The sequence below is a fragment of the Nannobrachium achirus genome (genome assembly GCF_963921795.1).
Source record: "Nannobrachium achirus genome assembly, chromosome: 3".
NCBI lineage: Eukaryota > Metazoa > Chordata > Actinopteri > Myctophiformes > Myctophidae > Nannobrachium > Nannobrachium achirus.
Genome location: NC_137812.1, coordinates 20,695,728 through 20,839,906, shown reverse-complemented (window position 1 = coordinate 20,839,906; position 144,179 = coordinate 20,695,728). Strand labels below are relative to the sequence as shown.

General features: G+C 41.1%; 8 protein-coding genes across 9 annotated transcripts; 4 read left to right on the top strand and 4 right to left on the bottom strand.

Annotated features, from left to right (window-relative positions):
- Window positions 1-14,954: 14,954 nt before the first annotated feature.
- Window positions 14,955-22,520, top strand: LOC308282089 (hyaluronan-binding protein 2-like; the record flags this gene model as incomplete). Its single annotated transcript, XM_080722433.1, has 6 exons — window positions 14,955-15,045; window positions 17,406-17,622; window positions 18,274-18,419; window positions 20,000-20,137; window positions 21,257-21,396; window positions 21,899-22,520. 6 exons carry the CDS (start codon window positions 14,955-14,957, stop codon window positions 22,058-22,060), a joined length of 894 nt encoding a protein of 297 aa, XP_080578559.1. The 3' UTR covers window positions 22,061-22,520.
- A 5,665-nt stretch (window positions 22,521-28,185) lies between these two features.
- On the bottom strand, window positions 28,186-29,217 carry LOC308282088 (growth hormone-inducible transmembrane protein-like; the record flags this gene model as incomplete). The annotated part of the gene is made up of 1 exon (XM_080722432.1): window positions 28,186-29,217. One exon carries the CDS (start codon window positions 29,215-29,217, stop codon window positions 28,186-28,188), a length of 1,032 nt encoding a protein of 343 aa, XP_080578558.1.
- Window positions 29,218-45,772: 16,555 nt separating this feature from the next.
- On the top strand, window positions 45,773-49,201 carry LOC308281855 (cystatin-like protein). The gene is made up of 5 exons (XM_080722179.1): window positions 45,773-45,888; window positions 46,239-46,447; window positions 47,544-47,645; window positions 48,259-48,345; window positions 48,962-49,201. Exons 2-5 carry the CDS (start codon window positions 46,244-46,246, stop codon window positions 49,049-49,051), a joined length of 483 nt encoding a protein of 160 aa, XP_080578305.1. The 5' UTR covers window positions 45,773-45,888; window positions 46,239-46,243; the 3' UTR covers window positions 49,052-49,201.
- Window positions 49,202-52,284: 3,083 nt separating this feature from the next.
- On the top strand, window positions 52,285-56,031 carry LOC308281852 (uncharacterized protein). 2 transcript variants are annotated; one of them, XM_080722175.1, is made up of 5 exons: window positions 52,285-52,444; window positions 53,094-53,302; window positions 53,822-53,923; window positions 54,278-54,364; window positions 55,380-56,031. In XM_080722175.1, the coding sequence occupies exons 2-5, from the start codon at window positions 53,099-53,101 to the stop codon at window positions 55,473-55,475; spliced, it is 489 nt and encodes a 162-aa protein (XP_080578301.1). In that variant the 5' UTR covers window positions 52,285-52,444; window positions 53,094-53,098; the 3' UTR covers window positions 55,476-56,031. The 2 variants fall into 2 exon arrangements, with proteins under 2 accessions (XP_080578301.1, XP_080578302.1); XM_080722176.1 differs by having other exon boundaries at window positions 52,372-52,457.
- A 5,480-nt stretch (window positions 56,032-61,511) lies between these two features.
- LOC308281846 (plasminogen-like) lies at window positions 61,512-77,549 on the bottom strand. The gene is made up of 15 exons (XM_080722169.1): window positions 77,124-77,549; window positions 74,748-74,883; window positions 74,479-74,603; window positions 73,261-73,414; window positions 72,713-72,834; window positions 71,915-72,152; window positions 71,628-71,752; window positions 70,812-70,971; window positions 70,562-70,680; window positions 70,354-70,410; window positions 68,150-68,372; window positions 66,766-66,911; window positions 66,189-66,326; window positions 65,421-65,566; window positions 61,512-61,823 (listed from the first exon to the last, which is right to left on the bottom strand). Exons 1-15 carry the CDS (start codon window positions 77,194-77,196, stop codon window positions 61,662-61,664), a joined length of 2,124 nt encoding a protein of 707 aa, XP_080578295.1. The 5' UTR covers window positions 77,197-77,549; the 3' UTR covers window positions 61,512-61,661.
- A 2,912-nt stretch (window positions 77,550-80,461) lies between these two features.
- LOC308281844 (plasminogen-like) lies at window positions 80,462-97,427 on the top strand. The gene is made up of 19 exons (XM_080722166.1): window positions 80,462-81,004; window positions 82,310-82,414; window positions 82,873-82,959; window positions 84,141-84,234; window positions 85,432-85,567; window positions 85,685-85,809; window positions 87,088-87,241; window positions 87,490-87,614; window positions 89,640-89,844; window positions 89,987-90,111; window positions 90,781-90,916; window positions 91,027-91,151; window positions 92,344-92,497; window positions 92,596-92,714; window positions 93,964-94,156; window positions 94,830-94,978; window positions 95,849-95,986; window positions 96,390-96,532; window positions 97,105-97,427. The coding sequence occupies exons 1-19, from the start codon at window positions 80,816-80,818 to the stop codon at window positions 97,318-97,320; spliced, it is 2,718 nt and encodes a 905-aa protein (XP_080578292.1). The 5' UTR covers window positions 80,462-80,815; the 3' UTR covers window positions 97,321-97,427.
- A 20,177-nt stretch (window positions 97,428-117,604) lies between these two features.
- On the bottom strand, window positions 117,605-121,658 carry LOC308281854 (uncharacterized protein). Its single transcript, XM_080722178.1, has 5 exons — window positions 121,448-121,658; window positions 120,796-121,004; window positions 119,900-120,001; window positions 118,868-118,957; window positions 117,605-118,267 (listed from the first exon to the last, which is right to left on the bottom strand). The coding sequence occupies exons 2-5, from the start codon at window positions 120,997-120,999 to the stop codon at window positions 118,178-118,180; spliced, it is 486 nt and encodes a 161-aa protein (XP_080578304.1). The 5' UTR covers window positions 121,000-121,004; window positions 121,448-121,658; the 3' UTR covers window positions 117,605-118,177.
- Window positions 121,659-124,915: 3,257 nt separating this feature from the next.
- On the bottom strand, window positions 124,916-132,896 carry LOC308281856 (cystatin-like protein). Its single transcript, XM_080722180.1, has 5 exons — window positions 132,806-132,896; window positions 131,162-131,346; window positions 127,936-128,037; window positions 127,750-127,839; window positions 124,916-126,119 (listed from the first exon to the last, which is right to left on the bottom strand). Exons 2-5 carry the CDS (start codon window positions 131,339-131,341, stop codon window positions 126,024-126,026), a joined length of 468 nt encoding a protein of 155 aa, XP_080578306.1. The 5' UTR covers window positions 131,342-131,346; window positions 132,806-132,896; the 3' UTR covers window positions 124,916-126,023.
- Between the last annotated feature and the right edge of the window lie 11,283 nt (window positions 132,897-144,179).

The following is a 144,179-nucleotide window of genomic DNA, read 5'->3' as shown; positions in this document are numbered from 1 at the left end:
TTTGAGTTATTTATACTTTACTTGAGTAATTCCAATTTCCAATACTTTTAGTTCTACTCCACTACATCTCGGATCCAAATATTGTACTACAATTATTTGAATACTTTAGTTACTTTGTAGTAACTAAAGTTATACTCACAATGCGTGTCGCATTGACACTGCATAATGAGTACTTTTACTTTTGGTACTTTAAGTACATTTTGATACCAAATACAGTCCAATGAGGAAAGAGGAATGGTGAACTGTCTCTCTTCCGCCAATCAAAAAAACAAACAAACTGCTGAACACTGTGAACGGTTGAACAGGTCTTTTCGGGAAGTGATCTACCGGTAGTTCATTTTGTTCACCAAAAAGAACTGGTTCATTAGAACCGTTCGTTCCTGACCGACACACCACTACTCTGCCTCCTATTGTTTTGTCAGAGCCACCGTTTCCAAGCCGCACAGCATGGCTGGTATCACAATGTACACATGTAGAAACTCTGATAGAGAAACATAACATTAAAAAATTAAATGATGGTCATTTATTTATTTATTAAAGGAAACCTTAGGTTTGATTATACAGTACATATATTTTGTGTGAGTAACGTTGTGCAACATTGTGTCCAGTCTTTCTCTCATTGCCTCTCTGTGTTGTGTTCTTGGCCCCCAGGGAGAGGTCCAGACAAGCTGTCAGAAGCCCGCATTACCTTGATGTCTAAGCAACAATGTATGGAGAAGTTTGGAAGACATAGCAACCTGCTGGACGACACCATGATCTGCGCGGGAGACTTGTCAAAAGGAGTTGACACCTGCCAGGTTTGTGTGTGTGTGTGTGTGTGTGTGTGTGTGTGTGTGTGTGTGTGTGTGTGTGTGTGTGTGTGTGTGTGTGTGTGTGTGTGTGTGTGCGTGCGTGCGTGCGTGCGTGCGTGCGTGCGTGCGTGCGTGCGTGCGTGCGTGCGTGTGTGTGTGTACGTGCATGTTGAGTGAAAGACTGCTTGTTTTGTACGATGTTGTGTCTTATATGTAGGGATGGGGCTTGTTAATTTTTATTGATAATGAGCACCTTATTGATCCCGCTTATTGAGCCCGGGCTTTTATCGAGCTTACTATTGAGCGTTTTCTAATATTTTGTGGAAAGATGTGAGACGACAAATTCTGAACAGAACTTGTATCTTTTTATTTTTATTGGCCAGTTTGGCCAGGCTGACCACCATCTATGAAGATGCAATTTTACAAAAATAACAAATATTATCATTAAAACAATCATTCATTAGTGTTCAATAATTGTTAAATGGCTTTATAGTACTGTAATAATTTCTTGATTGCCTCTTGTCTTGATTGTTTAAACATGACGTCATGGGACGCTATGCTCGATAACAAGCTTGATAAGCCCAAAGCTTATTGATACCGGGTACTCAATAAATGTACTGTTGCGGACCCCTTGTTTCGAGCTCCATCCCTTCATATATGTGGAAGTCAAACGGTGCCACACTCAAACTCAAGAAGTAAAAGGGCGACGACTCAAAAAAAGAAAAGAAAAAAGAAAACGACAAGGTGTAAATCTGATCACTGTATTCACATGATGACTTAAATTACCATATTGTCTCAATAGTAGTGGTGTAAACATAATCAATAAAAAAATGCATTGCGATTCGTCCATGCACGATTCTGCATCAATGCAGCAACGTGACAAAATGGCTATTTTGCCATATCATTTTATATACAGTATATATATTTTTTTAACTTAAGACATTTATGTCTAGGATATGATATGATATAGTACTTTATTGTCAGTTCACACTGAAATTTGTCTTACGACACAGCAGTCATGTATTCAAAACATATATACAAACATTTGTAACACATCAAGGCGGGTGTATGGTTGTGTGTGTGCGTGCGTGTAAGTGTGAGAGTCATGTTTGTGTTAGCGTAAAGTCTGTGTAGAGGCTTCCAGATAACAGCCTAGGTCAGAATGTCTTTTTCGCTGGTGTCAGTGCGATAAACAGGAGAATGGATAGTGACAGCAGTTTCTAAATAAAATATGTTGTTCAGTATATCTGACTGCTTGTATTGACTGATGACAAATGTGCCATGTTGTACAGTACTATACAAAAGAAAATGCATTGTTGAATCGAATCGAATCGTTACCTGGTGAATTGTAATTGGATATAATCGTGAGGGCAGTGCCAATGCACACTGCTACTTCATAGGGGACAGATAAAGATGCGTCTTAATAGTACAGTGTACTAGTAAGACACATCAGGGTGACATGCGACCTCGCCTTAAAGGGCGAGATCACATCAATTCTTTGCCATCTTGCCAGTGATGTATAATGGATCAGTTACCCATATATGGAGACCCCTTGTACCCATATAATGGATATCCATGTACTGTATATTGGAGATATGAAGTCTTATGATGTCTATGACATCTGACATCATACCCTTTTATGCCCATGATCCGAGTCTGTAGAACCAGCCACACAGATATGGGCTGTCTTGGCCATCTGTCTTGGTCATAATGGATTCTGTTAGTGTGGTATGTGCCGATGTGGCCTCCATATATGGGCTTTCCCATATGAAGTCCTGTTAGATATGGGCTTAATATTGATGCCATCACAGTGAAGCCAGAGCGTGATGTCAGAGCAGAAAACCCATTCTGTTAAGACTGTTAAGAGTCCTGACATCACAGCAAACCCATAGACCTGTGATGTCACAGTGATGTGTCAGGGGAACCACAGTGTCAGGCGTGACCTACAGAGATACGCGGATACGTGGACAAGATGTGCCGGTTTTGATAGTTAACTGCGACCTACCGGTATGGTCACAATTAAACAGTATGCAAACAGAGTCCATTTGGTTCCATGTGTACACTCTCAGAGTTACACATCAGTTAGGGGCCATTTGGAATCCTGTGAAAAGAACCATGAGTTTCCCTCTTCCCCAATTTGTGACCCACTGGTGTAGCAGAGTGTTTCCAGTGAGCCAACACAGGGCCGGTTCTTGGCATAAGCAATATAAGCAGTTGCTTAGGGCCACAACCAATAATGGGGACACATCACAGGAAGAAAATAATTTGTCACATTATGTCATGTATCCCCTATCCAAAAACCAGCGTTATTATTTTAATATGCCCTCCCCCTTCCTCCTTCCCCATAATCCCCAACTTCACTTTAAGCCTGGCTGCCTTGTACTACTTTCATGAGCAAGTCAATATGCCTCCAAAAACGAAAATGTCAATCTGGTGCTGCAGATTATTTTAGGTGGCCCCCCACTGACGGATGCGTGCTTATGCGCGCATCCGTCAGTGGGGGGCGTCAGTGGGGGGCCACCTAAAATAATCTTGCATAGGGCCACCTGAGTCCTAGAACCGGCACTGAGCCAACATGCACATTATCAGCACCTTGAACAGAATGGAACAGAGCCTTAATTAGTATCACACATGGGTAACACCTAAGAAAGTAAGGAAGAGGCCCAATGTCTTTCCAATATGGCTGCTGTGCATAGAGCCTATCCATAATAGTTCTTTCTTTGTCCTTACAGGGTGATTCAGGAGGACCCCTGACCTGCAAAGATGGCGGCGTTCACTACATCACAGGCGTTGTGAGCTGGGGGAGTGATGAATGTGGTGGTGATGGGATACTTCCTGGTATCTACACTGATGTCCACAGATATGTGGACTGGATTCATCAAACAATCTCTTAGAAAACCATTGTGTGGGTTTGCACATAGGGATGTTGTAAGACAAGTTAAAGGTTCATTTTGAGCAGGTCGTTATTGAGCAATAAACAGGGTGATTCCTTCAGGTCGTCATCACGCAGAAGGAATACCTTAATTAATACATTGAACCAAACAAAGACGAAGGATTTCATTGCTTATCGTATAAGCATCCATTAAAGGACCACTTCACCTCTGGGACAACCAGATCTTATTTTATTGTTGTTTGGGACACGATCAACATTGCAAAATGTTAAATGCATCATATGACCAGTTGTTGCACGCTGAAATACTAAAATATCTAATATCTAAAAATAACTTTTGTGTCCCAAACAACAATAAAATAAGATCTGGTTTTCCCAGAGGTGAAGTTGTCCTTTAATGGAATTATTTTATTACCATATAAGCCTTATAGAGTATCGCAGTGCGGTGCCATAAGTAACAATTCAATGTACACTCACCACTAGGATGCTGGTTATAAAATGGTTCTATATGATCCTGTAGGAAACCCAAGTATGTACTGTATGTAATCACTATAGTTTTTGTGTAGAAAAATGTTTTAATAACGATCCCACAGAGAAGAACTGCCCATTACCCATACTGCTAAAAATGTATGCGGTTACCGCCTGAAATAGCTACTGCCCCCTGTCAGCCCGACAGATTAATGGAACTCCGTGAACGAGTCTTTATTTTACAAAATGATGCGCTATTTTAAAGATGAAGATAAGAGTGTCCACAATGGTTTATGAGATACATTTCAGGAAATGGCATCCGCAATGACTTGTGGGAGTGTAGTTTCTGTAGTTTTGACAAAAATATGTACACACTACACAGGGTTGTACCCTGCCCTTTTTTCAGCTTTCTAAATAATCGTTGCATGCGAAACAAAACAAAAAATTATAATAATAAATACTTTCTAAAATATCTATGGAGGAAATTAATGGGCAAATTGCTTCCCACACCAGAGTCAGGACGGGGCGGGGCTTAAACTGTGGCGCTCTATACTCACTTACTTCCCTTGTCTACACAAGAAGACTTGTCTACTCAAAAGGTGCCTGTGTGCAATTAGAGGGTAACTGAATATGCTGCCAAAGTTACTAGAAATACTAAGTTGTCCCATCATGTATTTCATTGTACATGCATTATTGTGTAAAGGCTAATGGAGGAATTGTTTGGTAAATGTTGTCATGTCTTGACCCAGTTTATATGCTAAGTGTCATGAGATAACTGTTTTGTTTTGATTTGACATTATGAATAAAATCAACTTGACTGCCAGTACTTCCTTGAAGCCAAATTAAACAATTGTAATTCTATCTAAACGGATTGATTATTGTATCACAAATGTACCAAAGAAATCCTAAATCCTAAATCAACATGACATGGGAACAATGCTAGGTTAATACATCCTTTATTATGCTGTAATTAACAGTTAAATGCTTTTATTAGCTATGAGTTAAGGTCTTTGCACACTGCTGCGTTTTTCGGGCCGAATATCGGAGTGAATTTCGGAGTGCGTGAATAAAAAAAATCAACCTCACGTTATGTCAGTCACGTTTGCACACTGCCGCCCGTTTCGTATTTATTTTCGGACCAGGGTTGATTTTTCCTGATTTTCGCTGCTGTCGCACTGAGTCCCTTGCTCTCTCTCTCTTTCCTCTCTCTCTCCCTGGCCTACGGCTTTCGGATTTCCAAAACGCAACGAAAACACGCAGTGCAGTGTGCAACCACCTTTACTTGTTGTCAGTCTGGGATGATCAAATGTGAATAAAATATTTACATAAATGCAATGTTTGAACAGTGAAGCACAAAAACACTCTTTTAGAAAGCTCTTTTATCTGGTTGACATAAACCAGGGGCCTCATGTCTAGAATAACAGGGGATGTAGCTGTTTCAATAGAGACTTACATGTTTTAGCAAAGACAATCAGTGCATTCTGGGTTTTGTGTTCAAACCCCAATAAGATAATGGGTCTTCATGACTTCCAGAAGAAGAATGCCCTGAATTATTATTGTCAGATCTTCTCTCTAGCAGTCTAGACTTGACCACAATTACTTGACTGTATTACTGTTGCAACTTGCAACACATCATGCTGTTGTTCCACCAATAACGCACACACATCCTTAAATTGATCTCATCACAAAAAGTTACTACAAGTATGTACTCAATTTAAAGGAGTAGTTCACCCAAAACAAATCGTATTTTTTATCAATTACACACCCCATGAAGCCTTGAATTCATGGATACGTTTTAGTTTTTGTCACATTACCAAGCCAATTAGATGATCGGAGATGATTTTTATTTTGTTAAAGTTCTATATTCTGATAGTAATCACATAAAGTGTTTGCTCAGTAACAGAGGTCTCCCTGTCTCTCAACTCTTTAATAAATAATAAACAACATTTTCAGGTAGTTTTATGGTGTCTGCTCATGTATTAGTGCCAATACTTTATTTAACATGTCTCATCTGTATTCTGTGCAAGTTCTCTCTCTTTATCCAATCTTCCTGACTGGATAAAATAGGTATTCTGACCTGAAAATGCATGTTCTGTTTACTAAAGAGGCAGGGAGACACAAATAGGCTACATAAATAAAATCAGCCTACATTTAATACAGATTGAAGGCAATCATATTGCAAAGCATTAAAGCAGTTTACTCCTTCGTTTTTCTTTGCATCTTTAACTTCATTAAATGTTTTCATTTTCAGACATCATTTTCAATAGCATATCCGTCTTATTAATCATGAATTAATGAATAATCAGAGACATTGGTTCTCATCACATGCTCCTGATCATTGATCACGTTTGACCTCATTGCTATAGATGTACTATGTTGTCAGTCATCATAGCCTTTATTCAACACGTCTGACCCATGGAGTGACACATACATGTGTTATAGCCAGACCCACAATTACGAGTACAAGATGCAACTAGAAAATATTGTTCCTTCGAAACAATTATTGTGGGCTCGCTTCAAGCCAAAAAACAATGTCTATAAAAGTACAAAATGTTTATCATGTGTCCTGCATGCGTCTCTCTAGTGATGAATACAATGGGTATCCCGACCTGAAAATGCATTTACTGCTTCCTAAAGAGCAGGAGAGACAGCTAGGAGAGCCCTGCTACCAGTGGTGTGTTCTAGGTTTTTTTTCTTCTTTCTTTTTCAGAGGGATACGATAATCATTCCATGCACGACATGCGTGGTCGTGGAGATACGCTAGCGTGTTGCAATAACTATGAACTGCATAACTATGAACATATAGGCTGTTTTTTTTTTTGTTTGCTTCCTGGTTCAGGTTAAAAACTACAGGTAAAATACATTTCAGTCTGCCGAAGACTGACCTTATAGCACACCTTGATGTAAGCCAGTGGTTCCCAAAGCTTTTACTGTAGCTCAAGACCCAAAAGAGAGATTAGACGTTTGGGACCCAAACTAATGAAAATAGCAGATCAACGCGGTGCGAAGAGTGTCGCGTTGTGAGCTTGTAGATCGGATATTTTCACTACTTGTTAATTATTATATTTTTTTAATTCATGGCGCACGCACGCACGCACGCACGCACGCACGCACGCACGCACGCATAGGTTGACCCACTGACTACACCTGACTACACATGCCAGGGGGTTAGGAGCTTGATAGAACGATAATGGCTGCATTAATCCTGGTCACAAGGCACCGATGTTGAATATATTCCCTCTAGTACACATACTGTAGTGTTAACTTTAAGTGACTGGAACTTGTTAAGAGACACATGTTCTTTTCAAAGGAAACACATTTCGTCATTTGCTCGGAATAGCAATTGAACTGGGGGAAAAGTAAAAATGTTTTACTGCTCTGTGTGGCTCTCTGTGTGGCTCTGTGTGTGTGTGTGTGTGTGTGTGTGTGTGTGTGTGTGTGTGTGTGTGTGTGTGTGTGTGTGTGTGTGTGTGTGTGTGTGTGTGTGTGTGTGCGCGCGTGCGTGCGAGACCTCTTTAGTTGAGTCATCAATACTCACAACAACACAAACCGTCTGCAAAGCTTCCAGATAAGTTATCTTTAGGAGTCACAAACACCATGACAGGCTTATTTAATGTTTGATTTCTCTCCCATCTACCCCCTCACCCACCCTTTTTCTGGAATATGGGGTCACAGACTTTGTGGCCCAAGAATCTATCGATTTTGGGGTCAAATTTGTAATTCATTTGAATGTTCTCACATTTTTCACACTGCTCATTTTTCACACTGCTCTGTTTCTGTTCGCGGACGACTCGGCTCTCCTAGTCTCAGGCAGAGACATATCGCAGGTTGAAAAGGCCCTTAACTGTGAACTTAATAAGATCTGCACCTGGCTCAATGACAACAGACTATCAATTCACCTAGGCAAAACTGAATGTATCCTCTTTGGATCTAGTCAGAAACTTAGCCTAGTTGAGAACTTCACAATTAAAGTAGGTGACACTGTGATAGAAAGAAAAAACTACATCTGCTACCTGGGTTGCATCCTGGAGGCTAACCTATCCAGTGAAAAAATGACCACCAAGGTAATCAATAAAGTCAACCAACGAATTCGCTTCTTGCAAAGGGTTGCCCCGCTGATCAATATTAAATCCCGAAAGACACTAGGAGGTGCTCTTATTGGGCCCCTCATTGATTACGGAGTCCTTGTCTGGTATCGCGACGCCCCAGCTGCCTTAAAGTTAAAGCTCCAAACAGCCCAAAACAAACTAATTAGGGTTGTGCTTGGTCTCCCTCCTCAGACCCACCTTACCGATCATCACCACGAAAGCGTGGGATGGCTCAAAGTAGCTGACAGAGTACAGCATCTTGCAATGGGCCTGGTGTACAAGATACACTACACCTCCAAGATTCCCATGTACCTGACAAACTACTTCTTAAAGGTCAAGGATGTTCACAATCACAACACCAGAGGCAGCTCCACTAATCATCATCAACGTAGATTTAACACTAAACAAGGCTCTAACTCGTTCTCCTGCTACACCATCAACATGTGGAACGCCCTTCCACAAGCCCTAAAGGAGAGCAAATCCCTAGCCTCCTTCAAAATTGGTATGAAAAGTCACCTTCAGACAGCTGCTACCCGTGACTTGTAAATAGACTAAGCCCCCATGCCCCCCCCCCCCCCCCTTTTCTCTTTTTTTGTTTTTGATGTTATGCTTTTGAAACTGATATTATCCTAGATAAAGTACTATGTTCTATCCGTCTGTCTTTCAATGTTATATGAGATACTTAAAGTGTGGTTCCTGTGGAAATAAGCCTCGGCTTTCTAGGATCTCCTTTTAGTTGACCTTGTACCAGTGATTTGTACTGTCATGAAACTGTACTTTTTTCTATTGCAAACTTCTAATAAATTCTTCAATCAATCAATCAAAGCTCTGCCTTTTTGGATCAGCATTTTGCTTAATTGATTAATGCAAATGATTAACAGAAGACAATAAGAAGGGAAATGTGCAGAAATACTCATGAATATCATCAATTATCTACACTGAATTACACTAGTTTATGTCTGATTTACCTTTTTATGATTTGATTAATTTAGGTATTGCGTTCATGGGTTATGCATTCTAAGACCTGTACACCGTCGTAATCCTTGGACTGCTTATGCATTACAAGACAAATATATAGAGCTGTATGTAAACATTGCATTCCTCATCCAATCTAAAGTGCTGATTTAATCATGGTTCACAGTAAGTCATATCAGACAGTGTGTGGTCACCTCCACCTTTGACCCCTTCCTGCTGGTGGAGGATCTAGAGAATATAAAACAACAGTCATTTTGATTCTACTGTTCTCGCTGCTCTCTCTCCTATACAATTTCAACGTTTTAATGTTCAGAAATGCATGTGATGATAATACAATGCTGTCTCCTCTTCACATGGCTGCATACTCTGAACTCAGTGAATGCTGCAGGTAAGACTATATTATAGTAACTATTTAACTGAGTTATTAGATTGTTTTGTGTTAGATTGGCTGTTCGGTGCTGCTGTGATGTTGTGACACCCAAACTGAATTAAAATGGTCTCTAAAAGCGGAGCATATGCATTCAGCCCTTAAATGTGGACATAACCAGTGTGATGCCATAGACATGCCTGACATTTGGGAACGCTAACATTTGACAAACTGTTATACAGCAACAGGATGAAGTGACTGGTCACAAAGTATTGTTAATGGGTTTATTCATCCATGCCCCCACATAGGCTAAATTACAACGCAACATAACAAGGCTTCCGTTTCAAAACACATCTATTAAGCAGAGCTCTGTCTGTCTGTCTGTCTGTCTGTCTGTCTGTCTGTCTGTCTGTCTGTCTGTCCGTCCGTCCGTCCGTCCGTCCGTCCGTCCGTCCGTCCGTCCGTCCGTCCGGCCGGACTGTCTGCAATCACAAACAGCACAGAAGCTTGTATTTATTATTAGTCCATGGGCCATACGTGATGTCGGTATCCGAAAGGTGGCAAAGGTTACACCATGCATTTTTGAAAAGCTCTATATCTGTAGATTATATTTTTCTGAGAGAACTTAATATACAGGCGGAAAAATAGCAAAAAATGTATCTGCTTTAAGTAGCATATGAGGGGTCAAACTAGGGTTTTTTCATGATTCTGAATCCATTGCAAGCATCTCTTTTGCCACAAAAAACAGCATGATGATGGCCCCCACAAAATTGTGAAAAGTGATGACTTATCACTTTTCATCACTAAACCATTGTTTTGTGGGGCCGTTTTTAGCCCAAGGAATGTTTTTTGTGCAAAAAAGATGCTTGCAATGGATTCAGAATCATGAAAAACCCCTAGTTTGACCCCTCATATGCTACTTAAAGCAGATTAATTTTTTGCTTTTTTTCCCTGTGGGACACCAACAAACAGCCAAACTACAAGCACTGCGAGGCATTGTGAGCTTGTAGATCGGCTATTTTTAAAGTTTTTGCCCTTTGCTCCTTCTTGCGTAATACTGATGTTGGTCAGTGATGTCAGTTATCTCCAAATTTGGGCATGGTTTCAGCATGCTGCTGTTACCATGGTGGTGACACTGTTTAGTATCAAGTGATGTCAGCATGCAGACAGACAACAGATGGACAGACAGACATTCGGTAAATGAATAGTTAGATAGTTAATGTGAATGTGCAGATACCCGGAGTGCATTCATACTGTATGTTGATTTGTTTACTATTGAGTTGATAAAACAATGTTGCAAATGAAAGCTAAAGATCTGGGGAACCCACTAGGGGTCCTGATCAGTTGGGGAACCACTACTGTAGGCTACAATATGCTGACCTTTACCCTCTGGAGCACAAGTCAGAGTGGGTTGCAGTATTGGCTTTGTGAGATTAAAGTGTTTGGACAATGGCTGGAATCTTCAAGGTTCTACCCTGTTGTTTATCTGCAGTTAACAATTGCACAACTTTGTAGCATGATATCAGATCTGTACAAATCACATTATTGTGGTGTAGATCCCATTAGCCATGGACACACCGACTACATCATTCAGTTGTATGTATTGCATCAGCAGCGGTCTTGGCCTATGAGACAAACAGCCCGGTGGGCCGGTAGGCCAGTGGGCCGGTGGTCATCACAAAAAAATAGAAAAAAAAAAAAAAAAGAATAATAAATATATATTTTTTAAAAGACATCTGGCTGTGCGGCCGCCGACCAGTGCTCGACAGTGATCCCCCGGCCAAAAACAGGAGAGAGAGACGATTGGCCCACAAGCTTGTCTCCCAAATGAGTGGCCCTATCACAGGCTACAGTGGCCCAAAATGTTGTTACTAAAGTTTTGTTCTGTGTGTATATCTATCAGTAACTTTCTAACCAGCCTTAACCTGTGTAGAGTTGGTCGGATTGGCCGTTTGTCCAGAACAGCCGATCCGATGTGTGTCTGTAGAGTGGGAAGTCGGATCTCTCAAAAATAGTGATAAAAATGTGCTTGGGTGCAGTTTACTAAAGGACCTCTTGACGATAGCACTTTCTTCTCTCCATCCATCTACTTCTTCCTGTCCTGTCCAGCTATCATCGACCCAGATGTGACCTGCTACAGTGGCAATGGTAGAGAATATCGGGGGACGGTTGCCAAGACGATCTCTGGCAAAACATGCCAGAGCTGGTCGGCCCGGACACCTCACAACCACACCCGCACGCCTGAAAACTACCCATGCAAGTAAGAACATCCAGCCAAACACTATCTATCTATCTATCTATCTATCTATCTATCTATCTATCTATCTATCTATCTATCTACCCATTTATTTAGCAATCTCTTTCTCTGTCTGTCAGTCTACTACTGTAACAACCTTTTTTGTTTGTCTGTCTGTCTGTCTGTCTGTCTGTCTGTCTGTCTGTCTGTCTGTCTGTCTGTCTGTCTGTCTGTCTGTCTGTCTGTCTTCTACTGTAACTACCTATTTTTGTCAGAGGCCTGGACAGCAACTACTGCCGTAATCCAGACAAGAAGAGGAAGCCATGGTGCTACACCACTGATTCAGAGGAACGCTGGGAGTACTGCGATGTCCCCTCATGTGGTGTTGCTCCAGGACCAGGTAGCTTTGACCACAAAAGCAATAGTAATGATTTTGCTGACAATGCAGTAGCATAGATAATATCAGCAACAGAGTGCAAATGTGTTACTAGTATGCATATATTATATACAGCATTTCTTGTCCTAGTAGCTGCCACCTAACTTTGTGGAAACAACTTCACAGTATGTTCTATATACAGTAAAGCAGACTAGGTAGGTGCAGTTCAAGCATAATAATGCAAAACAGGTCAGATAATGTGGGGGTGGGGGACAGGTTAGCATTTCCCTATGCCCTGGTTTGATCTTGTTCCTGTCAGATTGTTGCGACCGTCAGGTTGCAGTTAGTATGAGAGCCCCCAGCACTTGTCTGTCCATCCTCACGCTAGTCACAGTCACAATATAGTCACACTAATACACAACATTTATTAGGCACACTGTTTAAACGAGCGCCGCTCAATCCTCTCACAGTTGGATAACATGCAGTCTGTGTGTCTGTGTTGTGTGTGCTCAAACACCAACCACGCGACCATTTGGTTCCATATATACCCTCGTGGAATATTACCGAGTGCATTGCCATTGCGGTAACTTTTGCGCCTCTTGAGAACTGCATGTACAGTGATCCGTCATTTGCAGGAACAGTTACCCCCACAAACCGATTCCTGATAAGTAGTTGAAGATGGATGGATGGATGGATGGATGGATGGATGAAAAGGTGGTTGCTAGGATACAATAGATGGTTGCTAGGGTAAACAGATATTTACTACGGAAATAAATGGTTGCTAGGTTGTAATAGACGGTTGCTCTGGTAAATATGTGGGTTCTTGATCACAATAATATGTTATCGTAAAACAGGTGGTACCTATAGGGTAAAATGGTGTTTGCTTAACAAAAATAGGTGCTGGCTAAGGTCAAACAGTGCATGGCTACTGTGTTAAAACATGAAGGATAAATACATTTTGACTGTGGGTTTGAAGGAATCACCTAATTAAAAAATAATAATCTAAAAGTGGCAGATGCAGTTAATTAGTGGGATTACATTAGCGGTTCGGCATGTAGAAGAATTCAAGTGGTCAAGAATACTAAAAGTATTTATGGCAGATTTATGTTAATACGTTTCGGTATAGAATAACTGAACTGTAAAATGCTGTAATTTTCTCCATCCATCTACTTCTTCCTGTCCTTAGCATCAGAGCCTACCATCATTCCAGAGATGAAATGCATCACCTGCGATGGCATAAACTATCGGGGGACGGTTGCCAAGACGATTTCTGGCAAAACCTGCCAGAGCTGGTCGGCCCAGACACCTCACAGCCACAAGCTCATGCCCGAAAACCACCCACGCAAGTAAGAACACAGAGCCAAATATCTATCTATCTATTTGTTTATCTGTCTGTCTGTCTGTCCGTCTGTGTACAACTGCCTACTGCACATACCTAAATACAGTATATATATATATATATATTTTTTTTTTTTTTTTTTTTTTTTTTTTGAGCGGTGGTCACACCGTCTCCATAGCGTGGCCGTGTGTGTATCCGTCTATGTATGTGGGTGGGTGGGTCCGTATGTAGCCTAGGTACCCCTGGTGACCAGAGAGGTGCTGTTGAGTCTAGTCTGCCCTGAGCATCAACTGCAATACCAGTGGTGGCCTGAGTGACATGGATGGATGGATGGCTCTCTCTCTCACACGCAAGCAAGCACCCCCCCCCCCCCCCCCATATATATATATATTTTATTATTATTATTTTTTTAAATATTTTTTTAATATTTTTTATTATAATTGCGACCGTAGGTCGCATTTACTATCAAACCCTGCACAAAGTGTAAGTCCGTCAGTCAGTCAGTCAGTCAGTCAGTCAGTCTGTCTGTCACACCTCACACGTCACACTCTTGCCCTGCTCATATCTCCGCAACCGTTGCCCCGATCCATGCCAAATTTTGCACACACGTTCCTTACCTGCCAAACTACAACCTCCAAGGACCCCCGGAGCTCCAGGGACCCCCAGGTCCCTGGGGGACCCCCAGATGTAAAAAATGACCAAATGTGCTAAACTGACCAAATGACCACCCCAACGGGGCTGCTCACGGGGAATTCCCGGGGACCACCCACTCCTGGTGCTCCAGAACGGATGCAAAAGTGGTGGCGCCCCCAGTGGAGGACCCCCTACACTGCAGCTCACATAAAATGCCGTAACTCCGGCTAGGAGCGACCGGGACAGCCGGGGCCGGTACCTATTCGTCCGCCTTGCCGGCGCGGAGACCCCACCCCTCATTTCTCACATGGCCCTCTTCTAGCGCCACCATGAGGCCGATTCTTGCAAAACACATTTTTGGACACTGCTCCTACAATTTTTGCCCTAAAATCAGGCAAATCGGTACACAGTATGTCTACACTCATCCCATCAACATGAATCTCTCCCATATAGCGCCACCTCCAGGCCGATTTTTAAAAACACATTTTTGGACACTGCTCCTACAGATTTTGCCCTAAAATCACGAAAATCACTACACAGTATGTCTACACTCATGCCATCAACATGGATCAGGAAGATTTTGGCAAAACACATTTTTGCCCTATTTGTGGAGATAAGTGACCTACGGTCGCTTATCTCCCGATTAGGGAGTCTTACTGGTTATTATTATTATTATATATTTGTTTTGCTGTTGCGCAGCCTCCACGACCACCGCTCAGTTCACACGGGTGTGATTTTTTTTTGTCAGAGGCCTGGAGAGCAACTACTGCCGTAATCCAGACAATGAGCAGATGCCATGGTGCTACACCACTGACTCAAATAAACGCTGGGAGTACTGCCAGGTCCCCAGATGTGTTGTTCCAGGACCCTTTGTCCCCTTAAGTAAGTCTTTAAGTCTGTATTGTTTGCAAAGAGTATGAGTTAAGCTAGATGTCGATGTTCCCTAGCTTGCAGTTTGCTGTTCTGTTACTGAGCATCAGTCAGAGATGGGCGATATTTTAAAATACAAAATATAAATACAGGCCAGAGAATTGTATTTGAGATACAAATTTGTATTTTGTATTTTGAAAATACTTGAATACATTTTATTTAAAAAAAATGCAATGATTAGTAATTTCATAGATTGATTGAAACTATGGCATGATGAGACTGAATGCCCAGCTGCCTCTGCGCCAGTACTTTACAGACTGCAAAACCGCTCTGCCAGCCTTACAATAATAATTAGAAATTGTAAACATAACGCACTTTATATTTGAGGCAAATCAAAGTCAAGTGCTATGGCTGTGTCAAACACATGTTTGCAGAGAAACGGAATATGTTGATGTTAGGGATGGTCCGATCAGGTTTTTTGGAACCGATCAGCGAGCACCGATCACAAAAGTTTGATCACCCGATACCGATCAATCACCGATCCGATCAAGTTATTATTTATATTTTCTAAATGTTAATGTTTTAACTTTAATTCATTCATTCACTCATGAATTCATTTATATATTTGTCTTATAGTTATTTACCAGCATTACTATGTATTTATTATCATAGCAGTAACTAATTATTCCTTCAGCACTGTGGAAATCAATACCCCAAAATGGCCTCAAGTGGGCATACTGAACGGCTGGTTGATCGGATGCACCGATCCGATCGGATCGGTGAATTTACCTTTTGATTTAACCACCGATTATCGCCGATCACGCTTTGATCGGCCCGATCCGATCCATTGCCGATTGATCGGTAACATCTCAATGTTCCCACACTTACAATTTGCTGTTCTACTCCCTAGCATCCAGAGCTGCCGCTAGGCACGCGCACAGCACGCACTGTGCATAGGGCACCATAGCCCCATATAGAACCTCACCCTCCACTGCATACTGTTGTGCTCCGAGATGAGGCCCGTCCTACGGGGATATCACCGGGCTGGCTGCGGTAGAATGCCTCGTGTCCACTCCGAGGTAGATCACCCTTTTCCCGAAATTGTATCCAAAAAGTAAAGGTTTTTTTCCACGCTCCCAGAGCATGATTTTCCATCCGGCGGTACATAAAACATGCACTACGGCATAAAACAACCGCTTAAATCGCTAGTTTTGTAATGTTTTCCCATTCAACCGGAACTCCCCCGGCGGCAGGTGCCAGTACTGCTCCTTATTCTGCTACAATGGGAAAGTACCGTATTTTCCGGACTATAAGGCGCACTTAAAAGCCTTTAATTTTCTCAAAAAACTACAGTGCGCCTTATAGTCCAGTGTGCCTTATATATGGATCATTCATTGACATTGACATTCCCTTTAGCACAGCTCCATCTGTTGGATGCATAACGCAACGGTAGCGTCTATTATGTGCGCCTTATAGTCAGGTGCGCCTTATATATGAAAACAGTTTGAAAATAGACCATTCATTGACAGTGCGCCTTATAGTCAGGTGCGCCTTATAGTCCAGAAAATACTGTAGCAGTACTGGCACCTGCCGCCGGGAGGTTTTCCTAATTTAATGAGACTAAATAAGCGATTTAAACCGTTTCCCAACACCGTCGTGTTGGATGGATTGGAAAATCATACTCTGGGAGCGTGGAACTACCTTTACTTTTTGGATACAATTTCGGGAAAAGGGTGATCTACCTCGGCGTGGAGGCAGCCCGGTGATATCCCCGTAGGACCTCATCTCGGAGCACACTGCAACAGTATGCAGTGGAGGGTGAGGTTCTATATGGGGCTAAGGGCACCACTGTGCTGAAGGGCAAATAAAAGAAAAAGAAGAGCCAAGCCGATCATCGTCATAATAATAACTAAATAATCGCGTGCTCACTGTGCTCAAGCGCAGATATTAATATTACCAGAAACACAAAGCGTTTGCCCTGAAAGACCATTACATTGAAGGTAACTCTAAGAGAGTGTACAAAAGGAACCAAATGCTTTGGTTCCATTTGTACACTCTCAGAGATGACCCCTGTACATAATACACTTGTTGAAAGTTGTTTTGCCTGCTGTGTAGTTTTTGTCATTTTGTTTATGACTTTGACCATAATTGTCATGTCAGTTCAAAGATCTACCTACCAGTGATATCATGGATGGGGAATTGAAGCCGAGAGAAACTGCAGGCTTTATATTCCTGGAAAGTTAGCAGGATATAATTGAAGCCACTGTTATCGCATGAAAAATAAAATAAATAAACAATGAATTTAAATTTCGTTAAATTGAAATGACCAAACCTGCCTACCAATGATGTCACTGATGTTACTATGTCTACAGCAACCACTCCCAACTTCTCAGAGTGTGGCAGGCCACACTCGGAGAATGGCACACGCTTTAAAAAATATGTCTTTGGAGGAACGCCATCTAGTCCTGGAGAGCATCCGTGGCAGGTATCCCTGCAGACCAGAACCACTGGCTCATCTGAGCCATTCAGACACATCTGTGGAGGCATCCTCATTGCATCCTGTTGGGTTCTCACTGCCGGTCACTGCATGTAAGCTGCACTAAATGCTATTGTATGGGTTCATGCAATTTATGCAATCTAGTTCTGCACAAATCATTGTAAAGCTGTAATGAGGTGGTGTGTTATTGCAACGGATTCATCATGAATATACAGCATTTCTCAACCACGAGACGGGTTATTAAGATGCAATGTACTGTCTCACATACACTGCATGGCTGGGAGAGAACGTGTACAGATGTGGATCTTAGTTGTAGGTGGTGTTAGGTATGGACATAAGTTTTTCAAAAACCCTCGCTAGCAAGTTGGGCTCACCCCTAGTGGTTGGTTTGCAATGAATCCAATATCAGATACAGTAGGTCAGTATATGGCTGTTGAAACCACAACTATTCAATATAAAATATATTTTTTTTTCAGTGGATTCTGTTATACTATTGGGTATGCTAAATAAATAAACAGGTAAATATACGTTCTGGAGGCAGAATTTTCAAGATGCCATCCAAAATGGTTGACGGGAGCTTAAAATGTAATCTGGGAGGGAAATTGATGCAGAGAGAGAGAAAGATCGTTGAACGGGACTTGAGCCCCAAATTGTACTATTTTATCAAAGTAGTGGTAAGTATTGTTAGTGCTGTTAGTCTGAAACAAATACATAAATAATTCATATTTTTTTTGTTTCTCCAGTTTTCCCAAGGACATGCAGGTGGTCTTGGGGGGAGTGGACATTAGAATAGATGAACCAGACTATGACCAGGTCATCCCTGTGGAGAAAGCCATCGTTCACAAGGATTACAGGGAAACAGACCGCGGCACTGCTTATAATGACATTGGTGAGGCCATGCATTTACATAACTGTCAAGCAAGTTACCATTCTGATCATATTGACATACTGTATCAACTTTGCAATGTTGGGGCGCCCGCTGGCCTAGTGGTCTAGGCGCATACCACATACTAGGCTATAATGCCTGCTGGCGTCGCCGGTTCGATTCCCAATCCGGATGACCTTTGCCACATGTCATTCCCCCATCTCTCTCCCCATTTCCTGTCAGTCTATTATATCCTATCAAATAAAGGCATAAAAAGCCCAAAAAACAAATCTTAAAAAAAAAAAAAAAAAAGAAAACTTTACAATGTTGTTGTAAACAAATAGGCTGTTAGGTATTGCATTCAGAGAAGCTTTGGGGTGATTGTTTTTACATCCTTCTAATTACATAACTTACCGGTACCTCTTGGAGGTGTTATAAAGAGTCCAGACCACAGGATGTGATAAGTGATCAGGGTCCTGTTTCACGAAACCTAGATTAGGTTGGATTTATCAACTATCATGGCTAAGTTAGCCAGGATCAGCGTGCAATCGGTTTCATGAAAGCTGAATTACCTCGGCAGATTAGCCTTGCCAGTTAACCTGGATAAATTAAACCATGAAAGTTATTCCACATTAGTTACCATGGAGATTAAGCTCCTTTCTTCACAATTTTTTGTTATTCCTTAGTCCTTCATGAGATATCTGTTATTTGAAGGTCAGCAATTCTACTTTATAGATCTAGCTTCTTAATTAAATGGATAATTAAATGTGTGTATATCAGCTCGCACCATATTGCATCAAATCGAATCGAATCTCATTAAATTCCTCTAAATCGAATCAAATTGCAGCGAATCGAATCAAATTGTTCTGTATGTAAGATTTATCCTTTCTGAATCGTAGCCCATGTATCGGATACGTATCATATCGTCTTGGAAGACACAGATACACACCCTTACCCTCTACCATATTGTCGAGTTTCGTAAAAAGCGACTGCATGGTCAAGCCAGGACAGAAAAAGTGGCGGAAGAATAATAATAATAGAAAGTACAATCTCAATAGTGGCTTACAGGCCCCTTACAGGACTTGGCCACTAATAATCAATTATATTATTATATTACTGAAATAGTGTGTGACCATGAATCACAATTGTTTCACAAAGTATCATGTTTGTCTCTCTGTTTTAGATACATTATAGTTCATATTGTTGTTAGATGTTAGATAATATTTTACCGAAGATCGACCTCATGGGCTTTTAAAGGAATATGTGAACGCACATTCAGCCTTGCTTTACGATACTGGCTTGACAAAGTTGCTCCTCTCAGCCTTGTTTTGCTTTAATGGAACGGAAATAAACCAGCTGTATGGGGAAAACTTTGTCAAACCATTTGTCCTAAACACTGCATTATGTAATTCTGAAACAGGCCACAGGACAGGGAAACATAGCACAAAAGGTTTGAGAATTTGTGTTGGGTGGATTATTATTTGTAACAATGATTCTTGTTTGCAATGACGTTTTCTAGCGATATTATTTATTTATTTTCATGTAATATATGGTGACATCTATGTAAGTCAGAGATGCTGACCATCTCATTCACTGTGTCTCAGCATTGCTCCAGCTGAAAGTCACCGACAGCCCATTCTGTGCCAAGGAAACCCGCTATGTTAAAACTGCCTGTCTGCCAAACCAGCTCTTCCCTGGTGGAAAGGACTGTACGATCTCTGGATGGGGCAGCACTGAACATCGTACGTATCCAACTACTGACTACAGCAGTGGTCCTCAACCTTTTCAGGCCGCGACCCCCAAAATAATCATATTTTAACTGGGGACCCCTGACGAGCATTAAGAGTTGAGGCATTACATTTTGTATAACACGGTTCTATTGTGAAAATAGCAGATTTACATGCTCAGAGGCGTTGTGAGCATGAGATCATCTATTTTCACAATTTCAGCCTCTAATATTTGACAATTTGGCCAATGTTTAATTTGTCATTGTAGAGGTATTAAAAGTCCTTAAATTGTCCCTTTAGAAATGTGCAGATACCCTCTGTACACTTCAACTTTATGTTGGTTTGTTTACTGTTGAGTGAGAAAACAATGTTAACATTTAGCTTAACACCTGGGGACCCCCCACAATCATTTGGGGACCCCTCTGGGGGTCCCGACCCACAGGTTGAGAACCACTGGACTACAGTACACTACCACCAATCACACATTAAATACAAGCTGCAAAGTGTTGAATATAGGCAATATCACTTTGAACTGACTAATAATATTGCACACATTATGTCAAGCATTTCATCCTGGTAGCTCATACATTTATTCCATTGTATCAATGTTCAATATTCAACTGGCTTCCATCTTCTTCTTCTTCTTCTTCTTCTTCTTCTTCTTCTTTTGTTTCCATTTGCTTATGTTCTCTGTGTCTTCCTCGGTCATCACCTGATTGTCCTCTCTCTCACATCCACAAACCTCATCTTTGGCCTTTCTCTTTTCCTCTTGCCTGGCAGCTCCATCTTCAGCATGAACGCCTCATTCCTCCCTTTGTATAAGTCCAAACCATCAGAACCTCGCCTGTTTGATTATTCCTATAACATTCTAACCTGGGCTGATCCTAATGTAGTCATTTCTCTCCTGATGAGAATCGTAGCACGTCCAGCTCCACCAGCCATGCCGTACAGCATGGCTGGTAACACCATGTACGCATGTAGAAACTCATGCAATATGAGGTGTCTGATAGAGAAACATTAAACACTAAATCATGGTAATCTATTTAATTAATGGAAACCTTAGGTTTGATATAACGTTGTGCAACATTTTGTCCAGTATTTTTCTCATTGCCTCTCTGTGTTCTTCACCCTCAGGGTACAAGTCAGACAAGCTGTTATATGCCCCCATTCCCTTGATGTCTAAGGAGCAATGTCTGGATAGGTTTGCAAAAGAAAGCGACCTACTGGACGACAATATGATCTGCGCGGGAGACCTGTCAAGCGGAGCCTGCGCGGTTTGTGTTTGTGTGTGTGTGTGTGTGTGTGTGTGTGTGTGTGTGTGTGCGTGCGTGCGTGCGTGCGTGCGTGCGTATGAGTAAGAGAGCAATGGAAACAAGCTTTTTTTTGTCCGATGTTGTCTTATACGGTATGTGGAAGGGTACTCCCTTCCACTCAAACCACTCTAACCCAAGATGTAGCCCCCCCAAAAAATCAATAAATCAATAAATCATGTACAAAATAAAATAAAGAATACAATAATAAGAAGAAGAAAAAACTATCAGATCACTGTGTTCATATGATGCCAAAAACGATCGATTAAGAAATGCATTGTGATTCGGCCGTGTTTCTAAATAAAATGATGTTCAGTATATCTGACTGCTTTGAACAGAATGGAAGAGAGCCTTAATTATTATCATTGGTATCACCTACAGGAAGTAAGGAGGAGACCCGATGTATTTCCAATATGGCTGCTGTGCATAGAGCCTATCTATAATGGTTCTTTCTTTGTCCTTACAGGGTGATTCAGGCGGACCCCTGACCTGCAAAGAAGACCGAGTTCACTACATCACAGGTGTGGTGAGCTGGGGGAGTGCGGAATGTGGTGGTGATGGGATCCTTCCTGGTGTCTACGCCGATGTCCACAGATATGTGGACTGGATTAAAAAGATAATCTCTTAGAAAACCATTGTGTGGGTTTACACATGAGCATGTTGTAAGAGGTGTCAAGGTTCACTTCATGCAGCAACAATACGAGAGGGATAATCAATGTTGAGCAGGTCATTATTGAGCAATAAACACTGACAGGGTGATTCCTTCAGGTCTTCATCACCATGAAGGAATGCATTAATTAATACATTGAACCAAAACAAAACAAGGATTTCATTGCCTATCGTATGAGCATACATTAATGGAATACTTTTATTACCGTACAAGCGTTATACGTTAATACACTTATGTAATTAATTTATGCTGGGTGAGTCCAGTGCGACACAGTCACCTCAGAAAAGAACGGGACGTGTTGATAAAATGACTGCAATATCCATTTCTGGCTTCAAATGTTTTCAGAAACTTGTAAGCGATGTGGACTATAAATGACTTTGTGTATCAACGCAGATTCATATGAGCCGGGTGCTCTGTGTCTTTGGTTAGACAGTCTGTTATTCAGTTCAGCTGTGATTATTCAAAAATAACACCACTCTTGATCAAGCATTTAACCAAAGGTCTAATAAACATTCTTAGTCTATGACTGCATTTGACATATGACTGTCTTTGTATAAGATTATGTTGTTGTGTTTCCACATTGGATTAGCACATGTAATGACTACACCAGTAGCCTTCTTCTTGTTCTTTTACTTCTTCTTCTTTTTTTCTTCTTTCAACTAATTCCCTCTAGAGCAGCGTGGTTCTCAAACCTTTTTGTGTCAAGGAGTCCCAAAATGAGGTATTTGGCTGTGGATCCCCCGTCCCAAAAATAAACCCCAGAAGCAAAGATTTTAGTCAAAAATGTTTGTTAAAAAAAGAAAAAAGAAAAAGAAAAACACTAAATAAACACATTTTGCTGGGGATCCCCTCATTCCCCTGGTACCCCCCAAGTACCCCTGAGTCCCCAAACCCCACTGTGAGAACCCCAATGCTTTAAGAGTCACCACAGTGAATCATGTATTTCTATGTTCTCAGCATCCTCCGTCTTTCCAGTCATGACTGGCAGCTCCATCCTCAGTATCCTTCTCCAAATAAACTCCTTACCCTTCCTCTCCTCCTCACCAGTGTTGATTTAGAGTGTAGTTTTAGTCACTTAATTATCTTAGTTGACTATCTCTACAGTTTATTTTCGTTGATGAAAATGTATTTTGGGGGCCCTTGATTGTGATTTTTACACTTGGTTTCATGCTGAAAATAGCCGATCTACAAGCTCACAACACGTCGCATCGTGGTGCGTTGTGTGCTTGTAGATCTGCTATTTTCAGAGAGCAACACCCGAGTGCAACCAAACATAAAATTACTTCTCCACTTGTCCCTCTCTAACATTTTAGTCTAGTTTTTATTTGTTGACAAAATTGTCAGTATAATAGTCTTAGTTTAAGTCATCATGGCTTCGTTTTTGTTCAGTTTTAATTTACTCAGTGAAGTTAGTCTACATTTTTCCCTTCTTCTCGTCCCTCCTGTAGAGAATTGTAAAATCTCCATTCTTCCACCTCCAACTTCACCTCCTGTCTTTTCATCAGCACCACCCTTTCAAGTAACAAAACGCTCATGACATTGTTCTCCATCCGTTTACAACCTGCCTGTTCTCTCTACTTCACCTCTCTTCTGCACTGCTCTTTACTTTAAACAGCTGACCCCAGGTATTTCATCTCCCATCACCTTCTTCACCGTTTCACTGTCTTACACTCATTCACACACACACTTATTGTCTTACTGCTGCTGACTTCCATTCCTCTTCTTTCCAGTGTAGACAAACACCTTTCCAGACTCCCTTAAACCTTGTTCCTCCTTTCCGTACATACTGTAGATATCACAACACCATAGTCCATGGTGACTTCTCCTGTCTGATCTTATTTCATCAACCTATCCATTACCAACGCACACAATGAAGGGCTCAGGGCCGATCCTTTGTTGTAAGCTCACGTTCACCTTGAACCCATGATCCATCACTCCTACAGTACTGCACTCCTCACCACTGTCACACTCACACACATACTTCTCTGCCACTCCTCACTTGTCTACACAAGAGGTGCCTCTGTGTAATTAGCAAGTAACTGAATATGCTGCCAAAGTTACTAGAAATACTAAGTTGTTCCATAATGCATTACATTGTACATGCATTACTGTGCAAAGGCTAATGGGGGAAATGTTTGGTAAATGATACTATACTGTAAGTGTCATGAGATAACTGTTTTGGTTGACATAACTAAAATCAACTTGACTGCCTTCACAGTACTTCCTGAAGCACAATTCTAAAATGATTGATGTTTCACCAATGTAGTGTTTTTTTATTGTTTCATTTTATTTTTTTTATTTTGCATTTTCAATACCAAACATGATTATGTCCCAGATTCCATCGGTCCTGAATCAACATGACATGGGAACAACGCCTTACTAAAGTTATTAAATGCTTTATCATGCTGTTATTATCAGTAAAATATGCTTTTATTAGCTGTGAGCTACTTGTTGTCAGGGATGATCAAATTTGAATAAAACAATTACATGTAAATGTGAAGCACAAAAACACTTTTAGAAAGCTCTTTTATCTGGTTGACATAAAAAAGTGTTTTTTTTGGGCATCAGGTCCAAAATAACAAATAATAAGGCAAGGGCTATAACTGTTTCATTAGAGAATTTTGGATTCTGGGGTTTGTGTTCAAATTCTTAAAGGTGATACACCATGAAATTTCACTTTTCCTACTTTTTGTTGGGGTCCCACTAGCACCTTCTATCCTCACAAAGTCCCATTTCAGACCGTTGTGTCTTTCTCTGGTTTTGAGAAGGCAAAGGTTAAAAGTATCCCACGGGTTCTCAAAACAGGCTGTCCAGATTTGCTGCCGATTGTGACGTCATCTGCCGATTGTGACGTCATCGTCACAATCTTCTTTTTTTTTCAAAAAGATTTGGGGGGGGGGGGGGGGGGGCAGTTCAGGCCAAAGGTTGTACTGCAGCTGAAATGCTCTGAGAGCCATTCAAAAATGAGAGAGGCTCTCTATTCAGGAGTGGTAATTTAGCCTCAAACCTTTTGAAAAACGTTTTTGGGACATAAACAATATGACATAAATACTTTTTAAATGCATGGTGTATCTTCATTTATGGAGATAGATGTGTTGCAATATTTGTGAGCAAATAGATTTGACTTGAGCACAGTTTTGGTTTGGAATTTGCAAACTTTCAATAGGGCCTTTGCCCTTCTGGCTTGGCCCCTAATAATGTGGGGAGGGGGTTACTGTTATTGTATGGCTGTATAACAACAGAATGTCCTGACACCATCCATTAAACGTTTAGCCATCTAGCAGGAGACCACAATGGGAGGTAAATGCAATTTCTCATTGAAAGGAGGTGTCACTCACTGCTGACATTCCTTTTTCTCCTTTGTACATAGTGTATTGCAATTGGTGATGACATGCATTATTTTGTTATTTTCTTATGCCATGTTGATGAATTGATATAGGACCACAATGAAAACAAGTCCCCAGGACTTTTATCCTTAAAGTTTTGGCGTCACTTCCGAAGCTCCCGCTGCTCAAGATTGTTGGGCGGAAACATTTGAACATTGAGGGAGGCAACAGTGTGGCTCGTGAGACTAAAAGCCCATGGCATGAACGGGCGTGTGGGTGTTAATATATACCCGTAGTCAGGGGTCATCGCTCCATACTGGCTTGTGGTGGACATTTTTGTCAAAATTATATTTTTTTGCCATGGACAATTGAACATACAGAATGAGTGGATAACTAGAAAGATGAAATTGGAAATTGCAAGTGTGGTTGCCGTGACTATATTCTGAAGCATGTGGAGCTCAGCCAATACTCGAGCTAACACCACTCCTCAAATGTTGTTCCTTCAATTTCCAATTTCATCTGATTTCCATCAATTTCCAGTGGCATCTGATTCACAAGAAAGTTTATCTAGCGGTGAAAATAAAGTTTCCCCAGGAGTACAGTTTGTTGCCCTGGGGGGCAACCACACTATTAATATTAACAGAAACATACAAAGATGGCCCTGAATGACCATAACAGGTCTGTAACTTTGAGTTTTCAAATGAAACCATTTGTTCAAATTAAACCATTTTGTACACTCTCAGAGTTAATTGGGTCCTTGCAAATAAAACGTTTGAGAACCACTAGTTGGATTCATAATGTGCCATAGCATCCTAGTAAATCAGTGTCATAAGTATTCTGAAGACAACCTGGAATCTTGACATTCAGTAAAGTCTTTTCCACGGACACATTCGTCTGTGTATGGACTCATTGATGACTCCTGTACACAGCGCTTGCACATCTATAGAGATAATAACACTGGTGAATTGCTCTGTAGCAGCGAGTTGCTTTGAAGGAGACAGATGATGACTCTCTTCTTGCTCCAGATCACCAGGATATTGGGAACAGTGCCTCTTGTGCTGCTATGAGTTATTCATATTTGGTTGCAATAGTACAGGCGCTCCTGCTGAACATGAACAAATAATTTGAACGGATGACAGTGAGGTGACAATTTAGGGACTTTTATTTTTAATACCTCGTGCAGTGCTATTCATGAGTTATTTTCATCAAGCCTCCTGCTGGCCAATCGCAGCGCGTCCTGCAAAGCTTGGCCAATGGGACCCTGGGTGTACAACAAAAACTTTGAGACATTTGTGTCCAGATGTAGGCCTATGCCATATCTAGGCCAGATATAGTCCACACTTCAGTTTACTTAAGCCCCAGACATGTTTTTTAACATGTTTTTCCCTCCAGTTTGGTAACCGGACAAAGCAGATGTTGGAGCTTGGCTCCTGTTCCAGTAGCACCACTCAAAAAGAAAATATTTAAATAATATCATTAATGCATTAAACGTAATTGACAAACTATACTATCAAAAACTGTTCGAATATTGGCCAAATTGTCAAATAATAGAAGAGGCAAATGTTGTGAATGTAGCTGATCTACAAGCATGTAACCTTGTTTTTTGCAGAATATCTGTTGAAATATTTTAACACAAATAATTTGGGGGCCTTGACTTGAAACAGTTTGAGAACCACTGATAACACCAACACTCTCTTAGTAGTAACATACTCTTATAGTATAATCACACTATATGTAATAGGCCACAACAATCAAAGCAATATGTCATCAATGATATTGAGGCTATGAATACACAAACTATGAAGACCTCGGCTTTGACTCATGGTCTCCAACCATTACCTCTTAACCGGAAAATTGCGGCTAGTATAGACACTAGCTAGCTGGCCACTCTATTGCCTTTCCCAAGTTTGCTTGTGCCATCTTGTCATACGTTGAATGCTTGTCTGACACTATGTACCAAGGCGAGACAGTGAGTGCACTGAAGATGACTGGGATTGGTGACAATATTTGTCTCTGGGCTGCGATAGCACTATGAACATGCTAGGTATGCAGCACCATCAACAGCTGGATCTTTAACTGCCTCTAATGCTGACAGCACTGCTTCTGAAGGACCACCACTGGCCACCGCAACGATGTGGCAAAAGTTCTCGACCCCCTTGGTATCGTGTTCTGCGAATACTGTGACAAGATGCAGGGACAATTCTTCCCTTCCAGGGATGTCAGACCATGGACTCCTCGGATCCCTTTGGATCTACGGATATCCTACAATGGATTACATGCTGGCGTATGAACTATTGAGCTCTTTCAGATGATTCAGTTGTATTCTTGTGCAGCCACCTTTGGCTGTCTCAATCCAAGTTGCCCTGAATCACCTGGGATTGAACTGGGAACCTTCCGTCTCCCATGTGGCTACTCTACCTTCTGAGCCACTGCCACCCCAAATGTGAAACAACCTTTGCTCCTCCCATGAGTGTGTGATACTTACGTCATGCGGACACAACCATTCCGAAAGACTGATCAGCTTCTATCTGCTATGGTGAGATAGTTCTGGGTCAGAATATTTTGGAACAGACTCTCACATTGTTGATACCATCACCATGTCAGCTAACCGGGAGGCCTTTGCTGACCTTTTGCTGTAGAACACTGACTCAACAGGGGCATGGCAACACCTTGGACACATGCTCGGAGGGTGTTTCCTTGACTGAAATCTCTGCCTCAGCTGATTGGACATCAGCTACCTACCACCTTTTCTAGATTCTACAGCATCAGTGATGACGTCATCCTCTCTGCTAGAATGCCAAACAGACTCACGAAGATATTGTGTAAGAATGTGTCTGTGTAAATTCCCATGCCCTCGTTGATGGGGTCATATGTCTGTTTTTTCGGACGGGTCTCCGCTCTTTTGATGACCTCCTGTGTGTCGTTCAGGAGGAACCCGCTGCACAACAGCAGGCCCCCGTAGACGGACAGCGAGTAGAGCCCTGCTCCAATCGCTGAGGTGGGGGTCAGGAACATTGATCCGAGGGAGGAGGCAAAGACCACTCCCAGACCGGCAGCCAGTGGGCCTCCCATGCAAAGGAACCTCTCACTGGGGGCACACATGGCCACCGTAGAGAGGCCACCCACAATGCCTGCTGTGTACCAGGCGGCCTTCGTCATCAGAGGTCCTCCCAGGAGAGTAAGAGGGGCGATGACAGCTCCCATCACGCCTGCGTGGACCATCCAGGCCACGTGTTTAGACTTTGAACTGTCCTCATACGAAATGGACCTGACCAACTTGATAGCTCCCATTATGGCCGCGCAAGACGCTCCAAACGCCACCCACGGGCTCCTCGCCATCAGGCCCATGAGAGTCGAGCTCCTGCTCACTGCGGCGGCCGACAATGCTGTCAGTCCAACACTGCCCGCGAAATACACGTATGTGGACTGGACCCTGTCCTTGACGTACCGGGGCCAGCTCTCCGCTTTGTCAACTGCACTGGTTCCATCAGACGCGCCCATTCCATAGTAGTACAGAGTCCCGAGGCCAACGGCGGCTCCGCCTGCCACCATCAGTCTCCCCGCGCTAGCGATTCTAATGGCGGTGGTAGATGCTGGCTCCAGGGCTGCGTCTTTGAACAGACACTTGGTGGGCTTCCACGGGAAGAAACCCAGTCCGGCCTTTGTGGGACATTGCTGGTAAGGTTTTACCAGAGACTTCAGGGTGGAGCCTCTCACGGCAGGGTTGCCATGTGTCAGGCTGGTCACAACAGGGAGAGTCCGTAGACATGATATTCTCGCAAAAGACATGGTCAAAGAACAGTCTCAACAAGCTAAGAGGCTTTATGTAGCGTTCTGGATAGAAATATCTTATCTGCTGCATGGACACTCTTTTATGTTGGCGGTGATGTCATAGTTCTCATTGTAATTGGCTGAGAGGTCTCCTTTAATCATCATGACGTCACAGCAACAACTAACTTGTTGGTGCATATCGCTGACATTATAGCACAGCGGGTAATGTCATATTATTCATGGTGTAATCAATAATCATTAATATACATCAACAACAATATACATGGAACAGAAGTAGCCAGGAAGAACTGACTAATTATATCTTTTTGCCAGACCCATGAAATGGGTAGGCCTACATAAGCAAATGTCGGTCCGGGTTTTCTATATAAAGGGTATATATGATGATGACATGATGATGACATGCCTACAAAAGGCATGATGTCATAAATGATGATGACAGACAGGGGGTCTGGCACAACCAGGTTGACCTGGTCTAGTTTAATTATATATACAGTTTGTATATATATATATATATATATATATATATATATATATATATATATATATATATATATATATATATGTGTGTGTGTGTAACTCACCTGGATCAATTCACCTTGATAGTCTCTTATCAGCGCACCTGTGTAATTCTGCGTATTCCCCATGAGATGGCAACAACAGCCATTCACTTGTGTAGTCGCTGACGTCACTCGTTTGCGACACCTCTTTCATTGTTTATCTTATAGCCTAGCTCAGCTGTGTTTAGCCATTAGCTTACTATGCCTAACTCTAACCCTAACCCTAACCTTAACCTCTGTAAAACTATGCCTAACCCTAACCTCCGTGGGTTGAGGCGCTATCATTCCTGCCGACGCTACGTTGTCGTTGTCGTTGTTGTGGATCAAAGCGACCGCTTGTTCCGCCCCGCACCGCACGACAAGCGCTCCTGTTCTCAATTTCACTGAAACTCAAAAAACCTGAGACATGTTGTGCCGTTTCTCATACTACTGACTTTTATTGCGACCGTCAGGGAGCAGTTTACTATGAAAACCTCCACCGTCCGTCCGTCCGTCCGTCCGTCCGTCACACCTTTGTGACCATCAACAAACGTCACACCTTTGTTGATGTTTAAATCGAAGAGTCTTGGTCAAATACTTCTGTTGGTTTCTGCACTGATCATTTATACAATTCAGCTGTGTTTGCTCGTGTCATCATGATGAGGTCATAAATCAGCCATGCCCAAATATAGATTTTACGGGTTTACATGCTTACTCAGTTATTCGTTATGTGAAAGTCCTATGACGTCTATGATATCTGACATCATCATACATACATTCCCTTTTATGCCCATAAATGGAGATCCCCTCTGTAGAACCAGCCACTGACATCACTGTAATGTCAGGGGAACCAAATCCCTTTTATGCCCATATGGAGATCCCTGTGATGCCAGGGGAACCAAATCCCTTTTATGCCCATATATGGAGATATGGAGATCCCCGTGTTGCCAGGGTAACCAAATCCATTTTATGCCCATATATGGAGATCCCTGTGATGCCAGGGGAACCAAATCCCTTTTACGCCCATATATGGAGATCCCTTATGTCATCAATATTAAGCCCATATCTGTGAATATCTTTGGGTACCAGATGTCTCCATATATGGTTAAATGGTCCGATATACATCACTGGCCAGAAGACCAAGAAATGGTGCAACCTCGCCCTTTGCTTTTCTCCCTATAGGCATCTTACTGGTAGGTAGTTTAATGAGGAATGCAGTATGGTGGTAGGTAGGTAGTTATGGCCTTTGATGTAAGATTTTCACTTTCTAGGATAACTATATTTGCTATTCCCAGATGATGCCCTTTTAGGGTACCCCTCATGCCCATATATGGAGATCCCCAGGCTTTACTAATTAACATAAGTTTTATGCCCATATATGGAGATCAGTGTCCCAATGTCATCAGATATATGGGCATAAATGGACACAGGCAAACTAGATGGGCTGTATGGATATCCAGATGTGTGATGTAAGTGTTTTATTCCAAATGTGGCACCCCACAGACATATTTCCAGAAACAAAATCCCTTTCATGCCCATATATGGAGATTTCTGATGTCATCAATCCCAGGCCCTGTAAAAAACATGGTTGCTATGGTATGAGCAACTTATGTCTCCATATATGGAGATTCAACTTCAATGAGTAACCATGGCAAACTGTCAACTGCCCGTATGTCTTGATAATTGGTAAAACAAACTTTTGGCCTATTTGTGGAGATAAGCGACCAACGGTCGCTTATCTCCCGATTAGGGAGTCTTACTGGTAAGTCAAGCTATGGTGTGTCATCGCTTTGTGATTAGGATAAACACGATGTATCAGTCCACAAAACACAGCATTCACCTTTGGTGAAAATGTATACCCTTGACATTTCAAGATTAGACCTTGAATATCAGATTGTTTCTGTATTGCTACACATTAACTGCATCAGAAGCCACATAATGTTTATAGTATATTTGTCTTGTCTTGTAGCCATGCAGCATTAAATTGGGATGTGGTTCTCACAAGGTCAGTGCCCCTATAACCCACCACACCCCCACTCGACTTGGAGGACACTATAATAAGTCCATCTATAATTGCGACCGTCAGGGAGCAGTTTACTATGAAAACCTCCACCGGCCGTCCGTCCGTCCGTCCGTCACACGTCACACCTTTGTTTGTGTAAGGTGTGATGTCATATATCTTCAGTATGACATCACACCACATGTGTACACAAACCTTTGTGTACGTTGCTGTGGCAACAGTCTGTTGTTGCTGGTCTGTTAGTGTACGTTAGCAACCACCTTAGCAACCATGGTTTTACCCTAGCAACCAACTGTTTACCCTAGCAACCAACTGTTTACCATAGCAACCATGTTTTTTTACCCTAGCAACCAACTGGGCATAAAAGGGATTCTGTTAGGGATCTCCATATATGGGCATAAAAGGGATTCTGTTAGGGATCTCCATATATGGGCATAAAAGGGATTCTGTTAGGGATCTCCATATATGGGCATAAAAGGGATTCTGTTAGGGATCTCCATATATGGGCATAAAAGGGATTGTGAGAGGTGGAGGTTGTGATATTTGTGGAGATAAGCGACCAACGGTCGCTTATCTCCCGATTAGGGAGTCTTACTGGTACTGTATATCTATGACAGGTGTGTAGGTTGAAGCAGAAACTGAGGCATCAAAAGACTGCCAGTGCTAACTGGCAGACTGTTCTGGTGCAGTTGGAGAAAATATTACCACTTAGAACACAGCCTGTTGTTAGAACATAGATTGCAATGTGTCAGTGCAAGGCTCATGGTTTGGACCACTGTGGACAAAGAGGTCTTCTTGGGTCTGCTACATTCACGTCCAAAGTGTTACAGGCTTATTCTCTCACAAATCTTGTCTGTGCCATCTGTCCACACACTGCAGACAATTATTAAGTCCATCGACATCAAACCTGGCTTTAAAGGGACTACACCATGAATTTTCATTTTTCCAATTTTTATGTATTTTCTTGGTGTCCCACCAGCAACTTCTATCCTCACAAAGTCCTATTTCTGACCATTGTGTCTTTCTCAGTTTATGGGCAGATCTATGTTAGCATGTCTCAGAACGGTCCTGATTGTGAAATGTCAGATTTGTGATGTCACAAGGCCTGAGAAGGAGGCAGGAGGAGCTGGGAGAGGGTTGGGGAGGGGTGGGCAGGCCTGAGAAGGAGGCAGGAGGAGCTGGGAGAGGGTTGGGGAGGGGTGGGCAGGCCTGCTGAGCAGGAGGTGGGGAGGAGTGTGGGGCCAAAACTGGCTCAATAGCGCAGTCCTCCCACTCAGGACAAGGTGGTACTGCAGCTGAAAATGCTCTGAAAGCCAGGCAGAAATGACAGGGGCTCTGTATTCAGGAGTGGGAATCTAGCCTCAAACCTTTTCAAAAACGTTTTTGGGACACAAACAGTGTTATATAAATTATTTTTAAATGCATGGTGTAGGACATTTAAGGACTGTTTCCTCAACCACCATGAATAAGGCTATGGAGACAACTAAGCCAGGGTCTGTACTATCAGCACAGGTGAATTGGCACTGAAACAGGCAGTCCACTTTGAGTCTGCATGCAGAGTTGAGGGTGTTGAGGACTTTGGCAAATGTATTCCAATGACTCCACATGTTGCCGACTATGTCTCTGCATTCATAGTAAGAGGAATGGAAACAACTTTTGGGGTTTTTCCTTCACCATTGGGCCCATACCATTTGTTGGCTTCAAACTTTGTTGCTAGAGGCAGTTCGTCTACTAAGACAAGCTAGAATGGAGTGCTTAGTTTTTACCTGTGACCATGGGTGCTTCTGTGAGAACTTTGATGGCATCTTCAACTGCTTCAATGTTAAGCGGCTCAAGGATTCTCACCAGCTAAAATGTGCTCTGTGACGACTGTGAGATGCCTCTGCACATTTTCCATTCCTGGAAAAAAGTATGGAGTGGGTTCCTCGCCTGAAGATTGAAGGTGCTCGCCATGGAACCAATCAGCTCCCATTTGTAGAGGGGTGGCAGCACAACGTACAATGCTTGAAAATGATTTGGCTTGATATTAGTCAACATCATCTGTTATCCTACCTGATGACAAATCGGTTGAATCAAGACTGCCTTGAGAATGCCTACTAAAGCATAAGGGTATGTAAAATTAACCCTATATGACCGTACGTATCATATATGATACACCGTTTAAATTATGCAATATGGTGTCAGTGTAACCAATATTTGGTACAAATCCCTGTTGTATCATATCTGATACATCCCTGAATGCACCTGGACCATACCATTTGCACAGCAAGCACTTACAGAGGCTCAGATGGTATGACCCAGAAAGCCTGCCACCAACTAATTAGCAACAGCTGACTGCACAGACCAAACATTTTGCTTTAGAGGATGTTCTAGTAGGTTTTCCTTGTATATCTGTCCTAATATTTCGAAATAAGGGTTGCATAACTTGAATGAACTAATGAGTTTTCAAAATTGAGCATTGTAGTTTGTTGTTTACCGTACTGTATAACGTATGTATCATATTTGATACAACAGGCACATGACTCTGCATTTTGGGTCATAATCTGCCATTATACAATAGGCATTTTGGCATTTTGGGTCATACCATCTGAGCCTTGTAAGTGCTTGCAGTGCAAATGGTATGGTCCAGGTGCATTCTGGGAATGCATTCTGGGTGAGTTAGAGGGAATATCATTGTTACAAATAGTTTTAATTTGTTGGTTTTGTTTTAATTGTAGTGAATGAGTATGTATCATATTTGATACAACAGGCACTTGTTTTCCGACTTGTATAACCCTATAGTATCAAATGTGATATAAAGATGATCATATAAAGGCAGGTTTTTTGAAAAAAACTTTTTTGGATTTTGTTTTGGGGCCTAATAAAGTGTTCAAATTCAAAGAATTGGAATTTTCTGACTAGTCCTTCATGGGTCAGGTTCTATAGGGTTAAATGCGTGCATGCGTGCGTGTGTGTGTGTGTGTTTTAGCTTGTGGTGGCAACGGTGACAATTTGGCTCTGTCCAATTTGCATGTGAATACCGGGCTGTGGCTGCTGGAATGATCTTTAATAACTCAGAAGAGTAAGACTAACTGTGAACAAGACCTCGACAGCTTCTTTTTGCAGTTTAACACCTATCCTCCCTGAAAAGTCCCCCGCTAAGCCTGACATTTTCATTTCAGCAATTGATTTATATGTGAATATATTGAATATATTTGAATCTGCATAGGTTACTTGTGAAATGATTTAACTTATGATTGCTTTATATCTGCTCATTTCAGTTCAATCCCTCATATCTCCCACGACTCCCTGGAGAATCCTCAGGTAGGCCTGCGCGAAAGTTTCAGCATCACTATTTACTTTGAGATAAGTGGATCAGAATAGATTACGTGTGAAATTGCTTCTATCTTATCATTTCAGTTCTATCGCCAGGCCGGCACCAAGATGTTGGCTGACCATGAAAAGGCCTATGCCTCCCAGGAGAATCGGCAGGTAGGCCTGCGCGATACCTTCAGCATCGCTATTTAAGTTGAGATGTAGATCTGCATAAGTTACAAGTGAAATGATTTAACTTTTAACTATCTGCCCATATCAGCTCAATCCCCAGGTCGTCACCGGCACCAAGCAGGTCTCGGTTGAACATGCCTCCCAGTCGAGTCCAAAGATCACCTTTGCTGAGAAGATTATGGAGGAGCACTGTTATGCTACAGTAAGTACTACACTTGATTGAGTACTGATTGGATAGCTGATGGTCACTGTTGCAGTGCCTGCTAATACAGGAGCCAAAGATAACCAAGTCAGATGTTTTATGGCACGGGTAGCGCTTATGGCTAATGTTTGTATGTTTTTTCAAGAACAGTGATGCTTTGCTGGAGTGTGACTGTGACTTCAACTCCCCTGAGGGTGTCTTAGCCAAACGTGTCCTGGGCCTGCTGAGTGACATGACGCCACCAGTTTTAGGATCATCTGATGATGGTGTACTTGTTTACCTGGCTGAGTATCTTGGTAGCAAAGCAGTTAGGACATTTTCAAACAATCCCTGCAAAGACTGACATTTTGACCAAAGTTGTCCCTGATGGTTCACAATATACATTCCTCAAAGCCAAACAGCACACCGATTTGAATTTGGAAGGGAAAGGCCTTAAAGTGCCCACCATTGAAGTGGTGAATTTGATCACAGCCCTAGAAAGTCACTTCAGGAGAAAGATTAGATCTGTTATCCACAGATACAGATCTGAAATATCCTTGTCACATACAGTACCACACCTCGCTAGCTGGCTGCCTTATGTGCACCGTGCAACAAAGGTATTCTTATAATAATACATGTGCTTTACAAGTCTAAAAGTTAAAACAATATTTCAACTCAAATGGCAGATATACACATCAAATGGCAGATATACACATCTCTTTATTAACTATCGTTTCAGATTGTGTGTGACAGCTACCTGGTAAATGGTTTCCCACTTTAAGGATATGGCCAGCCCTGACCGGCACCTAAAGCCATCAGCTTCAGTTGCAGGACGAACAAAAAAGGTTCTCTCCTTCCTCCTAGACCATGAAAATGTCCTTCTTTGTGCACTTCATGTGTGAAGTCATGCACAACCTCTCTGAATGGAGCCAGTCTTTTCAAAAAGACAACCTGACTGTTGGAGCCAAAATGCCCTTATGTTTATTTTGTTTTGTTTTGAATTTAAATGAATTGTGTTTCCTTGTTATTCTGACTTTAACACAGTGGGTGGCCCTATTATGGCGTCTGTGTGTGTTCTGGTTACTCACCATGGCAACCAACACTGGGTGGTTACCTATTTATCCTTGGCAATTGGCACTGCCACTCAGGTGTGCAAGGTGAAACGCCAAACAGTTTTTTGACCGTGTTTATGTCGCCGCTTGTTTTTTTGGCTTTCAATGTACTAACATCATGCTGTATATGTCTTTTGGAGTTATGCATAATAAATGGATTGGCATATCCGACTTAAGACAACACTCTGGACATTGAATTAATCATACACACGTCTCACAAAAAAGCAACCTACTTGCCCCTCGCTGTAAAGCCAAACGTGAGGCTTTACACTGACCATCTGCCAAGAGAGGTATGTTTAAATCGATATCTACATGAGATTAACTGCAAGTTGTCACAAGATCCTAACCACTGGAACACGGGCAGCCATCCAAAATTACATTAAAGGAGCTATAGTCAACTTTTTCTTGCAAAACGGATGCTAAAATAAAAATGTTTCGAAAATATTCTATAAAAGAATAAGCTTCATATATGTGTTTCTATTAAAAAATGACCACAAAAAGCGTAAAATAATGATAAAATAATAGTTTTGGACATTGTCAGACCGACACTTTGTTTACATTCTAGTCTATAGACTAGGATGTAAACAAAGTGTCGGCCCTACAATGAAAAAGTTGACTATAGCTCCTTTAATTTACTATCTTTTTATTTTCCCCCATCAGGTGCTTCCTTGAGCTGGTGAAGCTCAAAGGCAGCATAGGCCCGGTGATGAGAAAAGTGGCCCAGGATGTGCAGCAGACAGGGACCTACAAAATGGGTGAAACTCAAGAACCAGATGACCACAACCCTTCTGGAGACCAGAGTGGAAGTCATGATTTTTACATAATCGCCTTATTTGTATATTTTGGTGTATATTCTGCTCTGTTGTTGGGGAAAGAAATTATAAAGAAAAGAAAAGAATGCATTCATAAATACGTAATTTAGCTAGTATAGCTGTGGAGTATGCTACCTGTGAACAGCAAACAGAGCACTAATACAACTCGGCACTAGCCTTGACAGACTCCATAATTGAACACCTAGAGGAAAGAATGAAGGACCTTCAGGATGACAGTGTGGTGGCACTGTTTGGAGTGCTGGCTCCATCTCACTGGCCCACCTCCAGAGATGACCTTTCAGTCTATGGCCAGGAGGAGTTGCCTGAGAGAGCTGGGATCAGCAGTGATGTGATGCAAGACAACTTCGCATTCTACAATAGCTATGCCAGGAAATGGACTGCCTGAACCATGTGCGAGATCTTCTGGGGCATCCTGCAGTGTGGTATGTTGAACTTTATCATTACTGTAAATTACAGTCTGTAATTACCGTAACTCTTGTTACAGTATGATTGACACATTCATATTAATATTATGCTAAATAATAACTTGATTTCATAATATACATTTCTTTGTTTTCCTCTTTTTTAATATAGATGATAAGAAGGCTAGTTTCAAAGCTCATCTCATGAAGACATATCTAATACTTCCTGTGAACACTCTAGGATGTGAAAGGGGATTCTCCTCAATGACAAGGATCAAATTAGAGCATCGTTCCGGCCAACACACAGCTCCAGATTGTTTATTTTTTGGGGGGCCTTTATCTGCCTTTATTCATTGGGGACAGTGAAGATAGACAGGAAACAGGGAGAGAGAGACGAGGAGAGACACGCAGCAAAGGTCGCCGGGAGCGGGACCCGAACTCACGACTTGCGCTGCAGGCTGCACAAAGCCTAGATGTGGTATGCGCCTGGACCACAAGGCCAGCAGGCACCCATAGCTCCAGAAGTTAATGTATTTTGAGCATCTTGGGTCCAACTGAGGATGCCTTTGATGCAAGTGCAGTAGAGAGATGGTGGGCGGGTCTCGTCCAAATGTAAAAGACGACCTACACTTGAAAGAAGTCAATCTGGCCAGGCAGCAGAAAAGGAAGCTTTGATACTAGAATTGTCTGAGGAGGCGGAGGAGGAGAAGGAGGAGGAGGAAGAAGAGTACTAGAGAACTAGCTCTGTGCATAATTGTAGTTCTCTTTTCCCAAAGGTGGCATAAACATTTCCTGTTCCAGGTTAGTTCCCAGAACCTTTGATTGGCTCAGCAGTAGATTTGGGCCAATCAGAGTTATAGGAAACTGACTCCAAACTGGAAATGTTTATGCCACCTTCTGAAAAAAAAAAAATGCTACTGTAATAATAAAGCAATGCTACTGTAATAATAAAGCACATTTAGTCTGTTCAACTATGTAATAAGAACATTCAGTCTGTTAAAATACTGAAACGATAAGCACAGTCAGTCTGTACAACTAATGTTACATTAAGCAGTTTCAGTCTGTTCAACTACAGTAAGCACTTCAGTTTATCCAGGTACTGTAACAGTAAGCACCTTCAGTGGTTAAATAAGCACCTACAGTAAGACTTGTTTAATAATTGGAATGCAGCAGCACCTAAGAAGACTGTTTAATAATTTCAATGCAGCTCATGTTTTAACTGGAACATAAAAATGTCTGCTCAGATAGTTATGTAAAATGTATTTTAGTTTATTGGGATTGAACCCAGTCACTACCTCAGTACTGAGCATAATATTCTCAATGATGCTGGTGTTCCTTTAACTGGGAAAATTAATTACTTTGTGGGCCCACACACACACTAAATAACAAAACAAAAAAACCCCGTTGCAGGCCTGGTCGATGCTGTCGTTGTGGCATTCAAATTGTTGTAGCCGCTTCACTCTAATTGAGCCAAAAATAAAGGGTGAGTATACTCACAATATCAGAGTTCAATTTACAGAGTCTGTGGTTTTCACCTCCAAGCTTTGGGGAGTAACTGGACTGGTGATGGCTAACTAGTGGATTGAATGGAGAAATATCCTTTCTCCCTCGTTGCCAGAGGAACTACCCGGCTTTAACCTGGTCACCGGGAGCGCTATCTGGGCCCGTTCTAGCAGATCTAGGAGGTCTTGAAGGTCTCTCTTGCCCAACTAGCCAGGCTCGATGGTCTAAACTGGCTGGCTAAGCTAACTGCTACAGTAGCTAGCTCACAAACACAAACTCAAACTACTGACTTTGACTGCTTCTCACAGTGTCTGTGTAGTCACCTACAGCCAACCACTTGGTAGTCTTCTTTTGTCCTTAAAAATGCACACAGCATTCTTTTTTCCAACACACATGTTTTTCATCCCTTTCTTTGTCTGTGCTAAAAACACTGTCCCCACTCTTTTTTCTGTACAGTCCAGCACCTGTGGAAAACATTCTCTTAAAGTGACAGAGCAATGTTGCACTGAAATACACTTTGAACAAAACAAATGGCCCAAAATAAAATATATTAAGTGGCCTGGTGATTCACCCTCTTATTTTTCTACAAACGTGTTATTTTATCCTTTTTCCCCAATTCTTATTTTTCCTCTTTAGTTTAATAAATTGGCAGGAATTATTGAGGAAGTAGTTGTTATGTGGTTCATTGGTCAAAAAATTCATAGTAAAAGGGGTTAAACTAGCTTGAGGTGTGAGAATTAAAATTGAACACAGGGCGCTACCTATGGTAAAAGGTATAGAAGCGTTAAACTACTGATAATCAGTTTGGTATTAAGACAGTTATTGAGGATATGCTCACACAAGGAACATGACATTACGTATAAAGCCAAAAAAAAAGTAGCATCGGGTTGACAGGTTGTCAGTATGGGATGGGACAATAATGCTATTATCGTTCACAATAATCGGATTGTGGAGATTTCATTTATCGTGAAATCGTCCTCTGTTATGCAAGGGACGAATTCACCTTTTATTTGCCGAGCTGCATATCTGATACCAATTAAACCCTCTATAATTGGTAAAACGGACCTGTAAATAACGTCTTGATACAGTCTTTTCTTTTTTTTGCACGCCAAATCTCTTTGCCAAAAAATAGCCGATCTACAAGCTCACAACGTGGCACATTGTGATGCGTTGTGAGCTTGTAGATTTGCTATTTTTGAGCGGTGGTCACAACGCTCCTATACGTGGCCGTGTGTGTGGGTATGTCTCCGTGTCTGTCTGTCTGTCTGTCTGTAGCCTGTCAGTACCTTTTTTGACCACACATGTTAAGGGAGGGGCGCTGTTGTTCAGGCCAGACCAGACACACACACACACACACACACACACACACACACACACACGCACGCACGCACGCACGCACACACACACACACACACACACACACACACACACACACACACACACACACACAGGGGGGAAGGGGGGGGGGGGGAACCACCGCTCAGTTCACACGGGTGTGATTTTTGGTAAATGTTCCAACCCAGGATAATGGGTGTTGGGGATATATTGATCATTGCGATAATATCGTAAATCGCAATTTCCTTGGTCATAATAATCGTGATATGACATTTTCATATCGTCCCATCCCTAGTCGTCAGATCTAGAGAGGATAGGAAATCCACTTTTCCAGTGTTCCAATCTCTCAGATGCTGCTCTGGCTGTGTCTAGAGAATTAAAATATCTTGGTCAGATGAACATAATATGGCCTGAACATACGTATATTTTGCGACACTCAAAGACAGTGTCAAAAAATATATGTTCAGGCCATATAAGCTTCTATGGAAGTTTTCTGTCAATGTAAATATGTGCACTGTTCAGAGCATACCGGTATGTCACCTTGTGTACATCCCATCTATGGACCTCTTACAGAGTGAAAAGCTCATGTCATGAGGTTACTTCTTCGTGTTCCTAGGTGGCATAGTGCCGGTCAGTTACTTCTGTTCTGGAGCTGTTCTTCTCTGCTATCAGAGCACGTGGGGGTTTTAACAACAACCCAAATGCAAGACAGTTCCGCGCAGCCTACGAGCGACTCCTTGTAAGGCACCAGGTGAAGACGGGCACAGGCAAAGTTCTTTCTCCGTGCAGGCCCGGCTCCAGGATGAAATGACTAAGGGTGCAGTTAAAAATTGCTTGGTTGCACATATTGTTTTATGTAGAAAATTCTATTTATCTATTATACCTGCGTTCGCCAACAGATGGCAGTGCAGTTCTTGAGCATGCACACTAGAGAACTACCAGCAGCATACACTCACACTCACTCCAGTCATTCTTATAAAAGTCTCCAGCGTAGGCTACTCACTACCCGCAGTTGAATAAACTAGACCAAACTGTAATCCATTGTCCTGCCTGGTGTTTATTGAACATTACATGGTTAAGTTGGTTAACAACACAATAGCTGAAATAAAATAATAGGCCTAACACTTACTGTCTTTAAATAGCATTTATTTAACTAACCCATTTATTTATCAAAAGTGTAGGCTACCATCTGCCAGATGTTATAAAGTATTCAATCAATCAATCAATCAATCAATCAATCAATCAATCAATCAATCAATCAATCAATCAACCAACCAATCAATCAAAAATGGAGCTGCAGCTGCAGGATACAACATTTTCTAAACCAACATAAATCAACCCTAACCCAACATTATAAAATACTGCATCTGGGTTCATTTGGCTAATAGGCCAATGGGCCTGTAGTTGTCCATGCCGTTTAATTTTCCAGCCTTGTCTAAAAGGACAGGGACAAATAAAACAGACAGGGTTGAATTAGGGTTGAGACGTTGTACCATTAAACCAGTAAAACACATAGCTAGCATCAAACTAAATCTATAGCTGGCATAAGATGCTCTGCAAAAATATTATCCAAACAACATGCTTTGTTATTAACAAGCAAATCAATAGCATCAGACACCTCATTTGACCCAACTACCACATTACTGGCCAGATCGACATGACTTGATATACCGGTAATGGACCCTGCAAATCTGACACCTTATGTGTCAGATGGTAACAGTGTTTTAGTACTTTTCATCACTCTGATGAATTCAAGGAGAAACTGATCACCTTCAAAGTGCTCATTGCACAGACGTGAGTATTCAGTAGGCTGCCAAGGCTTGGAACTCCTAATCTTCTCCACCCATAGCTTCCGCCTCTCTTTCCCAGTTAATAGTTTTCCCATCTTTTCAATGCTGTAAGCTAGTTCTGCATACCTTTGAGCGGCTCAGTTTAGCGCTGCAGAATGGCTGGTGGTCCATTTGTCAGCAATCACTCAATATGAATTTCCAGCCACTCCAGAGTTGGGGTAGGATTGTTGGATTGGCCTCTCTGGCCTTTAATCAACCGGTGGACACCCAGGGCCAGCCGGCAGGTGTGGTGGGCTCACTGTGGCCGAGGTCGGGGGATCTTCTGCGGCTGGTGAAGACGGCAGAATCAGATCTTTGGTTTCTGAATTTGGGCCAGCCTCTGTGTTATTGTCATTATTGCTACTGGGGCTATTTGCCTCAGCACAGTGTTTTCTTTATTTCTTCTCTCAAACCACTTTCTTGTTTGCGCTCTTTTTCCACTTCCCACGAACGGAAGAGGAAGAGTCAAATCACTGCTCATAATGCGTTGTGGTTAGGTGATTTTAAATTGGGAAATTAGACTGGAGCTGTGCTGCTGCGGAGCAACGAGCAAACTTTAGTTCAGATCATAATTATAGGGGGAAACTGTGTTTCAATACTGTTATTGTAATCTCTATACAATAACTAATATTCAGACACTATTTTTGTTTTAATATATATTTCATTACTTTACATAACATAGACATCCTGGATTCAACACCAGCAAATGTCAACATTTCATGCAGAATGGATGTGAAGCCTGTGGAAGTGGTTTTGCCTGAAGGAGACAACCTTGCTGACCTGCCCGATGATCTCAACCTCTCAGAATTCAAGCGGGAACCATCACGTACATTGCAGGCTTCATCGTAAAAAATACGAGGATGACAATTTGGACCAAAGCTCCGTTTCTGAAATTAAAGAATAGAGGTGACCTACAGAACAGAATAGAATAGAATAGAATAGAATAGAATAGAATAGATCTTTAACAAAGTCCACCAAAAGGCATTGTTGTTGTTTGCCAGGCCATTGAGAAGTACTTTCAGAGGATGCTGAAACGGAATGGAGGGAATGTTCCACAAGGACGGGGAACAACTTCATCAGTTGCCAACAAAGTCGCTGAAGATTGTTTGTGGAAAAATCGTTTCCCAGAATTTGACGGCCACATGTTTGATATGTGTGTTTAATCAAAAACATGTGCACGTTCCGGTCAAGATGGCATCTTCCCTGTTCTGCAAAATGAGGCTGAATCATTTGGCAAAAAGGAAGACATAATGAAAGAAGGCAAGCTTGTATGCAGGTGATTCACCAAATTAGTATTGTACTGTGCTACAAGTGTACAATGTCATGTACTATGTCAACATTATTTTTGTCATGTTAATTTATATTTGTATATGTTGCATGTTCTGTTGTTGCGACCGTCAGGTCGCACTTACTACCAAAACCTCCACCGGCTGTCTGTCTGTCCGTCTGTCCGTCTGTCCCTCCGTCACACGTCACACGTCACACTTTTGCCCTGCTCATATCTCCGCAACCGTTGCCCCGATCCATGCCAAATTTTGCACACATACTCCTTGCCTGCCAAACCACAACCTCCACCCATCAATTCTCACATGGCCCTCTTCTAGCGCCACCATGAGGCCGATTCTTGAAAAACAAATTTTTGGACACTGCTCCTACAATTTTTGCCCTAAAATCACGCAAATCGGTACACAGTATGTCTACACTCATCTCATCAACATGGATCTGTCCCATTTAGCGCCACCTTCAGGCTGATTTTTTAAAACACATTTTTGGACACTACTCCTACAGATTTTGCCCTAAAATCACCCAAATCGCTACACACCATGTCTACACTCATGTCATCAAAATGGATCTGTCCCATATAGCGCCACCATCAGGCAGATTTTTTCAAACACATTTTTGGACACTGCTCCTACAGATTTTGCCCTAAAATCACGCAAATCGGTACACAGTATGGCTACACTCATCTCATCAACATGCATCTGTCCCATATAGCGCCACCATCACATTTTTCCACACTTCTACACATTTTGGCCTAAAATCACGCTGCGACCTGACGGTCGCTTATCTCCCGATTAGGGAGTCTTACTGGTGTATTTGTATTTTGTGCATTTGTGCCACATTTTTGTCACGTATGTCGATTTATATTTGTATATGTTGCATGTCCTGTTGTGTTTTGTCTTTTGCACATTGGCACCCTCATTTATCAATGGCCAGGAATCACAATATTCATGGTCACACATATTTCAACATGAAAGCTGAACACTGCCCACCCATCTGAAGTTCACAACCCCTCTTCGGGGGCCGCTCTCCATTCTGACATGCTGCCATTCAGACATTGACTTCTAATTGTCTGAATGGCAACACTTCCATAGAGGTTAAGGGTTAGGTATAGGGTTAGTGTCTGAATGGGGGGATGCACCCTCTACACTCAGTGGTTGAATTTGTTTATTGAGGACAATCAGGAAGAATATGACCCTTCACTGCATGCCTGCATATTTGATTATTTACTTTGCCTGCATGAATCTGCTGCCATCCACCAGGATGATGCGTGGCTGGACCTTCCAGCAGGACAACGATCCAAAGCACACTACAAAGTTGGCTCTCAAAGTGTTTCAAGGAAAGAAAATCAAGGTGTTAGGAATGGTCCAGTCAATCACCTGACTTAAATCCAATTGAACATTTGTGGAAAGACCTAAAGAAAAGGGTTCACCAGAGGGCAACAATTTGAGATTTAAAGACAATCTGTGCGGAGGAATGGGCCAAAATCACACCTGAGCAGTCAGTTAATACTGTACATGCATGAAGCATCTGGAAGCTAGCTGTCATTACAAACAAAGGCTTTTCCACCAAGTAAATTAGTCTCAGTTAGCATGTTCAATACCTTTTTCCTGCAATTACACTTAATTCCACACAATTATTATGTGTGGACTTGAATGTTGTGATTTCCTTTCACGTGTGGGTTATTTGAGTTAATACCAATGTCTGGTAGAATTGCAACTTTGGAAATAATGAAAAATGTACTGAGGAAAAAGTTGGACACTTTCAATATCTATTTCCCCCTTTGAATACATACACACTGGCCTCATGCATACAGTATAAGTATACTTGAATTGAAAACGGCTGATAATGGATGCTCTGACCTAACGATATCAAACTTGAGCTCTGTCTTAATCTACTTAGACTATCATACTGATACCAGGAAGATCAAAACGTCACCACAGTTGATCAATGACCTTTCTGGTTGAAGCCAAAAACACACAAAAACAAACAAAGAAACAGAGCAATCACAAGATCCGCTGCTCTTTGCCCCCTGGACTGAGATTTGACCCATGATACAACAACATATAATGTTCATCTGAAGAAGGTCTCCACTACAACACATTCTCCTCTGAAGAAGGTCTCCACTACAACATTCTCCTCTGAAGCAAGGTGATTATGGTTTCTCATATGTATTTACTTTTGACTTCAAGTGTTCAATATCGGTTGGTTTTAATTTGTTTTCAAAGTGTGTTTGCCAGTTTAGTTTGAGAAACTAGTTTAGTGCAAAGGGCATGGTTTTAGATTAGTTATTTTGTTAAATAAAAATAGTGAAATTAACAAATCCAACTAGATCTGCTGAAGAATATTGGACTCTTGCTAAACTAAAGGACATTTTCTCTGTTTTTATTTTTTAAATAACGCCTAGTTTTTTTTTTTTGTCAATTGCAGTTTCTGTTATTTTTTTATTTTTTTGTTAACTTTAATAACTCTGCTAACCAACCCTATGTTCTCCTGTTCAGGATCCATGCTGCAGAAGATGACGAAACTCACTGTGTTCTTGTTGTTCCTGAGCTGTGTGTTCTGCCTGGCAACAGGACAGACACACAGCAGCTACAGCCAGATGGAACCTAGCCTGAAGCGCTTTGTTGATATGGCTCTGAATAAAGCTAATCGGCAATTTCATGGAATTGGACATCTGAACTTCTTAGCAATCGGCGATGGAGCACAGGTACTGCATGTTTATCCTCCTATTAACATGTTCATTGTGTTTTGAATCATTATTAGTAGTATTATTATTATTAGTAGTAGTAATACAGTATCTTTTTGTTTTCATGAATGTAGGTTTACGTTATGATGCGTGTTCTCTTGTGAAGCACAGATCAGAGCTGTTCCTGTTATTACGTTCTGCTGGTAATGTGCTGCTGTGGAATGACTCAGCTGTTTTAGATCAGAGATTCCAGTCGAGCAAAAAGATATGTTCAGTGTGGAATGCACTTACAGTGTAGGGCAGGGCTCTTCAACATTTATAAGTTAATGTGTATTTTCAGACATTCACGTAAACCCTCAATACTTATAACTAAAGTTGAGCATTGGCTCTGTACATGCATGGTCGGTTCGTTTACCCCTCTACACCAAACCTCTTCATCGAAAATAGTGTATGTAAAACACTTCAGCCCTATATGCTTCTTATCCGATGAATAGCAAAAATAGCCGATCTACAAGCTCACAGTGTCTCATATTGTGACCGCTGTAGAGCTTTTACCTTTGCTATTTTTTGAGCGATTCATATCCCCCTTTTAGAGACAAATTTATTTCGGTTTGACTCTGTCCAAACTACAATATGACGTGATTCGGGGGACGGATACCGCCATCAGCTGTTCGGTGCCACCGAGATTTTGTGACTCCCCGAACCGAAATAAATTCAGCTCTGAAAGTGGAGTATGAATCGTTCCTAATGCTCATTATTAGATGTCATCATTTCAGTCATTTCAGTCGACTGCCTCTGTGTAGAAACTACAGCAATTCTCATCCTGAAAAGTTACCATGCTGACATTGAAGCCTCTGCTTTTGCATTAAGTCAAATACATTTTTGAAGTCTTGTTTGATTTGGCCGATGATGTCACTGGTAGACAGGTTTCTGAACTGTCCACAGCCCACCAATGAGACACAGAGTGAGTTGACAGACATGGTGTCATCTTATAATGAGAATTGAATTGAATTGAATTGAATTGAATTGAACTGAATTGAATTGAATTGAATTGAATTGAATTGAATTGAATTGAATTGAACTGAACTGAACTGGGTCATGTCTTGTTCTCTTGTAGCTCACACCCCGGGTGAGAATTGACGTGCGTTTGAAGAACACAGTCTGCAGAAAGGTTCCTGGAACGCAGCACACACATCGTCCTGAGTGTGCGTTCAAAAAGGTTGGTGAAATACATTACATTCACTTTGATGTTGCCTGAAATAAATGACAGCACACCTAATCAAAATGTACAAATCAGCTGTGATTGAACAGTGTGGCTAGGCTCGCAGTTTGCTGACCACATCACTGTCGTGACAAAGCACAACTAACCTCTCGTGTAATATTGCTTAAAGGGATATTCCACTTTAAAAAAGCTTTTGGTCATTTTATTTTCTAAACACCCTGGACAGATTTTAAGTTGCTATTTTGAGATATTTGATATTCATTTTTATCAGACACTCCAGGGCCCATTCCTACAGTATACAAACCCATTGTAACGTCAAACTCCATTTTAACCATGATAGATTCATCAAAAACACACATCTTTGTTTTTGTTTTTTTACTCATACTACCCTCCTAAGCCATGTGAACTGGCCGTGTTTTTTTCATTCATTTGTAATATCTTTTGGGGAAAATGGAAAAAAGTGTAATACAATAAAAATATATATATATATTGAGTAGACAATAAAACGACCAAAAGGTTTTTTTGAAATGGAATATTCCTTTAATCTTTTTTGTTGTCTGTTTATCTGTCTGTGTTTCATCTCTGTCCTGTTTGTCTGGCGGTCTATCAGCTCAATATTCGTTGTTGGGTCTGCAGCTTGGATCCAAACACCAGCGAACCTTTCATCGACTGTATTCGCCATGCAGAACAGCAGACGGTAAAACATCTCAATGTTTCTTACGAGCTCCAAAGCTATGGACCCTTCGCTAAGCCCCAACCAGAGGTGCCTCCAGGGGGGGGGGGGGGGGGGGGGGGGGGGGGCTAGAGGGGGCCTACCTACATACGCAGCCGAACGCAGTACTTAAGCCCTCTGCTGGCGCAAGTAATAATGGATAATTTCACTAGCAAGACTGATTCATTGATTGATTGATTGAAGACTTTATTAGAAGTTTGCATAGACCCTGCAATAGAAGGGTCAGGGGGAGGGTAAGGCTGGGCTAGGTTTGTTTTTACCAGTAATGAGCGGCTGCCGCCTGTAAGTGGTTTTTCAGACCTTTTCAGACCTTCAAAATATATCCCAAATCTAGTCAACAAGGCCTGCAGTAGGCTATGCACTGGAAAAATGTGCATGACATTATTTCAATAAACTAAAAACGCAGGGAAATATTAGAGGGAGAGACAGGATCCAACTCAATCGACTTTAACGTCATTATCATTTATCCACGGTGGATTTGAACCCACCACCTCTGCGGTGACTGCCATAGTACTAGCAGTTTGTATTTGCATCTTGTACTACAAATTGTATAACACATAAATGTGTTGTTTTCTTTCAGCGTTATGCTGTATGGGACCAGAACTGCCCCATAACTGCATCACTCCATGGGTCAGACGTGTTGAATAAAGGCTATGGTGACGACAAGTAACAACAGCATAACGAGAAGGAGTTCAAACATGATCAATGATCAGGAGCATGTGATAAGAACCATTGTCTCTGATTATTACAGGCTTTTGAAAAAATGAATGAATACATTTAACAAAGTTAAAAATAAAAATAAAGGAGTAAACTGCTTGAATGTTTTGCAATATTGATTGCCTTCAATCTTTATTAAATGTATGGTGAATACACACACACATATTGGCACTAACACATGAGCAGACACAATTGGACCCGATAAAATTGAAGCCGATAGTACAAGCCACCTGAAAATGTAGTTCATATTTATTACAGAGTTGGAGAGACGGGGAGACCTCTGTTACTGAACAAACACTTTGTAGCAATAATTACTATAATATAGAGCTAAAATAAAATAAAATGTATTTTTGTTCCAACCCAAAAATATACCTACCCTAGCTTTAAAGGAGTATTTGTAATTTATGTTCTATCAATTACACATCCTGTGAAACCTTGAATGAGTTTGTTTTTGTTGTATTCCTAAGCCATTAATTTGATGACTGGGTCAGCGGTCAAGAGGAGACTCAGTATTAGTCTCTGGTCCTCTAATTATTATAGGCTTAGTAATGTGACAAAAACTAAAACATATTCATGAATTCAAGGCTTCATGGGGTGTGTAATTGATTGAAAATAAGATTTATTTTGAGTGAACTATACTCCTCTAAGTTGTGTACATAGGCCTACCCCTAGTAAACTTTTGTGATCAGATCAATTTAAGGGTGTGTGTGTGTGTGTGTGTGTGTGTGTGTGTGTGTGTGTGTGTGTGTGTGTGTGTGTGTGTGTGTGTGTGTGTGTGTGTGTGTGTGTGTGTGTGTGAGTTATTGGTGGAACAACAGTATTTTATGCTTTGCAAGTTGCAACAGTAATACAGTCAAATAATTGTGGTCAGAAGCTGCTAGAGAGAAGATCTGACAATGATTTAAGTCAGGGCATTCTTCTATTCTTCTATTGAAACAGCTATATACCCTCTTATGTTAATTGGGACACTTTATTTTATGTCAACCAGATAAAAGAGGTTTCTTAAAGTGTGTTTTTTGTGCTTCACTGTTCAAACATTGCATGTAGGCCTATATGCAATTGTTTTATTCACATTTGTTCATAACAAGTAGCGCATGCCAGATGGACGGCTAATAAAAGCATATTTAACTGTTAACGGCATGAAAAAAGGATTTGTGTCATTCCTATTCAGTGCCATTTGTGTCCCCATGACATGATACCAGCAAAAATACGAATTCCAAAACGCTTATCTTGTAATGTTTCCTACCAATTGTTATTGTGATTCATGTATGTTTTATGTTTCAAATCTTGAAATCAATGTGTGTCCCTCAGTTGACAGTCCCCCCTGTTATTGCTGATGCAAACCACCTGTAAATGTCCCCTGACTCTTCCTCGGACTTCAGAAAGTAGTCATTTAGTAGTTTGTATAAATAGAGGAATATGGTTGATAAATATAGGCTATAAAAAAATCTTAGTTTTTAACAATCTTTGTTCCCAATGTGCTACTATATTCTTCATGAGGAGTAATTGCTATATTTAGCATAAAATGTTCCCTGTTCTGCAAAATCAGGCTGAATCATTTGGCAAGAAGGAAGACAAAATAAAAGAAGGCAAGCTTATATGCAGGTGACTCACCAAAATTAGTTCATTTTTATACTGATTAATGAGTGCACTGTGCTACAAGTGTACAATGTCATGTACTATGTCAACATTATTTTCGTCACGTTAATTTATATTTGTATACATGTCGCATGTTCTGTTGTGTATTTGTCTTTTGTGCATGTGTGCCACATTTTCGTCACGTATGTCGATTTATATTTGTATATAAATGTTGCATGTTCTGTCTTTTGCACATTGCCACCCTCACCCTCAATGGCCAGGAATCACAATATTCATGGACACACAAATCAAACCCTGGCTTCCTATGTTAAAATGTTTCTTAGAGAACGATGCATATATGGGTGAGCATTCATGTTAGCCTCCGACTAACATGAATGCTCACCCATATATGCATCGTTCTCTGAGGCCATTTCTAGCCCAAGAAATGTTTTTTGTGCAAAACAAATGCTTGCAATGGATTCAGCATCATGACAAACCCCTAGCTAGACCCCTCACATCCTACTTAAATACCCAGAAAAAAGTGTTTTTCTGGGTATTTTCCTCCTGTATTGAAACTCGATGGGAGCCCAACTTGATTTGGCCGCTGTGGCGACCCCGAAGGTCGCTGACTCGGGCGCCCTAGCTAAATCATTAGAGCATGCCCTGAGCTACATCTGTGCAAAATGTCGCACTTTTAGACTGTTTAGTGCGAAATATCCATAACACCCCCGACTACATTGTATACATACACACTGGCCTCATGCATATCAAGTATACTTGAATTGATAACGGCTGACAATGGATTCTCTGACCTAACGATATCAAACTTGAGCTCTGTCTTCTTACTTAGACTATCATACTGATACCAGGAACAAAAAAAAGTATTTTCAGCCTAACCCAGATGATTCGCTGCCCACAAGGAGTGTGTCAGCAATTATGGGTTAAGAGTCTTGCTCAGGGACACACATTGCAGCGACCCTTGCCTGGAATCGAATCTGGGACAACCAGGGCTCTGGTTCCCCAGGCGGGCTCCCTAACCAGCTATGCCATTCCTAACGATCAATATGTCAGTTGGTCAAAGACCGTTCTGGTTGAAGCCAAACACACAAAAACAAACAAGGAAACTGAGCAATCACAAGATCCGCTGCTCTTTGCCCCCTGGGGCGTCAATTGGGTATGGCAAGAGTTTGCAGCTGCCATACCCTGGTTCCAGGGGGTCAAATAAAAGTTAAATCCATGAATGTCTCTTTGTCTATCTGTGCTGGTTATTATGTTGTTAACAAAATGGTCACTTTAACAAGGTATTATAATTATATTCTCCACACTTGTTTTCTCCCCATATTGACAAAATGGTATATTCCCAGGTTCTGCAGGTCAGCTGCACAGGTGCAATGCATTATTGTTAATTGTGGCACGTTTACTAACATGACAAGTTTAGCTGCACTTGAATAAACAGACAAAACCCCAGTTTATTAGCAGTTTGCAACAGAAAAAAAAATAGTTTCATGACAGCACAAATCACTGGTACAAGGTCAACCAAAAGGAGATCCCAGTAAGCTATACGGCTTATTTACACAGGTACCACTTTATGTATCTCATCGTATCTTTGCCATACCCTTTTGCTGAACTGACGCCACTGCCCCCTGGGCTGAGATTTGACCTGCACTACATATATATATATATAATGTTCACCTGAAGAAGGTCTCCACTACAATACATTCTCCTCTGAAGAAGATCTCCACTACAACACATTCTCCTCTGAAGCAAGGTGATTATTTAAGGTTTCTCATATTTATTTCCTTTTGACTTCAAGTGTTCAATATCGGTTGGTTTTAATTTTGCAAAGTGTTTTTGCCAGTTTAGTTTGAGAAACTAGTTTGTGAAAAGGCATAGTTTTAGATGACTATTGCAAAACTAAAGGACATTTCCTCTATAGTTGAAGTTAGTTTCTCTTCTTCTTCTTATTATTATTATTATTTTTGTCCAGTGTATTGCACGCGCACACACACACACACACACACACACACACACACACACACACACACACACACACACACACACACACACACACACACACAGACAGACACACACACACATATATATATATATATACAGATCCTTCTCGAAAATTTAGAATATTGTGTGAAAAAGCATTGCAGATGCCATAGCACCTCAAATCATAACTGACTGTGGAAACTTCCCACTGGACTTCAAGCCACTCTGACTTCAGAAGGTTGACATTTCTCTCTTTCTCTCTCTCTCTCTCTCTCTCTCTCTCTCTCTCTCTCTCTCTATATATATATATATATATATATATATATATATATATATATATATATATATATATATATATAGCCTATTCTGTAATAACTCTGATATGAAGGTATGTCTAACCAACCCTTTGTTCTCCTGTTCAGGATCCATGCTGCAGAAGATGATGAGACTCACTGTGTTCTTGTTGTTCCTGAGCTGTGTGTTCTGCCTGGCAACAGGACAGACACAAACCAGCTACAGCGAGATGGAACCTGACCTGAAGAGATTTGTTGATCTGGCTCTGAATAAAGCTAATCAGCAATTTCATGGAATTGGACATCTGAACTTCTTATCAATCGGCGATGGAGCACAGGTAACACTGCATGTTTATCCTCCTGTTAATGTGTTTGTTGTGTTTTGTTTTCATGAATGTAGCTTTACGTTATGATGCAGTAAGTGTGTTCTCTTGTGAAGCACAGATCAGAGCTGTTCCTGTTATTAAGTTATTTTCTGGTGCTATATATATATATATATATATATATATATATATATATATATATAGAGAGAGAGAGAGAGAGAGAGAGAGAGAGAGAGAAAGAGAGAAATGTCAATGCTGATCTACATCTGCACGTTGTGAGCTTGCAGATCAGCTATTTGAAATATTTAAAAAATGATTGTCAAAATAGTAAAAAAAAGGCAAAGAAGTTTAGGCATAAGGCATAAGGCATGGATCAAATAGAGCCCATGGTGTCATCTTATATATTATATAATGAGAATTGAATTGAATTGAATTGAATTGAATTGAATTGAACTGAACTGAACTGAACTGAACTGAACTGAACTGAACTGAACCGAATCGAACCGAACTGGGTCATGTCTTGTTCTCTTGTAGCTCACCACCCCGGTGAGAATTGACGTGCGTTTGAAGAACACAGTCTGCAGAAAGGTTCCTGGAACGCAGCACACACATCGTCCTGAGTGTGCGTTCAAAAGGGTTGGTGAAATACATTCTGAATACAACAGGTAGCAATCTGATTGGCCGAAATGGGCTCAAACGAGCGTGTGACAGCACACCTAAACAAAATGTAAACATCTGCTGTGCTGATCAGTGTGGGTAGGCTCGCAGTTTGCTTACCACATCACTGTCATGACAAAGCACAACCTCTCGTGTAATATTGCTTAAATGAAGGCTCAGTGAAGTCTAATGTTATATCAAAGCACTTCTCCCATTTCAAAATACATTTAATTTGTTTAAACTATTTTTTCGTGTATAATTAAACCAACAATGTTTGCAGTTGTTTATCTGTCTGTGTTTCATCTCTGGCCTGTTTGACTGTCTGTCTATCAGATCAATATTCGTTGTTGGGTGTGCAGCTCGGATCCAAACACCAGCGATCCATTCATCGACTGTGTTCGCAATGCAGAGCAGAAGACGGTAAAACATCTCAATGTTTCTTACGTGCTCCAAAGCAATGGACCCTTCACTAAGCCCCAACCATTCCACTCTGCCAGGCCAAAGTCTGGCAAGCTGAGCTACCTATACCTGCAGTAGGCTATGCACTGGAAGAATGTGCATGACATTACTGTATTTAAATGAACTAAAACACAGGGAAATGTTAGTGGGAGAGACAAGATCCAACTCAATCGACTTTAACGTCATTGATCGGGTTTTCCAAAGCGATTTTAGCCCTTCATATTCACACATTGGTCGCAGAGACCTGGACCTGAAACATGACGCTCGCTCACGACCACTATGTTCCCGGGATTACATGGGTTCAGGCAGAGCGATTTAGCCCCCTACAACTACACCATTATTCAGATTTCACAAACAAAGTGCTTAATAAAGTCTCACACCTGATACGGTACAACATTCTATAATTATCCGTATCCTCTGTGTTCTTTAATAAGAAGCCTTTTTATACGATTGTTTTCTGTTTTCCCATGTATTTCCTGGTTTTCCCCATGCGCACCAACCCCATCTATGGACACTGAGATGTGGGCGTGGCTTTGCAAAAATGGGTCCGGAAATACATGGGAAAACAGAAAACGCTCGGATAAAACGGCTTCTTATTGAAGAACACGGAGGATACGGGAAATTACAGAATGCTGTACCGTATTTAGACACGTGTGAGACTTTATTAAGCACTTTGTTTGTGAAATCTGAATGTTGGTGTATTTTAGGGGGATAAATAAGTCGCTCTGCCCGAACCCATGTAAACCTGGAAACATGATGGTCGTGAGCAAGCGTCATGTTTCAGGTCTAGGTCTCTACAACCATGCGTGAGCTACCGTACGAAGGGCTAAAATCACTTTGGGATGCCCGGCCTTTATCATTTATCCACGGTGGATTTGAACCCACCACCTCTGCGGTGATGCCATAGTACTAGCAGTTTGAATTTGCATCTTGTACTCCAAATTGTATAACACATATATGTGTTTTTTTCTTTCAGCGTTATGCTGTATGGGACCAGAACTGCCCCATAACTGCAGTCCTACTCCTTTCTGGGCAACACGTGTTGAATAAAGGCTATGGTGACGACGAGTAACGACAGCATAACGAGAATGAGTTCTAACGTGATCAATGATAAGCAGCATGTGATAAGAACCGATGTATGTGATGATTATTAATTCATTCATGATTAAGACGGACATGCTTTTGAAAAATATATGTCTGAAAATTAATACATTTAACAAAGTTAAAGATAAAAACTGCTCAACTGCTTTGCAATATGATTGCCTTCAATCTTTGTTAAATGAGGGTGATTTTTAGATATTTTTCTGTTAAAGTCACCCTGCCTCTTTAGTAAACATGCATCTTCAGGTCAGCATACCTATTTCATCCAGCCAGGAAGACTGGATAAAGAGAGAGAACTTGCACAATGTTAAATAAAGTATTGGCACTAATAAATGAGCAGTTGAAATTGGAACTGGAACCCCTTAAAATTTAAGCTGATAAATAGGTAGTCTTTCAACCCACCTGAAAATGCAGTTCATATTTATTTGAATTGGAGAGACAGGAAGACCTCTGTTACTGAACAAACACTTTATAGCAATGACTACTATCAGAATATAAAGCTTTAACAAAATAAAATGTAAAAACATTTTTGTTTCAACAAAGAAAAAATATATATCCCTATACCCTACCTTTAAAGGAGTAGTTGTGACTGGGGGCGTTCTCACCCAAAGTCCGCTTAGAAGGTCCGGATCAGGGACCAAATGTTTACATTGTTGCATTTTGAATTTGGTCCGGTTAGCGTTCACACGGGACTTTTGTTAAAAGAACCAAATATGTAAACAACTGACACGTGGTGGTCATACAGGCGGCTGTTGATCTATTGACAGAATAGGCTATTCCTATGGAAAATTACTTCACTGCCTATTCCAATTAATTTGTGTTATTAATCACAGCCGCTTCCTATATATCTTTTTTTAAAAGAAGCGAAACTCACGCATTTCAGGCAGTAATTAGCGATGGATGGGTGGAGGAATCTCACTCTCTTTCTCTCTCTCTCTCTCTCTCTCAAAACATAGCCTGTATAAAGCCTTCTCCTTGATTCATTTAACAATAAATAGCGCAAGAACGCGTGAACATAATAAGCATCCCCGTTTCCCACATCAAATCTCTCTCTGTCTGTCTCTTTCTTTCTTTACAAGCAAGTGAAGCAACGGTTCCATAATGATATTTCCTATATATTTCCTTATCAGGTTGGAAATGTGAAGCTAAATGAATAAATAACCTAAATAAAAACAATAAAATAATGTATAATCCCAAATGTTGAATCTATATGCGTGTGAGCCATAACTTTATATGCGGTGGCGCATGCTTAAAAAGAACATATTAATGTAACGGGATGCTGCCTTGCAGATCTGTTCTTTTCAACCACATGATTCATTTAGCCATGAAATATAACAGCCGTGCATCGGACACTCGGACAGTGTTGTAAGCTTTTAAATCCGTTATGTTTGTGCACCGCACGTCCGCACCCGATGACATGGACATACTGCCGTCCCAGCAACAACGTGAAGAGTTTGACTCGTGCACGCCTGTCCTCAGGGAACAGCGAGAGAGCGAAAAGAGAGCGAAAATCCTAATGCCTCGAAAGAAAAGCCAAGTTTGACTTTATTCTGTGTTGTGGTCGTTTGGATGGAGGTTGTGCGCGCAGCGCGCCCGCCGCGCCGCCTCCTCCTCCTGTGTTATACACAAGATGGTGACCTTACTTTTATTTGTGACTGTATTTGTGTCAAAACAAACAATGATCACCGTGTTCGGAGAGCGACCCCTGGAGTCACCGCACACGATGGGTCACCAGTTTCCATGTATAGCTAACGAGACACCGCAGCGCCTATATATGCGCAGCGCCTGCTCACAGGGAGAGGAGGAGATGATACAATTATTAACGTGTAGCCTACTGCAGGTCATGAAGACATATCAGCGGTCGGGTCATATCAATAATGATTCCCGTAAGAAATTCATGCTTTTAGAACTAATTATTAATCCAGCTTCACAACTGCAATTAACGAGTTTAGTCTCTTGTAGCCGAAGTTACAATTGCTTCACGAGTAGTCGTTTATTATTTTTTCCATATTGTTTTTCAATGAACAACACACAATGCAGAATGTAGTAGGCTGATCAGACATAAGTTTGGTCCTCTATAAAGTCCGGCTCCGTTCACACCAGCAGAGGACCGGACCATGGTCCGTTTGGAAGGGGACCGAGTCCTGCCTTTTCAAGAGGACCATGGTCCGGACCAAACAAAGGGACCATGGTCCCTTTGCACGTTCACACCAGCGGACCAAAGGAGAAAGAGGACCATGGTCCCTTTTAAGCGGACCAAATAACCCTGGTGTGAACGCCCCCTTATTTTCTTTCAATTACGCATCCCGTGAAGTTTGTTTTTGTTGCATTCCTAAGCCAATAAGTTGACTAATGGTAATGTGACAAAAACTAAAACATATCCATGAATTCAAGGCTTCATGGGTGTAGTTGATTGAAAAAGACTTGAGCCCCAAAACCACTTCTCAAAGTGTGTGTTTTGTGCTTCACTGTTCAAACATTGCATGCAGGCCTATGTGTATTTTATTCACATTTGATCATCCCTGACAAGTAGCGATGCCAGATGGACTGCTAATAAAAACATATTTAACTGTGACTGTAATAACGGCATAAAAAAGGGATTTGGGTCATTCCTATTCGGTGCCATTTGTGTCCCCATGATGTAATAAAGCAAAAATACTAAATCCAAAACTCTTATCTTAAGACTGTTAACTCTTTTACCGCGGAACGAGCGCTCGTTCTTTTACCTGTCTGAGCTCTGTAAGCAGATGCGAGGGTGGTGCAGGGTGTGTACAGTAGCAGCAGCTCCCGTAACGTTAGTCTCAAATCTGGAGCACACATAAACAACAATTGCGGCGGGATCACTTCTGAGCCTGGATCTACTTTCTCTATTTCTATGTCTGAAAACTGGTGCAAACAGAGGGGAAGGAGGAGACTCTTGCTTCGTAATGTTGGCCCCCATAATGTTGTGTTTTTTTTTCCACTGCTCCGTGAGCGATGCAGACGTCTTTTACACACTTTGATTTGAGTAGGCTAAAATGCCATGTTTACTCATGTGCCATTATGATTATATAGTATCAATTCTAATATTTCTCACGAATTGTTATTAATTGTGAATGTTTCAAATCTTGAAATCAATGTGTGTCCCTCAGTTGACAGTCCCCCCTGTTACGCTGATGCAAATCCACCTGTAAATGTCCCTGGCCCTGACTATTCCTCACACCACATGACCTCAGAAAGTAGTCCAGTAGACATGAGGAGTAATTGCCATATTTAACATAAAATAGAATTTCTGTACATAACAGGGTGTCACGGTGCGGTGAGGACCCAATTGCAGTACGACAAAACAAGCAAAGATCTCAATTCAAGAGGTTTATTTTCTAAACTTGGGGGCAGGCCAAAACAAGGACTTGTTCAGAATGGCTAGCAGCCCAAACACACTGACAAGAAGTGATGTTCTGACAAGGGAACTGAACACACAGGGGCATATATAAAGTATAGACTGATTTCCTGAGCGACACCCTGGAGGGGGTGCCGCGGCCATTAGCTTGCTAATATTTCCCATTTTCAATAATTTTACTACTACTCCAACATTGACTGCTGTTTGCACCGCAGTTTGCATCTACAGGGAAGCGCTCAGGAAATCTGTCTATATAGACAAGAACTAACTAGACGCAGGTGAACTCAAACAGACAATCAACACTGGGATAGGCTAACAGCAGGCAAAGAACACAGGTGACTGGAGTTACAATAATACAGGTAGGTGAGACAAGGCAGGAAACGGCAAACAAAGCAGACAGGAAACACTGAGAGCAATACTACAAAATAAGATATAAAATGACAAGGCACAACAGTGTACACAAAGACTGAATATTTTGTTTAGAAAAAGTTACTAGGCTGAAATAAAAAACGAATGTTAGGAATGACCAATTTAATAACCTTATTAATGCATTATTCCCACTTCATGTTAATTTAGGACCGGTAGTTATCATGTTTGGTATTGGAAATGTTAAAAACCACTACATTTGTGATCATTAATCAACCATTTTAGATAGAATTGCAATTGTTTAATTTTGCTTTAAGGTGAAGGCAGTCAATTTTATTTATATTTATATGTCAAATCAAAACAGTTGACAATAGATCAAGACAATACATCAATTTACAAAACATTTCCCCCTTTAGCCTTTACACATTAAAATGCATGTACAATGTAATGCATTATGGGACAACTTAGCATTTCTAGTAACTTTGGCAGCATATTCAGTTACTTGCTAATTACACACAGGCACTTCTTGTGTAGAGAAGTCTTCTTGTGTAGACAAGTGTGGCAGAGAAGTGTGTTAGCAGTGAGGAGTGCAGTACTGTACGAGTGATGGATCATGGGTTCAAGGTGGAGGTGGGCATACAACAAAGGATCAGCCAAGAGCCCTTTAGTGTGTGCAATAAAGGGTTTGACCTGCTCTAAAGGGAATTATCTAGAAGAAGAAGAAGAAGAAGACCTTCTAAAGGGAATTATCTAGAAGAAGAAGAAGAAGAAGACCTTCTAAAGGGAATTATCTAGAAGAAGAAGAAGAAGAAGACCTTCTAAAGGGAATTATCTAGAAGAAGAAGCAGAAGAAGAAGAAGACAAAGAAGAAGAAGAAGCAGAAGAAGAAGAAGAAGACAAAGAAGAATAAGACGAAGAAGAAGAAGAGGACTTCTTGTGTTGTCACATGTGGGAACACAACAACATAATCTTGTGCAGTCATAGATTAAGAATGTTTATTACATACACAGCTTGGTTAAATGCTTGATAATGATTGGTCAATCAATCACTGAATAATGACAACTGAACTCAATAACAGACTGTTTAACCAAAGACTTAGCGGCAGCGCATGGCTCAAATCAATCTGCGTTGCTTGATGTTGTGCCGTATCCAACACGGCATGCAGCTACATTATGTAAACAAACACAAAGTAATTTACAACTAAACATCGCTTACAATAATTCTTCTGAAAGAAGACAGAAATAATGTAGATATTGCGGTAATTTTATCAACACTTCCCGTTCTTTTCCGAGGCGACCGCGTTAATTCAATACTTACTTGTATTACCGTATGAGTCTTAAGGCCCATTCCCACTGGGCGCGATAACGATAATTATCTTACGTCATTACGGCTATATTTGTCTTTATCGTTGTGGTGTGGATGCTGCCATCCACTTCAATTGAGAACAATATTTATTTTATCTTTATCTTCATCATGCCCAGTGGGAATGAGCCTTTATACGGTAATATAAGTATATCATTAATGTATGCTTATAAGATAAGCAGGGCAGGAATTTCATGGAGGCCATGAAGGCCATGGCCGCCGTTGCCCCTCAGTTTGGCCTTGTGCCCCTCAAACCAATGGCATGACCTGAGGCCACAGTGGCCTTAATGCACCAGTCTCTTTCTTGTCAATATGTAGACAGTAGACACCGGTGTCTCTTTCTTGTCATGTAGACACCAGTGTTTTTTTGTTGAGATTCTGAAATCTTAACTCCCCAGAGGCCCCATCTTTAAACCAATCCAGTGACTTTGAATTCTTTCAATGGACTAAACTCTTTTTTATTTGATGGCCTTCCTGCCCTGGCATTTGGCCTTTGTGCCCTAATAAAATGGACAACACCAAAGGCCAAGTGGCCTTGCCCCTAAAATGACGAAATTCCAGGCCTGAAGATAAGCAACCCTAACCCTAACCCTTCAGAGTTTTTATTTTGTATTTTTTATGTACCGTATTTTCCGGACTATAAGGCGCACTTAAAAGCCTTTAATTTTCTAAAAAAACTACAGTGCGCCTTATAGTCCAGTGCGCCTTATATATGGATCATTCATTGACATTGACATTCCCTTTAGCACAGCTCCATCTGTTTGATGCATAACGCAACGGTAGCGTCTATTATTTGCGCCTTATAGTCAGGTGCGCCTTATATATGAAAACAGTTTGAAAATAGACCATTCATTGACAGTGCGCCTTATAGTCAGGTGCGCCTTATAGTCCAGAAAATACTGTATTAATTTATTTATTCCTTCAGGGTGAAGAAGACCTGAAGGAATCACCCTGTCAGGGTTTATTGCTCAATAATGATCTGCTCAACATTGATTAGACCTCGCATATTTTCTTACAACATGCTTATGTGCAAACCCACACAATGGTTTTCTAAGAGATTGTTTGATTGATCCAGTCCACATATCTGTGGACATCGGCGTAGACACCAGGAAGGATCTGATCACCTCCACATTCATCCCTCCCCCAGCTCACCACGCCTGCGATGTAGTGAACACTGTTTTCACTGCACGTCAGGGGTCCGCCTGAATCACCCTGTAAGGACAAAGAAAGAAGAACCGGTATGATTAGGCTCTACGCACAGCAGCCATATTGGACATACATTGGGCCTCTTACTTACTTCCTTCATAGGTCTTACCAATGATACTAATTAAGGCTCTGTTCCATTCTGTTCAGAATCAGGGTGCTGATATTGTGCATGTTGGCTCATTGGAAACACTCTGCTACACCAGTGAGTCACAAATTCAGGTAGAGGGAAACTGCTGTGTAATTAATCACTATATCCTGTCTCCTTGACATAAATGTCTTAACAGTAAATTCAATATATAAATGGTACATGCAAATAACAATTATTATAGTCATTGCATGTTGCTGCATCGATGCAGAATCAAGCCTGACCGAATCGTGATGCATTTCTTAATCGATTATTTTTTACACCACTACTACAGAGTAACGAAGTCATGAAAATCGTCTCAGATAAGCATTGTGGTCCAAAAATAAACAAACGGTCTCTGCGATACTAAAAGTCTACCAAAATCAACCTTTGGGAAAGGCTTCATTTTCAAGATGGCATAGCTGGCATCCATGATGGCTGCCGGGAGCTCAAAATGCCTTTAAACTGGGATTTAATGTGTAAAAAATCACAACAATTGCACACTTGGTTACAGATTTTTGAATTTTTGCATGGTGTTAGGTATGGCCATAAGGTTTTCAAAAAACATGACAAACAAGTTGGGCTTGACCCATAGTGGTCTGTTGCAATTAATCCAATATTAAATAGGTCAGTATATGGTTGAAACTCCAAATAATTGATGGAAAAGATTTTGCAATGGATTCTACTATTGGATATGCTAAATAACACCCTAAAAGCTTAGGAAAAACAAATGACTGGAAAGGCATAATTTTCACGATGGCGTCCATGGGAGCTTAAAATCTATATTAATTGGGAGGGAATATGTGCCATCTTAAAAAATATGCCTTTCCAGTAGTTTGTTTTTACTTAGCTTTTAGTATGTTATTTAGCATACCCAATAGTAACAGAATCCATTGTAAAATCTCTTCCATCAATTATTTGGGCTTTCAACCATACTGACCTATTTAATATTGGAGTAATTGCAACAGACCACTCTGGGTCAAGCCCAACTTGTTTGTGATGTTTTTTGAAAACCTTATGGCCATACCTAACACCAAGTCAAAATTCAAAAAGCTGTAACCAAGTGCACAATTGTTATGATTTTTTACACATCAAATCCCAGTTTAAAGGCATTTTAAGCTCCCGGCAGCCATCATGGATGCCTGCTATGCCATCTTGAAAATGAAGCCTTTCCGGAAGGTTGATTTTGGTAGACTTTTAGTATGTTATTTAGCTTGCCCAATACTACCAGAATCCATTGAAAAATCATTTGTGACAATTTTTTTGGAGGAGATATAGCCATTTTAAGCTCCCCGCCGCCATCTCGGATGCCATCTTGAAAATGACGGCTTTCTGGGAGGTTGATTTTGGTAGACTTTTAGTATGTTATTTAGCTTTCCCAATACTACCAGAATCCATTGAAAAATCATTTGTGACAATTTTTTTGGGGTTAGGTGGTATTTTTTCATAGATTGACTCGCCTAATCTGTTGATTCTTCATATCCATATGAGTCAAACCGCTGAGATCATTTGTTTATGTCTGGAACACAGTTCTTATTTGACACAATATGAAAAAAGTCTATGGGAATTCAGAATGTGGGGGGGGGGGGGGGGGGACCAGGTAGGATGTGTAAATTACATCAAACTTCGGTGCTCTATTAATGCAAGATGGTAATTGAATTGATCATGTGAACACAGTGATCTGATTTATGCCTCCGCCGTCCTCGTGTTTTAGTCACACCCAGGGCCTTCGGGTCACTTTGACCCGGCTCATATTAAACCATTCTAAAGTAGTTAGAAATCCCCACAAATCATACTAAACACAATTTAATTGTCATTACTAGCTACTTTACTAACAATTCAATCAATATTTTTTATTATCCCCGCCAGGCCGGGATGGCCAAAGGTGAGGGATTATGTGAGGACTCCTTTGTCTGTGGACAGCTAATCTCAGGCAAGTTGGACCAATTAGTGTGAAACTACACACACACACTCCCGGGAGGCCTAGGAAGAACCTCCTCCCCAAATTCTTCACATTGGCCTCTTATAGCGCCATCAGGCCGGTGTGTGAAGAGCTAATCTCGGGCACCACTTCAGCATCAAACTTGGCACACATACGCGCAGGAGGCATAGAAAGAAACTCCACTTGAAATCTTTCCCATCTTATAGCACCACCAAACCAAACCTCACACGAATTGGTACATATTATCCCTATTGTCATTTGATCAAGAACTATATGTCAAATATTTCTTGTCCCATTCTGATTTGCACAAAGTGCTACAGGTCGGGTGGCACACCACAGAGGTTGTGGATTTGAATCAATCATGGGGCATCTATGCAAACACAATTGTTGTTCGAGGGGAGGGAAGCTGGGCGTAGTGGGTGATAATTGTCACTACATGTATTCCTACAGCCAGGCTGGGCGGCAGCTGGTTTTGGAAGGGAGGAGTAGGACGAAGGGCGAAGGCCCTACGTCCTCTCGAGGGGGCTCCTCACTGTCAGGTAATTCGGTAGGATACAACAGCAGTGACAACATAGGGGAGGAATCAATTTGCATAAGGACTGGATTTGGGAGAAGAAGAGGGTAAGCCATAATTGGCTACTCAAAATAAAATAAATGCTACAAATCACGTTGAATGCTGTGGAACTTGGAATTTGTAAAGTGGCATAGGGATGAAGTTCCCATTTGGTATCAAAATGTGCCACTCCTGCAAAAATCGTAAGCATCTTTGGAATCGTGGCCAATCTGAATAAAAAATGTAACACATACTGTTACATTTGTTACACGAGAAAATCGGTATTGTAAATATCCCCCAAAACTTGTTTTGCTCAATTCTGCCTCATGGTGGCGCTATAACAGGACAATTTGGGGTTGAATATCTTCCTAGGCCTCCCGGGGGAGTACATGTAAAGTTTCACACTGACTGGTCCAGCGGTGACTGAGATTAGCTGTTCACAGACAGAAGCAACAAAAGCATAATCCCTCACCTTTGGCCATCCCGGCCTGGCGGAGATAATATTGATTGAATTGTTATCAATGTAGTTTGTAATGGTGAGCAAATTATGTACTTGAAAATCCATATGTCCAATGTTTTTTCAGAAAGAAATGGTCTAAATATTAGCCATTTAGCATACACTTTCAATGGCCGGGTCAAAGTGACCCGAAGACCCTGGGTGTTATACGTTGATACAGGGGGGTGTTGCAAATGCATGACATGTAGCATTTTCATATCACATGTTTAGTACAGTAAATAAGCCAAGCAGAAGAAGTTTCATGGAAAAAATCATATTTTAACATACTTTTTCTTGATGTTGAAAATTGAAAACCGGGTCAAAGTGACCCGAAGACTCTACGAGGGTTAACCTTTTTTTGGGGCGGAGCCGTCAGTCTTGGGTAACTGGGTTTGAGTGTGGTGTGTGGAAGTGCCCGGGAGGCACCGTTTGACTGGAAGGGTAACATGCACGCACGCACGCACGCGCGCACACATACACATACAAACCTGGCAGGTGTCGACTCCTCTTGACAAGTCTCCTGCACAGATCATGGTGTCGTCCAGCAGGTTGCCATGAATTCCAAACCTCTCCAGACATTGCTCCTTAGACATCAAGGTAATGGGGGCAGATAACAGCTGGTCTGACTTGGACCCTGAGGGTGAAGAACACAATCAGAGAAAGACTGGACATAATGTTGTTACTTCACTCACAACATATATGTATGACAAACCTAAGGTTTCCATTAATGAAATAGATTACCATCATTTAGTTTTTAATGTTATGTTTCTCTATCAGACACCTTATATTGCCTGAGTTTCTACATGTGTACATGGTGATACCAGCCATGCTGTACGGCTGGGAAACGACAGCTGGAGGTGCTACGATTCTCATTATAGGAATGACAAGGAGGGACAAGATCAGAAATGACTACATTAGGATCAGCCCAGGTTAGAAGGTTGTATGATTTGGACAAAGGAAGAATCAGAGGTCCATGCTGAAGAGGAGGTTTATGGATGTGAGAGAGAGGACATGTTCAGGTGACTGGAGTCAGTGACCGAGGAAGACACAGAGAACATAAACAGAAGAAGAAGAAGAAAGAGGAGAAGGAGATGCAGTGGAAGATTGATACAGTGGAATAAATGTATGAGCTACTAAGATAAATTGCTTGACATACTATACATGCTATATTATTAGTCATTTCAAAGTGATATACACTTTGTAGCTTGAATTTAAGGTGTGATTGGTGGTAGTGTAGTGAGTAGTTGGATACGTACGATGTTCAGTGCTGCCCCATCCAGAGATCTTACACTTCTTTCCATCGCGGAAGCGCTTGTTTGGCAGACAGGCAGTTTTAACTTCGACGGTTTCATTGGCGCAGAATGGGCTGTTGGTAACTTTCAGCTGGAGTAATGCTGAGACACAGTGAGTGAGATGGTTCGTCAGCATCTCCGACTTACAAGATGTCACCATTTATTAAATGAAAGTGAATAAATAATAACCATTGAAATGAAAAAATAACAAGCTTTCTAACGGTATAAAATTCATTGCAAACAAGAATCATTGCTACAATTCCACCAAACACAAATTCTAAAACCTTTTGTGCTATGTTTATTTACTCTTTCCTGTGGTCTGGACTCTTTATTACGCCTACAAGAGGTTTAAGTTAATATGTAATTAAAAGGAGATGTAAACAATCACCTCAAAGCTGCTCTGAATGGTATACATATTCTACATTACATTGGGTTACCTACTGTAACTACCTAAGCCTATTTGTTTACAACACCTTTGTAAACTTTCTTCATACTGTAGTTCAATACATTCAGAATGGCTTGAGTAAACGCATGGCCTCACCAATGTCATTATGAGCAGTGCCGAAGGCTGTTAGCCTGTAATCGCTGTGAACGATGGCTCTCTCCACACGGATGACCTGGTCATCTGGTTCATCTCTATTAATGTCCAGTCCCCCCAAGACCACCTGCATGTCCATGGAACTCTTGCTGGAGAAACACACACACATTGCATTGTAGGTTCAAATCCCGTTCCCAATTAATGTTTTTTACTGCATCTCTCTCTCTCTCTCTCTCTCTCTCTCTCTCTCTCTCTCTCTCTCTCTCTCCTTTTCTATCCGTTTCCTGTCCATCTCCACTTTCTACTAAACATAAAGGCAGAAAAGCCTAAACAAATATAGAAAGTATAAAAGTTAAAAAAGGAGAAAACATGAGAGAGAAAAAGAAAAAAAGAATCCTACTTTGTCCGTGTCTCATAGGAGGGCTGTGGAAACCCACCTACCAATGACATCATCATTAGTCTTTCATTTATTTTATTTTTCTTTTGTATTTGTTTTTAATCACTTTAATTTCTTTTTTTATTATTACCGTGAGAACAATGGCTTTCATTACATCATTCCAACTTTCCAGGAAGAGAAAGCATGCAGTTTCGGATTCCCCATGTATAATGTTACTGGTTTTCTGAACTGTCCAAAACCCTCCTCTTAGCTGGGAGCGAACTTGTCAAAAATCATCAATATTTGGCTCTTTAGGTTTAGATAGGTCAGTAGGCATAATATGTGGTTTAGATATGTCAGGCAGTATGTGGTTCAGAGAGCAAGTGATTTTCAATGGATTCTATGAGATTTTCAAGATGGCACCTTTTCCCTCCCAGTTTACAGGCATTTAAGGCCGCGCTCACACATGTGCGTCACGCATCATCATCTTATCGTCTGAGAATGGCCACTGGGGGCGCCGTACTAATGCATTGTCAATGGAAGGTTGTTTGGTTTTTTGTCGTTGCCGTGTCTCTAGCTCAACCGCAGCCTGCACACTCTTGAAGAGACACGGCAACGACAAAACACCAAACAACCTTGCATTGAGAATGCATTAGTACGGCGCCCCCAGTGGCCATTCTCAGACGATAAGATGATGATGCGTGACGCAGATGTCTGTACGGCGCCTTAAGCTCCCTTCAACCGTGTTGACCACAGCTGTGTTGTTTACTGTAGCATACCCAATAGTAACGGAATCCATTGAAAAATCTTTTCTATACATTATTTGGCGTTTTAACCATAATACTGACCTATCTAATATTGGATTCGTTGCAAACCAACCACTATAGGGGTGAGCCGATCTTGTTAGCAAGGGTTTTTGAAAACCATATGCCCATCTGAAATCTTAAACTTGTCACCAAGAGCTGTAATGCGATTGAATGAACCCATAAAATAGCCTTTAGTGCAGCTTACATGCAGTGAGCAGCAGTGAGAACCCAACAGGATGCAATGAGGACGCCTCCGCAGTCGTGTCTGAACCGATCAGATGAGCCAGTGGGTCTGGACTGCAGGGACGCCTGCCATGGATGCTCTCCAGAAAGAGCCGGCTTGCCTCCAGCGATCCTGATAGTAAATCCGCTACGTGCATTGCCGCACCGGGAGAACTGGGTTGGGAGTACTGGAGACCTAGTAGGGCCTTGGAGAGAAGATTGACGTGTGTTAAAGCACGACTTTGTTTTCAGATTATGATGAGAAGTTGAGAGTTGTTCTTTGAATACACAAAGTCACAAAACGAGTGTAAACGAGTGCAAAACAACTGCAATGAAGAATTATTATTATTATTACTAGAAGCTCGGTCGGCCGAGCGTCTAGTCGGCGACCTGGCCAACTCAGGAACGATGTAAATAGGGAATGAATGTCCCGCCCTTTAATGCAAACCCCATAATACCTGTTGTCATAGGATCCGTTTGACCATCTGTTTGCCTGTGTCCATTTATGCCCATATATGGAGATATCTGTCAATGTCCATTTTATGCCCATATGGAGATCTGTGTAGGACCCGTTTTGACCATCTGTTTGCCTGTGTCCATTTATGCCCATATATGGAGTTATCTGTCTGTTTGACTGTGTCCACTTATGCCCATATATGGAGATCTCTGCAGACACTTTGCCGGTTCCGGAAAACTCAGATGTGGAGCTGATGTCAGACATCAGCTCCACATACGGGCGTCCATTTTATGCCCATACAGTATATGGAGATCTCTGTGAATGCCCAACCCTTTAATGCAAACCCCATTATACCTGTTGTCATAAGACCCGTTTTGACCATATGTTTGCCTGTGTCCATTTATGCCCATAGGAACATCAAAACATGTCATACTGATGACATTCAATACGTAACCATGGCATTTTTTGTTGACTCATGTGGTGTATCATCATCTCCGCATAAGGAGATTCCGAAAGTTTTGTGAGATGACCCCTGCTGGTTACCTATTCAACTACATAGGCACCAAAATGCATGCTTGTCAAAATTAACATTTTGCCACATATCTTTGCCACGGATAAAATGAGTAGAGTAGCCCTAAATGATAATTACAGGTATGTAACTCTCAGAGGTATGGGCCCTTGAAGTTGAAAATAAAACGCTTGAGAACCACTGTCCTAGTGGACTCCTAATGTGTCACAGTAGCCTACATTTCGTAATAGTAAATCAGTGTCATACATATTCTGAAGAAAATATGGAGACAGGCATTTAGTAATTGGGTCTACCTTATGATCAAAATAAGATGGTGTGCAAGAAAACAGAAATCTATAATTTGCCACGGACAAGGATCTTGCCACAAACACATTTATCCGTGTATGGAGATATTGATGACCCCTAACCAGTGTATTATGGTATTATAATTGACATACTGTGTGTCATGTATTGGTTAGGAGCCGAGACAGAGGAGGCGCATTGCAGTAATCGAGACACATGTATCTTGTACATTTATAGGTATAGGATGTTTGCAATGTTTCTTTGTCTCTATAGACTGAGCTTATGGGGTAATTGAGTTTAAACGAGACAGTGCAACTAACTGTGTATAATCAGTGTAACAGGGATAAGACAATTAATACACTTATTAGTAGCAGTCCAGCAGTCCAATACTTTACTTCTACTCCATTACATTTTGGATCCAGATATTGTACTTGTACTTATTTATTTGAAAACTTTACTTACTAGTTACTTTGCAGTGATAAATTATAATATTACAAAGGAGCTATAGTCAACTTTTTCTTGAAAAACGGATGCTAAAATAAAAATAATGTTTCGAAAATATTTTATAAAAGAATAAGCTTCATATATGTGTTTCTATTAAAAGATGACCACAAAAAGCATAACATAATGATAAAATAATCATTTGGCCATTGTCAGACCGACACTTTGTTTACATTCTAGTCTATTCTAGGATGTAAACAAAGTGTCGGCCCTACAATGACAAAGTTGACTATAGCTCCTTTAACCACTTTAGCCCTATTTTATACCTATAGACTATATGAAAATAGACGATCTACAAGCTCACAAGTCACAACGCATCCCATGGCGGCGCGTTGTGAGCTTGTAGATCTTCTACTTTCATACTTTATGTAATTCTATGCAGCATTGGTACTTTTACTTAAGTAATAAATGTGAGTACTTTTTCTTGAGACCTTCGGGGCCGCCGTAGTCTGGGTGGTCACCGGTGCAACAGTTGCTAGGAGACAGAACAGCAAACATTAACTTGACATCAACATATTCACTTTCTCTGCAAACACTACAGTGAGGGTTTGTTATTCGTCTTGAGCGGAAATGTCCCAAAAGTAATCAATACAATCATTGTCAGGAACTTAAGAGGTCGAAGTTACTTGACACGGGAACACATCTGGGGATCTGGCAGTACTCCCAGCGTTTCAGTGGGTCAGTGGTGTAGCACCATGGCATCTTCTCATTGTCTGGATTACGGCAGTAGTTGCTGTCCAGGCCACTGACAAAAATATATTAGTTGGTACATGATAGGTAGTATGTGGATATATATGAAGACAGACAGACATATGACTAGATATATTGCTAGGGAGATGGATGGACACAAGTAGATATTTAGGTGGGCGTTCTTACTTCTGTGGATGTTTTTCGGATGTGCGTACGTGTTTGTGAGGTGTCTGGGCTGACCAGCGTTGGCATGTTTTGCCAGTGATCGTCCTGGCAACCGTCCCCCGATAGTTTACACCCTGGCAACTGAAGCAGGTCAGCTCTGGAACGATGGTAGGCTCTGGTGCTGAGGACAGTAAGAAGTAGATGGATGGAGAGAGGAAAGTCAAGGATCAGTGTTTTGGTAGAGAGATCATCTTGGAAACAGATTTGCACAGGTTTGCTCCCTGCCTCTGGTCAGTGTACTGGAGCAAGAAAGTCCCTGAGCAAGAAAGTTAACCACTAACTGCTTCTAATAGTTAGTATGGGTAAGTGCAGACGACACATTTCACATACCGTTTTTGTCACTATTTATTTACGGTACATATAGTGTCAAAGGAGTGGAGGACTCACTAATGATATCCTCACTATGTGGGCTCGCTTATTTCATTATCACCTCATATAAGAACCGTGTTCCAAAAATAAACAAATTATCTTGGCCATTTGACTCATATGGATATGAAGAATATTGCACCAGTGAACAACGCCCACTGCTGTGCCCTATAAGGCAGAGCAGAGTTAGTAATTAGGCTGCTGCATTAAGGCAGTATTGAATCAGTAAGGGAGCATAAGTAATGTGTGCTTGTTTTTTTACATTGGCTCATATGATACAGTATGTGATGGGAGAGTCTTTGGCAACGGTTGCTAAGCTAGCTAGAGGTTTTGTTTCATTCGTACTCAGCAGACATTCCCAAAAAATGAATCAATAAAATCAGTGTCATGAACTTAAGTGGTCAAAACTACCTGGCTCTGGAACACCCAAACATTTGGGAACATCGCAATACTCAAAGCGCGTCTGTGAGTCAGTGGTGTAGCACCATGGCATCCTCTCATTGTCTGGATTGCGGCAGTAGTTGTTGTCCAAGCCTCTGACAAGAACAGGTAGGTAGGTTCAGTAATAAGTAGACAGACAGACAAACAGACCGACAGAGAGATGGCTATAGATACGTAGATGGACTGATCGGCAGATGTTTTGTAGATAGGTAGATATTTAGCTGCATGTTCTGAGATATTTGGCTGGATGTTCTTACTTGCATGGGTAGTCCTCGGGCGTGCGGCCGTGTCCGTGAGGTGTCTGGACCGACCAGCTCTGGCAGGTTTTGCCAGAGACCGTCCTGGCAACCGTCCCCCGATACTTCATGCCCTTGCCACTGTAACAGGTCAGCTCTGGGACGATGGTGGGTGGCAGTGCCCGTACTGACTCCACTGGGGTCCCAAGCAAGATTCTACTTAGGGGCGTTGGGTGCGGGCGCCGGGGAACATTTGGAGCTGTTTGAAGGTAGAATTAGAGAAATATTAACATTAGAATTGGATTGTTGTGATGTCCAGTGGTGCAGGGTAGTCATGACATTTATAGGGTTGTAATGCTAAGAGTTGTCATCTAAACAAAACATCTAAACACAACAGAAGGTTAAAAAATGCAAATCCTACTGACTAATACTGCATCACAAGGCACGTCTAACATTATACATCTTGACATCTCATCAATCCGCTCTCCTTGAAAAACAGTTTGCTCCATCTTCTTGCTTTCCATCTTGCTTCAGTGCATTCGTCTTTTAACTAAACCTTGACTGAGTTTGTCTGACAGTGTAAATATTGTCATTTTTATTATTGTCAATGTATTTGTTCAGTTCAACCATCCTACTCAGACCAGAGCTGCACCTTTTCTGTCTAGAAAGCTACCGTGAAATCTATAATATTAACTTAAAAACTAGTGAAATGTTCAGGAGAAAGGTGCCTTGTATTCTGCAAACACGTGTATTTATTTATTTGTATCTGAATGTTGTTTGCTAAGCATTATAGTCATGAACTTAAGTGGTCAAAGTTACTTGACTTGGGAACATCACATCTGGGGACCTGGCAGTACTCCCAGCGTTTCTGGGAGTCAGTGGTGTAGCACCATGGCATCCTCTCATCGTCTGGATTACGGCAGTAGTTGCTGTCCAGGCCACTGTCAAAGAAATATATGTACAATTGGTTCAGTAGGTAGGTCGAACATTTAGACATACAGACAAACTAGACAGAAATACATGAATACGGCTAAACAGATGGCTAGATACGTTAGATACATTAGGTAGCTATTTGGCTGCATTAGAAAACAGATTTAATTTGCTTTTGGAAATGTAAAATAGGGGTAGGACCTGATAAGCTTAGGCTTCTTTCCTACTCCTTTTCGAACAGTTGTTATTGAAATGATTGTTATTATTGTGCAATATTATTGTGCGTTATTTTGTGTTTTACTTTTGTTGTTTTTTGTTTTAATAGTTTTTTTAATGCATTATTATTATTATTATTGTGTATTCATTTGTTTTCTACTTTTTGAATTTGTTAAATGTTCGAATTAAACATTAATTAATTAATTCATTCATGTTCTTACCCGTCTGGATGGTTGTCAGGTGTGCGGCCGTGGCGGTGAGGTGTCTGGGCCGACCAGCGCTGGCATGTTTTGCCAGAAATGGTCTTGGCAACCGTTCCCCGATAGTTTCCACCATTGCAGGTGAAGCAGGTCATCTCTGGAACGATGGCAGGCTCTGATGCCGAGGACAGGAAGAAGTAGATGGATGGAGAGAGGAAAGACAAGGACCAGTGTTTCGGTAGAGAGAGAGAGAGAGAGAGAGAGAGAGAGAGAGAGAGAGAGAGAGAGAGAGAGAGAGAGAGAGAGAGAGAGAGAGAGATTTATTAGTTAGGGAAAGTTAGCAGAATCTTTGAGACAATCAATGTTGGGGTCCCATTGACTTTACTAGATAAAATAATACAAACAATAAATCTGCTTTAAGTAGCATGTAAGGTGTCAAACTAGGGTTTTTTTCACTTTTCACAGTTTTGTGGGAGCCGATTTTAGCTCAACTCCTACACCTACTGTAACAGCATGCCAAAAATCTAAAAGTGAACAATCGTTATTAAAACAGTTTATAGCAGCGTGTCCGACTAATCTTGCAAACCTTTGGGCCAATCAGCACCAAATTGCTTGTGCACATTTCCAGTACTTCACAGATGTATCTCCACTATTATTTTCACCCTTTGTTTTACACCTTTTGAAGTATCTAACAATAATTGTATTTATCATGTAATTATTTCCACAAATGTGTTCAATTATGCAAATTAGCTAATGGAATATGCACAATACCAAAATGATTTCTACAGGTAAAATTACCCTTGGGTCAACTGTTTATAAGACCATTGGTTTCCAAAAAGTATTGTTTAGAATTAATTTAATGATTCACACACATCACAGTTTCATATGAGGGTAGGTCTGTTTAGTGATAACTATCATTTAGGAATACAAAAATACAAAAGATTGTGTGGTCACCTTAGGTGGCACCAATTTGTGAAAAATATCAATGGAATAATATGACTTACAGTTAGTCGTTAAATGACTAAGACAGTGTCTGGTTTGTACTTGGAGGGGAAACTGCAGGATAAAGACCACAATTAAAGCTTTAAAGCTTTTGGGGTTGTTTAAATTGGGGTCCCTTTTTACAACTGATTCAACATTAAATTAATCACAGAACTACGCAAAGTACTATTAAGTACTAAAAGTAATCCAAAAAACAAATGAACAAATCATTGTCATGAACTTCACTAGTCAAAGTACCTGGCTCGGGAACACCATCACATGTGGGGATCTCGCAGTACTCGAAGCGTGTCTGTGAGTCAGTGGTGTAGCACCATGGCATCCTCTCATTGTCTGGATTACGGCAGTAGTTGCTGTCCAGGCCTCTGACAAAAGCAAGGAGGTATACAGTAGGTACAGTAGGTAGGTAGTACAGACAGACAGACAGACAGACAGACAGACAGACAGACAGACAGACAGCTGTCTAGATAGATGCAAACTGTAGATAAGTACATATCTGGGGTTCTTACCTGCATGGGTAAATCTCTGGCGTGCGGCCGTGGTTGTGAGGTGTCTGGGCCGACCAGCTCTGGCAGGTTTTACCAGAGACCGTCCTGGCAACCGTCCCCCGATAGTTTCTGCCGTTGCCATGGTAGCAGGTCAGCTCTGGGACGATGGTAGGTGGACAGGACAGGAAGAGGTAGAGGGATCGAGAGACAAAGACAAGGATCAGTGGAGCAGTGTTTTGGGTAGAGAGTTTGTCAAAACAGAAGCTCCCTGGTTTGCGCCCTTGCCTCTGTCTATGTGTCGAAGTGTCCCTGAGCAAGAAACGTAACCCCAAGCTGCTCCCCGGGTGATTTAATCGTAGCATTTACTGCTCCTAATATTTAGCATGTAAACATTATGCAGAGGAGAGGACACGTTTCACATACTGTACCGTATGTGCACCATGAGGCTGATTTGAAATATTTGGAGTGGCGGTTCTTCCTTGGCATTCTGATCAGTCACACACATGGCTAAAGATATGCACCACAATAATGTGATTTGTACAGATGTGACATCATGCTACACAGTTGTGCAATGGTGTACTGCAGATAAACACCAGGGTAGAATCTTGAAAGGCTTGAAAAGGTTGAGAACTACTGACCCAGGGAAGTCTAAGCCTTCCTAAATGTCCCTATTGTACACAATACCGACCGGGCCGGTAAATCACCGACTGGGTCGCTAAATCTACCGAACGGGCCGCTAAATCACCGACCTGGCCCGGTCAGTGATTTTGCAGCCCGGTTGGTAGATTTAGCGACCCGGTCGGTAGATCTAGCGACCTGGTCGGTGATTTTGCAGCCCGGTTGGTAGATTTAGCGACCCAGTTGGTAGATTTAGCGACCCGGTTGGTAGATTTACCGGCCCGGTCGGTAGATTTAGCGACCCAGTCGGTAGATTTAGCGACCCAGTCGGTAGATTTAGCGACCCAGACGGTAGATTTAGCGACCCGGTCGGTAGATTTAGCGACCCGGTCGGTGAAAACTACTGACCAGGTTGCAACCCAGTTGTAGGTCGCTAAATGATCTCGCTCCTACTGGAAGATAGATACATCTGGATTATGGTAATGTATGTCATCATCGCTGCAGCCACCACAAGAAGATATCAATAAAGCACCAAAAATGTATTAAAATTTTTAATAATAATTAACTATAACACTGAATCGGTGCAGAGATTAATAGACAAACAGACAGACAGACAGACAGACAGACAGACAGACAGACAGACAGACAGACAGACAGACAGACAGACAGACATTTTAAAAAAGCTGTTTGTGATTGTAAGTAGAGATAGCATATCCACACAAACTCAAGATAAACGAGGGAAGAGAGACAGACCCACAGACAGTCAGACAGACAAACAGACAGCTGATTGGGACAGGTAATCATGCATATGCTTTCAAGTTCTCTGATTAAGAGATGTGTTCTGAAACAGAAGCCTTGTTGAGTTAAATTTAGCCTTTTTGCGGGCATGGCTAAATAAATGAATTATATTTATTGCTGATGTTGTAGGCCTATAATAGTTGGTCAAATGTTAATCTTCCCAAATGTCAGGCTCACCGGCCCGCCTATTTAAGTCATAATGCAACTTTTAAAAATTGTTTGCACTCTGAACAAAACAAAAAAGTAACATTTAATTGTATTGCGTGGCAATTTTACAGCAGTTGTTTAAAGCAAGAAACTGGCAAACAAACATTTGGTACAACTAACTGAGTTACTCCTTAATAACATAAATCAATTCATTATATTTCATGGTCAGTCCCTGTTGCTGTATAATAGTTGGTCAAATGTCGGGCTCTCGCCTCCTATGACATCAACACTTCAAAATTTAAGTCATGATACAAACTGGTTAAAAAATTGTCACGTTTACACTCACACTTACAAGTTACAACAATAGAAATATAACCACAATCACAATATAATCATATTCTGTGTCAATTTGACGTTATTTCTGCTGATGTTTAAAACAAGAAACTGGCAAAGCAAACATCTGGTAAATAGTTCCACCTTCGACACAGTTTAGTTTAGGCATTTAGCAGACGCTTTTAATCCAAAGCGACTTACAATAAGCAGATAACATCACAATAATAAACAAGATAATATGTCAGTACATCATCAACAATATAACAAATGCAAATGGATATCTATCTAGAAAAAAACACAATATAATCAAAGTTCTAAAAACCTAAAAACAAAAACAAATGCTAACTAGCTTCATGTATGGTCATTGATTTTTTCTGTAGTGCTAAGGGTTTAGGTGGACTGGAGTCTGAAAAGGTGAGTCTTCAGTCCACGGCGAAAGCTAGCGAGTGAGTCCGTTGTTCTAAGTGCGACACATTATATCCATTCTAATGAGTGCCTTACCTGCAGCATTCACTGAGGTCAGAGTATGCAGCCATGCAGCTATGAAGAGGAGACAGCATTGTATCACATGCATTTCTGCACATTAATCTTCGGAAGTGTAAAGTGAGAAGGGAGAGCAGTGCAGGACAGTAGAACTAAATTGACTGTTGTGTTCTAGTGTCCCCCACAAGCAGGGGTCAAAGGTGGAAGTGATGTGACTTACTGTGAACCATGATCAAGTCAGCACTTTAGATTGGATGAGGGATGCAATGTTTACATGCATACAGTACAGCCCTTAATGCATGCATATAATGCATGCATAACCCCTTACACACAGTAGCCTACCTAAAAAAAAACACACATAATCAAACAGAAAATCTGACACAGACTATAGTGTAATTCAATGTTGCTAATCATCTACAACTGAACTGCAACTGCTGAATATTTCATAAACATGCACATTGAGATTGTGACATTTATTTATTGACTGACTATTCCCGTAAAGAGTTTTTCTTTTCTCTTCTGTTAATCATTTGCAGCAATCATTTAAGCAATCAAAACTGTTTGTGCTGACCTCCCCCCCAAAAAGAAGGCTGAGCAAAGTGTGGAAATATCAGGACATTCAAATTAAATACATACAAAATACATCCTTAGAAACTTGTCATGTCAATGTGATATTATAGCGCAATCTGATTGCTAAGCTGAGGAAAGAGGTTTGTTCCATATAAATAGTTTTATCTTATTAACGGAGCTACTTAGCTTTTATCATCTATGGCAGTGCTTCTCAAACATCATCATGTCAATGACCCCCGGATCGATACATACCGTATATGGGCCACAGACTCCATTTGAGGTGAGAGGGGATGAGGGGGTAGCAGGGAGAGAAATCAAACATTAAATAAGTCTGTCATGGCTTTTGCCAAAGGATAACTTATCTGGAAACTTTGCAGACGACTTGTGTTGTTGAGTATTGATGACTCGAATGAGAGGTTTGCATGCTTTGTGGTGAACAGCTGACACGAGAGATTGGACAATACACAATCACGTGCGCACGCACGCACGCACGCACGCACGCCACACACACACACACACACACACACACACACACACACACACACACACACACACACGCACACACACACACACACACACACACACACGGTCAGGTGAGGACAGGATTGCCCTGTCTGCAAAAGGAAAAGATTTACGCATGTAAATACTTAGTATGTCCTTACTCTGTAAGCCAAACTGTTGAATGAAATGGGCTGCTCTGTAAACATAAATAAATAAAAATACAAATGTGGTCACATTTCTTTTTTATAAAAGAATAACCACACCAGGTGCCCCCACAAGCACACCGTTGCTCCAATCGGTACCAAATCTACCCTGAACAGTTACCCTGCAAAGTGACGCATTGTGAGCTTGTAGATCGGCTAATACTATTTTCAAAGCTTTTTTTTTTTTTTTGTAATACACTTGGAAAGTTGTACAACTTGGAAACTTGTGAACCATTGGAAACTTGGAAACTTTAGCTGAAGTTTAGCTGAAGTGGTTAATGCATGCTTTAATAATCAAAATCTATAAAGTAAGTAGGCCTAACTAAAGTTGTAAAATAATTGTAGTAGAGTTGTCGAGTAAAAGTACAATATTTGCCTCTGAGATGTAGTGGAGTAGAAGTTAAAGTATAGAAAGAAATGTTAAACACTCCAGTAAAGTAAAGTAAAATCCTCAAAATTGTATTATATTGTATTATATATTATTACTGTACACCACTGTATAAAAGCAGGTAACATCCATGGTACATAGGCCTATAAACTCTGAATCTCAGTTAAAGAGCCAATACCTGCCACTAGGGGACGCCCAAGAATCAGTGGTTCACAACTCCTTTGTATTTTACATAAAGTGTTCAGAATAGGGCCTTCGGGGTGAAATTGGATTCATTCTTGGATAATATAATTAGATCAGACAATTTGATTTGATTTGATATATGGATCTCTTTAAGCCATTGAGTCCAGCATACACAACAATACATTACATTGCCTACAATAATGATAAAAACAAGAATTACAGCATAAACATGAATGCTACACAAACACACAAACACACACACACACACACACACACACACACACACACACACACACACACACACACACACACACACACACACAATGCTATATCTAAATTACACGTATGGTCATTGAGGGTAAGCAAGCGCTACGGTAAGTGCTATGGGCCAAGGTGGAGTCTGAAGAGGTGGGCCTTCAGACCACGGCAGAAGCTAGGGAGTGCGTCTGCCGTGCAACAGGGAGTTTATTCCATAGTTGGGGGCCAGGAGAGTGAAGAGTCTAGGAGGACGAGTGGATTGTTGTCTAGGGGCTTTTGGCGAGGGTTCTGTCAGCTTCCCAGCGTTAGCTGATTTGAGTGAACGGGTCGAGTTGTAGGGATCGATCAGGCTTTGGAGGTATGGAGGTGTCATACCTTTGGCTGCTTTGAAGGGCAGCATCAGTGTTTTGTACTTGCACAGGCACGGACGCACGCACGCACACACGCACACACACACACACACACACACACACACACACACACACACACACACACACACACACACACACACACCTACCTGCTAGGCCTTATAGGCCTATCGCACACCCAAGGGTGCCCATGTGGAATATGCATGCCAGGGGCCATCCTCTTCCCTGAGCCAGGCCTAAACCTGACCACATACCAATTTATTAGTTAAACAAGAAAGAAATTAAACAAAATAATACTAAATAAATCAATAAAAAGCAGTCCTATAGTTATCGCAATTAAAAAGTTCCATAATTTGACTGCCAAATGGCCCCTTACGTCGCATTGTATAGGTCTTAAGTGGTTTCTTAATAATAATCAAAATCTACAAGGTAACTAGTAACGTTTGCCTTTGAGAAGTAGTGGAGAAGTACAATTATTGAAGATTGGAAGTACTCCAGTAAAGTAGAAAATACCTCAAAACACCTTGATAATGGGAAATGTATAATGCTTCTATTTAAATATTGTATTTCTCTCTATGCTCTCTGAACTTTTGAAACCTGACAGAGTGATGGTTGAAGCCCCCATATTCTTCTGATCTTCAAACTGGTTCTCCCAGTTTGGCTCACGGACCCCATGGAGTGTGCTCTATTGTTTCAGATTGCTAATCAATGACTGTCTGAGCTTAATGTATTGAAAGTCTTTTGACACAGTTGTTCTCTGTAAATATGCATGTGTGACGTTTGTCTCAGTCTGCCAAAGGTGTTACAGGTAGGTCGTTGGTCTGGCCTCCCTGGGGTTGTGGGAGGGACTTGGCTCAGTATATGAGATGTTTTTACTGTATGCTTCAGAGCTCTCACGAATAAAACCAAGAACGTTGTATGTCTTTCTCCTCAACTGCGTTATTATTTTCAGACTAAAAGGTGGAAAACCTCCTTATCACACCTGCTTAATTTACTGTCCACAACTGCTTACAGTCGTTGCAAACTGCAGGAGGTCCAACAGAGGGTCTTTCTTCATAGGGCCTATCATCAATCAGCAGTTTGAACAAGACCCTTCTGGAGAAAAAACAAACAACAACAGCAACAGAGAGATCACATGAACGTCCGCTGCTCTTTGTCCCCTTGGCCCAGAGTTTGAGCAGCTACACTGCAACACTGTTCTCCTCTGAACGTCTCCAGTGTTCCGTGTTGGTGGAGACGATGAGACTTACTGTGTCCTCCGTGTTGTTCCTGACCGCTGTCCTCTACCTGCCAACAGGACAGGGACGGAAGATCTACAGCCAGCTGCAGCCCATCGAGAAGGAGTTGGTCGATCTGGCCATCAACAACGCAAATCAAAAACTCATATATGGCCACCTGAATTTCTATGAGATTGTTGACATAAAACAGGTAATGTTGCCCGCATGTATCCTTCGTTATCCTTCATTATCATGCAGATAAGTAATGACATTGTTGTTTACATACCGGTAGATGCAGCTTTATGTGACGGCAAACAAGTGTGTTCTCTTCTGACAAATCTGACAACAGATCAGTAACGTAAATAGTTCACCCCCAAATATTAGTTTATTGTCTATGAATTTCTCAACCCACGAAGGCTTGAATTTGTGGGTTTAATTTATGTGTATTATAAATATAATTTGATGACCATCAGACTCAATTGAGTCTCCTACTGAGCAGCTACCCGGTCATTAAATGTGACAAAAACAAAACAAATCACCCTGAATTCAATTAAGGCTTCATAAGGCATACATTGAAATAAGTCATTTTTCCTTGGTTCAGCTTAAAATATATATATAGTGTGTGTGTGTGTGTGTGTGTGTGTGTGTGTGTGTGTGTGTGTGTGTGTGTGTGTGTGTGTGTGTGTGTGTGTGTGTGTGTGTTTATTTAATATGATGTACGGTGGACTTGGAAGTCAAGCAAATATTTGCAAAACTACCATAGATATTTACACACGTGGTTGTGACTGTAGGCCTATACTTACTGTATAGGGGGTGAATCGGGTGATTGTGTTATGTTTTTAAACTTAGGTTCATATTGTGTGGTATGATGTTGTGTATAACATACCCGGTAAGGGTCCATTTGGTTCCATTTGTACACTCTTACAGAACTGTTAGGGTCATCGCACATTTTGTATGTCCGTGGCACAATTTGTATTTTTCATAAAAAAAATAGGCTACACCACAAGCTAACATGGCGATGACCCCTGATTAGGGATGGAGCTCCTTCATTTTTATTGATAATGAGCACCTTATCGATCCTGCTTATTTAGCCAGGATTTTATCGAGCCTACTATTGAGCGTTTTCTAATATTTTGTGGAAAGACCACCATCTATGAAGATGACAATTGACAAAAGTAACAAATATCATTAAATATTAAATTGCTTTATATTATGCATAGTACTGTAATACTATTGATCACCTCTTGTCTTGATTGTTTAAACATGACATCATGGGCTGCTAAGCTCGATAACAATTTGATAAGCCCAAAGCTTATTGATACCATAAAACTGTTATCGGGTTATCGAGCTACCCTTGTTGAGGGCTCCATCCCTACCCCTGATATGTAGCACGGTGTCATGTCATGTCCATCAATGTTCCATCTCACATCAGTTTGAGAGAAGAGAGAAGGAAATGAAAACCACAGATAAATGTGATGTGCTGTTCATGTTGCATCATTGTCTTGTTCTCTTATAGTTCACTGAAAAACAGGTGACGACAGTTCTGGGTTTAAGGGTAACGACCTGCAGAAAGGCTCCTGGACCGGAACACAGACATCGCCCTGAGTGTCCATTCAAACTGGTATGTGGAATACAGCTACAGGCCAGTGGTTCTCACACGTTTCAGGCCGCACGGCCCCCGAAAATAATCATATTTGAACTAGGGACATCCCCCACCCCACCCCAACAAGCACTTGGAATTGTAGGAGTTGAAGCAGTACATTTTATTTGACTTCGATTCCACAGATAAATATTGTGGGAGTTTGTGGATCTGCTATTTTTGGAGAATGTTACCACAGAATAGGGATGCTATACAAAAAGGTTAATGTAAAAGAGGTTCCCATCACACAAAGATCCCCCTCCCCCATAATAACTCTGAGGACCGAGATTATGCGTTTTAATTTGTTAAACATGAATAAATCTCCTTGGACTTATGACAGAGTCATTTAGTTTCTGCACACAATCATTAAGGTACATTTTTAATCTACCCTTTGTCCAAGACCCCTGCTTTACACCACTGTCTGTGTTTTTATCTGTCAGCTGGAGGTGCGATGCTTTGTTTGCAGGAGTCAGTCCAATCCCAACCCTTACATCGACTGTGTTCGCAGAAAAGACGTGACAAAGACGGTAAGAATAGCTTCAACATTTCCAAAGCCAGAGCCTCTTTTTCAGATGATTTGCGTGGGAGTGGTTTTGAGGTTATGGTTTGGCTTAAGATTGTTGTCATATAATCACGCCCACCTGGGCAAGACAAGAAAGAGACTCTTCCCGTTTCTAAAGCCTGTTCTCTGTCTGTCTGTCTGTCTGTCTGTCTGTCTGTCTGTCTGTCTGTCTGTCTGTCTGTCTGTCTTTCTCTGTCTTGTTAATTAAATTGAAGTTATCAACAGTAAAAAAGATCGCACCAAGGTCAAGGACAGTGCGATTCAGGTCCGTTTGGCCCTCAAATTGAGGGTCTTAAGTGGAGTGATAAATTCAAAATATTTTCTAAGTATTCTGCCACATCCACTTGGTCACCAACCCTGGTCTATTCGACCACATTAATAATACTTGTTTAGGAACAAAAACACTAGTGGTTGCCTATAGTAGGCTATAGTAGCCTACACACCATCTGTTTTACCCTTGCATTAATCTAATGCTGTTTGATCATAGGAACATCCTAGCAAACCATTTGCTAGATCCTAGCTGCATAAATACACCCTAGCAATTCCCATTTCCCCTAGCAAACACCTCCTACACCTCCAATGCCATTTCAGCCAACCAGACAATAAATGACTCCATGATTGGTCAAGTTTCACATAATCTATCAAGAACAGACTCTGACCAGAGAAGGAACCTTTTTTTGACGATGGCTAGCCAGATTGAGTTTCACGTGACATCAATCATATCTTACTATATTACTAAACGGGCGGAGCATCCTTAAAAATGAAAGAATCCTTGGCCTGTCCGGACCGACTTAAATCTGGGCAATGACCATGGCAAAACGTGGGCCGAATTTGAAGTCGAGCGGTCGAACAGTTCTCGGGATACACAGAGATTCGAGCAGTCAAGCAGTTCTTGGGATACGCAGAGATTGTGTGCATTTATAGTAGTATATTACAGTAATACATTTTCAAAAACGAATTATATTTATAGTGAGTGTGTGTGTGTGTGTGTGTGTGTGTGTGTGTGTGTGTGTGTGTGTGTGTGTGTGTGTGTGTGTGTGTGTGTGTGTGTGTGTGTGTGTGTGTGTGCGTGCGTGCGTGCGCGTGCGTGCGTGCGTATGTGATAACTTTAACACGATAACACATTCATCTCTTTCTTTATTACAGCATCACAATGAATGGGATCAACAGTGTCAACTCAACGGGAGGTTCAGTCTACTGGCTGCCCCAAACCAAATCATAATAACCATCCTCTTTAAAGGTAAATGATCGCCTTATTGCCTATGTTCTCAGAATGCTTGCTACATTAAAAATCATTTCAGTCAAAAGGTCACAGAATAATTAAGCCATTTATTATGGAGTGGCAGTTGCTCAGGGGTAGAGCGTCAGCTTGGCAACTGGCAGGTTCACAGTTCGATCCCGGTCTCCACCAGAGTTATCGATGAAAGTGTCCGTGAGCAAGACTCTGAACCCCCAATTGCAACCGATGAGCAGGTTGTTGCCTTAATGTAAGGCAACAACCTGCTCATCTGCTCATCTAGGCCTACTATTAACGCATTCGCTGCTTTCTCAAAATGGCTGCCAAGTACCAGGATGCCTCAGTCTCCATAGACTTCCATGTAATTCATAGTGCTCAGATCATGCACCATGTGTGTTCACACTGTTCACAGCTTTCAAACAAAAAAATCCGCTTGGAAATCCATTCAGGCATTCATGAGATAGAAGTCATTATGTTTTCTTCAAATGTACAAACATGGCTGCCATGTTTGTACATGGCTGCCATGTTTGTACATGAAAGATGTGGTTGGTATGGGGGTTAAACATGCAATTTCGCGATTGCGATCACTGTATTTCACGATCAGGTGCTGAGATTGACGATCATTATTGACTGATTGGACACACTTACTGTAAAGGTTGCATTTCCCCTGCCTCCTCTGTTAATCATTTGCAGTAATCAATATGGCAAACAAAACTTTTGTGCTGATCCAATCAGTTTCCTTCTACTGTTCTCACTTCATGATTTTACACTTTCAAAGGTTTGCAGAACTGCAGAAATATGTCAAATTGCCATAGAATCTGATGAAAGTTTGACAATGAACTAAAAAAAAAAAAAAACTAAAAAAAACACCACCATTGCAGCATCAAAAGTAATCAACTATACTATAAAACTGGCAAACATTTTCTACATAAGATTACAGGAAGCCTTGTTAGCTTGTCGATCTGCTATTTTCACAATTATTTATCGGTGGAATCAAGTCAATCTAAATGCAAAGATAGATAGATAGACACCCCTGCATACTGTACAGAACTGATGCTTTGCTTTTTCTTGAGAAACGTCTGACCCACCGGCTGACTGCAATTTTCCCATACAACCTCTCTACAAAAAAACTGATCCTTGTCTTTTGTCCCTCTCCATCCATCTAATTCTTCCTGTCCTGTCCACCTACCATCGTCCCAGATCTTGTCTGCTACAGTGGCGATGGCAGAGGCTATCGAGGGATGGTTGCCAGGACAATCTCTGGCAAAACCTGCCAGAGCTGGTCGGCCCAGACACCTCACAAACACACTCGTACACCTGAAAACTACCCATGCAAGTAAGAATATCCAACTATCTACCTCTATCTAGCCGTTTGTCTGTTTGTTTGTCTGTCTGTCTGTCTGTCTGTCTGTCTACATACAATTACCTACTGTACCTACTTATTTTTTGTTAGAGGCCTGGACCGCAACTACTGCCGTAATCCAGACAATGAGAGGATGCCCTGGTGCTACACCACTGAATCAGAGACACGCTGGGAGTACTGCTATGTCCCCTCATGTGGTGGTGCTTCCGAGCCAGGTAATTGACAACAATGTTATTGATTATTTCTAGGGAAGTTCCACTGAGGACAAATAACAAACTCTCACCTCTCTGCAGAGAAAGTTCTCATGTGTTTAGCTAGTTCCAGGTGAAGGAGTTTAAGTATCTCGGGGGCTTGTTCACGAATGAGAGAAAGGGGAAGACGGAGATCAGCCGGAGAATCGGAGTAGCAGTTGTGTAGAAAATATAGTTGAGCCAGAAGGCAATGCTCTCGGTATAAGGTCGCAGGTACAAGGGGCCGAAATTAGTTTTCTCAGACGGGTGGCTGGTATCTACCTTAGAGATAGGTTGAGAAGTTCAGTCACCCGAGAGAGACTTAGAGTAGAACCACTGCTCCTACACTTGGAAAGAAGTCAGCTTGGGTGGTTCGGGCATCTAGTATGGATGCCTCCCGAGTGCCTTCGTAGGAAGGTCCTCGATGCACGTCCCACTGGGAGGAGACCCTGTGGCAGACCAAAGACCAGATGGAAGGATTATATCGCTACACTGGCCAGGGAACGCCTCTGTATACTCCCAGGAGGAGTGGAGGAAGCTCAGGAAAGGGGACTCTGGAAATCTTAGTTGGAACCGTTACCCCCACGACCCGATTCCAGATAATAATATAATATATATATATATATATATATATTAGGGCTGGGCATTTTTTTTAATCTAATTAATTACAGGCTCTGTGATTAATTAATCGCAATTTTAATCGCACATCGATATTTGACCTGAGAAGTATTTTTTTTTAAATAAAACATATTTTGTTGTATGAGTGAATCAACGAGTGAGTTTTTTAAATCTAAATTTCGCATCCACTGGGCCAAGCAAATCGCTCTGATCGGCTACTTCTCCCTTCGCGTTTGTTGTCTCTTCTTGGTTGGTGCATCGCTATGATCGGTATGCCCGAAACTGAAGGTTCTGTGGTGCAAAAACTAAGTGTGATTAAAATGCGTAATTTTTTTTAATTTTAATTTTCTGTAATTAATTAATCGCAATTAATCAGTTAAAGTCCCAGCCTTAATATATATATATAAATGTTAGATGATGCAAAATGTTCTAAAAACCACATGGATCAGATTTTACTAAACAACTAATTGTATGTCTTTTGTTGTCTTGTTTTCACTGTATTTATGGGACCGCTTGGAAATAAGACTCTGGGATTTCTTGTGACATACTTTTGACTCAAATGTGCATCTTGTTTTGTATATAATGCTTGTTGTCAATAAATCAATCAATCAATCAATCAATTCTTCTTGTTGTCCTCTGCATTAGAGCCTGCCATCGTTCCAGAGATGACCTGCTTCAAGTGCGAGGGCACAAACTATCGAGGGACGGTTGCCAGGACGATATCTGGCAGAACCTGCCAGCGTTGGTCGGCCCAGACACCTCACGGCCACACTCGCACACCTGAAAACCATCCAGACAAGTAAGTACACCACCCAAAATATCTATCTATCTATCTATCTATCTATCTATCTATCTATCTATTGTATCATTCTATCCATCTAAGCCGACGTCAGCAAGGGGGGAAGACGACAGCCAGCCCCATGGCCTCCCCTAAGTAACAAGAAATCTTGTGAAATACAATGTTGTCAACCAATCATCAAGGACGATGATACACGAAAGAAGAAGAATCCATCCATCCTTCCATACTTACATACATATTTTTTTCAGAGGCCTGGACATCAACTACTGCCGTAATCCAGACAATGAGATGAGGCCCTGGTGCTACACCACTGACCCAGAGAAACGCTGGGAGTTCTGCCCGGTCAACAGATGTGGTGATGTTCCTGAACCAGGTAGTTTTGACCAATCTAATTTCATGACGATGATGTTTAGCTTACTGTAAAGGCTTGGGAAACATGAGATTCCCAGTTCGAACCCGGCCTCCCCAGAGTTGGTGTCGAAGTGTCTTTGAGCAAGACTTTGTCCCCTAATTGCTCCCGATTTATGCAAACTGTAAAGCAATCAATCAATGTGTGTGTGCGTGCTGGCGTGCGCTATAAGGAACGAACTACTGGAGTTCTGTTTAACGTGTGTGCTGTGTTTAGGCTGGCCTGACCTAGGATCATGGTCTGTTAGCCGCGAGGCAGCGAGATGAATGGCTGTGTAACAGTGAGATGATAATGCTGGTCTAGGATCAGTTTAACAGCAGGGGGAAAAGATCTTGGTGCGTGCGTAATGCATGCGTGATGCGTAGCCTGCCTGCTGCCAGGATGATGAGAAAGCAGCCGCGACCGCGTACAAGTTAAACCATGACTTACCTCTCTGTAGTTAGAAAATAGCCTAAAAGTATTCCTTTTAATCTCTGGCTTTGTTTTGATCTTAATATTATACAGTAGATTCCTTGGTAGCCTTCTTCTGCCTGTCAATCAGTTAACAGCGCACGCTGCACGGCTGCAGTGAGTTACATGAAAGAGGGTTTTAATAATGATTAAATGGTCGGCCGGGTCTCTCGGAAATAAAAGGATTTCGGGACAACATGTAAAAAAAGAAAGTCAGTGTAAAGTAACTAAAAGTAGCCTACATTTACTTGAGTAGCCTGTACTTGTAGGTATTTGTACTTGAGTCGAATTTCCAGTACTTTCCTTCCACTCATTTCGGATCCTATTGTAGGCTATTTAATACCCAGCGATTTATTTTAAAACATTAGTCTTTTTGCAGATATAAAGTAGCCTACAATAACAAACACATAAACCATGCTTTTACCAGTAAGACATTCGAGTAGGCTACTTTTTCCAAGCAGCCACGCAGACGAGACACGGAAAAGGAGAAAGACACTGTTCCCCTCGGCCTCAATGTAACGTGAAGGTCCCTCCACCATTCTCTCTCTCTCTCTTGAAATAGGGTAGAGTGAGCTTACTTTGATACAGAGAGAGAGAGGAATTCGCCTTTGAACGTTCGTTAAATTCGACACAAGGGCGAATAAAAAACAGACGCCTTTTCGCTTTTTCGAAATTCGCGTTTGGTGTGGATGCTTCCATTGACTTTATAAGGTTTTTTTAAAAAGGCGAATTATACGCTAATTCGCTATTCGCCAATTCGCCCTCAGTGTGTACGGACCTTTACTGTAAGTTACACCAAAAATTACATTGGTTGGACAACTGAGTCCAATGTTTACATCAAACAAAAGTCAAAAGTCAGGAAATGTCAAGTATCGTATCAACCAATCAGAGAACTTCATAAAGACTGGTGCCGGGGGCAAACCGGGGGTCTTCTGTTTCCCAGGTGAAACATCAAACCAAAACACAGATCCTTGTCTTCCTTTGGTGGCTCTAACCCTAACCTTTAAAGGAGTAAGTAGTTCACCCCCAAAATGACGTTTTTTCCCTATTGATTATTAACGCCATGGATAGTTCAATAATATTTGTTTGTATTCTACGCATTCCTACGCACTCCAAAAAAAAAAAAAAAAAAACTCTTTTTGTAAATGTACCCCATTGAGTCCGGATGGGGACCCAAATGCATTTGGGTCTCCATCCGGAATCAATGGGGTTACATTTATTGTAATCAAATCCTTGTCTTAGGAATGCGAAAAAAAAAAAAAAAAACAAGTCTCCATGGCATGAGTGATCAATAGAAAAAAAGGTAATTTTGGGGGTGAACTCCTTTAACCATAACCAACACTAACCATAACCATAACCTCACAAAAACTATGCTACTAACCTTAACCTTAAGGTAAAGACCCGCATTAGTTTTTGTTTTAAGTGAAATATCCCTTTGACCTTAACTCTAACCTCACAGGAACTATGCCTAAACCTAACCTCAAAAGCCCCCAAAAGACAGAGTCCGCTCTCCATCAATCTACTTCTTCCTGTCCTCAGAGCCACCCACCTCAGTGCCAGTGCCAGCACCACCCACCTCAGTGCCACCACCACCCAAACTCGTTGCAGAGATGGACTGTTACAGTGGCGACGGAAAAGACTATCGAGGGACGGTTGCCAGGACGATCTCTGGCAAAACCTGCCAGCGCTGGTCGGCCCAGACACCTTACAGCCACGACCGCACACAGGACAATTACCCATGCAAGTAAGAACATCCAGCCAAACATCTACCTATCTTCAGTATCTATCTGCATATCTAGACAACTATCTAGCCGTCTGTCTGTCTGTCTGTCTGTCTGTCTTCTTGCTACCTACCTACTGAACGTATGTACCCGTTCTGTCATCAGTGCCCTGGACAACAACTACTGCCGTAATCCAGACAATGAGAGGATGCCATGGTGCTACACCACCGACTCCCAGACACGCTGGGAGTACTGCCAGGTCCCCAGATGTGAGGTTGTTCCCAAGCCAGGTAGCTTTGACCACTTATGTTCATGATAATGATTTGTACTGATTACTTTTGAGTCATTTCTGTGGACAAATAACAGACCCTCATCTCTCTGTGACTCACTGTACTGTTAGCAGAGAAACTGACTGACAGACTAGTGTGATTCCACACATAGGGGAGAAGGGGGTAAGATGATGAGCCACCTTTCGCTTAAGTTGTCCTGGAAGAAAGAAAAATTTAGATGGTAGTAAAATCAAAACATCTGGACATATTTCAGGATGTTCTTGTATAATTTAAAATTGTGAGTAAGCATCCATGATAAAGGGCCATACAAATATGACTTATTTAAAAAAAGAAAAGTGGTCATGTGGCTCAAATTGCCCCAGGGTTAGGGTTAACCCAGGTTGATTCAAGTAAAGGGGTAAGTTGACTTACTTCATATTCTAAACTTTAACAGTTTAAACTTGAACAAATAATGTATATACTTATAAAAATTAATGTAATAACACATTTCCCTTTTGCAAAAAGTCCTTTATTTAATTTCATCAATTGGCATAAGAAAGGGGGTAAAAATAATTTAAAATACTATCTTTCTGGTAAGGTTAGCCCATCTAGAAAAATGCAAAACAATTGTCTTTCCTCTCTCTCCGTCCCTCTACTTCTCCCTGTCCGGTCGACCTACCATCGTCCCAGAGCTGACCTGCTACACTGGCATCGGCACAAACTATCGGGGGACGGTTGCCAGGACGCTCTCTGGCAAAACATGCCAGAGGTGGTCGTCCCAGTCACCTCACGACCATGAGCGCATGCCCGAGGACTACCCAGACAAGTAAGAACATTCACCCAAATACCTACCTATCTACAGTATCTATCCTGTCTTTCTGTCTGCCTGTCTATGCACTACCTACCTAACTGTACCTTCCTACACATTTCTGTCAGAGGCCTGGACAGCAACTACTGCCGTAATCCAGACGAAGAGGGGGTGCCATGGTGCTACACCACTGACCGAAAGAAACGCTGGGAGAACTGCGATATTCCGACATGTGACAGTCTAACCGAGCCAGGTAACCTTGACCACCAACTCGAAGGAATGCATTTCTGAGAAATTGTGAGTCTGGTTGCCTATTTATTGTCTGGATAACCAACTTGTCATGTGAAGCCCTGTTGTGCAACCACACTAATGTGAGGCTTGACCTATTTATAGTCCAGTAAAATACCTATTTATAGTCTGAATAATATATCTGGAAAGAAAGACTATTTATAGTCTGGATAGCCAGAATGTCATGTGAAGCTTGACCTATTTATAGTCAAGTAAATTGCCTATTTATAGTCTGGATTGTTTATCTAGAAATAAATAATAAAGTAGCACTAGAACTATAATGTGTTGCCCCTGTTGGGCAACCACACTAAAAATAATGCATTATGTGCAGTGCAACTGGGCTTTCTTTTATCTTGGTTACAAAAACGGCATCTATGTTAAGAAATGTACAAGCCGTTATCCCAAGTGCTATCGTGCAAGCTCTCTGCCAAGAGCGAAGAGGCAGTCTGGTGTTGCCGTGGAATAAAAGTATATTTGATACACAGAATTGATTCAATCACTGGTTAGAGAACTTTAAATTAATGAATGGTCATTCTGAAACTGAATGGTCTCTGTGGTTATATCTAACGCAGATCAAACAACATTATATTTGTCTTTGATAGTGGCAACCGCTGATGAAAACACAAGCTATTGACACAAGGAATGAACACTTTTGTGGATTACTGTAAAATTGGAATGACAATCATATTCACAATCCACGGCACAATGTTACGTTGGGTCAGACACTACCCAACGTTTGCCTTTCAATAAAACCATATATATTTATCCTAATTATCACACTGATTATAGAAAATGTAGTATTATTGGAAATGACACTCACATCTGCTGATTATAGGAAATTGATGAGCCATACAATGAAGTTATGGGAGAGAGTAGTGGAAGCTAGACTGAGCACAAGACGGTACAAGACGGTGGTGAGACCAGCTATGTTGTATAGTTTAGACTCTAATCTGTCTCTAAACTTTAGAGACGGTCACACTGAAGAAAAGACAGGAATCTAGGCGAGGTGTTGAACCTCCAATAAAACACCTGGGGGACATGCAGTTAGGGGTGTCTAGCTCAGGGACCTTCTGTTTCCCAGACGGCCTCTCAACCAAAACACTGGTCCTTGTCTTAACTCTCTCCATCCATCTACTTCTTCCTGTCCTCTGCACCAGAGCCTGCCATCGTCCCAGAGCTGACCTGTTTCACTTGCAAGGGCGTAAACTATCGGGGGGAGGTTGCCCAGACAATTTCTGGCAAAACCTGCCAGCGCTGGTCGGCCCAGACACCTCACAGCCACGAGCGCACGCCCGAAAACCACCCACACAGGTAAGAACATCCAGCCGAATATCCAGCCAAATATCCATCCATCCATCCATCCATCCGTACAACTGCCTACTTTATCTACCTGCATATGTTTTTGTCAGTGGCCTGGACAGCAACTACTGCCGTAATCCAGACAAAGCGAGGATGCCATGGTGCTACACCACTGACTCACAGACACGCTGGGAGTTCTGCGATGTCCCCAGATGTGTTCCCGAGCCAGGTAACTTTGACAACTTAAGTTCATGCCACTCATTGCCGTGTAGCGTAGCCAGCACGCACGCATGCACGCTCATTCATTCATTCATTCATTCATTCATTCATTCATTCATTCATTTTCGGTGATAGTAACAGTATTGTGAGGTTGAGGTAATAGTCTTGTGAGGTTCAAGGAGTAGTTCACCCAAAGAATAACGTATTTTCTATCAATTAGGCCTACACACCCCACAAAGCCTTGAATTCATTGAGTTGTTTTAGTTTGTTTTGTTTTTGTGGCATTCCTAAGACAATAATTTGATGAGCAGTGGTCTCTCTGGTAGGAGACTCTCATGGCCCTATTTTGAAGCTTTTAATAATAGGAGCTCTTATGACTTAAATTCAGGTGTAGAGGCGTGACCACGTCTAAACGGTATGTGTTACGTTTTTTTTAAGTCAAGGTTCATAATAGCAACTACCACATTGCCCCCATGATTAACATATGAACACTCCCCCGGGCCTTAAATATGCTGGCGAGTCTTCTTAAACCTTAAGTGTTTGCGTCCAGCGCCACCTGTATAATAAGGATTGCGCATAAGATGGTGCATGGCAGTATAACTTACTTAAAAAATAGGGTCCAAAGAGTCTCCATTGAGTCTCTATACCGGACACTTTGCCGGTCATCAAATTATTGACTGAGGAATTCCACAGAAACAACCAGTAAGACTCCCTAATCGGGAGATAAGCGACAGTCAGGTCGCATACACAAACTTTAGAAGGCAATGGTAGCCAATCAGGAGGGAATATGGGAAATGGGACAGATCCATGTTGATGACATGCCTAGAGATACTGTGTACCGCTTTGCATGATTTTAGGGCAAAATCTGTCCAAAAATGTGTTTTGCCTCATGGTGGAGCTAGAAGAGGGACATGTGAGAAAAGAGGGGTTGTGGTCTGGCAGCCAAGGAGTGTGTGTGCAAAGCTTTGGCATGGATCGGGGCAACGTTGGCAGAGATATGAGTAGGGCAAAAGTGTGACGTGACGTGTAACGGACAGACTGACTGACAGACAGACTGACAGACAGACTGACTGACAGCCTGTGGAGGTTTTGATAGTAACTGCGACCTGACGGTCGCAATAACAATCTCAAGATGAATTCAAGGCTTCACAGGGTGTAATGGATAAATATGTATATATTTTTTTTACGTTTGTATAACCCACTGACATGGCTGCAAAATGTGAAAGTGAATGCTGTGTCTCCACCCCCATCTCTCCCAGCCCAGTTCTCCCAGTGCGGGCAGCGTTCCAAATTTAGAGTAAGGGTCGTTGGAGGGATAGAGTCCGAGCTCGGGGAACATCCGTGGCAGGCGTCCCTGCAGACCAGAACCACTGGTACATCTAATGCCTTCAAACACAAATGTGGAGGCGTCCTGATCGCATCCTGTTGGGTTCTCACTGCTGCTCACTGCTTGTAAGCTTATTATACTGTATATATACACTAAAGTTTATTTTTGGCTTGCCGTGATAGCATTGAAATGGCTGATTTGCACTTAGCTCTGTGCCGATAATAGACGATCTACAAGCTCACAACGCGACACAGATCAGCTTGTAGATGAAGCTATTCTCGGTCTGTAAGACCCGCGCCGTGATTACTGGATCTCTTCTCCACTAGTCCCTCCCAAACATTTAAGTCTAGTTTTTATATGTTGACAAAATTGTTAGTATATTTAGTCATTTTTAGTCATCATAGTTTTAGTCATCATAGCTTAGTTTTTATTTTGTTTTTGTAAGTGAAACAGGGTAGTCGAACATTTTTACGTAATCAACATCGCACCGAACCACAATCTGTAATATGCAAGCACAGAAAGCAGACCTTCCTCTCAACCTTTTTTATAAACATTTAAAAAAGGGCCATTTCAATGTTCAACGCTTGCCTTGAATGCATAACTGTAGTCCTAGTTTGAATGCAGAACTGCAGTCCTAGTTTTCAGACAGTGGCATGCCCGCGTTTCCTATTCCAGTCGGCAAACATTTTTCGTCATCGTTTTAGTCGACAAAATGAACACAAGGCTGCCTGCCACCTTGTGAAAAGTGGGCCTACGGTTATGCACGGAGCTGATGCTGTCTGCTGCTTGTCTCTCCAGTAACGTCACGGTCTCCAGGGACATGCAGGTGGTCTTGGGGGGAGTGGACATTGCGACACACGAAGCCGAAGTCCAGGTCATCCCCGTGGAGAGGGTCATCATTCACGACGATTACAGGGAATTGTCCTACGCTCTTAAGAGTGACATTGGTGAGGCCACATGCATTCAAGCCCTTTACCATTCTGAATGTATCCACCCTATGAAGAAAGTCTACAATTTGGCTTAGGCTGTGACAGTGATGTAAAATAAACAAGTACTCAAGTACTGTATTTGACACATTGAGTGTCCGTGATGAACCAAGAATCCCTAAGTGCCCAATATTTTATTGATTTCATTTTACCTTATTCCGGACGCTAGGAGTAAAAGTAATCCGAGCATAAAAAAGGCAATACTATTAATGTGGTTGCCCCTGTAGGGCAACCACACAATATAGTAAGTACTATAGGACTTTATTCCACTTTCCATAGTCTCCTAAGTATTTTTGTATTTTGTATTTGTTTTGCCGCACTTCTCCTCCCACATTTTTGGTGGCATGCACTTGGGCCATATGTCAAATCAACCGGCTTCACCGGGACACACCGAAGAGAAGAGATACGTAGCTAATTTAGTTTTAGTGAATACATTTTCTCCATTGACTTTAATTAAAATTTTAACTTTTCCCAAATATGAAGATGGCTGACATCATATATGTCTGACATCATAGACCACATGAGACTCAAACAGAGATCTCCATATATGGCAATTAATTTATTAGTGAATACATTTTCCCTGTTGAATTGAATGGGGAAATTTCAAATGGTCCAAGTCGAAATGCATTTGCGAAATCCGCGTCACGGCAACCACACTTGCAATTTCCAATTGCACCTTTCTATTATTATTAATTATTAGCAACATTGAAATGATTAAGCATACTGTACATGCTAATGATGTAATAATGTAACCCGTCTCCGGATTAGCAGTTGAAGAAGTATGGACTAATGATATACTAATGTACTGACACTGTGTTCACTGTGTCTCAGCATTGCTCCAGCTGAAAGCCACCGACAGCCTATTGTGCGCCAAGGAAACCAACTATGTTAAAACTGCCTGTCTGCCAAACCGGCTCTTCCCCGATGGCGAGGAGTGTGTGGTCTCTGGATGGGGCCAAACTGAGGATAGTATGTAGGCCTATCCAACTACACATTACCACTAAGCAAGTGATAACAAGGGAGCATAAGGCAACAGGGAGTCAGCAATAAGAGAGCATAGGCTAATGCTTGGAACCGAGAGAGAGAGAGAGAGAGAGAGGGGGGGGGGGGGGGGGGGGGGGGGTAGATACATGTAAGATAAAATGTAATAAATATAAAGGCATTTACGCTCATGACATCTTTAACATTGTCTCTGTGTAGCGATTACTCCCTGTTGTGAATCTTTTATCATTTCAGTGGAAACTATTTCCTCTTCACAAGACTCATCTATTCCTATCTATTCTATAATGCTATATATTCATTTACCTATATGGCAACATTAGGTTTACATGCATTTTGCAGTAACATGCCTCTCTGTGTTCTTGGCCTCCAGGGCTCCGTCCAAACAAGCTGTCAAAAGCTGTAGTTCCCTTGATCTCTAAGAGAAGCTGTATGGCTCCAGATGTCTATGGAGACCGACTGGACGACACCATGATCTGTGCGGGATTCATGGAAGGAGTAGTTGATGCCTGCAAAGTGAGTTTGTTTGTTGTGTGTGTGTGTGTGTGTGTGTGTGTGTGTGTGTGTGTGTGTGTGTGTGTGTGTGTGTGTGTGTGTGTGTGTGTGTGTGTGTGTGTGTGTGTGCGTTTGTGCACGTGTCCGTGTACATGCAGGTCAGGTGGTCGGATTGACGGACTGGCAATGATAATAATAATTATCACATTGTGTTATCAACCTGCTGTAACCTAGGGAATTATTCTTATGTTATCTTAAAGGAGTAGTTCACCCTCAAAATGACTTTTTCTATTGATTACTCACTTACTCACCATTAATCCAACACTGTGGGTGTGGCTAACTTCAGCTGGGTTACCACCCACGATGACAACCAGGCATACTTAATGAACTGGTGGGTGTGGCCACATAAAAACCTAATTTTAACTCTTTCTGTACACTTTTTTGGAAAAGATCTTCCTCCTAGTATAATCATAATACCTGATAATCATGTCTTAGGGTGGAGGAAATCATGGCACCCCATCTTTAATTCAGTGGGACCTCCTTTGTAATGAGCCTCTGCATCACAGTCATCAATCCATTCTTTGTCCTTACAGGGCGATTCAGGCGGACCTCTGGTGTGCAAAGAGAAAGGAGTTCACTACGTCGCAGGCTTGGTGAGCTGGGCACGTGGATGTGGGCTGAAGAACAAGCCTGGTCTCTACGCCAATGTCTACAAATATAGGGAGTGGATTACTCGCATGATCTCTCCTGATGCTGATGATTACGATGTTTACTCTGAATACACTGATTACGAAAATCTATTTATATAGAGATACAGTATATCGGCACTGTCGGGCACAAACCTTGTATCTCCACGTCTCAGATGTTTTTTCTTTCTTTTCTTTTTTTCTTGTAAATTAAAGCCCTATATACTACATACATGAGTGTCATATATAGATTTCTGTCTAATGAAATATTCAATCAATCAGTCACCAAAGAAACTAGTGAGAATAGCCAATCTACAAGCACACAACGCCTCACGATGCGAGGCGTTGTGAGCTTGTAGATCCGAAACACTTTAAAAACAACCAAAAAAAGGAACAGTTTTGGACATACAGTATAGGGTTTTCACATTCCATATACAGTGGATGTCTGTGTGGATCTGTATGGATGTGCACACAAGCATGTAAGACAGGTTAAAGGTCAACCCTCATGCAGCAATGTCACAATATTATGCTATTAGTACCAGGACTACTTCGAAACTTCTCATCATGAAACACTTTTGGGCTGTGATCCACTGCATGAGAAACACTGGTCCTTTTGCCATTAAGGCTGCACTGTTAAATCCAGGGTAGCGATAGGCAGGCAGGAGGCAGGAGGTGTACTTGCTCAGACAACTCCGCCATAAATAACATCTAGGCTCATTTTCCTACTTATATTGATCCCAAATTACTGTTCATGGGGTCTATTATAGTCTACTTGCCAGCCCATAGAGCCCCATTGTGAACCCGGACATATTGAGTACACCAAGGTTTTATGTATAAATGAGTATGGGTCCCCAGCATGTAGAAACTGCCGGATGCTAACTTGCATATGTTGAGCAATTTTCATAATTTGCATAATTAGCTTTAATTAGCATAATCCCCTATAATAATGGATAATATGTCAAAAACTGATTGGCCGATTTGAACAATATTGGAGTGGTTTTGGGGGTTATTGAGGATGCTGAATCCATTTTCTAAATTCAAAATGGCCGTTTTAAACCGGAAATGGCCTTATACCAACTTAAAGTGGGGTGATTTTGATACTTTATTATGTTGTATATGGCCATTTCCGGTTTAAAACGGCAGTTAGCATCCGGCAGTTTCTAAATGCTGGGAACCCATACTCAACATTTCTAACATAAAACCTTGGTGTACTCAATATGCCAGGGTTCAGATTCTGGCAAGTGGACTATTAAGCAGAGATGCCCTTGTTTCCCCCACAGTAGGCTACTCAGCTGCCATCATAGCATAGAGTGGAGCCCATAAGCCTATCGCTTTTACGCTATCTGTTATGGTCAAAAGTGTGTTTTTTTTTCTTTTATCAATCTGTTATTAGTTGACATTACACACGCAACCATGACATCGTTGTCCTGCATGAGCCGTGACGCTCTGCTAAACAGATGTTTGGCTGTGCTTTTGATTGGCAGTTGTGCAGAATGCTCACCCTAAAACATGATTTATGAGACTGTGTGGCATGGTGGGACAACCAAGGCATGGATTTCAGGATTTGTTTGTAATGACAACTAGTAACACATATATCAACACATATATAATAAAAAATAAAAGAATAAACACTTTTGACTGCACCAAATAGTGTAAAAGTGATATGCTTATTGCTTATGGGCTCCACTCTGCTGGTTCTGCTTGGGAAACACAACAGGTGCATTTCTTCCTAATAGACCCGATGGACAGTCATTTTGGATCAATAAGATTAGGAAAATTGCCTAATGTTAATTAGGGCAGAGTTTACCTTTAAGCAGTCCCAGCATCCACTGTTCATTCTACACATGCTTAGCATTGTCACAGCTACGTTCTGGCAGCCTGTCCAGTAAACTCCCTCCTCCTCCTTCCTTGTGGCATTTAGGTTTGCATTTTGTTTAACAGATGATTATGTGGCTTGTACTGTTGATATGTGTGAATATTAACTTATGCCATTGAAAGGTGTTGATGTTATGTTCATGTTAATAACTCGGCTCTATTTCCGGAGGAGTTTAGTGATCTCAGATAATCTGGAGTTACACTGGCAAACTGAATGCAACGGTTAATCCTGAGCTGAAGTGTCCAACTGAAATTATGTGTCACAGAAGAGCTTCCACTTCAGCCTCGATTCTGCATTAAATTAGTTTGCTGTGTTTACACATCGCACATAAATACTGTCTACTTCTTTTCCCTTCTTCTTCTTCTCCTTTTTCTTCTTCTTCTTCTCCTTTTTCTCCTAACATTCCTCATCCCTCTCTTCCACACATGTCTAAAACATTTCAAACTCGCCTCTCTTGTTTTATCCCTAAACCTTCTAACCTGGGCTCACATTCTAATGCAGTCATACTTGATCTTGGCCCTTGCTCTTTTCACCAGCGCCACAGTTTCACTCTTGCTGGTACCCTCCTGTCACAAATCACTCCTAACTAACAACTCGATAATTGCTGTCTGTCTGTCTGTCTGTCTCTCCGTCCGTCACACGTCACACGTCACACTTTTGCCCTGCTCATATCTCCACAACCGTTGCCCCCATCCATGCCAAATTTTGCACACACACTCCTTACCTGCCAAACTACAACCTCCAAGGACCCCCGGAGCTTCAGGGACCCCCAAGTCCCTGGGGGACCCCCAGGTGTAAAAAATGACCAAATGTGCAAAAATGACCAAATGACCACCCCAACGGGGCTGCTCATGGGGAATTCCTGGGGACCACCCACTCCTGGTGCTCCAGAACGGATGCAAAAGTGGAGGACCCCCTCCACTGCAGCTCACATAAAATGCCGTAACTCGGGCTAGGAGCGTCCGGGAGAGCCGGGGCCGGTACCTATTCGTCCGCCAAGGCAACGCAGAGACCCCACCCCTCATTTCTCACATGGCCCTCTTCTAGCGCCACCTTCAGGCCGATTTTTAAAACACATTTTTGGACACTGCTCCTACAGTTTTTGCCCTAAAATCACGCAAATCGCTACACAGTATGTCTACACTCATCCCATCAACATGATTCTGTCCCATATAGCGCCACCTTCAGGCCGATTTTTAAAAACACATTTTTGGACACTGCTCCTACAGATTTTGCCCTAAAATCACGAAAATCACTACACAGCATGTCTACACTCATGTCATCAACATGGATCAGGAAGATTTTGGAAAAACAATTTTGCCCTATTTGTGGAGATAAGCGACCTACGGTCGCTTATCTCCCGATTAGGGAGTCTTACTGGTTTAAGGACACAGGCAAGTATCTGACAATGTATAAAGTCACCATATAACTGTGGCTGTTTTGTTGTTTTAATAGCATGTTTTTTTCTCCCTGATAAGTTGGACTTTTGCTGGTTTCTGCCCCACAGCAGAGATATGTTAGTTCCTTATTAAGGTTAATAAATCCTGCATTCTCCAGTTAATAACAGTTAACTGTGGCTTTTGCATTTACCTGGTGTAACTGGAAACATGTATTTATTAAGGTTAATAAATCCTTCATTCTCCATTTAATAACATTTAACTGTGCCTTTTGTATTTAACTGGTAACTGGGAAAATCTATTTAATACATCCTTCATTGTCCAGTTAATAACAGTTAACTGTGCCTTTTGCATTTACCTGGTCTAAAATGGGAACATTTATTTATTACGGTTAATAAATCCTTCATTATCTAGTTCAGGGGTCTTCAACGTTTTCAGGCCAAGGACCCCTTAGTTTAGAGAGAGATGAGCCAGGGACCCCCACAACCATTTCAGAGATTCCTATTGTTTCAGTGTTTATTCCTATATTTATATTCTTGTCAGATCTTCTCTCTAGCGGTCTAGACTGGACCACAATTACTTTATTACAGCATCACTGTTGCAACACATGATACTGTTCCATTTATCTCACCACTTGTTTCAGTACTTAGTACATAATTCCATAAACAGTGAAGATATTTTTGAATGTTCAGTCGGTTCAATCCTTTTATTTTTTATCTTAAGCCTTAAAGGGATAGTTCACCCCCAAAATGACTTTTATTCTATTGATTACTCACCCCATGCAGACTTGAAGTCATGGATATTCCTTTTGTTTTTGTTGCATTCCTAAGCCAATAATTTGACGATACTCTTTGTGAACAAAGGAAGCGCTTTGTGCCTCCATAGGGAACGACAGCTGGTTATCAAATCTTTGGCTTATTAATGTGACAATATATATATATATATATATATATATATATATATATATATATATATATATATATATTTTTTTTTTTTCATGAATTATGGGGTGAGTAATCAATAGAAAAGTATATATATATTTTGAACTATCCCTTTAACAAATGTATACATTTTCAAACATGAAATATTTGCAAAGTCACATCATCTTAATCATTGAATGTTGTATTTGCTAATATTTACTGGCTAACTAATATACTTTAAGTTCTTATTTTACTGGTATCACCTTTTAATATGAATGTTATATAATCATTAAAACAGTAGTGTTTCTAAAGTGACATCAGGACTTCACTACACATATTAATCTTGTGAGCCAGACTGTTGCCTCCCACAATGTTCAACGTGCTTCCGTCATACAGTCTGGACTGAGCAACGGAAGCTCTGAACATGATCAGAGGATAAAGCGGAAGTGAAGCCTCATCCCCCTACTCCTCACGCTTTATGTTATCTACTTTAATCAAACTTCCCAATCCATGGAGTTGTGGGAGACAGTTCTGGTCCCAGACCTCGTAGCGCTGGAAGAAAACAACACAAACGTGTGTTAGACAGTTGTCTGTACAAGTCTGTTAGCCTCATAGCCAGTGTTGGGCAATATTACTAAGGAGAGTTATATGTTACTTATTACATAATATTACTCCTTAGAAAACGTAAACTATTATTGGAATCAAGAGTAATGAATTACACATTATAATATATTGCATAATACTTTTGCCCCCTCCCACCTTCACCAGCAATTTATTTGTATATAATAATCATAATAAGAGTCAACAATCAGCTAAAATGGCTGTAAAATATAGCAGCAATCTCTCTTGACCCTTTAAACGAAACGTTTTAAAAAGACTGCAGACAAAACCAGAGTAATATGTAATACAGTATATACTATTTGCTGTTTTGGCAGAGTAAACCCCTACACTACTCGTTACTGGGTAGAGTAATGTGTTAGAGTAGAGTTAAGGTAGCCTGGCTGGCGGGCCATCCTCTATCACACACTTTGTTCCACCACCACCACCGCCGCCAGGGGGTGGTGTTGTGCGGTCTGGCCTACCAGGCTAGAGTAAAGGCAGATATCACAATTTTGGCCAAAATGTGACTTACAGTATAGGCAATTATGCTATGAGGCTAATGACATGTTAGTAGTAGTAATAGCAGTTGGCCTACTTAGTAGTAGTTGAAATGCAGGTTAGTTAGTGTGTTCTATCCGTCTGTCATTCAAAGTTATATGAGATACTTTAATGGTTTCCTGTGTAAATAAGCCAAGTGCTTTCTAGGATCTCCTTTTAGTTGAGCTTGTACCAGTGAACTGTACCGTCATGATTTTTGAAACTGTACCTTTCCTATGCAAACTTCTAATGAAGTCTTCAATCTATCAATCAATCAATGTAAACAGATCGACAGACAGACAGGTGTTAGAAACATGACCCATTTACCTTCATCTGTTCTTTTCTGCGAACACAGTCGATGTACGGGTAACCGGTTTGCTTGTTTGGATCCGGGCGACACACGAAACATCGAACCTCGAGCTGATAGACAAACAGACAGACAGAGATGAAGTACAGACAGAGTGGACCTTATTCACGTAGCAATGCTGAATTTAAACCACAGCTGGTTTAATAGGGAATGTGTAGAGCTATATTTTCGTCCATGCCTTACCCGGTATCCCTATTTTTTTGTATTTCTTTTTTACTATTTAGATTATTATTTTTGATATACTTCAAATAGCCTAGATCTACATTGAAATGTTGTTAGTTTGTACTGTAGATCAGCTATTTGAAATATTTAAAAATGTTTTTCAAAATAGTAAAACATAGCGAAAGAGTTTAGGGATAAGCCTGGGGTAATTGGGCACTGGTGAAAACAGACCCATACTAAGGCATGATAATGCATGTATCAGGTGCAGATTTCACCAACCTGTCTGAACTGACACTCAGGACGATGTTTGTGGTCATTTGCACCCCCAACCTTTCTGCAGACTGTGTTCTTCAAACGCACATCAATTCTCACCCAGGGTTTTGCAGGTTGTTGCTATAGAGAACAAGAAATGACCCAATTCAATTCAATTCAGATTAATACAATTCAATGTAATGGTTGCGTGGTCAAGCAATTTAAACAAAATCATGACTTGCAATTGAAACTAAGTTCAAACTAAATCATAACTTGCATGTTGGGATCATGATATTGACAAAAATAGTGTACATTTTTCAAATCCTTTTCAAAGCGTATATAAAATAGACTTAGGACTTAAAGTTGCTATATGACTTGCCCAAAAACTATCATTATGATACTGTACGTCACATGCTTTCTCTAAAAAACGGGGCGGAACAGAATGATTGACGTTTGCTCTGAATTCGCCTCTCACACTCCCATCAAACAGACGGAAAACAATTAATTGACCTCAACATGAAAATGATTGTATTTGTAAATCTGTGCATATAAAATATACAGTATGTCCCTGTTCAGATATCGTCTGTCTACAGTACTCTGACGTCATACTGATGTCACAGATTGGTCTGCACACAGAACTCCATGGGCATAAACGGGTGAAACAGTTCCCAAATTTCTGACATCACTGATACATACCGCCAGCCACATGCTGAAACAATTCCCAAATTTGGAGATGACAGCCACATGCTGAAACAATTCCCAAATTTGGAGATGACTGACATCGATGATACTGCCGCCATGGTAACAGCCGCATGCTGAAACAGTGCCCACATTTGGAGATGACTGACATCACTGATACGTTTGGGTTCTGCACCATTACTACTGAGATTCCTACTGTACATTCAATCCCTAATATACCGGTACTGTGTACACACCCCCAGGGAAAGGACTAGTTTCAACAAATGAGCATAAACAAACTACTTCACATTTACGATAGTGATGTAACTAAGAGATCTGAACGGGTACATATATTTTATACGGGCAGATTTATAAATAAAATACATTTCATGTAAGCCCATTTCCTGGTTGAGGAGTGCGAACGAGGGGACCATGGACAGAGGTGGGAGGAGCCGCAGGGACAGTCAGTACAGGGACAGTCAGTACAGTACAGTAGATAAGAGTTGCATTATAAATGTGGAGGGATATATTTACATACCAGTAAGACGCCCTAAGGGCGAGAAGCAACAGAGCCTGACAACAGAACATGTGTCAAACAACAGAGACTGACACAATACAGTATGTCCATACGTATATGGGCATTCCCAGATATGGGCTTAATATTGATGACATCAGGTGTGTGCGTGCGTGCGTGCGTGCGTGCGTGCGTGCGTGCGTGCGTGCGTGCGTGCGTGCGTGCGTGCATGCGTGTGTGCGTGCATGTGCGGGCGGGCATGCAGGCTTGTTTGTGTGTGCATTGCAATAGGGGAAGGGTGACAGATGTAGGAAAGATGTGCAACATTGTTTTCTCACTCAACAGCAAACAAACCAACATACAGTATCTCAAGTGACAGTTTAAGGACTTATCCACCTCTTTCCGCGGGAATTTACTGGAGAATTTTTTGCACCACACTTTCGGTTAACAGCAGACATACAAGCTCACGTCGCGTCGCAGATGCAACACCGTTGTGAGCTTGTAGATCACACTTGGCTGCGGCGCCGGAAGCTCCGTGCAACTTCTGCGCAATGCACGATGGGATGTTGGAAAGTTGTGGATAAGACCTTTTTAATACCAAATGGGCCAAATTGTCAAATATTACACCAGTAAGTTAAGGGTGAGAAGCGACAGTTAAGAAGCAGGAGTTAAACTATTAATCTGGCTGGTCGAGTCATTATTGTGATGTCAGAACAGGACAGCTATATCTATATCTGGAGTATAAGTAGAGGTATTGGCCAACTCCATATATGGAGATGTCTTGGCCATACAGTATTTGGAGCGTGACATGAGGCGTGACGCACGGATGGACGGACATGAGCTGCAGGTTTTCATACTAAATGGTGTGAGGCGTTGAGTGCTTGTAGATCAGATATTTTTTACTATTTTTAAAATGATAAATACAAAACGAACGTTTTTGGACATACAAGGTACAAAGATATATAGGGTTTGACCGGTCTCTCTCCTCGCCTATTATTGAAGCTTTTATCACTTATTAGATTTTTCTTTCATAATTCTTTTGTCATGTCATTTTTTGCATTATTATAAATGTGTCTACTAAGACCTGTTATGTTATGACAATTTGCATAAAGCATATCTACACTGTCTTGTGTGTATGTTTGTTTGTTGCAGTTTTTTCTGAATGTTTTTCTCCTGAAAGATCTCAAAATAAAGGAATGAATGACACTGGAAAAAACACTGAAAATGCACGTGCGCCTCTTTTGATACTCACCTCTTTCACCTCACCGATCTTGTCGAAGTTCAGATGTCCATACTGAAATTGCTGATTAGCTTTATTCAGAGCCATATCAACAAAGCTCTTCAGGCGAGGTTCCAGCTGGTTGTAGTTGTGGTGTGTCTGTCCTGTTGCCAGGCAGAACACACAGCTCAGGAACAACAAGAACACAGTGAGTCTCATCATCTTTAGCATGGATCCTGAACAGGAGAACATAGGGTTAATTGTGTAGACAGTTGGTTCTCAAGGTGGAGTCCGGGGACCTTTGGTGGGAGGGTTCCGGGGCCCGGGTCCCCTTGCTAAATGTGTTAATCTATAGAGTCACAATCATTTTAACCACTTTGACCCTTTTTTATACTTTATATAGCTTTTCAAAATTAGCAGATCTACAAGCTCACAGCGCATCACTATATATGTGCTTGTAGATCTACTATTTTTGAAAAGTTTTTTTTTATCCCATCCCTCACCCCTGACAGCCCCATATTACAATCAAACAACTAAAAGCAACACTAAAATGAATGTAACCTAAAATAAAACTTTCACAAAAAGAAACTGGCAAGCTACTGTAGCTGTCAAAACCCATCATTATGATCTCAAAACGTTAAAATGAATGAAACAAATTCAAAAATACATTCAAAACCATGATTACCTTTTGCTTCAGAGGAGAATATGGTGATGTCTACTGGGCCAAAGCTAGAGCAGTGGTTCACAAGATTGTTTTTCCCTTACTGACACTATAACTGTGACCACTCCCCATGCACACACACACACACACACACACACACACACACACACACACACACACACACACACACACACACACACACACACACACACACACACAATAGGAGGTCTTTAGGCCAAAGCATGTCTTGACATGGCTGAAGACATTTTGGCTTGCTAAAAGCCAAAGCAGATGTTTGTTTGTTTGCTCTGCTGGAGGTGTCTAGCCTCGTAAACCAGACTCTCCTTTCACGATCAGAAGGCACAGGAGGAGTCAGTTTCCTAGGCTAGGAGGTGACCAAGGATCGAACTGGGCGTTTTCCCCTGTGGCTGCGACTCCCCCGCCCCCTTTCCCTCTGGAATGCCCTCCCACCCATTATTGAAGACGACCAACCTCCCATCCCAAAATCACCACGGGTCTCCTCCATGTAGTGTGGTGAAATAGGAGAGAGAGAGAGAGAGAGAGAGAGAGAGAGAGAGAGAGAGAGAGAGGAGAGAGAGAGAGAGAGAGAGAGAGAGAGAGAGAGAGAGACAGAGACAGAGAGAGAGAGAGAGAGAGAGAGAGAGAAACGTGCAAATTCGGTTCATTTAATTCAATTCAGTTTAATTCAATTCAACTCATTTCATTTCAATTTCAACTTCAATGTCATCACGGTGCTGAAACACAAACGAGTTGTCTTATGACAGAGAGAATTCAGTTGAATTCAATTCAGTTTAGTTCAACTCAATTTTCAATTCAACTGAGCTTTATTGGCATGAGAAAACATACGTTTACATTGCCAAAGCAAGTGTCACAAATACAAAATAAAACAGTTGAAAATGGGGAACATATATACTCAAACCAATTCGTTTCAACTTCAACTTCAATGTCATCACGGTGCTGAAACACAAACAAGTTGTCTTATGACACTTGCTGGTGCAACAAGTCATTTTTTTTATAAATAGACGTTACATGCTCACAACACCTCGCAATGCAAAGCATTGTGAGCATGTAGATCGTCTATTTTCACAATTTGCCTCTAATATTTGACAATTTGTCCAATGTTTAATTTGCCATTTTAGAGGTATTAAAAAGTCCTTAAATTGTCACTTTAGAAATGTGCATATATATACACTTAAACTTTATGCTGGTTTGTTAGTATTGAGAGAGAAAACAATGTTGCACATTAAGTTAAGCATCTGGGAACTCCCCCCCAAAAAATTGGTTACCTCCCCTGGGGGTCCCGACCCACAGGTTGCGAAGCACTGAGCTAAGTGATGTTGGGACTTCTCTACACTTTCTCCACACCTCTCATCAATGTGCCCTCTCCATCGAGTCCGACACAGTGTTGGTCCCATAGGGCATAACGCTGAAAGAAAACAACACAAAGTACCACCGTTACTTATTGACAGAACATTTTGATGTAGTTCGTAGTCTCAGTCTTTTGAATAAAATTCCACTTACTTCACACCTTTACAGTCTCATTTTAGTCATCTGAAATGTTCTAGTGTTAGTCTGGACTAAATATCACCAGTAAGACTCCCTAATCGGGAGATAAGCGTGATTTTAGGCCAAAATGTGTAGGAGAAGTGTCGAAAAATGTGTTTGTAAAAAGCAGCCTGATGGTGGCGCTATATGGGACTGATCCATGTTGATGAGATGAGTGTAGACATACTGTGTACCGATTTGCGTGATTTTAGGGCAAAATCTGTAGGAGCAGTGTCCAAAAATGTGTTTTTAAAAATCGGCCTGAAGGTGGCGCTAAATGGGACATATCCATGTTGATGAGATGAGTGTAGACATACTGTGTACCGATTTGCGTGATTTTAGGGCCACAATTGTAGGAGCAGTGTCCAAAAATTTTGCAAGAATCGTCCTCATGGTGGTGCTAGACGAGGGCCATGTGAGAATTGATTGGGTGGAGGTTGTAGTTTGGCAGGCAAGGAGTGTGTGTGCAAAATTTGGCATGGATCGGGGCAACGGTTGCGGAGATATGAGCAGGGCAAAAGTGTGACGTGTGACGTGTGACGGACGGACAGACAGACGGACAGACAGACAGCCGGTGGAGGTTTTGGTAGTAAGTGCGACCTGACGGTCGCAATAAGATTTCAGTCAACTGAGGGTATGCGCATGCATAAAGTGAATGGCAAATCGAGTGGTGAGTTTCGTTTAACGTCGTTTAATGCAATCAGATAGGACTTTTCTGTTTGGATGTATGGGCTGTCAAGGCCAGAAAGTATTTTTTTTGCCACTCCCGCATAACTTCCGGGTATGATGATGATGTCACGTGCATACCCTCTATAGTTGATTTTGTCAACGAATTTATTTTGGCTGGAAATAGCCGATCTACAAGCCCACAACGTGCCGCAGCGCGTTGTGGCTTGTAGATCTGCTATTTTCAGAGCAAAACTAAACATAAAATTACTTGGGTACCAGTAAGGCTCCCTAATCGGGAGATAAGCGACCGTAGGTCACTTATCTCCACAAATAGGGCAAAAATGTGTTTTGCCAAAATCTTCCTGATCCATGTTGATGACATGAGTGTAGACATACTGTGTAGTGATTTTCGTGATTTTCGGGCAAAATCTGTAGGAGCAGTGTCCAAAAATGTGTTTTTAAAAATCGGCCTGGAGGTGGCGCTATATGGGACAGATTCATGTTGATGGGATGAGTGTAGACATACTGTGTACCGATTTGCGTGATTTTAGGGCGAAAATTGTAGGAGCAGTGTCCAAAAATGTGTTTTGCAAGAATCGGCCTCATGGTGGCGCTAGAAGAGGGCCATGTGAGAAATGAGGGGTGGGGTCTCCGCGCCGGCAAGGCGGACGAATAGGTACCGGCCCCGGCTGTCCCGGTCGCTCCTAGCCGGAGTTACGGCATTTTATGTGAGCTGCAGTGTAGGGGGTCCTCCACTGGGGGCGCCACCACTTTTGCATCCGTTCTGGAGCACCAGGAGTCGGTGGTCCCCGGGAATTCCCCGTGAGCAGCCCCGTTGGGGTGGTCATTTGGTCATGTTTGCGCATTTGGTCATTTTTTACATCTGGGGGTCCCCCAGGGACCTGGGGGTCCCTGGAGGTTGTAGTTTGGCAGCCAAGGAACGTGTGTGCAAAATTTGGCATGGATCGGGGCAACGGTTGCGGAGATATAAGCAAGGAAAAAGTGTGACGTGTGAGGTGTGACAGACAGACTGACTGACGGACTCACTCACACTTTGTGCAGGTTTTGATAGTAAATGCGACCTACGGTCGCAATTAGTTAGGGTGACCAGACGTCCCGGTTTGGCCAGGACTGTCCCGCTTTCAAGCTGCCGACAAATATCTCTAAAACACACCAGTATATGCTGGTTTTCAACATTCACTACAAAATTATCCTGGTTTTCGCCAGAATTAAAATAATAGTAGCTGTTTTCAGTGGTTGCATAGACATTTATCATGTTCTTTTCATGTAAACATGCTCACAAACAATCAGAAAACATGAAAAATTCATTGCATGTCTGAATTCAACGCTGAGATTGTTTGTCAATCACTCAGTGCCTGTATGCAACCCTGCGGTGTGTATCTGCGCGTGAACGAACGTTAGAGAATGGGCACGCACGTGCGCGGTAACTTGCGCATTGCTTTGAGGGTCCTGGTTTTAGGCAACAGTGGTTCGCGTCCCGGTTTGAGCATCTGAAAATATGGTCACCCTAGTTTTAGTTCTACTGGATCTCTTCTCCACTAGTCCCTCCCTAAAATTTTAGTCTAGCTTTAATATATTATATTATATTATATTTAGTCATAGTTTTAGTTATCATGGCTTAGATTTCATTTCGTTTATGTTGAGTTTTTAGTCAACGAACATTTTTTTTCATAGTTGACGAAATCAACACTGCACAGTACAAAGTGTAAATAAATAAATAAATAATGATGAGTAAAGTACATTTACAAAAAAACAGTAGTAGTAGTAGTATACAATTTATATAAACACTTTTAGTCGTAATGTAGGTATTGTAGGCAGACAGACAGACGTTAGAAACATTAAATATTTACCTCCTGCTGGTCTCTAATCCGAACACAGTCGATGAATGGATCTTTGGTGCTGCTTGGATCCTTGCGACACACGAAACATCGGACCTCCATCTGACGGAGAGACAGACAGACATTTGATTGACTGAACAGTATTGAAAATAAATTCAAAGTGATACAAACACAAGAAAGTCTGAGCAGCCTTTTATATGGAGACGCTTGGAGACGCTGCCAGTCTCATGACGGATTCATTACCAAAAAGACATCGCGTTTACACCTCGTATTGGCTCGTTTTGTCTGTCATGTTCCCGGCCTACATACCGGTATACTGTGTATTTGCCCTTCAACTATAAAATATATATTGTTTTTAATGAGACATGCATTGTAATTAGGCTACGCTCCCAAATCCATATTATTATCGTCTGTTCGCTTATTGAATGGTCCCGCAGCAAAACAATCCACCTGGAAGATGCAGGTTGGAACGTCATTTATATGGAGCATGTTTCACATTATCTGCGCTGATGGGCGACATAGCCCAAAGTCGTCGAAAATGTTCTGTATATCTGCGACACGGAGAAGAACACACCGACGGAGAGAAGGCAGTGGAGTACAGAGGCGTCAATGGGTATGGGTAACTATATACCTTGGCTACAGGGGAAAATTATAAAATGAACTTCATAACATGAATTCATCATGCCTGTTGCTAAGGATTCGGCAACATGACTGGTATCTTGAATGCATGCTTTCGCACGTGAAAGACACCAGTCATGTTTCCATACCTTAGCTTTTGCTGAACTGAGGCACTGGTGCACTGGAGGATGATGAGCCGTCGCCGTCGCAAAATAAACTAACTGAATAAATAAATGAACTGAATCCACTGGCAGTCTGTTATTTCTCTGGTAAGTCACAATCATACAGTATAGTAGCCTTGCATTATGGCTTTAAGTTAGCCAGTTTCAGGAAAGGCACAATATGTACTCACATTGGCTGAAAAAAAGTTCCACCATTCATCTTCCCGGGAGTAACGCATACTGTATGTCCAATATGTCCCAACAATTAAACAGTTAAAGACTAGACTAGCCTTCATTTAGGCTAATGAATGTACAGTATATTTCACCAACCTTTTTGAATGCACAGTCGGGACGATGTCTGTGCTGCTTTCCAGGAACCTTTCTGCAGACTGTTCTCTTCAAACGCACGTCAATTCTCACGCTGGGTGTGAGCTACAAGAGAACAAGACCCCATTCAATTCAATTCAATTCAATTCAATTCAATTCAATTCAATTCAATTCAATTCAATTCAATTCAATTCAATTCAATTCAATTGGCTATTTTAACACATTACTGAACAAACACTCTATAACAATGATCTATCCAAGTAGAGCAGAGACGCAACACTAGTCTAGTGTTTGTACTGTCTGAAAATCACATTAACATGAATCCAACATACACTGATGAAAGTGCTGTCAAACATCTGTGGAATCTATGAAAAGGTCTGCAACACAACATGTTGTGGGGGGTCCCTGCTTCATCTCTCTCTCAGCTAAAGTATCATGCATAGTGATACATAAGGACCGCATGGTCGACACTAGAAACGGAGGGAGAGAGAGATTTATTCTGTATGTTCCGTTTGGTGTCCGTTCTTGCTCCCTGTCCATAGGCTAGCGGACAACACCCAACCTGACTTATTAAAACCAATTAAAACGTACGTGTGCATGAACCGTAGCAAACTTTTGTCAACCGTGGGGGCAGTAGTGAGGAAAATAACTTTTCCTCTGCAAAAAGAGTGAAAAGATGTCGTTCTTATACCTCTATGATACCAACATGGAAAGCTCTGTGGCTTGAATGCCGTTCTCTTATTGATTAATCACCATATTTGAGAGATGGGTGCTACTCGAGGTGAGTGTGGTTCATTCAGCCAAAAACCGTTTCACTTGCGTTTCAAATCGTATATCTTTTGACTTGCTGGTGATAATGTTAACAGACACAAAGTATTTATGAAAAGACTTGTGTGATTGACAGAGACATTAGAGTGAAATCCTGGTCGGGCCGCGCTGAGAATCTCTTGTGTGCTCTGTGCTGCGAGGCACAATATGTGGCGCGCGGCCCCAACGGGAGCAGAATTGGAGCGGAGAGCAGGTCGGCACGCACAAACCGTAGACTAACTAAGCATGTCGACATAATTAATGCACATACTCTCTCACCCAAAATGCACACAAAATCAAACATATGGAACTAACGGCCCTTAAGGGGTCCTTGGCCTGGGAAAAAAAGGAATAAAGGATATATGCAACAGTGTTACCTGTGCTACTTCACCAATTTTAAAGAAGTTCAGATGTCCAAACTGAAGTTGCTGATTAGCTTTATTCAGAGCCAGATCAACAAAGGTCTTCAGGCGAGGTTCCATCTGGTCGTATCTGTTGTGTGTCTGTCCTGTTGCCAGGCAGAACACACAGCTCAGGAACAACAAGAACACAGTGAGTCTCATCATCTTCTGCAGCATGGATCCTGAACAGGAGAACATCAAACATATAATTTTCCAAATGTCTGTCTGTCTGTCTGTCTGTCTGTCTGTCTGTCTGTCTGTCTGTCTGTCTGTCTGTCTGTCTGTCTGTCTGTCTGTCTGAGTGAGTGTCTGTCTGTCTGTCTGAGTGAGTGAGTGTCTGTCACAGCGTTTCTCCTCAGTGGCTGGAGCAATTGATCTGAAATCGCATCACCATTAGCATATCAACACACCTAACATAACTGTGAAGCCCGTTTGTCACTTTCACAAATCATATGCTGTATATTAGCATTTTTATGGTGTATCTATATCTATTCTGCATCTAGCTTGAGGCAATCTGAGTTCCCAGAGGTAATTTCTTCCGCCACTAGGTGGCGAAAACTAAGCTTGAGGCATATCTATTCTGCATCTAGCATGAGGCAACATGTTTAACCAGCTCTGTGTGTGTGTGTGTGTGTGTGTGTGTGTGTGTGTGTGTGTGTGTGTGTGTGTGTGTGTGTGTGTGTGTGTGTGTGTGTGTGTGTGTGTGTGTGTGTGTGTGTGTGTGTGTGTGCCCAGGCGGGTGGGCGGGCGGGGGGTCGTTTGTCTTGCCCTGTTACAGATTTTGTCCAAAAATCATGCAGATCGGTACACAGTATCTCTGTAGCCATTAAACGAAACGGGTATTTCTTACATTGATGCCCCTACATATTATCATGCAAGCACCAGTTAAAGTTACTTTCCATCCCTCATATACTGTGTGCACAGTGCACATCCCATAACCCACACACTGCACATCATTTCGGAGCTCATATCTTTGAACGGGTAAGGGCTAGTAGTGTTAATTGTGTAGACTGTTGGTTCTCAAGGTGGGGTCGTCCATTGGGGGAGGGTTCCAGGGGGTCCCCTTGCTTAATTTGTTAATCTAAAGAGTCACAATCATTTTACCACAAAATAGCTATTTTCTCACTCCTCACCAGTGACAGCCCCACATCTAACATATAATTTTCGGAATGTCTGAGTGAGTGTCTGTCTGTCTGAGTGTCTGAGTGTCTGTCTGTCACAGCGTTTCTCCTCAATGGCTGGAGCAATTGATCTGAAATCGCATCACCATAAGCATATGAACACACCTGACATAACTGTGAAGCCCGTTTGTCACTTTCACAAATCATATGCTGTATATTAGCATTTTTATGGTGTATCTATATCTATTCTGCATCTAGCTTGAGGCGTTTCTCCTCAGTGGCTGGAGCAATTGATCTGAAATCGCATCACCATTAGCATATGAACACACCTAACATAACTGTGAAGCCCGTTTGTCACTTTCACAAATCATATGCTGTATATTAGCATTTTTATGGTGTATCTATATCTATTCTGCATCTAGCTTGAGGCATATCTATTCTGCATCTAGCATGAGGCAACATGTTTAACCAGTGTGTGTGTGTGTGTGGGGGGGGGGGGGGGGGGCGGTTGTCTGGCCCTGTTACAGATTTTGTCCAAAATCATGCAGATCGGTACACAGTATCTCTGTAGCCATTAAACGAAACGGGTATTTCTTACATTGATGCTCCTACATATTATCATGCAAGCACCAGTTAAAGTTACTTTCCATCCCTCATATACTGTGTGCACAGTGCACATCCCATAACCCACACACTGCACATCATTTCAGAGCTCATATCTTTGAACGGGTAAGGACTAGTTACAATTAAACAACAAAAACAAACACCGAAATGAATATAAACTAAAATTAAATTAACTGGCCTTCTTTCACAAAACGAAACTGGCGAACTCGCAGTAAAAACCCACCATTACCTCAAAATGTCAAAACAAATGAAGCACGACAACAAATAAAACATTAAAAAACCTGATCACTGTACCTTTTGCTTCAGAGGAGAATATGGTGATGTCCAGTGGGTCAAAGATAGAGCAGTGGTTCACAAGATTGTTTTTCCTTTACTTATATCTGACACTATAGCTGTGACCACTCCCCATGCGTGCGTGTGTGTGCGCGCATGCACGCACAAACGCAAGCACGCACGCACACACGCACACACACACACACACACACACACACATAAAGGAGGTCTTTAGGTCATGGCATGTCTTGACATGGCTCAGCATTTCAAGCTAAAGCAGATGTTTGTTTGTTTGCTCTGCTGGACATAAATCCTCTCATCCCAGACAGTTCGCCCTCCTGGCCCCCAAACTGTGGAATAAACTCCCTCACCTCTTCAGACTCCATCTTAGCCATGCATAGCACTTACCGTAGCGCCTACCTACCATCAGTAGCCTACCTTACATGAAAGTTAGATAGCATTTGTTTAGGTTTTATATAAAGTGTTTTTACTGAATAGGTGCTTGGTCTACCAACGTTATTTTCCTTATATTACTATTTCTATGCATTTGATGTATTGGTGTTGATGATGATTGTAAATCGCTCTGGATTAAGAGCATCTGCTAAATGCATACATTGTAAATTGTGGCGTCCACTGGCGCCTGATTATGGATCCCACTGGGAAAGATGGATGGAAACGGCATAGAGCGCTCGTTTTCAGTTATTGTCCACGACATTGCAAGCGGCGTGAAGGCCAGCGGACCTTGGTCCTGCTCTTCGCGCCCGAGCGCCGCAGGCGCGAGTGCCCGCGAAGAGCGGGCCAGGGCCGGCAGCATGAGTTACGAAGCCGTGGTGAATGCAATCGTTCTATTTATGCCCAGGCCGTAAGGCCTGGGCAAGCGCACGATAAACACAATGATAATTGGGTTATGGTGCACCTCGCGCGGTCCAAGTGACTACAACGGAGCGCTCCCTACGTCCGGTTCAGCCAATCACAAGCTTCAAAAATGAGTCCGGGGCGTGGTTATCCATCTTTCCCAGTGGGATCCATAATCACGCTCCACTGACCACTGACCTTCCGCTGGACAAGAGAAGCATCATGTTACAGACCAAGGCTCGGACCCAGGGGAAAACCCCGCGTCCGAGCCCCAAAAAATATGTACCATATTTTCCGGACTATAAGACGCACTTAAAAGCCTTTAATTTTCTCAAAAAACTACAGTGCGCCTTATAGTCCAGTGCGCCTTATATATGGATCATTCATTGACATTGACATTCCCTTTAGCACAGCTCCATCTGTTGGATGCATAACACAACGGTAGCATCTATTATGTGCGCCTTATTGTCAGGTGCGCCTTATATATGAAAACAGTTTGAAAATAGACCATTCATTGACAGTGCGCCTTATAGTCAGGTGCGCCTTATAGTCCAGAAAATACTGTAGTCACAATCTGTAATTAAAGTGTTCCATATGATGACAGCTAAAGCAACCATCAAAGAGAACCATCAAACCAGTGTTATTTTATTTTTTATCTTAGTCTTAGTCTTTTGAATAACGCACCATTTAGTCTTAGTCCTGTTTTAGTCTTCTGAAATTGTTTTAGTCTATAGTCTATTTAAATAAATATCAAAATATTTTAGTCTTAGTTTAGTTTTAGTCTTTTAGACTATATATAATCACATAACTCTGAACGTCAACGTCAATGTCTTCTAGTTCTACATGTCTGTTACTCTCGATCAAAAAATAATAATAAAAAGATTAAGAAAAATACATTGCAATTCTGACTGAGTTCTCAACAAAGAATAAACAAAACACTATCTTGGCTGTAATACCATTGCACCGAAATACAGCAAATACATAATGTTAAACTAACTCTCAGAATACATCAAACTGCTAGGGCTAGGCTACAATGCCTAGTGTGTGCCACTGCCAGGTTTACTAAATCTCTGCTCTGCAAATAATATAGTAACAGTATCAATCACATCTGACACTGCTACTCGCTGCAAAATCTAAAGATAAAATATGTATTTGGCTTTAATTCCATTGCACTGTTCCATACCACTTTACATTTTTTACAGCCATTAGTCTTGACTCTCTCTTTCAACTTCAATGACATCACAGTGCTGAAACACAACAAGTTTTCACGGTGCAATAAGTCATTTTATTTTGTTATAATAGTAATACAATCCTACAACTCCTACAATTCCATCTGCTTGTCCATGTTGGCTTGTCAGGGTGAGGGGGTCCCCAGTTCATTTATGAATATTTTAGGGGCGCCCAGTTCAAATATGATTATTTGGGGTTTCCCCAGTTCAAACATGATTATGCTAGCTTGTAGATCTGCTATTTTTGAAAAATCGTGAATGTTTTTGCAAATCTTTGAATATATCTTTTTAAAAGATTTGTAACTCAAATATTTGCTTCTGGGGGGTTCCTGCAACAACATATGTTGAGATGGGGGTCCGCGGCCAAATACATGGAATTTTGGGGGTCCTTGACATGAAAAGGTTTGAGAACCACTGATTTAGATGAAGGATTTAAAATACATTTATAGAATCGGGTCAAAATATTCAAATACTTTATCAAGATTAAAAAAAAAGAAAAAAAAAACAGATCTACAAGCTTGCAGTGCGGCCACGCTATGAGCTTGTATATCTGCTATTTTTGTGTGTGTGTGTGTGTGTGTGTGTGCGCGCGCGCGCACACACACACACACACACACACACACACACACGCACACATATATATATACTGTATATATATATATATATATATATATATATATATATTATAGTAAATTGATTCAATGGGGGTACATTTATTGTAATTTCTGTCTTGTCTTAGGAATGCGACAAATACAAAAAAGATATATTATTGAGCTCAAGTCTCCATGGCGTGAGTAATCAATAGAAAAAAGGCCATTATGACGGTGAGCTACTCCGTTCAGGGGTCCCGAGTTCAAATGTGATTCTTTTGGGTCGGTCACAGCCTTTAAAAGTTGAGAAGCACTGATCTAAGTCAGTCTGGTTCTCAAATGTGGGTCTGGACCCCCAGGGAGGTCCCCTAATTATTTTTGGGGGGTCTCCAGATAATGTAAAACATTGTTTTCTCACTCAACAGTAAACAAACCAACATCTACACATTTCTAAAGTGACAATTTAAGGACTTTTTTAATACCTCTAAAATGACAAATTAAACATTGGCCGAAGTGAAAATAGCCCTAGCTCTTGTGAGCATGTAGATGGATCTACTATTTTCACAATAGAATGTGTTTTACAATAACTCCAAGTGCTTGTCAGGGTGGGGGTCAGTTCAAATATGATTATTTTGGTGGTTGCGACCTGAAAAGGTTGAGAACCACTTATTCATGTTGGGACTTCTCATCTTGATTATTAGACTTCTCTAATCAAGATGGTAGATCCAGAGCGTTGTTGTGGTTGCTGGCTTGGAGGGAGACAGTGTTGGTCCCATAGGGCGTAACGCTGAAAGAAAACAACACAAAGTACCACTGTTACATTTTGACAGCACATGTTGATGCTTTTAATAGTCACAGTCTTTGGTATAAAATTCCATTTATCTTTAGTCACATTTTAGTCATCTGAAATGTTCTAGAGTTTAGTTTTAGCTGACTAAATATAAGCTTTCAGTCGACCATTAAGTTGATCTTTGGCTGACAAATATATTCTTTGCAGGAAACAGCCGATCTACATGCCCACAACGCGCCGTGCCACATTGTGGGCTTGCAGATCTCTTCTCCACTAGTCCCTCCCTAACATTTTAGCCAAGTTTTTATTTGTTGACAATATATTTAGTCATATAGTTTTAGTCATCATGGCTTAGTGTTTTTATTCAATGATGTTGAGTTTTTGTTGGTGAAAAGAATTAGTCGACGAACATTTGTTATCATAGTTCTAGTCAATACTGCACAGTACAAAGTGTAAATAAATAAATAAATAATGATGATGGTGATGAGAAAAGTACATTTACAAAAAAACAGTATTAGTATGCAATTTTTAAAACACTTTGTTGTAATGTAGGTATTGTAGGCAGACAGACAGATGCTAGAAACATGAGATATTTACCGTCTGCTGGTCTTTAACGCGAACACAGTCGATGAATGGATCGCTGGTGTCGTTTGGATCCGGGCTACACACAAAACATCGGAACTCCATCTGACGGAGAGACAGACAGACATTTGATTGACTGGAAAGTTTATTGAAAATAAATTCAAAAGGATGAAAAACACAAGAAAGGGAAGGGGGGTGGGAGTAACAATACATGCACATACAGTATAAAACAAGGGCAAAAAAAGATAAAAGAAAGAAAACGTAGTTTCTTTGCCCTGCCCATCTTCCTTTTGAGAAAAGGGGGAAGGGAACAAAATACATCACAAATACGAAACAGCCAAGGACAGTCGACGACAAACCCTAAAACAATAAACTGTAAAAACTGAAAAGAAAAAGTTTGCACTTTTCTTTTAAAGACCAGTAAAAGACATACAGTAAGCTATAATTCATAATATTGTCCAACCATCTCTGTAAATCAGTCCACTGAACTACTGCCGAGTATAGGAAAGATGATTTTTTTTCCCATATTGTGTAAAAAATGCAGGGCTTAAAATCAGATCGACTGGCTAACTTTGGTGTAGTGCCTGCGAGTATCACTAACCTCGTTAAAGTCACAGAAATATTTACTTATTTACTAAACACATTCTAAATTGGCAGCTACTCTCTCCTCCACTCTACCCGACTGATGAAGTGGGCATGGAGAAGATGAGTTCTAGGATGCAGCTTAAGGATCACTAACCAATTTATTTACAGACAGACAGACAGACCAATGACAGCCCCATATTACAATAATTTAAAAAAAAGAAAGAAAAAAGAAACATATTCTTGTGGGCAGCAAAGTGCTGTGGCGTGCAAGGCCTAAATGCTTTGACCCGTTCAGTCAGTGTTAATTTCACGACTACAACTATAACAAAAATTACATTCTTTTCATGGACAAAATCGAAATAAAGTTATGTTGACTAAAACTAAATATGTTGACAATTTTGTCAACAATTAAAGATTAGACTAAGCCTTCTAAAGCTAATGGATGTAATGTATTTCACCAACCCGCATGAATGCACAATCGGGACGGTGTGTGTGCTGCTTTCCAGGAACCTTTCTGCAGACTGTTTTCTTCAAACGCACGTCAATTCTCACCCGGGGTGTGAGCTACAAGAGAACAAGACATGACCCAGTTCAGTTCAGTTCAGTTCAGTTCAGTTCAGTTCAGTTCAGTTCAGTTCAGTTCAGTTCAGTTCAATTCGATTCGATTCGGTGCGTGTTTTGAGCTTGTAGATCGGCTATTTTTAACAAAACATTACTGAACAAACACTAACAATGATCTAACCAAGTAGAGCAGAGACCCAACACTGTAGTCTAGTTGTACTGTCTGAAAATCACATTAACATGAATCCAACACTGACGAGTGTTCACTAGAAACAGAGGGGGAGAGAGATTTGTTCTGTATGGTCCGTTTTGGTGTCCGTTCCTTCTCAACACCCAACCCGACGTATTAAAACTGATTAAAACGTACGTACGCATGAACTAATTAATCTTATTGATTAATCACCAGATTTGAGAGACGGGTGCTACTCAAGGTGAGTGTGGTTCATTCAGCCAATAAACGTTTCACTTACGTTTCGAATCGTATATCTTTTGACTTACTGGTGATATAACGTTAACTGACACAAAGTATTTATAAAAAGAAGTGTGGATGCAGAGACAGAGTGAAATCATGGTCGGGTGACGGGCGCGCTGAGAATCTCTCGTGTGCTCTGTGCTGCAAGGCACAATAGGCTATGTGGCACGCGGCCCCAATGGGAGCCCATGTCGACGTAATTACTGCACATACTCTCTCACCCAAAACGTAAATAAAATAAAACATACAGAACTATAAACGGCCCTTAAGGGGTCCTTGGCCTGGGGAAAAACACTGTAAAAAAGGATACATGCAACAGTGTTACCTGTGCTATTTCACCGATCTTGTCGAAGTTCAGATGTCCATAACCGTCTAGTTGCTGATTAGCTTTATTCAGAACCAGATCAACAAAGCTCTTCAGGCGAGGTTCCAGCTGGTTGTAGCTGTTGTGTGTCTTTCCTGTTGCCAGGCAGAACACACAGCTCAGGAACAACAAGAACACAGTGAGTCTCATCATCTTCTGCAGCATGGATCCTGAACAGGAGAACATAGTGTTAATTGTGTAGACTGTTGGTTCTCAAGGTGGGGTCGTCCATTGGGGGAGGGTTCCAGGGGGTCCCCTTGCTTAATTTGTGTCACAATCATTTTACCACTTTGACCCTATTGTATTACTGATTTTCAAAATAACAGATCTACAAGCTCACAGCACGTCACTGTGAGCTTGTAGATCTGCTATTCTTGAAAAGTTGTGAAAATGTCAGCGAATCTTTGATTTTGTCTCACCCCTCACCAGTGACAGCCCCATATTACAATCAAACAGCTAAAACAAACACTGAAATGAATATAAAATAAAATAAAACTATAGCCTTTTTTCCCAAAACGAAACTGGCAAAATCGCAGTAAAAACCCATCATTACCTCAAAATGTCAAAACGAATGAAGCTCGAAAACAAATGAAACATTAAAAAACCTGATTACCTTTTGCTTCAGAGGAGAATATGGTGATGTCCAGTGGGTCGAAGATAGAGCAGTGGTGCACAAGATTGTTTTCCCTTTACTTATATCTGACACTATAGCTGTGACCACTCCCCATGCGTGCACGCACACGCACATGCACACACACACACACGCACACGCGCACGCACACGCACGCACGCACGCACGCACGCACGCACGCACACACACACACACACACACACATAAACGAGGTCTTTAGTTCATGGCATGTCTTGACATGGCTCAGCATTTCAGACATGCTGAGCCAAAGTAGATGTTTGTGTGTTTGCTCTGCTGGGCAAAAGTCCACTCGTCCCAGACAATTCACCCTCCTGGCCCCCAAACTGTGGAATAAACTCCCTGTGGCACTTAGAACAACAGACTCACTCCCTATAGCTTCCACCGTGGTCTGAAGACTCACCTCTTCCTGTATTACCTTGCTTATTAAAATCGCTCTGGATTAAGAGTGTCTGCTAAATGCCTAAAATTGTAAATTGTGGTGTCCACTGACCACTGACCATCAGCTGGACATGAGAAGAGAAGCATCATGTTACAGCTCAAAACACTATCTTGGCTGTAATGCCATTGCATCGAAACACAGCAAATACAAAATGTTAAAGTAACTCTCAAAAGACATAAAACTGCTAGGGCTAGGCTACAATGCCTAGTGTATGCCACTGCCAGGTTTAAGAAATCTCTGCTCTGCAAATAATATAGTAGCCTAACAGTATCAATCACATCTGACACTGCTACTCGCTGCAAAATCTAAAGATAAAATATGGATTTGGCTTTAATTCCATTGCACCGTTGCATACCACTTTAAATGTTTACAGCCATTAGTCTTAGACTTAGATAAACCAAATCTTTTAGTCTTAGTAAACCAAATTAACACTGCATCAAACCCACCTCCCCCCTTCTCTAGAATGCACTCCCCACTCATTATTGATGACGACCAACCTCTCATCCCAAAATCACCATGGGTCACCTCACCTCTGTAGTGTGGTGAAAGGGGAGAGAGAGAGAGAGAGAGAGAGAGAGAGAGAGATATAAAGAGAAAGAGCAATCTGGGAACCCAGATCAAAGAAAGGGCGACGCCCACTCGGTCTGTCTCGCTCCTTTCACAAGCGTGGGTTTCTTGTTCTCTCTAGAGAAAGAGAGAAAGAGAGAGAGAGAGAGAGAGAGAGAGAGAGAGAGAGAGAGAGAACAAGAGAGAACAAGAAACCCAATTCACTTCTGTTTAATTCAATTCAGTTGAATTCAATACGTTTCAACTTCAACTTCAATCATCACGGTGCTGAACAAACAAGTTGTCTTATTACACTTGATGGTGCAACAAGTCATTTTATTTTGTTATAATATTATGTAATGTCTCAACTCCTACAATTCTATGAGCTTGTCATAGAACTGGGGAACCGCGTAGCCAGACAACTATTCCACAATCGAATGCTATATAGCAGGGGTCTCCTCAATTTACCTTGGGGCCGCTGGAGGCAGAGTCTGGCTGAGGCTGGGCCGCAGCCTCAGCGCACATGCACGCGTGCGCAGCGCATCTTCTCAAATGTCTTTTTTATTTTTTAACACAAAATAAGATGAACAAGGACCCTGGTGTAAACAAGTTGTGTTTAACTTATGGAACATGCACTGTACTGTACTGTACTGTATTATTAACTGTTTTGAGGTTCATATAAAACTTGTGGGCCGCACTAACATTAAACTTTCATATTAAGGTGGGGGCCACAAAATATCGTCTCGCGGGCCGCAAATGGCCCCAGGGCCGCTAGTTTGAGACCCCTGCTATATAGAGTCTGGAACTACAACTCCTGAAAGGCGAGTAATGGAAGCTGGCATTTCCATTCAAGAAAATATATTTTAAAATGTCATTTCTGCTAAGCAGCAAGCTAAATATGCTTAGATGATTTTTATTTAATGATAAATGTGCGCGATGTGTTCAAGTTGAACTGGGTACCCCTCAAAATAATCATATTTGAACTGGGGCCCAAAATAATCATATTTAAACTGGGGGTCAGTTCTAATATGATTGTTTGGGGTTTCCCCAGTTCAAACATTATTATGCAAGCTTGTAGATATGCTATTTTTAAAAAATCGTGAATGTTTTTGCAAATCTTTGAATACCGGTATAGAGAAGGTTGATCTAAGTCAGTGCTTCTCTACCTGTGGGTCGACTCCAGGGGTCCCCAAATTATTTTGAGGGGTCCCCGGTCTCCTTAACATTTTAGCCTAGTTTTTATTTGTTGACGAAATTGATAATATATTTAGTCATAGTTTTAGTCATCACAGCTCAGTTCTTGTCAGTGAAAAAAAATTAGTCGACATACGTCATACAGTCAAATTAGTCGACATACATTTTAGTTGATGAAATCAACACTGCACATTACAAAGTCTAAATAAACAAATAAATTATGATGATGATGATGATGATGATACTAATAATAATAATAATGATGATTTATTAGTAGTAGTTTTTGATTGATTGAGTACTTTATTAACAGTTTGTGAAAAGGTACGGTTATACACTAATGCTATAAAAGGATAACACACAAATCCCTCAATGCTTGTTTTCATTCTGGTCCTATGCATTCAATTTATCAAGACATAGAAAGACAGACAATACTATGGAAGAAATCATCAATACTTGGATCAATAAAAGTACATTTACAGAAAGAAACAGTAGTAGTAGTAGTAGTAGTAGTAGATGTAGTATTATACCATTTTTATAAACACGTTTAGTTCTGATTGTAGACAGACAAACTGATGTTAGAAACATGAGATATTTACCGTCCTCTGATCGACTCTGCGAACACAGTCGATGAATGGATCGCTGGTGTCGTTTGGATCCCCAGGTTCAAATATGATTATTTTGGGCCCCAGTTCAAATATGACTAGTAAGACGTCTCAGTCAGACATGCGAATCAATGGGGGTACATTTATTGTGATGTCTGTCTTGTAGGAATGCGACAAATATAAAAAAATATATATATTGAGAAGGTTGAGAAGTTCTGATCTAAGTCAGTGGTTCTCAAGGTGGGGTCGACCCCAGGGGTCTCCAAATTATTTTGGGGGGGTCCCCAGATAAGGTGCAACATTGTTTTCTCACTCAACAGTAAACAAACCAACATCTGCACATTTCTAAAGTGACAATTTAAAGGTCCTACACCATGCATTTAAAAATAATTTATATAACACTGTTTGTGTCCCAAAAACGTTTTTGAAAAGGTTTGAGGCTAAATTACCACTCCTGAATACAGAGCCCCTGTCATTTCTGCCTGGCTTTCAGAGCATTTTCAGCTGCAGTACCACCTTGTCCTGAGTGGGAGGACTGCGCTATTGAGCCAGTTTTGGCCCCACACTCCTCCCCACCTCCTGCTCAGCAGGCCTGCCCACCCCTCCCCAACCCTCTCCCAGCTCCTCCTGCCTCCTTCTCAGGCCTGCCCACCCCTCCCCAACCCTCTCCCAGCTCCTCCTGCCTCCTTCTCAGGCCTTGTGACATCACAAATCTGACCTTTCACAATCAGGACCGTTCTGAGACATGCTAACATAGATCTGCCCATAAACTGAGAAAGACACAATGGTCAGAAATAGGACTTTGTGAGGATAGAAGTTGCTGGTGGGACACCAAGAAAATACATAAAAATTGGAAAAATGTAAATTCATGGTGTAGTCCCTTTAAGGACTTTTTAAATACCTGTAAAATGACAAATTGGCCGAATTGTCAAAAATATTAGAGGCATAAATTGTGATAATAGCCGATCTACATGCTCTTATGAGCATGTAAATAGATCTGCTAATTTCACAATCGAACTGTGTTATACAAAATGTAATGCCTGGACTCTTATAACTCCAAGTGCTTGTCAGGGTGGGGGGGTCCCCAGTTCAAATATGATTATTTTGGGGGTTGCGGCCTGAAAAGGTTGAGAACCACTGATCTAAGTGACGTCGGTACTTCTCTACTCATCTGATGGATAAGGATTGATTGATATCAATATGAAATTACATTTTAGTGTTAGACAACACTTTCAGTTTTAAAAGTGTCAAGGTTATTTTGTTTTGATCTGATAACTAATCCATTGTGACGAGATGTCTCCACTCCAGGTCTGTACAAAGATGTTGACCAGGGAAATGATATCTCAATAAATGTCAGACTGCCCAGGACACAGGATAACAAAATGATATTGTCAAGCCATGATATCTGGCCTGGCTACTGGGCCCAACAACACGAAAACATCTGATATCCATGTTATGTTTAATTGTCCAATCAGAATGTGACTAATGTATTCTGTAACTCCATATATCTGTAAAATCATTATGCTTTGTACTCAGAGAAGCTATGGGTGAAAAATGCTCTACTGTACTTGCTGTACAGTACTTTGAACTCTGACTATATTTTCAATATAACTTATCAAAAAACGCATATTCCCCGGTGTGGTCTCCCTTTATTGTGTCTTCAAATCAATATGGGATATTCATTGACTCTGACAAACTGTGGTTTTACTCTGTGGGTGGAAACGTCTTCTGGAAAAGGAATATACAAATATGGGAATTAAACCAAAATCCCATCATCATCTTCCCCTCTAATCAACATGCGAGCTCCAGCGAGTGGTCGTGCTTGACAGTGTTGATCCCATAGGGCATAACGCTGAAAGAAAAAAACACACAGTACCACTATTACATTTTGACAGCACATTTTGATGTACTGTAGTTCATATAGTCAGGGAATTTTAATAAAACCCTGGGAATAAATTCCTTACCAAACAATTTCTTCACCAACGTGTTTGTAAAGGTGTCTATTAACATATCTAAAAAAGATTGAAATTCAACATGCCTAGCAAAATATTTGACAGCTAGGGTAATTCTGGGTCTCATTCACTCATTCACATTCTGGGTCCATTGTTGGCCCAAGGAATGTTTTTCGTGCAAAACAAATGCTTGCAATGGATTCAGAATAATTAAAAACACCTAGTTAGAACCCTCACATCCCACTTAAAGCATATTTTTGGGAGTGATTTTTTCCCTTATAGTCCAGTGTATAGTAAGTGAATGAGAGCCAGAATTACCCTAGCTGTCAAACATTTTGCTAGGGATGTTGAATTTCAATCTTTGTTAGATATGTTGCAAGACACCTTTACGAACACATTGGTGAAGAAATTGTTTGGTAAGGAATTTATTCCCAGATTTGACAGGTATTCTGAAAATCTTCCCTGACTAATAGTCACATAGTCTTTGGAAAAAAAATCCATTTACGTTTAGACACATTTTAGTCATCTGGAAAAAAATCACTCCCAAAAATATGCTTTAAGTAGCATTTTAGGTGTCTAACTAGGTGTTTTTAATTATTCTGAATCCATTGCAAGCATTTGTTTTGCACGAAAAACATTCATTGGGCCAAAATCAGACAAAAAAAAATTATGGTTTAGTGATGAGTCGTCACTTTTCACAAGGTGTATGGGGTCCATGTTGGCCCAAGGAATGTTTTTTCGTGCAAAACAAATGCTTGCAATGGATTCAGAATAATTAAAAACACCTAGTTAGACCCCTCACATCCCACTTAAAGCATATTTTTGGGAGTGCTTTTTTTCCCTCATAGTCCAGTGTATAGTAAGTGAATGAGACCCAGAATTGCCCTAGCTGTCAAACATTTTGCTAGGGATGTTGAATTTCAATCTTTGTATTATGTTGCAAGACACCTTTACGAACACATTGGTGAAGAACTTGTTTGGTAAGAAATGTATTCCCAGATTTGACAGGTATTCAGCTAATTTTCCCTGACAGTCACATAGTCTTTGGAATAAAATTCCATTTACGTTTAGACACATTTTAGTCATCTGAAATGTTCTAGTGTTAGTCTAGTTTTAGCTGGCTAAATATCATAGGATTTCAGTCGACCATGTAGTTGATTTTGTTGACAAATATATTAATAGCCAATCCACATGCCCACAACATGTAACGTGGTCTTGTAGATCTGCTATTTTCAGCCTAGTTATTTTAGCCTAGTTTTTATTTTTTGACAATATTGTCAACATATTTAGTCATAGTTTTAGTTATAGGTTATAAGGGATAACACAAAAATCCCTCAATGCTTATTTTCATGCCTAATGTATTCAATTCATCAAGACATATAAAGACAGACAATACTAAAGAAGAAATCATCAATACTTGGATCAATAAAAGTAAATGTACAGAAAAAACAGTAGTAGTAGTAGTAGTAGTGTTTTAGTTCTAATATACTGTATGTAGACAGACATTCGGACGTTAAACATGAGATTTACCTCCTTCTGGTCGGTTCTGCGAACACAGTCGATGAATGGTTCGTTGGTGTCGTTTGGAGCCATGCGACAGACCATACATCGGACCTCCAGCTGACGGAGAGACAGACAGACATTTGATTGACTGAACAGTTTATTGAAAATAAATTTAAAGGATAAAAAACTCAAGAAAGCCTGTATTTCACCAACCTTCATGAATGGACACTCAGGACGATGTGTGTGCTGGTTTCCAGGAACCTTGCTGCAGACTGTTCTCTTCAAACGCAGGTCAATTTTCACCTGGGGTGTGACCTACAAGAGAACAAGACATGATTTGCTTTGATTTGCTTTGATTTGCTTTGCCTTGCCTTGCTTTGATTCGATTCGATTCAATTCAGTGTGTGTGTGTGTGTGTGTGTGTGTGTGTGTGTGTGTGTGTGTGTGTGTGTGTGTGTGTGTGTGTGTGTGTGTGTGTGTGTGTGTGCTAAACCAATCAATCAATCAACTTCTAACATTGTGCATGCTTATAGGAGAAGAGAGAGAGAGAGAGAGAGAGAGAGAGAGAGAGAGAGAGAGAGAGAGAGAGAGAGAGACACACAGAGAGACAGAGAGACAGAGAGAGAGAGAGAGAGAGAGAGCAGGGTGTAGGAGTGCGTGCTGAGAATTGATTGATTGATTGATTGATTGATTGATTGATTGATTGATTGATTGATTGATTGATTGATTGATTGATTGATTGATTGATTGAATACTTTATTTGAAGTTAGAGCAGCACAAGACAGTTCAGATACAAGGTCGACTAATAGGATCGGGCCTATACCAAGAAAGCACAATGGCTTGTTTATATTGGGGTCCGTTTGTCCTCAATTATAGTCAAGTTTAGTTGTCTGCTACCGAGTAGAAAGCAGAGAGCAGAGTTGTCTTCAGTTCAGTGTTTGCTAAATATTCGAAAATGTGGTGTAAAAAAAAAAAAAAAAACATTAAAGACTGGTTAATACCTAGGCTACTTCATCGCATGATGATGTTGCTAGCCGAAAATAGTAAACATTATGTGACCATATGGCCAGTGGTGGAAAAAGTACTCAAATGTTTTACTTAATGATGCAATGTAAAAACACTATCTGCCAAATTGTCCACGCGCGCTCATTGGCAGGCTTGTCAATGCTCCTGGATTTGCTAGGATGATTGGCATTTCTCCTGGATTTCTCCTGGATTTGGTATCAAATGACATCTACTATGTTGATTTCTTTCTGGGGGAGGACCCCCAGACCGCCAGCTTTAGGGGTGGGGGCAATGCATGCATGATCATACCATAGACTGTAAAATAAATATGGACGGTGCGAAGCCATTGGTTTCTATGCGGCGAAAATTACACTTTTTTGTCCCTTGTATGGGTGTCGCCATGCATCATTGTTTGAATGGTACCCCAGGAATCATAAGGAATGCTATTGGCTGCCAACGGTCACGTGCAACCGCAGGGATACATGGGAGAATGTGGTCGGAGCCTCCCGAAATACAGCACACGAAGAAGAACACAGCCGGCTGATATCAGTTTAGTTTGCCATGCCCCCCGCAACTTTATCATCAATTTTAACATAAATGGGACCATATTTGCACAAAACGCATATCATGGTAATTGAAAGGCAGTTTTTCACTAGCGACAGGAACCATAAAGTATTTATGACAATGTTTATTAAGGTTAGAAAATTAAAGAGGAAAAAAGTGAATGGGGTCCAGAGGAGAAAAAATCTTTTTGGTACCTCGCGGGGGGATAACAGCGCAACTAGCGGCCAATCATGGGATCTTTCTCTTCCGGGAAAGCTTCATGAATAATCCAGCCAACAACACCCCTGGATCATACAGATATTCACTTAAGTAATGACTTAAAGATGAGAAGTCATTATTAAGGATGTCTTACTTTGCTTCAGTCATCAAATCTGTACACCACCTGTACATTTGGCATTTTACGGCTGAAATTGTACCCATGCTAGTAAAGCAAGCCTGATAAAAGTATCCAACATGCACAAAATTCACCAGGACACAGGAAATTAAATGTACTATGTTAAAAAGATTTTACCCTGGTTGAGGAGTTCCGCGCACCCCCTAAAGAATAAATCTCCTGGATTCTGACAGTCCAATGTTGACAACCCTGCTCATTGGCGAGGTGTCCTAGCAAGTTGATTTGGCAAGTTGGATTTTTGGCCAGTATTCAAACAAAAGTACTCATTATGCAGAATGTCCCATTTCAAGTTTTCAAATGTATAAAAATCCTTTGAAAATAGTAGATCTACAAGCCGAAATGTATATAGGAAAATTAAGAATGAAGTTGTTAATGTAGGTGTTATAATCTACAAAATCTACAAAGTAACTGAAGTTTTCAAATACTTGAGTAAAAAAAATGGAGTAAAAGTGCAATATTGTAGATCGGCTATTTTTGCTACTTTTGTGTGACATAGAACGACGAAGTAGGGTATTAATTTACAGTATTTGCAATGTGGCCCTCTGGAGTGACTTGAGTGAGTGAGTAAATATCTCATCAAAGTTGCCCACCCCCGTTCTATAGCAATGATTACTATCACAATATAGTTTAACACAACATTACTGAACAAACACTCTATAACAATGATCTATCCATTTAACAAGCAGAGCAGAAAGCCAGCACTCCACAGTGGTTGTACTGTCTGAAATGTCATTTATCCAACATACACTGATTAAAAATGCTGTCAAACATCTACAGTATGCAATCTATGAAAAAGTCTGCAACATAGGCCTATCGTCGTTGTCGGGTGAAAACCTTGTATGTCCAAAACCGTTCGTTTTGCATTTATCATTTTAAAAATGATTTAAACTAGTGAAAACAGACGATCTACAAACACACAATGCCTCCCACCGCAAGGTGTTGTGTGCTTGTAGATCTGCTGTTTTCACTACTTTTGTGCAACAGCCTTGTATGGTGAAGCAGGGCTTTACTTTGCGAAAAACATACAAATTTGAAACTTGGAGATAAGAGGTTTCCACCTGACAACACTATATACACTATATAGTGGGGGGTCTCTGCTTCATCTCTCTCTCAGCTAAGGGGTCCTTGGCCTGATAAAAAGGGGAAAAAAGAAAGAATGAAGGCCCCTGTAAAATGATAAATGGTGCATTTGTATAGCACATTTATTGAAGGCACAGTACATAGATCGTGCATTACATTCACCCATACATTCATACACTGGTGGCGGAGGAAACCATGCAAGGCACCTGCTCACCGGGAGCACTAGGGGTTCAGAGTCTTGCTCAAGGACTCTTCGACACTAATTCTCGGGGAGCCCGGAATGGAACTGGGAACCCTTCGGGAACCCTCTCTGTTCCAATGACGGGTTCTCTACCCCTGAGCCATCCATCTAGCCACTGCCCCCTCTGTAATAAAGGATACATGCAACAGTGTTACCTGTGCTACTTCACCAATCTTGTCAAAGTTCAGATGTCCAAACTGAAGTTGCTGATTAGCTTTATTCAGAGCCATATCAACAAAGCTCTTCAGGCGAGGTTCCATCTGGTTGTAGTTGTGGTGTGTCTGTCCTGTTGCCAGGCAGAACACACAGCTCAGGAACAACAAGAACAGCAGCATGGATCCTGAACAGGAGAACACAAGGTTAATTGTGTAGAGTCTGTAGACCAGTGGCTCTCAAGGTGGGGTCCGGGGACTAAATCATATATAGGAACCAAATGGACCCTAAAGGTTCATTTGGTTCCATTTGTACACTCTCAGAGTTAAATTAACACTGATATTTTACAATATATAAATCGGGGTCCCAGGAATAGAAATACAATTAAATGGGGGTCCGTAGCCTAATGTGTGTCAAACGATTGTTGAGAATCACTGCTAGAGCTGTAAAGATCTTCTCTTATATGAGGGTATCTAGCATATCTTTAGAAATGGTGGTCCGCGGGCTAACAAGTGTCAATTTGGGGGACATGAAAAAGTTTGAGAACCAGTGGTGTAGACCATTGGTTCTCAAGGTGGAGTCTTTTTTGTCTTCTATTTTTGCCATGGACACGCAAAGCATGTGGACAATTACAATATTACCAGAAACACATAAAGAACTATAGCCCTTAATGACTATTACAGGCCTGTAACTCTGAGAGTGTCCAAATGGAACCAAATGGACCCATGGGTCCATTTTGTTCCATTTGGACACTAGTCTCACAGAAGTCCTTGGCACATAGGTGTCTGATTTTCCGCACAGAAAAAAAAAAAACAACGGATAATAAATGAACACATGGTGTCTCTATGACCTCATTTCATGCACCCCGGGTCCAAATTTGTCCAGATTCAGACAATATTGTCTGTTTTTCTTTGTGCAGAAAATTGGACGCTGCATGTTGTGCAAAGGCCTTTATGGTGGTCCTTGAATAGTCCTTTGAATGGTCCTTTATAGTGCTAATTTATCCATGCAGACTTGGTCCCTGAAAATATATATTTCTTTTTTTTACTAGTGGACATTTTGATGACAGTATCATCATAATTCAGTGTCATGCTGTACAGATAATGGGGTCTTGTCATCAAAATAAGAACATTATGTAAAAACAAAATCCTGAATTATGAAAGGACCAGTCTTGGCACAGACACATTTGTCCATTTACGAACATATTGACGACCCCTGCATGAAATATGTTTGAGATGATGCGGGGTCCGCAGCCTAAAAAATACTTATCATTGTGGGTGGTCCTTGACATGAAAAAAGTTTGAGGACTGAAAACCTTTAGAGCAGAGTTATTAACAGATAAAAAACCAAAACTAAACAATGTCTAAAACTGCTTGCAAAACTACAATCATAAAGAAATTGCCCTTTAGCTTTGTCAATATCCTTTTATTTTTCTTTAAAAATAACAAAAAGCGACTATTTTTGAGATTCCTCTGAATGCCCCCATAGTACAATCAAACAACTAAAACCAACTCTAAAACAAATAAAAAAACATAACTAAAACTATAGCCTTTTTCACACAATGTTAAAGGAAACCCACTTTAAACAACAATTAAAACTTACAAATGCCAAATAAAAACAAACACAACATTGAAAACCATGATTACCTTTTGCTGCAGAGGAGAATATAGAGTTGTCTAGTTAGTCAAAGATAGAGCAGTGGTTCACAAGATTGTTTTTCCTCTTACTGTATATCTGAGACAGGCTAAGACCACTCCCACACACACATGCGCGCGTGGGTGGGTGGGTGCGTGAGTGCGTTTGTGCGCGCGCGCGCGTGTGTGTGTGTGTGTGTGTGTGTGTGTGTGTGTGTGTGTGTGTGTGTGTGTGTGTGTGTGTGTGTGTGGGCTTGCAAAGCTATCTTTGTGGGGAACTCATGTCCCCACAAAGATAGTACAATCCAGGGAAAAAAACGTGTGGGGACAAATTAATACGTCCCCACAAGGTCTTTAGGGGTTAGGTTAAGGGTTGGGGTTAGGGTTAGGGTTTAGGGTTAGGGTTAAAATGAATGGAATGTCCCCACAAAGATAGTAGACTATGTGTAATGTCCCCACAAAGTAGCAATTGCAAACCTGTGTGTGTGTGTGTGTGTGTGTGTGTGTGTGTGTGTGTGTGTGTGTGTGTGTGTGTGTGTGTGTGTGTGTGTGTGTGTGTGTGTGTGTGTGTGTGTGTGTGTGTGTGTGTAATTTGTGTGACATCGACATGTTGTGAGCTTGTAGATCAGCTTTTTAAAATATTCAAAAATGTTTTTCAAAATAGTACAAAATGGCAAAAAGGTTTAGTGATATCAAAGGGGTAAGGCATGGACAACAATAGAGCCCTAAATGTTTAACCCTAAGCCTACCTTAACCCCAAACTGAATCGTTTCCTAATTGCAAATAATGTATCTTTAAAAATATGTTTTCCATCCTCAATTCCTCAAATCCTCCTATACTTGTGGGGATATTTTGTCCTAGCATAACACTCACGCACGCACGCAAGCACATGCACACGCAAGCACATGCACACGCACCACGCATGCACGCACGCGCGCACGCAAACACACAAACACAGTGAACATTAAGCCAAAGTACTGGCATGACGCACCATTTCAGACATGTTAAGACAAAGCAGATGTTTGCACAGGTTTGGCAGTGGTGGAAGAGTACACACATATTAAGTAAAGGTATCAATACTGAAATGTAGAAATACTCTAAAGTCTGGTAAATCAAAATTTACTTCAGTAAAAGTATACAAGTATTGCCATGAAAATACACTTTAATACCAAAAGTAAAAGTAAAAGAATCTTTTGCAAATAGCAGATCTACAAGCTCACAACGCATCACGTCGCGACGCACTGTGGGCTTGTAGAGCGTCTATTTTCAAATACGCCTAAGTATATGCTGTATACAGGGCTGAAGAAGTGGTTAATATGGTTGTAGATTTAAGTAGCTAAAATAATTGTAGAGTAAAAGTACAATATTGTGGAGCAGAAGTAAAAGTAATGAAAATTGCTTTCAGATGGTCTTTTATGGACTATAAAACCATGACTAAATACATTGACAATTTTGGTCAACAAATAAAAAATAGGGTAAAATATTAGGGAGGAAAGAGTGGAGAAGAGATCCAGTAGAACTAAAAGACAAATCTTTTTTTTTTGTTTTACTCTGATTTACACCCTACTTTACCTGAAAACGTTAGTATACTGTATATGGACATTTTATTTATTTAATCCTTTATTAATATATTTATATTAATAAAGGATAAAATAAATAAACATATACAGTATGGGCATTCCCAGATGATGCCCTGTTAGGGTACCCCCTATGGCAACACAAGGCCATTCCCTCTGCCCATACCCTTCGGACATGACAGAGCTATCACACTGACCCAGACCTTTGCCCTAGTTTTTAGATCATGTCCTCACATCACCTCTAATATAAGGCCTGAAAAGCCAGCACATGAAAGTGAAACCCTGTTTATCCTCCGTTTTTCCATTTCAACCAAAACTCCCCCATGTGTCTCTTCATAACAGGATGCATGTGTGTGGTAATCTGTCATCTGTCATGTCTGTACATTTCTCATCACATTTAGCCTCATTTAGCAATAACCCACAAATAATATGTTGTATCCAGCATTTAAGCAGTATAAAGATGCTTGTCATCAGCTTGATCTAAAATTAAGGGAAAACAGGGTTGAAACGCTGATATCCAGGCCCAGTCTTGGAGACACCCCTTATGCCCATATATGGAGATCACCAGGCATCAAACCCAGGCCCTAACTCACCAAGGCGCTGCTTGGCTTTACTAATTAACATACATGTTATGCCCATATTAAGGACCTATCTGGGAATGCCCATATTTGGTAATGCCCATATATGGGCATGTTTTGACATAACGTTGTTGACTATCATGCAGCGGTCTCCATATATGGGTAAACTGGTCTGATATACATCACTGGCCAGATGGCCAAGAATAGGGCGAGGTCGCATGTCACCCTGAGGCGTCTTACTAGTTGTAATGTCTGTCTTGTCTTATAGGAACGCAACAAATACAAAAACAAATGATTGAACTCAAGTCTCCATGGCGTGAGTAATCAATAGAAAAAAGGCCATTTTGGCAGTGAGCTACTCCGTTAAGGGGTCCCGAGTTCAAATGTGATTCTTTTGGGTCGGTCACAGACTGTAAGAGGTTGAGAAGCACTGAACTAATAAGTGACGTCGGGACTTCTCTACTCATCGTCGTTTCTAAGCAACGTGAACGCGCTAGCTCCAGAGTGTCGTTGTTGACAGTGTCGATCCCATTCGGCATAATGCTGAAAGAAAACAACACACAGTACCACTGTTACATATTGATACAGTTCATAATCACAGTCTTTGGAATAAAATTCCATTTACGTTTAGTCACATTTTAGTCATCTCATCTGAAATGTTCTAGTGTTAGTCTAGTGTTAGCTGACTATATCATAGGATTTCAGTCGACCATGTAGTTGATTTTGTCGACAAATAAATAGCCAATCTACACTTTGGCTGACTGGTTAGCGCACATGCCTGGGATATCGTGGTCCTGGGTTCGCCTCCTGGCTGGATGCTACAGTAGTAGTAGCCTATACTATTTTTATAAACACATTTAGTTCTGATTGTAGACAGACATACAGAGACGTTATACATGAGATATTTACCGTCGCCTGGTCGGCTCTGCGAACACAGTCGATGAATGGATCGCTGGTGTCGTTTGGATCCATGCGACAGACCATACATCTGACCTCCATCTGACAAGAGAGACAGACAGACGTTTGATTGACTGAATAGTTTATTTAAAATAAATTCAAAAGGATAAAAACACAAGAAAGTTGGTAATCGGTATAGGCTTGTTTCCAATGTGGTCCTTTTGGGGAGGGGGTTAGGGAGCAACAATGCAATACACATTTAAAACAAGGGTAAAATAAACTTTGTTTCTTTGCCCTGCGCCTCTTCCTTTTGGGAAACGGGGGAAGGGAACAAAACATACATCACAAATAGGAAACCAGGACAGTCAACGAAAAACACAAAAACAATAAACAGGAAAGACTGTTTGGTTTAAAAAATAATTCATATTATTGGGCAGCCATCTCTTTAAAGCAAATGTAAAAATGTCAAAGGAACAACTGGTCAACTTGAGGCTGGAAGGTACTGTAAATCATTCCACTGAACTGCTGCCCAGTAATAAAAAATATGTTTTTCCCATATTGGTGTAACAAATGCAGGGCTTAAAATCATGGTGTAGTGCCTGTGAGTATCACTAACCTTGTTAAAGATGTCACGGACATATTTACGTGCTACATCCCACAACCTAATTAGAATCACCCCAAAAAATGTGTGTTTAAGTTTCCATCTCTAACTCCACGTTCAGCAGTTGTTCAATTGTCTAAAAAACATAATACAAAAATCAATAACGCATTCACCTTGCCCAACATCAACTTTATCACCTTCAGATGTGTCTCTACTTCTCATAATCCCCAAATGTTTACAATATTTTCCCAAATTTTGGCCTGTTGGCGGCTTTGTCCTGTGATGCGAATTACATCACAAATGGGCGTGGCCCCCGCAGGGGGCTGTAGGCTAGTTACTTCTAATCATAAACACATTCTAAATTGGCTTATACTCTCTCCTCCACTCTAAGCCACCCAAGACTGGTGAAGTGGGCAGGGAGAAGATGAGTTCTAGGATCACTCTAACCATTTTATTTTTGAGAGATAGGCAGGCAGGCAGGCAGACAGACAGACAGACAGACAGACAGACAGACAGACAGACAGACAGACAGACAGATGAAGCACAGACAAATTGGACCTTATTCATTTATGGGTCAGTGACGTGACGCCCCAAAAAATTTGTTTTTAAAAAAACTTTAAATTGCAGGCATAAAAGTTATTTACTTTTGTTCTACTCACTCTCAACCTTATGGAAATACATTTTGTTTTTAGATATTTTATTGGAATCAGACTTTATTCAGCAGTTTGTTGTACTTGTGCCTAAAATCGTCATATGGTGTGACATGAAAATAATTGTTCATAAAATGAAAATGGAGTACATCTTTCTTAAGTTACTCACTTTATCAAAGTCCTTTATCATAACTAACCAGTGATCCACTATAGTTTTTTGAAAATTAATTATATCTGTATATTTTTTTCATAATCGACACTCTGTGTGAGGCCCATGTTTATGATCTTACAACATATTTTAAATGTATTCTGTCAAAACTTTCTCTAAAATTACACAAATATTTGTGACTCTTCCTGATAATATTCTCTATGTAATCCATAAACATTTTTTTGGTTTAATCATTAATAAAGGTATGATTTCTCACTATTTGGAATGTCACACCAAATGATTTAGTGTCACACCGTATGATCATATCTTCATGTGTCAAAGCAAACTGTGTTTTAACCTACCTATTAGTGAGTACTGAACTTTACTGATTGATTAAACAATTACCCAGGATAACATGGCCTTAATATTTCTGAACAGGATATTATTGTAGGGCTTTAACATGGGATAAGAAAGAATTGTAGTAGTAGATGGATGATGAGGATGTGCACAGGAATGCTACGCACACCTAAGTCTTCTGCCGGCCCACGGCAGAAGGATCCTAAAGGGACAATAAGGCGCATAGCCACACTTGGAGCCACGGCATTGAAGGCAACATTTTATTAACACCAATTAGTGGAAACAGAACTCAGCATTCAGGTAAATTGCTTTTTTCCGAAGTCTCCTGAACTTGAACACAGCATTTTGTGTTGAACAAATGTAATTAGGAATCATGACATTACACCACATCTCCACTAGCTAAAGAGTGCTGGGTTGCGCAACTCCGAAAATAGCTGATCTAAAAGCTCTCGCAGCACAACGTGTTGAGAGCTTGTAGATCAGCTATTTTCGCTAGTTTTGTCTCGGGTCCTACCTTAACACTGTCCACTGTCCAGTCCAGTGAGTGAAAGTACAAAAGTATTAGATCAGATTAGATTATACTGTACATTTAGACTGTATTGTACATCAGCCAGTCGTATTTGGTGAGGGTAGCAAACCGGCTGCCTTGTTGCGGTTCTGCTATGCCACAGACAACCTCCTGCTCTTCGTAGAAAATGCAGTCTCGCCCCTTTGGCTCCTCTCTCCTTGCTGGGTCATTGTTTAGTTTCTCCCTGTACTTTCTCGTTCTCTCAGCACTTGTCATTTTCCAGCTGACAAAAGAAAATGGAATGTATAGTTTAAGACAAAGAGAAAATATTGTTTAGATTGAAACAATATGTTAAGGTTTCTGTGAAGGGGTTTCTGCTCTGTCTGATGAATTTGAATTATCACTGAATGAAGCTAAATTACATTTTATGAAAAAATGTTTAAAACAAATGTTTAAATGTACAAAAGAAACATGGAACTTTGTTATTTGTTGTTATATCTGTAGTTAAATACAGTATAAATCATATGGTGTGACAGTCAAGTCATATGGTGTGACAAGCAGACATGTCACACCATATGATTAAGTGTCACACCATATTACTGTTTTCTCCATTTAGGTTTACCTTGAGGCTACTATGTACACATTAGCATGCTAACAGCATGCTAGCTATAACAAAGCAGCCTAGATCTACATGGAAATATGACCAAAACTTCAAATAACTTAAGCTTTTTTTAAAGAAAAGGTGTCACACCAAAAGACATCCAGAATGGTGAGTTTGTCAACGTTTCAACAAGATGGCATTTCATGAAAATGTTAAAATCATAACTCACCTCAGACACCTGTCTTGCAGTTGTGCTGGGAGTGCTGAATAGCCTTACAGAAGAAGGACCTCTCTAGCCAATAGGTGTCCAAATAATTGCCTGTTTAATTTTTCCAAACTAGTGTCACACCAAATGATTTTGGGTTGGGGGACAAAATGTTTTTGATCAGAAATGACTGAAAACATTATGCTTTGACTTTGAAAAGATATAGGCTCAAAATAGACATTTTTTTTAGCCTAAATTCATTTTCAAATGATTTTTAGCAATTCTTTTTCTTAGTTTTATTCAAGTTCCCACTTTGAGAAACAAGGTCAGGACAGTCACACCATATGAGTTTTGCCATGTTTGGTTGAAGATTCTGAAGAAATGAGGAATGAAATGTTTTAATCTTGAGTAAGTTCACATAAAGCTTAATGTCCTGCACAATATTCAGAAGGTTTTTGACAAATATATTTTTTATTTATACATGTTTGACACCGAGGACAGCGAAAACGTTACGTCACGTCACCCACCCTTATGTACAAATGCTAAACGTTATTTTACTTTATTAGCAGTTTGCATAGGAAAAGACATAATAATAATAATAATAATAATAGCTGTGATTTATATAGCGCTTTTCTTAGTACTCAAAGTCGCTTTACAATACCACATGTTTGTGTGTGCGTGTGTGAACGGCAGATAAAAACAGCAACTTTATTAGGAAAAAACTAGGATAAGACATGACAGTACAATTTGTACTAATAGGATTTAAACCCAAGAAAGCACTACTTGTTTACATTGGGATCCTTTGTCAAATGATAGATGGATAATGTTTTAGAGTTCAGTGGTGTAAGAAAAAAGAGAAAAAAAACATAGACACTGCTCTACAGGAATTGGTTCCCAAAAGACAAATTAGACATTTGCCAGGCATCCAGGCCAGGCAAACTTGTGAAAATATTTTCACTAATTCTTAAACCTTTTTTAAATAGTTTGCTTGATGAGAATGACTTAATTTATTTGATTTCATTCATGAAACACTTTTGGAATATGTTGGAATTCATTCAGTTGTGATTTATTTTTTTAAATCTCTAATAAAATGGAACACAGGAAAAAAGGGGATATTTATTTGCAGCATGGTCCACAACCCAAAGATGGTTAATTTCACGACTACAACTATAAGGAAAGATGTTAGCAGATTAACTTTTTTCACTGACAAAATTGAAAGTTATGGTGACTAATACGAACACTAAATATATTGACTATTTTGTCAACAATTAAAGACTAGACTAAGCCTTCATTTAGTCTAGTGAATGTAATGTATTTCACCAACCTGTTTGAATGCACACTCGGGACGATGTGTGTGCTGCGTTCCAGGAACCTTTCTGCAGACTGTGTTCTTCAAACGCAGGTCAATTTTCACCCAGGGTGTGACCTACAAGAGAACAAGACACAGTTATTTGATTCGATTTGATTCAGTGTGTGTGCGCGTGTGCGTGTGCGTGCTAAACCAATCAAACTTCTAACAATGTGCATTATGTGAGAGAGAGAAGTGCTGAGAAGTGATTGATTGATTGATTGATTGAATACTTTATTTGAAGTTAGCGCAGCACAAGAGGTCGACTAATAGTATTGGGCCTACCCACGAAAGCACAATGGCTTGTTTACATTGGGATCCTTTTGTACTCATGTAACGGAGGTGATCCGAACCTCCCCACCCGGGTTCGTACCCGGGTCTCCCACACCAAAGTCCAATATCTTATCCACTACCGGGGGAGATACTAGACTTTTGAGGCTTCAAGGCTGGGGCTGCGACTCTCTCTGTCACACTCACCCCCCTTTGACCTCCTCCTACAGGGAAGCCCAAATCCAGGTCACAGCACCAATGTAACGGAGGTGATCCGAACCTCCCCACCCGGCTTCGTACCCGTGTCTCCCACGCGAAAGTCCAATATCTTAACCACTAGACCAAAGAGACATCTCTTTTGTCCGGGGGAGATACTAGACTTTTGAGGCTTCAAGGCTGGGGCTGCGACTCTCTCGGTCACACTCAATTATAGAGTCAAGTTGTAGAAGTTCTCTACAACCGAGTAGAAAGCAGACAGCAGAGTTGTCTTCAGTTCAGTGTTTGCTAAATATTAGAAAATGTGGTGAAAAAAAAACATTAAAGACTGGTTAATACCTAGGCTACTTAATCGCATGATGATGTTGCTTGCCGAAAATAGCAAACATTGCGTGACCATATGGCCAGTGGTGGAAAAAGTACTCATATTATTTACTTAAGTAAAAGTATCAATGCTGCAATGCAAAAAAAACACTCTGTTTCAAGTAGAAGTCGGGAATTCTAAATGTACTAGAGGGGGTGGGCAACTTTGATGATGGCGAGGGCCACTATATTTCCACCTTCACTCCAGAGGGCCACATTGCATATTGCTACGTCGTACGTATTGTATCGCATACAATAGAAGCAAAAATAGCAGATCTACAAGCTCGGCTATTTTTGCTTATTTTAAATTGGAATCCTGAATTATTTTTTGTTATTTCTTAATTGGAATCCTGAAATGTAACATTTTGATTTAATTTCAAACGCATTTAGTTATATACTCATGTTAACTTTATGAACCTAAATACAAATACATTGGACATAAAAAAATAGTAATACATTTTAATACTACTATACTAGTCATTAAGCTACTAATATAGACTGACAGAATTAGCTCATGTTTGGAATTGTAACAGCTGAAATCAATAATATATCAGTATTCCGGTATTAACCCGCGGGCCGCATCAAGTGATGGTGGGGGCCGCATGTGGCCCCCGGGCCGCCTGTTGCCCATGTATGTTATAGAGTGTTTGTTCAGTAATGTTGTGTTAAACAGCTCTATATTGTGATAGTAATCATTGCTATAGAGCGGGGGTGGGCAACTTTGATGATGGAGAGAGCCACTATATATTTCCTCACTCCAGAGGGCCACATTGGTAAATGGTGCATTTTATATAGCGCTTTTATCCAAAGCGCTTTACAGAGATTGTGCATTACATTCACCCACATTGCATATACTGTAAATTAATGCCCTACTTCATCATTCTATGTCACACAAAAGTAGCAAAAATAGTCGATCTACAATATTGTAATTTAAAGTGTGTTGTAACAAGTATTTGAAAAAAAACCTACATAAACAACTTCATTCCTAATTTCACATGAAATACCGGTATATGAAAACGTGAAATGGAACATTCTACATAATGAGTAATTTTACTTACTTTAACTACATTTAATTTGATGCCAATAAAAAAAAAAAGTACAAAAGTATTGGCACGCAAGGCACTAACCTACTCACCGGGAGCAACTAGGGGTTCAGAGGCTTGCTCAAGGACTCTTCCACACTGACTCTGGGGGAGCTCGGAATCTAACTGGGAACCCTTCGGGAACCCTCTGTGTTCCAATGGCGGTTCTCTACCCCTGAACCACTGCCCCCCTCTTATAAAGGATACATGCAACAGTGTTACCTGTGCTACTTCACCGATTTCAAAGAAGTTCAGATGTCCATATCTCAGTTGCTGATTAGCTTTATTCAGAGCCAGATCAACAAAGCTCTTCAGGCGAGTTTCCATCTGGTTGTAGTTGTGGTGTGTCTGTTCTGTTGCCAGGCAGAACACACAGCTCAGGAACAACAAGAACACAGTGAGTCTCATCATCTTCTGCAGCATGGATCCTGAACAGGAGAACATATATTTTGTCAGTATCCTTTTTTTTTGGAGCTGTGTGAAGCACAGGCTCCCTATACGTGGCCGTGTGGGTCTGTGTGTGTGTGTGTGTGTGTGTGTGTCTGTATGTAGCCTGAACTTCCTAAACTTCGGCACGCTACTAGTCCCACAGTTTTGCCACCACACACTCGCGCCATATGTCAAATCGACCGGCTTACTCGGGAATGGTGGGCTAGTAACTTGCTAAGAGAAAGGTTCTATAGTTTAATTGATATTAATTTATTAGTGAATTAATTTTCCCCATTGACTTATAATGGGAATCGCAAAAACTCACATTCAATTATTTGTCTCTCGCAAACCATAGGGGCTAGAGTTTCAAGACTTGGAGAGGAGGTTCATAATGATTTCAAGGATTAAATAAAAAATAATTGTGTCATTTGGCCGCATGGTGGCGCCATAACACCCCACTTTACGTTTTGGCCTGTAACTCTTGAACCGTAGGTCGGAAAATTAAAAATATTTTTTCCCTGGATTCCTTGGGTCATGACGCATCTCCCCATATAGGCCACGCCCATTTTCGCCATGATAGATTTTCCGCCATCTTGAATTTTCTCCAAAACACACTTTTTGCTCCTTTTCCTACATATTTTCTTCAAATGTCACAAAAATCGGTACACATGATCCACACACACACACACACACACACACACACACACACACACACACACACACACACACACACACACACACACACACACACACACACACACACACAGCTCCACTTCACACGGGTGTGATTTTTTTTTATAACAAAAAGCTACTATTTTTTAGATTTTTCTGAGCTGTTCAAATCCCACCTCTGAATGCCCCAATATTACAATCAAACAACTAAAACCAACACTAAAACAAATTAAACATAACTAAAACTATAGCCTTTTTCACAAAATGTAAAATGAAACCCGCTTTAAACAACAATTAAAACTTGAACTTACAAATTGCCAAATAAAAACAAACACAACATTCAAAACCATGATTACCTTTTGCTGCAGAGGAGAATATAGAGTTGTCTAGTTAGTCAAAGATAGAGCAGTGGTTCACAAGATTGTTTTTCCACTTACTGAATATCTGAGACAGGCTAACGGTGGGACTACACCAAAAAATGTGCACATACGCGCGTACTGTCCGTGAAGAGGCTCGCGTATGCGTAAACGCTCCAGGCTACACCAAGGAGGGAGTATATGTGAGGAAGACCAGATAGTCTATGTACAAAACGCATAGGCGTGCTTAAAAAATAGAACCGATCCTATTTTTAGGGAATGCGTATCCGTGGTTCGCGCTATCCGTACGCCTGGTGTAGCCGGCTGAATTGATATACATTGGCTCTATCCAAAACGCGCATACGCCCGCGCGCCCCGCATACGCACGCATACGCACTGACGCGCGCGAAACGGCTTGGTGTAGTCCCACCGTCAGACCACTCCCACACACACACACACATACACACACACTCGCGTGTGCGCATGTGTGAGCGTGAGTGTGTTTGTGCGGCCATGCATGCATGTGTG

Coding starts and splice junctions, on each gene's coding strand:
- LOC308281855 (XM_080722179.1), top strand. CDS start 46,244: ATGCTGCAGAAGATGACGAAACTCACTGTGTTCTTGTTGTTCCTGAGC. Junction 47,646..48,258: donor CTGAGTGTGCGTTCAAAAAG/GTTGGTGAAATA, acceptor GCGGTCTATCAG/CTCAATATTCGTTGTTGGGT. Junction 48,346..48,961: donor GCCATGCAGAACAGCAGACG/GTAAAACATCTC, acceptor GTTTTCTTTCAG/CGTTATGCTGTATGGGACCA.
- LOC308281852 (XM_080722175.1), top strand. CDS start 53,099: ATGCTGCAGAAGATGATGAGACTCACTGTGTTCTTGTTGTTCCTGAGC. Junction 53,924..54,277: donor CTGAGTGTGCGTTCAAAAGG/GTTGGTGAAATA, acceptor TCTGTCTATCAG/ATCAATATTCGTTGTTGGGT. Junction 54,365..55,379: donor GCAATGCAGAGCAGAAGACG/GTAAAACATCTC, acceptor TTTTTCTTTCAG/CGTTATGCTGTATGGGACCA.
- LOC308281846 (XM_080722169.1), bottom strand. CDS start 77,196: ATGCATGTGATACAATGCTGTCTCCTCTTCATAGCTGCATGGCTGCAT. Junction 73,415..74,478: donor TGATGGTGTTCCCGAGCCAG/GTACTTTGACTA, acceptor CCTCGGCATCAG/AGCCTGCCATCGTTCCAGAG. Junction 61,824..65,420: donor GAGGAGTCGACACCTGCCAG/GTTTGTATGTGT, acceptor TTGTCCTTACAG/GGTGATTCAGGCGGACCCCT.
- LOC308281844 (XM_080722166.1), top strand. CDS start 80,816: ATGAGACTTACTGTGTCCTCCGTGTTGTTCCTGACCGCTGTCCTCTAC. Junction 82,415..82,872: donor CTGAGTGTCCATTCAAACTG/GTATGTGGAATA, acceptor TTTATCTGTCAG/CTGGAGGTGCGATGCTTTGT. Junction 85,810..87,087: donor TGGTGGTGCTTCCGAGCCAG/GTAATTGACAAC, acceptor CCTCTGCATTAG/AGCCTGCCATCGTTCCAGAG.
- LOC308281854 (XM_080722178.1), bottom strand. CDS start 120,999: ATGCTGCAGAAGATGATGAGACTCACTGTGTTCTTGTTGTTCCTGAGC. Junction 118,958..119,899: donor CCGATTGTGCATTCATGCGG/GTTGGTGAAATA, acceptor TCTCTCCGTCAG/ATGGAGTTCCGATGTTTTGT. Junction 118,268..118,867: donor GCGTTAAAGACCAGCAGACG/GTAAATATCTCA, acceptor GTTTTCTTTCAG/CGTTACGCCCTATGGGACCA.
- LOC308281856 (XM_080722180.1), bottom strand. CDS start 131,341: ATGCTGCTGTTCTTGTTGTTCCTGAGCTGTGTGTTCTGCCTGGCAACA. Junction 128,038..131,161: donor AGATTGGTGAAGTAGCACAG/GTAACACTGTTG, acceptor GTTCTCTTGTAG/GTCACACCCCAGGTGAAAAT. Junction 127,840..127,935: donor CTGAGTGTCCATTCATGAAG/GTTGGTGAAATA, acceptor TCTCTCCGTCAG/CTGGAGGTCCGATGTATGGT.